The sequence below is a fragment of the Diadema setosum genome, chromosome 21 (assembly GCF_964275005.1).
Source record: "Diadema setosum chromosome 21, eeDiaSeto1, whole genome shotgun sequence".
NCBI lineage: Eukaryota > Metazoa > Echinodermata > Echinoidea > Diadematoida > Diadematidae > Diadema > Diadema setosum.
The window spans coordinates 28,861,830-29,006,008 of NC_092705.1; the positions used below are offsets into that span (position 1 = coordinate 28,861,830).

The 144,179-nt window shown below is 39.1% G+C and overlaps 3 protein-coding genes across 7 annotated transcripts in view; all 3 read right to left on the bottom strand.

The window, feature by feature from the left end:
- Positions 1-10,421: 10,421 nt before the first annotated feature.
- Positions 10,422-36,705, bottom strand: LOC140244752 (uncharacterized). 5 transcript variants are annotated; one of them, XM_072324367.1, is made up of 14 exons: positions 36,594-36,705; positions 32,276-32,418; positions 31,172-31,278; positions 29,739-29,869; positions 28,380-28,712; positions 28,153-28,223; positions 26,859-26,951; positions 21,615-21,686; positions 20,463-20,519; positions 19,240-19,323; positions 18,080-18,248; positions 16,174-16,499; positions 15,284-15,343; positions 10,422-12,542 (listed from the first exon to the last, which is right to left on the bottom strand). In XM_072324367.1, the coding sequence occupies exons 2-14, from the start codon at positions 32,388-32,390 to the stop codon at positions 12,352-12,354; spliced, it is 1,809 nt and encodes a 602-aa protein (XP_072180468.1). In that variant the 5' UTR covers positions 32,391-32,418; positions 36,594-36,705; the 3' UTR covers positions 10,422-12,351. The 5 variants fall into 5 exon arrangements, with proteins under 5 accessions (XP_072180468.1, XP_072180469.1, XP_072180467.1 ...); XM_072324368.1 differs by having other exon boundaries at positions 18,080-18,245; positions 20,463-20,522; XM_072324366.1 differs by having other exon boundaries at positions 20,463-20,522.
- Positions 36,706-39,356: 2,651 nt separating this feature from the next.
- LOC140244665 (lysosome-associated membrane glycoprotein 1-like) lies at positions 39,357-79,673 on the bottom strand. The gene is made up of 8 exons (XM_072324285.1): positions 79,509-79,673; positions 53,594-53,868; positions 52,352-52,577; positions 50,532-50,702; positions 48,935-49,125; positions 47,510-47,720; positions 45,604-45,771; positions 39,357-43,795 (listed from the first exon to the last, which is right to left on the bottom strand). The coding sequence occupies exons 1-8, from the start codon at positions 79,543-79,545 to the stop codon at positions 43,650-43,652; spliced, it is 1,425 nt and encodes a 474-aa protein (XP_072180386.1). The 5' UTR covers positions 79,546-79,673; the 3' UTR covers positions 39,357-43,649.
- A 19,816-nt stretch (positions 79,674-99,489) lies between these two features.
- Positions 99,490-144,179, bottom strand: part of LOC140244304 (rho guanine nucleotide exchange factor 7-like) — an 89,630-nt gene continuing 44,940 nt past the window's right edge. The window contains exons 6-16 of the mRNA XM_072323947.1: positions 142,045-142,140; positions 138,129-138,251; positions 137,226-137,364; positions 136,435-136,494; positions 134,140-134,220; positions 132,398-132,544; positions 131,753-132,005; positions 129,121-129,339; positions 128,205-128,345; positions 112,466-112,559; positions 99,490-101,097 (exon numbers count right to left, since the gene is read on the bottom strand). Of these exons, the coding sequence (XP_072180048.1) occupies positions 100,926-101,097; positions 112,466-112,559; positions 128,205-128,345; positions 129,121-129,339; positions 131,753-132,005; positions 132,398-132,544; positions 134,140-134,220; positions 136,435-136,494; positions 137,226-137,364; positions 138,129-138,251; positions 142,045-142,140 (1,525 nt within the window). The 3' untranslated portion in view covers positions 99,490-100,925. The remainder of the gene's footprint in view (positions 101,098-112,465; positions 112,560-128,204; positions 128,346-129,120; positions 129,340-131,752; positions 132,006-132,397; positions 132,545-134,139; positions 134,221-136,434; positions 136,495-137,225; positions 137,365-138,128; positions 138,252-142,044; positions 142,141-144,179) is intronic.

Below are 144,179 nucleotides of genomic sequence, written 5' to 3' on the forward strand. Positions count from 1 at the left end.
GGGTGAATAATTACTACCCTCAACATAATAGATTTTGTCAATATCAAGTTGACGGAGTGTGTAATTTTCATGAAAAATTATTTTTTGTTTTGTAGAATTCTCTTTATATTTTCTTTTTATTGTTGTCCATACATGACATCATGAACTCTAGTAGTAGTAGTCTCCTTGTCCAGTAATCACATCACCAAAACTTTAAAGATTAATAACTTTGGCATCGATTGTCCGATTTCCCCCCATCTTTCACTGATGTGTTCAACTAACGTTGCTGCTTTGACTCAATCCACATTGCTCTCCTTTAAGTGGTGATGATGACATCAACTCACACATCTACCACTGACCTCTACAGAAATCTTTACAATCAATGTGAGCGTCACATCAAAGAACAAGGAAACTGCCATTTTTTTTTTTTCACATGAAAGCACATTTTATTGCAGTCAGGATCTCTATAACAATGTTGTAGCTCCATGGTTCAACTTACCAAAGACATTTCACATCCTTGCAAGATCTTTCATTTAAAATGGTGCAAGCCATGGATAGATTAACCCTTTGAACCCTGCACTATTTGAGATGGTCGTGACCCTCACCCTGCATTATTTGCACATATTGAGCATATTTTGCTAAATGAGTGAATACATTGGTAATACATACAAAAAAAATACAACAAAAACAAATAACCACAGGTCTGTGAAGTGTGGTTATGATTACTCCAATTTCATTTGAGCTGCAATAATAGCTCAGTATGACAATAATGATTATAATCATAATGATAATCAACAATAGTAATGTTAGCTATAAAAACAATAACCTCACTCCCTGACTGTGCCACGCCCCCTTGACTTCGACGATCACCAACATGATCACCTCGAGCTCCAGCTCTAACGGCATCCCATCTGCTACTTCCCCCGCTGGTACCCGGCTGAGATTGTACATCACATTGTGCAGCATCTAGCTCATCATCTGTGTCCGTTTCATCTTCAAAATCACTGCTTTGACTATAATATGACTTGTCAATAGCTTCCTCATAATCACCAGATGATTCACCCAAGATTATCGCACGAGCCTCCTCTGCAGAATAGCATCTTTTTGCCATTTTTATAGCTCAAAACTTGCAAATCCAAACCGTAATCAACGAAAGTATAGACCGAAGAATTTCTCCACATCGTTGTATAGCTGGCGTCGTATTTAGGGGGTCACCTGACAGTTAAAACTCTGAAAGTCACATGATTTCTGGCCGGTATACCGGCCTTTAGGGTATTTGCACGTTCTGCGCGCAGCCGGTTTTCCGGCCTTTCGGGTTCAAAGGGTTAAGTAATAATCGATTAATAATAACAATACTAATAATGATGATATGTAACAGCAACTACAGAAGCACTCTGAGAGCGCAGACCTCCGCCAAGCAGCTCATTTCCGCCACAGAGATCAGTGATTTCCACCCATAAACATATGCATGCTGAAAATCACCTGATTTCCCAATATAGAAGCCTTTTGTTACATCATCAACTTCAAGGTGCGCCTCCCCCGAGCAGAAATTAGAGCATGCACTTTAGTGCGCGTATGAAAACCTCAAAATGCACAGCTTGAATTCCCAAGTTCATTGACTCTACCTGCCAAAATATCGAAAATCCTTCATAAAATCCATTAAAAATTCTGGATCACAACCCAAATTTAATCATCTGTTCCTAGTGTCATTCTCAACCTTTCCTGCAAGTTTCATCCAAACTCGTCCACAACTAATTGAGTTATTTTCAACACGGACAAACAAACAAACGAACAAACAAACCAATGGTAATGAAAACATAACCTCCTCCCTTGGTGGAGGTAATAATAATGGTGGCTACTTGTATAGTGCACAGGTCCATCTGTCAATGCTCATGGCACTTTCATACAAACAATCAACTACAGGTGGCATAATACGCTGGAACACAGGAGCAATTAAAAAGTTATTAGAAATACAAGTAAGGCATACATGGATAATCAACAGTTTAATAAATAACTAAGTTTGTTTTAAGTTTGATTTAAAATGCCAAATACATGTGTAGCAGTCTATTCACCAATGGGTAAAAGAGTACACGTACTGCCTTTAACTGCATCATAACTCATTAAACTTACAGGTAAATGGATACAATTGTATATGGGAAATAACAGATCTTAGTTGACAAATGCATGTAAAGTAACCCGAGTTGAGAATCATTTAACAGAATTGCCTCCCATAGCTAAGAGAGGCTCAAGAATAGATTCACTTGTTTAGTTGTTTTTATTGGGTTCTTTTTTTTTGGGGGGGGGGGGGGTGGGGGAAGGTATGGATAAAACCATTCCCTTTTACAAAAAGAACACGTAAAACAAACTTATCTTCATCTCAATGCCTACTTTGTTGTCATTTCTGTCTACAGTGAAACCTCTTTACAAAGAGATTGGATATAACAAAACCCTTTTGTAACAAGGTCTGAACTCTTTATATTTCTTTGTTTTTCTACCCTGATTAAAGTGAAGAACTTCATATGACAAGGCTTTTAGGTCCACATTGTAACAAGGATCCCCTGCAATATATTGTATCACTACTGTTCCACTCTAATCTGAGTTGTGTTCCAAAGCTCTTCAACTTTGTTACTGCGGAAACTAATATGATTTTTTTTTTTTTTTATTAAATTGCAAGGAAACATAAAAATTATGCTCGGTTTAGAGGAATGTGCATTCCAGTGACTTTTGTTCATCATATTAGTAATTTAGCAATGACTGACAGATGATGTCACTGGCAGACTCTCTGTTTGGAAGGGTTTTTTGTGGGTGAATCCAAGTAATCTGAAGAAAACAAATATATATATGGCACATATCTAGATATTCTTTTGTCCACTTAAGGTATTATGAATCAATACAAGTCATCATGCTCTGCATTGCATAGTACCATAGTAAAAGACAGTAAGTTTAGTGAGTTTAATCAAAATATCACGGACAAATATCCATCATGCATTCACAAACCAACATGATTACATCACTGGTACTGTATACGCCATATATTTAGCAAGTCTAAATTTTTGCAAATCGGGACTTCCTGACGATTTCGCGAGTGGTTAAATTCGCGATGGTGGAGTGCTGTACTGAACGGAGAAATGTATATGTGTGCGTCACATTCATATCAGGATCAGAGTGATTAGTTTCGCGTGTCTTTAATTTCGCGAATAGCACCTGACTCGCGAAATTCATGAAATTAAAACCTTGCAAAATATTTGCCAAATATAGTATTACAGTCGGGCACTGTTTCCTGTTGAAAGCCCTTACAAGTAAAACAGCATGTGCAATATGCTGGGCCATAACTCAACATGAAGAATAGACATGTATGGCATGTTTTCAGTGAAAATGAGTTACTCAAACATACGACCTGCTGCTACTCCCCAAACTGTTAAACGCTGCAAGTCAGGACAATCATTCATTACTTGAATTTGTGTAAAGGACTTCATATACTTTTCTTACAAGTCTCTCGCTCTATTAGTGATTGAAATATGAAACAGACTCAAGGCAAGCTTCGATAATAGGGAGCTTTAGACTTTTGTGACGGGGACGTTCAGAGGGGAAAAAAAACCTTCTGAGAATGCGCAAAATCGTGTATCAAAGTCGATCTATTAATAGCTCATGTCGTCTGAGTTTTCACTACGTGTTCCGAGACTATTTTTACGTCTGCTCAATTCACAACGTACAGAGCTACTTGATGCACCGATCATATGGGGGCGCCATTTTATTTTTTATAGGATGCGTCTCTGCGTAATATAAAGCCACTTTTCAACAAGACGCAGGGAGAGAGAACGTCCAACACAATCATTGCCTCAAATGTCTGTGCCGCAAATCTAAAGCTCCCTATTGATATGACTGACGTAATGAACAGTTTACAGTTCATGATGGTTCGTTCCCATCAATATAGAAATTGACATGTTCCAAAGTAACCTAGTTGGCACATCAAGATGGTAATGTTGATATGCTTGCTGCCATCCTCAGCCTGTGCACCGTTCTCTACCACATACGTCAGAGCAAATCGAGAGAGGTGATGACGTTGAGACGACAGCAAGGCTGGAAATCTGGTATCCAATCCTGGAGTAGAAATAGCAACATGTGCACAAGCTATAAATACAGAGTTTCAGCATAAAGCAAAATATCTTAAAATTTTTCTTCTGAATGCTTGACCATATTGTCATGTACTTCTCTTCATAAAAGTAAAGGCAATACATGTACTTTTGACCTTCATACCATTCAACTTTTCCCAAATAAGCTGATGTTTGAAATCGGGTCCAAATTCTGGTCAGACACAATATTGGATAAGCACAGATGTAAACTCAAATAGTCATCAGGCTCTATGAAGTCAGCAAAATTAATTTTTTCCTGAATATATGCATTACACACAGACTAACAAGCAATACCAAAGCGCATGGCCTTGAATGCACAATACTAGATTAGTTGCACAATATAAACACAATTAGCCCAAGAGCATTTCTATACTGCCACATCCAAAGGCCAAGGTGAACCATGAATACAGAGCGCTTTTAGTCAAAAAAAAAAAGTGCATGGGAGAGCATGCAGTATTTTGTTGAAACTAATACAGTAGATCCATTACATACATTCCCAATGGTTATGCTTATTCATGGTTACAGTGCACGACCATGCACTATACAGAAATCAATAAACACAGCATGGTATCACATCTTAATCAATCATATGATGTTAATAGTACTCACTACAAACAATACAAATAATGTATATATAACCACACACAGGATTTAACTATCAACGTGATTGCATATAATGTGGGGAAAGGCAGCATGGAGAAAGAACAGCTTGTTTGTTTTCTGCTTTTTTTGTTGTCATATCACTTATGTGGCAAGATAACTATCAATCATCATTAACCCGTTGAGGACGAGTCCCGAGTATACTCGGGCAGGTGATGTCTATGGGAAATGTGTGCCGTGGCAAAATCAGTCCGTCCTCAACAGGTTAAGACTCTCTTTGAGCTGAATGGTGTCTCCACAGAGATAATTTCAGGATGAAATTTAACTTCCTTACACTTGAACGGGAGTGGGTTTCTCATACATAACCTCATTAAATCACAGGATGATGAGCTTGGGTTACCGTCGCCATAGATCCCTAGGAATTTGCATAATTACCAGCATATAATCCTACCATCCAACACAATGCTCACCTTCATCACTTGGTCCCACACTACTACTTCCACGTCGGGTCACCTGATACGCTCTGCCTCATCATGAAATCAATCTGCTCTGATTGCTCCTTGGCTTCCAGAGAACCAAGGAAATAGGAGGTGGTCAGGTGATTTATCCCAGGCATATGACAGAGACTGGAATCCCTCTACAGGCAGGTGACTTTTCCAAGTCATGTGACAGAGACTGGAATCCCTCTACAGGCAGGTGACTTTTCAAAGTCATGTGACAGAGACTGGAATCCCTTGACTGGTCAGGTGACTTTTCCCAGTCATGTGACAGAGACTGGAATCCCTCTACTGGTCAGTGATTTTTCCCAGTCATGTGACAGAGACTAGAATCCCTCACTGGTCGTGTGACTTTTCCCAGTCATGTGACTGAGATTGCATGGAATCCCTCTACTGCAGCGCAGCAGGGCAGAGAAGCCGAGGTTATCCTATGCCTCACACAGACGTGGGTCCAGTCACTGGGCGTCACCCTAGCAATCAGCAGATACGGGGGAGACAAACCAACAAGGCATGTGTTAAAAAAGATACAGCAAAAAAAAAAAAAAAAAAAAGAGAGAGAGAGATTTTAAATAAAATACACATGAAAAACAACCCCAAAGTTTTCATCCAATTCATATTTTTGATTTTATGGTGTGAAGAATGATATTAGCCCAGGTGGTTGATAATGCACCGCATATTGATTGCACATTTTCTTCAAGATAATTTTGATATCTTTTCCCACGTGCCTGACATCATTTTTTTTTTCCCTCACTCAAAGAAAAAAAGTCTTGTAAAGTCTTGCATTAATTTTCATTGTTGCGCATGCCTAGCTTGCTCAAAGCACTTGCTTCTTTTTTTGGCAGTTTCTAGTAGCAGTCTTTGAGCAATTTCCTTTTTTGATAATCAAAGTGCTGGTGTATGCCACAGAGTTTGTACGTAGGCTTGTGTTAGCAAAGAGATGGGTTTTCCATCATAACGCTATTTGACACATTTGACAGATTTTGAAGAATGCTCTCCCAACATTTAAACTCATGTACATTGTCGCCCAACCTACAAGATCTACAGCATCGACGCAAAGAGTGGCTATTTATGTTGGCCCAACCCATAATGTAGTACGTCAAAGATTTGACACTAAGACACCTGCAAGCACTCGAGAAGAACAAAATGTACACACAAAATCACTTAATTGGCAGGACTGGTGTGCAACTGCTCACCAGTTACTTGGGCATCAAAGGTTAGTGTTCCGTAAGTGCCCTTAAGCCTCCACAAGCCTCAGGGTCTGAAGCTTCGATTAACATTTGTTTGCCACTCAACTTCTTTTTATTTCAAAGCCCAGGTTTACAACTGAGCAGTGCGCAAACACGAGTCCTTTTCTCAAAGTTGTACTCGAGCCAAATGTTATGTATTCCATCAAATAGTTCACCGACATTAGATATACAGTATATATGCATACATTTATACTCTTGGTTATAAGCAGAATGCCAGAAGCACATTGTAATACACTAGAACCATTACTTTTCTAGTTTTTTTTTTTAACATGTTTGCTTACATGCTGACAAAACACTCGCTCAATAAATTCCAGAGGTGCTCTTTTACCGAGACGTAGCTACACTTCTAAAAAATTCTTTTTCACCCTCTTAGACAGAAAGAATGCACTGGCGCCAAGATCATTTTTTTCTTGTTGACATTTCTGTCTGGGGTCTTATTTCCACCCACAAATGATTAAGCTGTGCAATGTATTGTTGAAGAGGAGTTTTCTCTCTATACTGTATTATAACAGCGTATACCCGTACACTGTTTTGTTTTGTTTTTCCTACAGTGTGTACCTCATTTGTAAAATCTTATTACACACAAAAAAAAGTGTAAATCTTAATAAACATTCTTCTTTTTTTTCTGTGTGGCAGGTTTGTACTTGAAAAAAAAATTACTCATTTTCCCTCGCAAGTCATTTGAAAATAAAGCGGTCGCGAGACAGTGTATTTCAGCACACATACTTCAAGGTTCCCTTTTTGTCTGTTTTATCTTCTTGTACATTCTCTTTACACTTCTTGTTCTCTTCCTAAGAAGAGTAGTTTTAGTACGATAACTGATACTTACCAGTTTTCAGCAATTTTGTGGAAGCTCTTTCTTTCTTTTCCTTGATTTCTTGAATCTTTTTTCCCCCGTTTCCTTTTCGCCTCACCGATTTGGCAGGACAAGAAAAAAAAAGGAAGAAAATTGCCCCATGCTGTTCCGCCACTTGAACTTGACCTTTGACACCAGCTTGTGAGATTTTCAGATGCCGCCCCTGATGAAATGGGTCTTAAGAGACTTTCACACCGCTTTGCACAAAATATTTTGCACAAAATCTTTGTGTTGTTTTGGTTGTTTTTGTTTTCCCCTACCACGACAAGATTACAGGCAATCAGTTTGGGGTTAGTTAAATTCAGGATGCAACAAACCAACCTCCTCAATTGTTTGGGGGAACTAAAACTTAGTTTTGGGCAAATACATAAAATATGAACAGGCAATTGCACGTTTGATGCACGGGGCCCTCACCCAAATGCCCATTCCTGTAAGTGGGAAAGTACATTTTGTGATGCCCTGATATTACTTTATGACATGTTCCACAGTAGTTCCTTCACTGACATCTGTGTCAAATACTTCTTCTGAATTGATTTGATTTGACGGACATGCCTCACTCACTTGTACAGATTTAATTTCTGCTCATCAAATTACGAGTTACTTTGTGCAAGCAGATTACACGATAACAGGCACGACAACAAACTAACAATCAAAAGAAGACTGAATGCACTGTGAAACATATATGGTACTTTTGTAAGTTTACCATCGCGAGTGACCAATATCAATCATACCGAGGGTCATCTGCACAGTTTTTTAATTTCTTAAGACGGTCACTCCTCTAAGCAACATTTTGTAGCAAGTTTGTCCTCTCAGCTGATGCCAGAACTTACACATATGACTCGGAAAGCTTTTTTGTTCAGTATATGGCATTCATAGATCAAGACAATTTTTTTTTTTTTTTTTGGTTTGTTTTGATGTGCATGCTTTCATTCAGATATTTGAGTAGTATCATGTATGTGAATAACCCATTTCAGGCAAGTACAAGAGCCATGACTGGTGAACCCATGTCTACAAGGAATGGTTACATCTGCTTGATGAACATATCACATTTCTAAACTGAACATATTTTAAATATCCCACCACACACTATGTACTACATTTCTAAACTGAACATATCTTGAATAGCCCATGACATGCTACAGATAAAAAAAAAACCAACAACTCAGATGAAGGCATGTATAAAATGTCAAGTGAGACTTCAAGATGTGGAGTGACACTTGAGAAAAAAACAATCCAATACTCTTTTTTTTTGCCCCAGTAAGCTACTAAATGAAGATTACTGAAGATATTACCATTTTTTTCTCGTTTTCACAAATCCATTTTCACCCACGCACTTTCAGATACCGTATAACCTCATATTTTTACAAATGCAAGGTTTTATGACATTTCACAAGCTGTTACTTTCCTGACACATAGCACACTTATCAACGCCTTGGTATTGTGTAGAAGTTTTCTGGGTTTTTTTTTTTCTTCTTCCAATTCGATATCATCCTCAATCTTTCTGACAATGGAAAGAGTGAAACATTTTAGCTTTCTTGATTTCTTCATACTTGTTTTCTGATGACAGAAATTGGCTGAAAAAAATGGCTCAGACATGTACAAATGTGTACATGAACATGGTCTTGTCTTGCAATATGAATCCCGAAGATCAGCACCGCAAAGTTTCACAACATCAATTTGTTTGTATGTCTGTGCTGCAGCAACATGTTGTGGCTGCGATGGATATTATGATTTTGTGCCACAGTGGCACATACATGTCTAACCATCGTCAACTTCCGCCTTAATACCGGTACTAATACTCTTTTGTCGTTGTATTGGTGTCATAAATGCCAAAGCCATGCAGCAGCGCGACGCCAGTCATAAAAGGTGACAACACAATGCCAAATTGCTAAATGCCTGCATTTTTTATGTAAATCAGGAAATATTTTTCGCGCTATGAAGGATGTAAAGTGGCATTATCAATGTCCATGCATAAACCTTGTGAAAATAAAACCCTCGTGAAATACTTGTAACAGCTTAGACAGTACCCAGTTTACAGTACTATATACACCATATATATTCAGTGAGTTTATTTTTTTTTTCTTTGTGAAATGGGATGTCCCGACAATTTTGCGAGTGGTTAAAGTCGCGAATCATGGAGGACAGAAATGAAGGAGGAAATGTATACTTGCATATTACATTCATGTCAGGATCAGATACTGTAGTTTTCCCGTGTTGTTGAATTCACGAACAGCGCCCCACTCGCAAAATTTGCAAAAATAAAACCCCCACGAAATATATGGCGTACACAGCAATTCATATCAGTAACAAGTGTTTTACTCTCTGCTGTATTCAAGATCTTTTGTTTGGATCCCGACTTTAACCTCAGGGCAACTTTAAGCCCTGAAGGTTACTGTATATGCCATATATTTAGCGAGTTTAATTTTTCGCAAATCAGGACTTCTGACAATTTCGCAAGTAGTCAAATTCGCAATTGTGGAGTACAGGATTGAATGGAGAAATGCATGAGGGGCATGTCACATTCACATCAGGATCAGATTTAATATTTTTATGTTTTTTAAATTCGCGAAAAGCAGTGGACTTGCAAAATTTGCGAAAAATAAGAACCTCGCGAAATATATGGCATATACAGTAATCAGGAATTCTCTTTATTAGAAAAGCAACAACTGTTTGCATTCTGTTTTTGCTTTGTAGTTGTTTCTATCAACAGTTTTAGAGAAATTATTTGATCAATCTACATGTACATGTACAACTACAAAATAAAAGGGCTTAATAATTCCTCTGTTCTTGCATAATGATTTTTTTTTTTTTTTCAAACGTATCTACAGCTAAAAAGTTGGTTCTGGAATGCATCCGGAACATTTGTCTTTGTGACTGTGACATTTCTAATTTGACTTCAACTCTAAGGGTTCATATCATTCAGCATGTTTTTGTCATTCGGTCAATCACTCTAAATTTTCTTGTTAAACTCCCGGCATGAAAACCATAAGTGATTGCCAAAGTGTTGTTGGATTGTGAAATATATATGTATATTTTGACTGGGTATCAGCGTGTCAGGCGATTATTAGTGTATAGCGACCAAAGAAAGAGTAGAGCATGACAAAAGAAGTTTGTATGAACAACTTTACTTGAGACATGAAAAAACTACAGACAAATAATACACGAAGCAATTGCTAAAATGGCAATGATTTCTTTAAAAAAAAGAAAAATGTTCTTTTCAAAAATTACCACACTCTCGTTATGCCACAAATATGAATTTTGGAGGAGTAATTATTTTTTTTTTTCAGCTGTAACTAGAGCAAAAACATTTTACATATACATTATATCACTTCCCTCCCATCATCTCAGGAGGTATTTGGAATTTGAAGGAATATTTGGAGGGAAGATTTGCAAAAAAAAAACAAAAAAAAAACCCCAAATTGACGATACCTTGAATGCAGGTATGTATGCATTTCACAGCAAAAAGACAACCTAGGTACACAGTACAGTTTGGGATATTTTTTACATACCTTAGGCATACTGCATACTTAACGTATGTGTGGAGTGTAAAAATATATGTATCTATCAGTCAGCACACTGTCATAAAACTGGTTTAAAAAAAAAAAAAAAAATCAGTGTTTTTCTTTTCAACATAATCCATGGAAATTTTTTTATTCTAAAAATGGAAAACATCAGTGTGAGCTTTCCGGCAGATTTCTGGACCACAGCATAATGACGGTAAGTTTTGACCGACACGTCTCGTTTTACCCTTGTTGACCATTTGCTTTGTGTATTCACTCGCTTTGCACTCTACTCATGGCACATTCGTGGCCTTTTAACGTCAACGTGAAGTGCGGTGGGATTGAACGGAATACACTGACCGTTTTAAGGAATCCCCTTGCAACATTGAACACCACAGAATAAAACAACACTTTGCACTCAGATTATAACAATATTCACTTAAAACCACTTATTTTGTCAGACTATATCACTGGCTAAAGGATTTCGCGGAAGGACTTTTGTTGCTTTGTCTTTTAGTCCGAAAAAACTCTCCAGAGCTGGCCGAGGATACTTTTCAAGATCAAATGTTTCTGCGGAAGACATTTGTACAAGCTTCATTCCTCACCACAGCGTACTACCACAGGCAGTATACATCCCGTCTCAATTTAGTCATGTAGTTGTCGCCTATACTCGGCAATTACGTTGCGACATGAGCACTTGGTAATCATTTCATTAAGATAAAATGCAGTATTAAAAAGAAATCACCAAGCTTTATACTGAACCTCTTTCATGTTAATACTCACAAGACAACTATTACAAAATGTAACAAAACAACAGAACATCATACTTTCCTACAAAATTTTTATACAAGTTTATGTAATCCTGATGCAAGTTTACACAGATGTCATAAAGCAATTAAGTTAGTCTATAAACTACATGTAACTGTATGTACAATATCATTTTTTTTTTTTTTTTAATCACAGTATACTTTTGGGTGAGATCTTGATTTGTTTTCTTTTCTAAAAAGCCAGCACTTTCCGTCATGACTTAAAATTCTCCTTTTGTCAACCACAGCTTGGTAAAATTTGCATATCACTCATTTAGTAACAGCCTTTAAATTGGGAATCTAAAAGACATGGAAAATTTTGTACACCAGACTTACTTTCATCTCTTTTTTTTTTCTCCCAAAATAGAGTTTTCCTGTCGCTATCCTACTGTCATAGGACATCCAGCAGCTTCACATGTATCAGCTTGTAAAGAGTGTGACTCAGTTTATAAGATGAGGAGAGAAAAAAAAGGCAAGCTATGTTTGGTTTTGGTGAGTTTCAGATACACCAGTCTCTCTATTTTTTTCTCCTCACATTTTGGTCTCTTTGCTTGCTTGCAGTCCAGCAGTCTTCCCTCTAATGTTTTCTCTTCCAACATACTCGCTTTAGCGAAATTGTCCCTTTTATCAATTAAAATGAAAAATCAATGTTGGTACGAGGAGAAAAAAAAAATGAAAGTTTGAAAATTAACTCTTTGCTATAACTTTTCCTCTCCACGCTAATACTGATAGTCTAATAGCGACTGTAAGGGCGGCTGGCCAGGCCAGCCCCATTTCTATCGGTGGCCGCGGGGCGCCCCCCGTAGGCGGAGGGACCAGATCGGTAGGGGTCCCCATAACCCCCAGGCTTTTCGGCACGCTCAGCGCGCCCACTGGGGTAAGGGTCGCGGGAACTATAAGCGGATCTTGTGGCAGCTGCACTTCCTGTGGGAGGGACGGACAGGGTATGGATAAAACACGACATGGGTTGAAGAAAATCATTGTTACAATATGACGGTAGCTTAATTTTTTTCTTTTATTTTTATTTGGTCCAACATGACCAGGAGGCCTCTGTTTATCTAAATCTCTGTGACATTTTTCCTCTTTCCTGTCCATAGCGTAAACTATTACTCCATAGACAAGGTGATATTCCCTTTTAATTCATATATTTTTTATAAATCAAACCATACATTCGTTTGTGTGTTTGTGCACTGGTTTGCTTTGTCCCTATGTCACGTCATATTTGATGAATTTTAATAGATTTATTATTGATTCAAAACAACTCTGTCTCAAAATGTTTACCAAGCATAGACCTCAGTCTTCCGAAATTGAATGTGTCATCATTACAAATAGCAGACAGAGTTGTAGGACTATGAAAATAATATGATTTACAAAACTTTTCTTCTTCAAAAATAAAGTACCTGGTGTCTTTGACTCTAGTTTTTCTTTAACAGGAGATAATGCTATCCTGTTTATATCATCATCTTACATTATTTTCCTCTTCTTTTTTTTTTCAAATTATATATGATTATTCCTTTTCAATCTTTTCTTGATTAGTTTTCTGTGTCACATGGATCTCATACATAGGAATCATGTTCACATGTTGATATGTTTGGGATTTTTGTGTTGATCTTCTTTCTTTTTTTTTCTTTCTTTTTTTTTTGCACACCTGTCTACGCTCTCAAGCTCTGTGTGGTGAGGCCTCCCGGGTCATGGAATTTAAAAGGATAATATCAGATTTTATATGACTACAGTGAAACAGATAAACTGTGAAGGGTTTAACATGTGACCACTTGAATGTTGGCACATCATGAAACATGGCATTTCTCACACGCTTGGTACAGGATGATGCATTTCCACAGTATTGCTTACTAAACCTTCACAGGATTATTGCTGAAAAACAAAAGAAAAGTCACGTATGTCTTGAGTTCAGGTGGCTACAAAACCTGCCAGAGTTGAAAACATTCTTTTAGTTTAGTGAAAGAATCTTTCACTAATTTCACTTCTCTTTTTTTTTTTTCAAAACACTTTTACCCCAGGACTCTCCTGGAGATTTACTGCACAAATAATTTCATTCTGTTCACAAAGGCAAGGAAAATCACATTTCAGTCTCTCCTTTTGTTTTAAACAAAATGAAATTTCCAAATGGGATGCCATGTCAAGTAACCAACATGCAAACTGTCACTAATTTATCTCATATGTCAAAATTTGCCCAAATTTTTGCTATACTTATATTCACTTTCACCTAGAAAAACAATACTGTTAACTTTCCTGTTGAATTAACTTTTCCTTTAAAAAGATGTCACCATGATTTTTTTTTGATTTTTTTTTTTTTTTTTTTTATAAACTGTTTCGGACTGCAAAGTTTTTGTGTGTCTTTATCATCAGTCATTTCCCATTTCATCCCGTCTTTCAAATGATGGCTTCATATGCAAGTCTGCAGGCTGAACTAGGCTTTACAGATTTTTCCTCCTACTCCATACATCATGATTATCTGATATCTTAAAAATAATTTTGATACAATCTTTATATGCCAGATACTTTGTAGCTTGAACATTCTGCCTTCAAAGAACCTTATTCTTTGATTGTTCCGCTCTGCAACAATACATTTTCACTTTCATATTTCGTTTCTTATGTTACAGAAGCACACACAATTTCTGGTTCATGTTGCACAGCGAAATTTTCTCATTATTTTGTACAGGAATGAAAACATTGAAGGGCACAGTCCAGCTATTAGTATTGCGATCCTTCACTGGTGATCAATCTGAGATAACTTACACACAAATTGAATAAAAAATGTTGATAAGTGTAATAAACTCGATGAAGTGATGACGTGACATGCCATATTGCTTGTGAAGCTTTGCAAATCTATTTTCAAACTGGCAGTTACATCGCGATGGAAGAGCTAGGATTCTGGGTGATTTTTGATATCATATTTTTAGCCCTGTGATCTTATAATTCGCGCTTTGGAAAAAAAAAAATCACTCCGCTAAAGAAAATGAGATTTCATAGTGGATTGCAGATTATGAGTGGCATCTAGTCTTTGGAAGCTCTGTTCTGTGTGTTGTACTCTCTATTTTCAAGTTCGCAAACATGGAAAAATCTTGACCGTGACAAGCTAAGGAAAGCAATAATATACACAGATGCATGAAACTAGCTTGTTTTTGTACACAATTCACCTCCCTTTATTGCTGAATGTTTAAAATGGTTTCAGTTTCATATGAATAAAATAAAATGACAGCAACTATAGGAAAATTATTTTCTTTTCAAATTTTTCCGGTAGAATAAGGGACATGAGAAGTATGACACCGATCTACTTTGATATTTTTGTGGCTTGCAATGGCTCCCCAACTTAAAAACCATTATCGTTTTTTCTTTCTGTCAATAATTTTTCATAATTTCATACCAGTTGATTAGTTTTCTATCATTTCAATGCTATTAACAGTTACGCTTCCCCAAATATTTTTCCCCCTCTTCATCATGCATGATTTCACACAATGTGGGTTCTGAAGAACCGTTCAATTTCGCAGCAAGATTTGAATTATCAGTCTTTACAGCATCGCGCTTTCCTAGTATTCTTTCACTTTACTGCAGATTTAATGCCCTGTAGATTCTGCCAATTATTAAACAGTTTGAACGCTGTAGAGCTGCGGCATCTAAATGCCCTAAATGCTCATTACACTTACCTCCCAAATCCCTGGCGGACCCATAAGATTCAGCTCCGTAGCCCCGGGCGGCTGGCTTTTCTGTAGGCAGAATATGTAGTGGACAATGAGACACAGCTTCACAAATCATCACTCTTGTTTGCCATTGACAATCGAAAATCAATTCATTTTTTTACCAAAATTTTGAGTGAAGTCTCTCTTTTAACATTAATGCAAATAACACAATGAAATTGAAAATGAAAATGAAAAGTACCCTCAAATGCACTAGTGTGTTGATTTTGTTTTTTGTTTTTGTTTTCCTTCTTTTTTTTTGGGGGGGGGGAGGAAAAATTTTCAAAATAAACTAAACACTGATAAAACGACTGGACACATTCTAAACTGTGTGCAGGTTGCTTTCCTACAACATTTCTATAAGTGATACATAGAAATGTGCAACAAGTAAACTGTCTTGATACTGCTCATCTAACAACTTGTACACCAGAATGGCATGGAAGAAGATTTTATCAAAGATATTGCAGAGATATCTGTCATTTGTACTTGTTTCTTGGCAAAAACTCAAATTAATGCAGAAACAGGGAATTTCATTCCTTTCTGAATTTCAATTTGTCACTCTAAAAAAAAAAAGAAGAAAAGAAAGTAAAACATTACTTCTTTCACATCACATTTGGTTGCTAATTGCTACAAGAATGTTGTTACTACACAGACTGTTGTTATCACCAGAGACTAGTAATGGAACAAATTCATTCTTTTAAATGTTTTCACTGTACTCTATCAACATACTACTATGAATAATAACATCACACTTAGAAGAGTCTTCTTCTTTCAAATGGCACTACATATCACATAGAACGATTAAGTGTAGTAGGTTAGAATGGGAATAAGTAAATGAGACAAGAAAAGGTGATTAATACCATAATCGTCGTAGTATCTGGCAGACAAGGAAGCTGCTGGTCTCTCCTCGGGGTAGGCTCCGGCTCGGCTTGCGCTGGGGTAATCCCCCCTCAGACTCTCCTCCCTCCGAGCCTCACCGTATTCCCGCGGGACCCCGCGGGCGGCGGCGCCGAACTCTCGCGACGGGGGAGCCTCCCGGCCGCGGGCCGGCTCGCGGGGCAGCATGGACTCGCGGGAGAGCGCCGCCTCACGTGCGGCGCCGTAACCCCGGGACAGGCTGGACTGGGCTGGGGGACCATAAGGATCTGCACTGCGGGAGCTGGTGGCGAAGTCTCGCTCCAGGAGGCTGGAAGGTAGTACAAATAAAATATGTTAAAGGCAAAATCCAGCTTCCATTTGCTAATTTCTACAAAACAGTTTTTGTCCAGTGGATATGAATATGCAAATGAAAGGGGCTAACCATGTCGTACCCTCACAATTTTCCATTGATCGTGTACCAAAAAAAAAAAAAAAAAAAGACAAAAATTAAATGTTCTGTCATGGAAGTCTGAAACATGATGTTATTCCTGGTTGAATAACTTCAGAATAGTGATCAGTTAGACATACGAGGATTTGAGCCTCGGGCATAATTGCGTTTGAATGAAAAACAGAAAATGTCAAAATTTTATGTACAAACTATATGGCAAGTTGTGAGGGAATGACATGCTCACTTTGCCATTTGCATATTCATATTGACTGTTCAAGAACTGTTTCCACCCAAAATAGCAAAACTTCAAAATGTCGTAACTTCCTTATTTTCATCCGATTTTGATCAAAATTATACCATTGAACTCGTAATGTTTTACTCTTTCTTATCAGACTAACTTATACAATGTATTTGGACCTGGATTTTTCCCTTTAATACTGCTTTTTGAACAGACTAACCTTAATATGGCATATGCAGTAACTACATGACACAATATTCTTGGGCACATTTAATATTCATATTCATAACCAAAATAAGATGGTCACATCAACTAAAGGTAACAAGGTGAGCAATGTGTTCCTTGAAGGCCCTGCAAGTGTCAATAACTCCAAACTGACATTTTTACACAAAAGCAACGAAAGATACACGCGTGTATGATTAAATATCAAGCCCACACACTTAAAAGCACTAGGCAAGATTCAAAGGCAGAGAATCCCATTTCAGACCAAAGAGCCTATCTGTTTATCAAACAAGGTTCAGGAGTTGGAGTTCCAATTGGCAATGAGTAATTAAACACAGTTTTCGAGGGACGTGAAAAAAAAAAAAAATCATAAGTGCATTTGAGCGTGTGATGATCAGAGTATGATGCTGCCATCTTTCTGAGGAATCCGAACATTCATTTAGTACTATTAATGTCAGATAAATATTGCATGTTTATTTTTTATTTAGTTATTCATTTACTTCAATATATTTTGACAGGATAACAAGATCAGCAGGTGACTGCTGATCTTATTTATCAAATGAAATTAAATTTGACCTAATAATAAAACACTGGAGTCAATCTCTCCAACAAATACATGCAAAAGTGTAAATCAGAGCTGTATGCCGTGATTGCAATTGAAACTGTACCCTCTTGGATTTTTTCACTTTGCCAATTAATTTCTGCAAATGAAACTGATATGGTACAATCTTCCAAGTATAGCTCTTTATGAATTAATATGTCATTTTAATGTCTAGACATGTCTAGTCAAGTAATTCTTATTTTTATTTCATCAATCTTTGCATGATTTCTATTCAGGCATCCCTGTGTCTTTGTGTCTAAATATCTTGAACTTCTTTGACTTAACCAGGGATCCAACTGATTGTCAATGTTCGAACAAAGTTGGGAAGATGTGTAAAAAAAAAAGGTCACAACCCATCATACACACACTCGTGTGATGGTCTTGGGTATATAGCGTTACCTGTCTCGGGTGGGGCGTGCTGGATGAAGATCGCTCGATCCGCCGGCTGCGTAAGGGTCTCGGCGGTACGACTCGGCTCCAAACTCTGAGCGCGCTGGTCGTGCCTCCGCATAATCGTAGGAGGCTGCGCCGCGACTGGCTGGGTATTCATCCCTTCCACCACGACCTGTTTGGAGAGAGGGAACATTCCGTTTTGTGTCGGCTAATTTTTAGAGGTGAGGATCAAGGAAAGGATGACAAGGTGTGTCATCATCATCATCATTAAAAAAAAACAAAAAAAAAAGACATGTAAAAGGTTTTGGGAACTTCATACATAATTGATAACTGGAAGAAGTCAGTGATGCATTTCCAGAAAGCAAAAGCATGGAGAAAAAAAAAAATCATACTTTAAAGGGACTGTACAGTACTGGTTGAGGTGGGGATTATAGTTTTGAACATTCTTAAGTGAGATAATGAGAAACCTCTAATGAAATATGAAAGAGCATGTAATTTTAGGAAGGGTTCAACGTTTATTTGATGAAAATTGGTTTTCAAATGGCTGAGATATATCCAAAAAAAGTGCTAATAATAAAAGGCGACAGGCCATGCCTTTTATAAGGATCTCTTTGTTTCATCTTGTTTTTGGATATCTCAGCCATTTCAGAACTGATTTTCATAAAACAAACTTTTGATGCCCCTTAGAATTGTATGCTCTTTGACATCTCAAAGAGTGGTTTCTGAATATTTCGCAAAAAGTTAAAAGCTAAATCCTCACCTCAACCAGAACTGTACACACCCTTTAACATTTTGGATCAAAGTCTATTTGTGGAGACATGTCATGACTTTAACGAAAGTTTTACCGTAAAAGGTCATGCCCCCCCCCCCCCCAAAAAAAAAAGATCAAATAAAAGTATGAAGGAAAATGTTCTTGAGCATACTTTTTTTTTAAAACTTGCTTTCAACAAAGACAGCACATTACCACAAAACGGATACACAACCTTGTACTATCATAACAATTCTGGACCTGGATACATGGTATGTCGTGTGAGATGAATGCCTTAATGGCTTGGCTAAAAAAAGCATGAACGTATGATCTGAACTTGGTTCCGAGGAAGCACACCCCGACAGTGAAATTCTCTCAAATATTCCCTTGGGTGAAAGTGCGCGGCAAAGTAACTTACCATAGCTCTCTTCTGCGTACTGGCTTGTGGTGCGGCTTCCATACGTAGCCTCACGCTCAGGGGGAAATGATGGCCGTGGGCGCTCTGGGAAGCAAAACAGGAGGAATAGATTCATCAAAGAAGGACTACATTGGTAGATGACTGAAAACAATGCATACAATGCATTCTACTGATCCGACCCATCTGCCGGACCAGTAGGTACCCATTTCTTTTTTATACTGGTTTATCACTGAAAAAAAAAAGGAAAAAAGTCTGGACTGTCGGACCAGTGCCAGTTACACTGTATCATCATTATTACCACTAAAATTACTGCAACTTTAATTGACATTATTTGAGTACCTCAGTAATATTTTCAATGTCCTGTTTGCTGTTTTCATTATCATCATTACCGGTACTTAAATTATTATTGTTGCTCAACATCTACATCTATGCATCTCTCTCTGTTGCACCACAATGCAATATTTATTTCATATTGGATGCCTACGATGGACACTAGCACTACTGCACAATCTGCCACCACATATCAAACAATTAAAAAGATGAAGTTGATGCCATTATAACATTAGGAGGGTTAAGTGTATGTGTACAGTGGCCTTTACAGAGAAAACAGAGTAGCGCTCTGGCACTATTCCAGGTGTCAGGGCCAGGGAACAAAATACCTGTTTATACAGTAGAGCCAAAATGCATGATATGGATAATGATGTCACGTTGAAAATGATTTTGGACTATGATTTGGTTTACATGGCTAAGGAAGCAATGACGACTAGTAAGCCAGCAACCTAGGACCATCAGCTTCAAGTTCCCACTAATGACTAGGTAATTTGGATAAAGTGCCTTGCCCATGAGCACAACTACTGTAGCCAGGGGATTCAACCAAACCAGGGCCCTAATGAGTCCCACTCATCATCCTATTTAATGTGCCATAGGGTTCCATGACATTTGCTCCGGCGACAATTGCTCCTATGAAATATCTGCATGTTAAGCCAAACATAAAGTCTACCCACAAATATAACCCTAATCCTAATCCTAATCCTCACATCAAAACTAAACCTAAAACCCCATCACAACCCTAACCCTAAACCTAACCCAAAGTCCTTAGAGAAAATAAGACTTAAGTAATTGTGGTAGAAGCACATGTTGTGTCACCATGCCATAGCAGCTCTTCCGATTAAGTACAGGAAAAACAAAATGGCAAGATCTGAGAAATAATCTTCATCTCTTACCTGCATGCCTCTCAAGGGGTGGTGGAGCACGCGCCTCTCTCTCCCTCAGCAGGGGCTCTACTGGACACACAATAAAAGGAAGAAAAACCACATGACATAATGAAGGAAAGGAGAGAGAGAAAAGAGATTTCAATAGGCGTTTTCACATCAGCCCGATGTTTCGAGATAGCGCGCTATCTTCTGACTTGGGAAATTTTCCCGATAGCGAGATAGCACACCATTTGATAATGTGAACACAAATTAACACTCTAGTTGTATCGCTCTGATCAAGAAAATTTCTCAAGTCCAACTCGGGAAATTTCTGAAATAGCTGGATAGTAGCGCGCTATTTGATAATGTGAAAACGACTCGAGAAATTTGCGCGATGAATTCCATCATTCCTAGCGTGTGTGACCCGATCGACAGAGGCAAACTGCACACAAAGCATGAGGAATTTTTGAGAGGGCACACACATTACTGATGCTGTTTGCACATACTCAGCTGTCGAATTAGCTATTTTAAAATTTTTAACTATTCGGGCTACCCCCTCTTCGGGCTGATGTGAACAAGAAATAAAATAGCGCTCTAATTCGCAATCGCTGAAAATTTTTCGAGCTTGGATTTTTATCGGGCTGATGTGAAAACGCCTAAAGTTGTCACATGTTCACAGTGGCTGAAGTTAATCCTTTGTGTGCTTTGAGTACTGATTGGAACAGAAAATCTCACAGCGGTTTACACACTATCCAAAATCTCCTGGCACAGAAAGGGTGAAGCACACTGAAACAAGTCTGCCAAATATCAACTTAATTTGTACAATGTATGCATCCAAAATTTCCCACGTTTCGTGTCAAACTCTGCCACTTATTCTGATCTCCGGTATTGTATTGTCATCTTTCATGTGCACCGTTTGCAGTATAATCTTATTTCTGCTACAAGTGATTTCTGAAAAGAAAAAAAAAAGAGAGAAAAGAATAAAACACTGAACACAAAATCTGTGATTCCATGTATCTTTACTTTTTCATATGTGAAATGCTGTTAGTTACTCCTCTAACCTCAGTCCCACCCTTGCCCATTGAGGTTAGGGTCAGAGGAAGGGTCTGGATAATTGTTCAGGGGGTATTTGTCCAGGGGATTATAGTCCTAGAACCAAATATTATATGAATATTCCACTACCTTCTCGCCTGGCAGGTTCGTCCCAAGCTGCCGGTTCTCTGGGTAGCAGACCCCTCTCAGAGTAGGACGGACCTAAAGGGGATGAAAACGGGATCGAAATGAAGCAAACATTAAGATGAGCTGATGATCATGAAAAGAGCCATGTCTGCATACGACACTACAAGAGAGCATGGATGCATGACATTTGTGTTGAGAAAAAGAGAAAAGAGTAAAACTCACTCGGGAAATAGGAGTATCTTTCTCCTTACAAGTAATGATGTCAGGCAAACAGCTAAGTATGCAACTGACACTTAAGGGAAGCAAGTGGACAGGAAATGAAACTGCAAAAAGAAATGCACTCAAATCATTTAAAAACAGACACAAAAACGGATAATTACATCGCGACAAGATTAAAGTCCGTCAACTGGAAGCTCAGACCCATGTTGCGGGCCCAAAGCACAAAGCATGAGCTTTCATAAACGCAACGAACGCACCACAATTCTTGGATAAGTGGCACATTACTGCAAAAATGGTCACGCACATCAGGAAAGTGAAAAACGGTGGGAAAGAGAAGTCAGTGCATGTCAACATACTGGTTGATTTGTTATGGAAGCATCTCCCACAGTGGCTTGCTTTACCAGCTCATGTGTTACATGAAATAAAAAAAAATAAATAAAAAAAAAATTGTTGCAGAATAAAAGGGGGGACAATACGTACCACAGAACAAAAAGATTGAACATGGAATACCAGGACTGATTTTAAGTGAAGGGGCAATGCAAGTTTTTGATGTTGAAATTTGAATATCACTGGAAACAGTATGTTTTGATCGCCCCATCTCGATGCACAGAGAAAACAAATTCCTATGTTAGTCTTGAAAATCACATTTGATGAGAAGAATTCGTGAAACAGACGCACATGTTATTTTCAACGAAGCTACAGCAAGCCATTGGCATGTAGTGTTATGATGCAATAGCACAGCAACAACAAACTAGAAATGTCGCTACGGCGACTGGTGTATGCCTCCGCCATAATACATGGTTCTCCTAATAGGTCTATAGTACAATGTCTTGACAATGTGTGATGACAGTTTCACACAATTGGCAAAATATTAAAATGACAGGTTTGCCACAAATGTGCTGAATGTTCACTTTCCTAGAACTAGGTTCAATTGGATGAATGATTAAAACATCAAGAGTGCAGGTATTTGGGGGAACTGATGATTTTCACTTGACTTTTGACCCTTTTACAAGTTTATGCATTGAGTAATTTTCAAGGTATTGAGAAAAAGTATAATTTCAGTATCAAATGGTAAAATAGTATTATCGAAACCTGGCCTTTGACCTTTGACCCCACAGTTCCAAAGAGAATCACTGTTAGGTAGAACATGCATAAATATGTAAGTTTCATGACAATACCTTGAGTTATTTTTGAGATATGGAGGAAAAAGTGCAATTTAGCACTTTCACTTGACCTTTGACCTTTTGACCTTTGACCTTTTGGCAAGAAACTTCCCACAGAATATATATTGGGTTATACATGCATACATCAAGTTTTAAAAAAATCCTTCAGGCACTGCATAAATATAAGGAAAGTAGTTATATTTTGAGGAGTTGACCTTGACCTTTGACCCCTGACCTTTGACCCATGACCCCCAACTTCCCTAGATAATCACTGCCCATCGGTACAAGCATATATACTAAGTTCCATGAAGATGCCTTGAACCATTTGCGAGATATGGAGAAAAACATGAAATTTCAATTTTTTTTCACAAAATAACCTGTGACCTTTGACCTTTGACCCTGTGACCCTAAAATCCACACAAAGTATCATCCCCCAAGGATATACCCTCATACCAAGTTTGATGCAAAACCACAACACGGTTCTTGAGATATCGACAAAAACAAAACGGGACGGACGGACGTACGGAAGTACGGACGTACGGACGGACGGACGACCCGAAAACATAATGCCTCCGGCCACTTCGTTGGCGGAGGCATAAAAAATCATTGAAGATCCCGATGAGGATGCTTCAAGAAAACAAAGGAAACAATTTGCGAGTTAGATCTTTACCAATTACAGCATGACATTTTATTTAAGTACGTGAGCTTTCACACTGAATATGGCCGATATGTATGTAGAAAGATCAAAATGAGTTTTAAACACAACTTTTAGGGTAAAAATGAGAGAAAAAACACAAAAGATTGACTGATATAAGACTGGTCAAAACAGGCACCTATAGCTGCACTTGCATCGTCTGACAAAATTTGAGAATCAGATATTTTACATGTGCAGCTTTTCTGGACTTTTTGGCCTTTCCAAATCTTGTCTCTCACTCTAGATTACAGAAAGATGTTCACCTCTGCATCTGCAAAGGAACAAGTGAAAGGCGTTGCGATGGAGTGCCATACTTCTGCTTAAAAAAACACATATCAATGGTGCAACAAATTGGTGATAACATGTGAAATTAGAAATATGATATGCGAGTGTGAGTCTGCAAACCGCTACATTATCAGTACTCAAAGGGAAGTCCATTTCCAGAGTGAAATGGATGTTCGTGTATGTGTGTGTGTTTTCATCAAATGGAAAAAAAAAAACAAAACAAAACACAACCTTGCCTCAGATCAGACCAACTTGAGCTCTTGTTTGTGAGTAGCATTTACCGTGGGTGGAATGGATGATATTTTCAGAGAATAGCATACTACCACACCAATTAGTATTCCTTCCTTACTGTCAATATACAGTCCAGTCAAACCTGTCTGAGCAGCCACCTGTCCATAATGGCCACTTTTTTCATCTTGCTTGTCTGGCCGCTTTAGACAAGTTTGACTGTAATATCTATCGTGTGAGAATTTGCTACAAACCATGTTTCCTGTTGCAGTTATAAAAAAACATACTGAACACCACACACACACACACACACACAAACACGAGAGAGAGAGAGAGAGAGAAAGTATGTGTAAGTAGTATACACCAGAGAAAGTAGGCACAAACTTCACATTTACCACACACTAATACAACGTCCCTCACACTAGAATGTGCAAAAGACCCTTGTTGGCTGAGGAGATGACGGAGAAAAAAAAAATAAAAGGCAGTTAGAAATGAGAAGTGTCAGCATGAAGTGGTGCAAGTTATTGTCATCTATTGAGGCAAAACAGAGAGGTGGTCAGTGAATACATGATTTTTTAACTCCACGACAACAGCAAAAATGAGAAGAAAAGCATGGAAATGACTGTGCACAGTCGATATTTTGGGCTAATTTGGCCAAAATTTACCCGCCGGTCTCCTTTCTTCCCATCGATCCGGGCCAGGGGAGAGGTAATCTTGGTAGTCTACAAACAAAGAGAAAATGACGAAGGACGTGACTCTTTTTTTTTTTTTCGTTCTTCTTAACCCTCAGTAGGGGCTAAAAGCTTTGAGGTCGTACACAGTTGTGTGATCACCATGACAAAACAGTAAAATAAATGGATATGGTGCATGATCAAAAATATAAACGAGAGTATTCAAAGAGAAAAAAAACAATGACATACTGAACACAAACATATTGCATAGCATGAACATAATACAAAAGGAGTGCACAGACCCTGTATGAAAATTACTAACAAACATGTGGTGTATAATGTACATTGTAAGCTGGGACAGTTGACAAGTAACAGTATTTCAGACAAAAACTGTCCATTTTCCCAACCTTTTTTTCTTTTTCTTCAGAAAACTACACTAAAAATTATAACTCCTACACACTCAAATTCATGTTGGTAGTTATCACCATCTGCAGTCTGCAAATTTCTTTCACAATTTCACTTACTGCAAAAGACTTAATCTAGAAAACAAAGTATTCTATTATTGGTCAGTCTGCTAGAAGACTTTTCAAACAAAACATTAACAGCCTTTAAAAGATATTGTTACCATCTATACTTTTCATTCTCTTCCCATATTAAATTTTGTTAGTGTACAAGATCAACAAGCACAGTGGGCAACCCTTCCTTGGCAAATATTTCTAAAACAGTTAGCATCTCCAACATGCTTTGGATACTATTTCTATCCACTTCTATTCATCCAAGGCATCTATGCTATTGTAACTGCTTTTACAACACTATGAACAGCTACACTGCCATCTACACACTCTAAATACAAGGTACAAAAGACAAGTTCAGACACCAAACAGTTTATTATAAGACAGCATACATCTAGTATGTATTCATCCTGTAGGTGTTGCTCAAGAAAAGCCAGCACTTTTAAATGTTTCTGCAAACTTAAAAGCAAAGTCGCCAAATCAAACTTGATTTATCTTGAGTAAATTGGAAAAAAAAAACTGACAGTTTGAAAGAGCAGTAACTGTAAAAGCAAGTTTATGAGCTGCTTCCATTTTGTTTGTTTTTTTTTATTTTCAAGGATAAGATGATTTTTTGTCACTATTTTCTAACTTGTCACCTACCCAATGACTATAAAAGTGCTTCATAACGAGATACCAAGAAGTAATTCGGACAGACGGATCACTTTTCTGACCTAGTCTTCAAACAAAATGACACACTCGTCATGAGTAAATATGTATGAAGTACACTGAAAAAAGGGAAAGCTGTTAATATTAAAGGGACTGTACAGTACTGGTTGAGGTGAGAATTCAGCTTGTAACATTTTGTGAGATATTTAGAAACCACTCTATGAAATGTTACATAGCATAAAATTCTAAGGGAAATCAAAAGATATTTGAAGGAAATCGGTTTTGCAATGACTGAGATATCTAAAAACAGAGTAAAACAAAGAGATCCTAATAAAGTCGTGGCCTGTCAATTTTATATGGATCGCTTTTTTGTTGTTGATATTTCAGCCATTTCAAGACCAATTTTCATCAAATAAATGTTGAAGCCTTCTTGAAATTACATGCTTTTTCTTATTTCAAGAGGTTTCTCATTATCTCACCACAAAATTACGTCTCGACCAAAACAATACAATCCCTTTATAATGAATAAGGATTGTAGTAGCGCTTTGGCTGCAAGCTTACATATGTATCACCTTGCTCATACAACATTAGTTGTATCACGTTCACTTGCATGACAAAACTCTGAAAAATTAAACGACACATTAATGTTTCGCCTGTTACCCTCCCTTATTATCCATTCCACACTAAGCCATGCCATAACGATTGGCCAAGCGATTGCTAAACCGCTAAATTCACATGGCTTCCTGTGTGTACAACTCACTAAGTGCCAAAGCAGTCTTCAAAAAAAGAAGAAGAAAAGAGAGTTATGAGAGGGCCAGAGAACTCACCGCGGTAACTCTCCCGTTCCCGCTCAACGGGTCGTCCCCTGGGCTCCCTCGCTGGCCGATGCTCGGGCAGGCCAGGGCCAGTCATAAGGGGCTCTGAGAGGCAAGAATTTCTCATCTTTTATTTTTTTGGCACAGCAGAGAGAAAGTCAGCTTTTTCAGCTCTATCAAAACAGTTATGAACATTTTCTCTTACTTTTTGCATATTTTTTTTCTTCCCTTTTTATACCTTCCTGAGCTGTTTTTGTTTTATTTGCCAAGAAACGTTCTGCAATTTTCGTATGTGTTATTTATAATATCCTACATATTATTCCTAAATCTCCAAGTAAAAGTCTTTGAGAAATACAAAATTTCATTGAATTTTGTCGCTAAACTCATTTATCACTACTATCTTCTCTTTTTCAGACGTTTCCTTTCAATCGTGACACAGGAGTCCTTCTTGTTTAACTTTCTCATTACAGCTGGAAACCTACATACAATACTGATTCTGAAATCCCTGTGTATTTTTTAATTTCGCACATCTTGGCTCAAGAGAAATTCGCAAAATGAAAATGTACATGAACATTTCTGGTTTTAGAGTAAATTTTATCTCCAGTGGCGACCAGGGATGACATCTCATAGCGCTTTGTATCCAGGCGAAAAGGTGCTGTAAATATATTAACTTATCATTAAATGATGTATGTGCCACTTGCAGCTGTTGGTATTGAGGGGGGTTTATCATCTTATATAAATTCTAATTCAGCACTAACTCAGTTTGCAGCACTGAACCTCCCTCTTCGTTGTAATACTGCAAATGTTATACTTGCAATATTGATTTTCTTTTGTGCTGAGCAGCTATAAAAACGTATTTGCCGATTCTTAGATTAGCGCGATTGCATCCTTCTTGTGTTTTCATCTGATTCACATAAAAGACGGTTTTATTTCATATTTCCATGCATGAAAGCTGACATGCTTAGACTGATGTGAATACTAACAGACCTGCTGTAAATTCTATACATTTGCTGTCAGATGACAAGCAAGCAGTATATACTCTAGGTTGCGCACGCAGCTGCATTTCTACCAAGTGTCGTGAGCAAGCAATTCACGCTGAACCATTCCACGGACAGAAAATTATTATGGATTTCATGCATCCTCATCAAAAAATGAACTCTACATGTGGCATTCCATACCACCCCATCATGATTAGATACTCGATACCACGGATTCAGTGGATCTCTGTGTATAAGAGGTCAGGTCTATTTGGTGTGTTAGTGTGCTTGTAGCAGGCATGCAAATAGCACTGCTTCTCAAACCTTACCCTTACTAAGGAGAGGTCTTGCACGTGGTTCCGGTTCAACATCAAGTTGCGGTGTTCGATCCAGAAGGGTTCTGGAAAAAAAAAAAAAAAATGTGAAAATAGGGAAGCCTTGTCTTCTTTTTGCTCTTCTTTTTCTGAAAGGAAAATGTTCAAATTTAACACGAATGAAATGAAATATTTGATAAAAAAAGCAAAACATGTGGAAGCTGGTAGTTTGGTTGACATACCTCCCAACACCACCTCTGCCCCTAGAAGAGGGTGGTGCTCCCCTCGGTGCTCCCCTCGGTGCACCGCGACTAGCTCCTCGTGGCGCGCCCCTCATTCCGCCGCGCGGCGAACCCCTGGTGCCACCTGCCGAGGCACCCTCGTAAGCTCCTCGTCCCATGCCCCTGGTAGGGGGCCCTCCGCGGCCCATCTCTTCCCCGCCGGGGCCCATTCGGCTCGGGGGCCCACCGCGTCCCCTCGGCATGAACCCGCCCCTCGGGGGTGGACCACCGCGCCCTGAGAATCCACCCCTCGGACCACCGCGCATGAGTGGGCCTCCACGTCCTCTGAAAGACCTGGGGGAAGGTTGAAAAAGTTGGAAATGACCTTTAAAATTGCGCTGTGTTATCAGTTAAAGGCATTAAGGCATTATTTACCATTTGCAGATGAAACAAATACCCTGGTTTAGTACCAAAGTAGTTCTAAAACATGAGTTAGGGACAGAAACAACCAATGTAAAAATTTTAAATCAGTATAATCAATTTTAAGTATTGTTAAAATTGTTTCTAGAACAAACCATCTACAGTTATGGTTTACTGAAAAAAAAAATAGTAATGATCTCCTTGTATTTTAGGCTTTAATGAAAATGTTTATATGATAGGATGACTGACTTACACATACATGTAGCAAATTGGATGACTCACACTTTTTAAATTAGTACTCCGAATGGTAAACAGTACCATTAAATTCGAAAAGTATATGGTGTGATAGCCATATCTTACAAAGAAAGTTTTTTCTTCGAACCCAATTATGCCCTAGTCTCAAATCTGAGCATAGCAGACTGATCACTATTTTGAAGCCTTTCTGCTAAGAATAACATTACATTCCACCATTTACTGGAGAAAATTGAATTTTTATCAGTATTTTATTTGCAGGATCAATGGAAAATTGTGAGGAACGGACATCATCAGCTCACTCATTTGCATTTTCATATCCACTTTGAATAATGCTTCAAAACATTAGCAAATTTAAAAATCTCATAACTTCCTTACTTTTGATTCAAATATCCATCTGTTGTGCTTGCAAAATGTAACCTTGTCTTGTCAAACTAACTTATTAACTGGTATATAATTTGCCTTTTAAGTATAGCCCAATAACCAAGACAGGACAATAACTAACATAGCCTGGGCAGTATCTGTAAACATCTCACAAAGTTGACAATAATGTTGTTTCTCAAGTAACATCTCACTTCATATGTGATGCTACCCCTGGATGATGTGCAGGGAGATAGGATTTTTATTAATCTTTAAAAAAAAAACAAAAAAAAAACTGATAATGAAGAGATCCACTACCCTCACTGCTGTAATAGAGCGAAGTCTTACCCCTGAGGTCCACCGCCCCTCATGCCCATCCCCATGCCACCACGGAATCCGCCACGTCCCCGAAGGCCGGGGTTGCTGGCATGAAGGCTCTTGAGAGCACCGTCCACTTTCAGCTGGGATCCTTCTATCTCCTGGTAAAAAGCAAACAAGCAAACAAACATACATTTTTTTCAGCGATCAAATTAAAACTCCAAAAAAGATATCTCTTCCCCGGACAATTATTCACATATAGTAATCTTTCTGTATCTCTTCTATGCTTTTTAGTTATGACTGTTGTTCTTTGACTGCAGTATTCTTATACATGAAATACCATAACCGCAATGAAAATTTACATTCAAATTTACAAATTAAAGGGGAAGGCTAGTAACTGATCATTGGGAATCAGTGGAAATGCTGGGAGATGATTGTTCCAATCCTTATGGGATTCATTCAAGAGTTCATTGTATATCTATTGTTGTGTGAAAATGATTTGCTTCAGAACGGTCTCATATTCAAGTAATGTGCAGATTAATGCTCCGTCACTGACCAGGGACGCTAACCTGGAAGCATTAAACTGCACATTACTTGAATATGAGACCATTCTGAAGCAAATCATTTTCACACAACAATAGATATACAATGAACTCTTGAATGAATCCCATAAGGATTGAAACAATCATCTCCCAGCATTTCCACTGATTCCCACTGATCAGTTACTAGCCTTCCCCTTTAAGGTATGAATCAATAAGCCAGTTCGGGGTTAGCTCATGTGCACTTGAGTATAAATGACCTTTCATTTTTCTCAGTTGGTTAGGCACTTCACTTGTTTTCAAAGTGACAAAATGCACACGCTTGCTAGACGTAACAATTTATGGAATTCATCAGCCATGTTCAAACAAAGAATGAATTTGTGGAGACCAGGTGACATGAATGGCCCATTAATTAACACCTGGGAAAGCATCCATTTCATTATTCTGCATTGAATGTATCAACAATCTTTTTCTATTGATATTGCCAAATACAATTTTTGTTGTTGGGTGGATGTGCTGGCAAGCACCATGTTTATAAAGATACATGAATAATCATTACACCATAGCTACTTATCTCAGTGAATCTAAATACCAACGTGCCCCATTGGTACAAATGACCTTGTTCTGCTCCTGCTCAAAGTAGAACCCTGAACTGGCTTATTGATTACTCTCCCAGACCGTATTGCAAATGTTTGTTTTATAATTGAAAATTACTATCATATGAGCATGAAAAATGCATTAATCTTCAGTCAAATGTTTGATTAGTTACCATCTTTTTCTACGTTGTTTAACCCGTTGAAGACTAGTCCCGAGTATACTTGATTAGGTGTCTATGGAAAATGTATGTTGAAGCAAAATCAGCCCGCCCTCAACGGGTTAAAAAGTAATTCCTTGCGTGGAATCATGCGAATCATCACTACTTACCTTGCCTTTCATTCCCTCAATGGCATTACTGGCATCATCGCTACTTTCAAATGTGATGAAACCAAATCCTCGAGATTCGCCAGTCTCCTTGTTCTTCATCAGAGTCACTATTATGGAGGAGAAAAAAAAAAAGAAGGTGAAAAACGGAGAGGGTACATACATGTGTGTGTGTGTGTGTGTGTGAATGTGTGTGAGTGTGTGTGTGTGTGCGTGTGTGTGTGTACAGGTTTGCCAATGAGAATGGAGAGAGATGTAGAGAGGTTGAGTAATCAAAATTCAGTTGCCACCAAGTGCCAATGCACTGCAAGATGCACTCCCCCACAGCTACAGCAACAACACTCAATTTACTTGAACATATAAGAGTGGGACTGAGGTACCTATAGTATATGCTGCCTCTACAGATTTTGGTCATACAGTTTATTATACAGAGTAGACTACAAGATACTTTTATTATTTTGAAATCCCCAATTATGGGCTGTCATCACTTTTCTAATCTTGATATACAAGGGTAGTTTAAGACCCTTGCACAATTTCACCAAAAGAAAAAGTTACCTTTGTTAAGGAAAAGTTACCTTTATTAAAAAAAAAAAAAATCCTTTCAGTTCAAGCAAATAGTTTCAGATACAATCAATGGACAGAAACCTATAAATCTGAAGTTACAAATAAAAAAAAGTACCTGAAATTGAATGTAGCTGTTCTCTTCATATTCTCAAGACAATATCCTCCCCTCACAAAAAAAAAAAATATATATTTTTGCATAATTTCTATTACATGGCTGCATGACAAACATATCCCAAACTTCACCACTTTTTAATCGCTCATCTCATTTAAAAAATGCGACAAAGACCCTTGCAGGGCAGGTTGTTACAAATTTGTGGCCACTCATTCATGGTAACTATATCTTTAACCAATAGGTAAACCACATGGAACAGACATTTGCCACACATGTGCCCTAATCCATGTGCATATCAATTGTACGCAAGTCCACCTTCTGCAAATCGTTTTTACGCACACAAGTCGTTTATAATATCGTCTGATTTGATGGCAGTACTGTCTGGGGCATACAATTTTGTCCTTACAAATTATGCCCTGTCTCATACAAACCTTCAGTGATCTTGCCAAATTTTTCAAATACGGTTTCCATTTTAGCCTCCGTCCACGCCTTCGGCATACTGCCGACGAAGATCTTGTTGGGGGAGTCTTGAACTGCAGCCGGCATGATGAATGAAGTGCTTGGTTTGCCCGTTCTGTAATATTGACGGCATAAACACTGGCATTGATATATTGAACACTAAAACAATATTGGAAACGTATGTGCAGTCTCACAAATACAATGTTAAAAGTCAATTTAATTTTATCTTTTCCCCCTCCCCCTGACATTCTAGAAGAATGTGACCATACATATTCTCAGCAGCGAGCAGCCAGGCTTAAATGAATATACGGTCTAAGCTGCTTCTACTTTCGCACCCCTCTCCAGCAGAATTATTGAACAATTACAGATTACACCTAAACCTAATATCTCATTATCTGGAGCATAAGACCACGAATAAGGTGGCAATACATGTAACTAGACTGCTAGTGTACATGTACAAAACACTATCTCTTCAACTAGTCTACAAGCATGAACAACTTCACTCTAAATATCCAACAAGCACAAACATTTGCGTCTGATGACACCCAAATCCAGTACGAATGGAACATTTGCCATTTTGACACTTTAACCATGTCAGAATACACGTAAGTCAATCGCAGCTACTACATGTAGTAATTTGCTCTGCGCTGTGTTGCACAGGAGCAGACGGCACGACATAGTGTACGAAACATGTTCACGGCATGGCAGCGCGCAGCGAGCACAGCAATAGATCTGAATGTACGGTAGCAATCTCATATAGACCACAGCATGTTCTTGTTTGGTATCTTTTACTAAGATGAACTTGTTTTTCTGCCTTTCTCTCAGTTTGCACTGAGTGTAGCGATTGAGGTTTCAGTTGTTGTTTTTCATTTTGTGTTGTTTGTGTGTGTGCGTGTGTGTGTGACGGTGTGTGTTTGAATGAAAAAGATTGTGAAAAATGTATTCATAAGACAAGGGGAAGGGTGAAAGGGTATGAGGAGAGAGGATGGGAAGGAGGGGAGGAAATGAATAAAAACATAAAAAGGCAAATCTGGAAAAAAAAATAAAACAAGAGATTTACATAATAAAAATTAGACTTTAAAAAAAAAAAAAAGATTATGGATGGAAAGAAACAACAAAGTTACATTGTATCAAGAAAGGGAGAGATGGATATATGTTTGAAAAGAAAAGAGGAAAGCAAAAAAGATTGAAAATACAAAAGCACGAGGTAGAGTGATACAATGAGGGATTAATCAATATACTGGATGAAAGGAAAGATGAATAGGAAAGTAAAAAGAACGACAGCAGAACTATACAGGTTGAATAAAAAATAAAGAATATGATAGATCATAATAAAGCATAAGAAAAGGATATTGGTATTTAAAGAAAAAAAAGGAAAGGTTGGTAGAGGAAAAGATAACTACAAGGAAACAAAGAAAAGGCATAAAATGAGATTGGATAGGAAATTGATAAAAGATAGATAAAACTAAAAGGAAACCCCCAAAGAAATGAATAAGAAGGAAGGGGAAAGTTGGGAATATCTGAAAAGGAAAAGAAAAAGGAAAGAAGGAAAGACTAAAAAAAAAGAAGAAGAGAAAGATATGAGATGCACACACACCACTCTACCATTTCGGATAGAACAGCCCCTAAACCTGCGACATACATTGTACCATTACATCAAGACTTGGGTGAATAAAAGGGGAACAAAATGTTTTTAGCAATTCATAGACACCCTAAATTGAGGTCTAAAAACGCAGCAATCGCTACGTTGTAGTATTTGTACATTCACTATTCAGAATTGATTGCATCCGATATGCGCTGCACCGAGGGTATTTGTACTGTACTGATTGCCTGTGTGCACACATGTGCAAAGCAACATTTCAGGAAGCCAGTCCGACCAGACGCCATGCGAGGCACACTTGACTTGTGTACAGCGACGGGGCTGTGTATTTAGTCACATATTTCAGGCGATGGAGATTTTCTGACACTTGTAAATTTAAAAGTTAAAAAAAAAACTGAATGTGAACTTCAAAGTTCAATCCGACTTTGCAGCTTTGTTCACTAGACATGTTGTTTGGAGACTCTGATGCAATTATTTTTAACAGTTAGGTTGCTGAAAAACTAGAACTTTCATTTGGCTAGACTATAGAGTAAAATATCCCGTTTGCGGCAGTTTAAGCATTGTTAAGAGTTTTTCCAACTTGTAAACAAATCAGGCAAATTATTTTCAACCATTTCATATATCATAGACAAGATTATTCATTAACGCAATTGTTTTCATGAAAGAAATTTACCATTGACCAACGCAGTTTTCATGATTTACCGTGGCAAAACCCGGCACAATTTTCGCCGATAAGGGCGATATGCGATGTAGTATTTCTGCTTGCGGCACGATGTACAATCCCTATGCAATACGCGCGTGCTCCGCGATCTTTAGCTGAACGCCTTCACATGTCTCGCGAACATTGCGTAAGCGCCAATTCCCATTGAGAAAGCACGTGAAAATAGCGTGCGCACATGCATTGGCCGCAAACAAGATCGCACTTCTTGCGGTGTTGTTGATGTCTTTCTCGTGTTTTTCTCATTTTTTTCGATTGTAACATCCACTTTCTGAAAAAAATGGCGGCCCACATCGGCTCGCGAAAATTCTATTTTACATGAGGATATGTTTTCAAAATCCATGAACATCGAGAAAACGAAAAAAAATCCAGTTTCTTGGACCATTGTTTCTTAACTGTTATGTTAAGAAGTACCGAAAATTTCATTTTGGATGCAATATGTTGTCATTTAGCCTTTTTAGGTGAGATAATTTCACTTTCGTCAGAGATCGTGCCCATTTTATCGGTTGGTTTTTGTTGATTGCTAGTGTGTTAGTATATGTGTAGTGTGCATGTAACAGTGCAATGCTGTGTTTAGCTGTATATTACCGTGTATGTTGTACCTGCCGCGAACGGCTGCACGGCCGCTTACTGACGCAGTTACTCTAGAGCGAGTTATTATGTTTGTAATTTAGACCTCTAACGTTACATGTTTAAAATAGAAATCAATAGACAAGGTGCGAGCTACTGCGAGGCGGTGCTGTGCAAAAGCTCAAAATGGAAGTGCACTAGCGACATAACTGACCTCGCTGACATTTTTTGTACAATATTCCAATAAGGTCGAGTCGTACAAATTAAGCAGCAGAGCTAGTTGGTTGCGCGTAGTGTTACCCTGTAGTGTATAATATTCTTCACCAAGGCCTAAATGAAACTGCATAGTTTCTACATATACCTAGCTAGGTTACGTTATGATACTAAACTAAAGTAAAGCATTGCACAACTGACGCCAAAATGCCAAGTGTAAGCAGGCATAATAAAAACATCACCGCCATGCCATCACTACAGATCAGCAGGCAGCATGATGCATGCACGCACTGCACAGTGCGCGTCGTCGTATGCATACAGTGCACCTTCACATACAATGCTAGCCCGACCAGACGCTGTTAATACGCTACGCGAATACAGCGTCTGACCAACGAGCGGGCACCTACAAAGTGGGGAACCACAACACAACTACAAAACTTATGAAAATTTATACGTTCTTTATAAACAATGTACACGTTACCAAACGTTACTCACCTTAAGTGCATGCTTGTATTACAGAAGGTTCGGAAGTCCATTGAGAGCCCTCGTGATAAGTCCGTGGAACCAAAAAATGATACTTTCTGGCGGATTCCCTAACACCGTCAGGGTTCATCGTTGCAGAATTCAAAATGGCGCCTTGATCTCTGCGGAAATCTTTTGCGTGCGTGCGATGCGCTGCTTGAGTGTTGGTGTAGCAGCACGGTCGACAGCGCGACCTTTTGAAAGGGCATTCAGATCATGTGACCTCCCGGATATTGGAAATGGCCTGGCGTGAAAGACGATGTACCGTTCGTGAACCGTTCACACATGCTGCATATAACCATCATTTTAGGTAAGTTATCAAATCTAAATTTCAATATTCATAGCATAGATATGAAGTCTCATTATCATTTTGTTCGTCAGATGAGTTTGAAGTGACAAAAAAATGATCTAAAGTATCAAAATTCAATCCGATCGCATGCTATCGTTGGACCCTCTTCGTGTTTGGAGCTTCGTTGGTACAGCCCTGTCGCGCTACGTATGTACAGCGGCGACTGGGCTGTGTATAGTTAATACAATGCAGTCAGGACAACTATCGCATGACTAATTGACCGAAATAATAGGGACTCTAAAATTAGTTTAATTACTGATTATGCCAATATTTTCAAAGCGCTAAACTCATCATAATCATGACTTCAGAGATACGTACACAGAAAAGTCACAAAGTACGGTAGAGAATGACAGAATGCCCCAAATGCTCCGTTGAGTTCCTTCGCGGCCTCCTCGTTTCTGATCTCTGTCGATTGAATGATGGCGGCGCGGCGGCGTGTGTGCGGTGCGTGTGCGTACGTGCGTGGTACATGGTGTACGTACGCACGCGCACACGGTAAGCTCATTGTACGCACGCTATGATCACGCTGAACCAAAGCCAGAACCTCTTTGCGCTGAACGTACATTGTACGTCCATACAAGAGTACGAGAGTTAACAATGCATGACCCATGCAAGTGCACAGTGTAGAGTTCTGTGCAAAGCTTCCCAGCACCACCATCACGACATAGCGCACACAAAAGGCCCAGTAAATTATGTACATGTACATTGTATGTGTGTGTGTCAGGCCTGTGTGTGTGCGTGTATGTGTAAAGGCTGGGGGGGGGGGGGGGGGGTAGAGTGCAATTTTAAAGGGATCGTATAGTTTTGGTTGAGACCTAATTTCAGGTTTCTAACATATTTTGGTAAGATAATGAGAAACCTCTTATGAAGTATGAAAGAGCATGTAATTCCATGAGGAATTCAACATTTGATGAAAATTGGTTTTGAAATGGCCGAGATATTCAAAACAGAGCAATTCTAGAATAAGTGTGGGACCCACACTTTATTATGATCGCTTTGTTTTACTTTGTTTTTGGATGTTTTAGTCATTCCAAACCTGATTTTCATCAAATAAAATTTGAATTCCTCTTAAAATGGTATGATCTGTACTATTTCATAAGTGTTTTCTTGGTATCTCGCAGAAAGTGAAAAGCCCAATTCTCATCTCCACCAATACTGTACCATCCCTTAAAGGGTCCATTGTAGACTACCCCCACCCCCATGCATCCCTGCTTATTGTGTTGTGTAATCATCATTATTCCTAGCTACAATGAATCATTATTTATTTCTGTTATTTTCCTCCCTTTTCATGTTTTCATGTTTGTTTGTTTTTCTCAAAGAGTGATTCTTCTTCCATAATATGTCAAAGTTTGGGCTATAAAAGGAATGGGAATTCCTTTGTTTTTAGCAGTTTGTCTAGAACTTTTTTTTTTCTTTTCAGAATAGTGTAATAAGGTATGTCTTTGGGCCCGGCCCTTTTCATTCCTTAAAAATCCATTAGGGTACACACTCTTCACTTTCAACTTTAAAGGACAAGTTCACCTTCACAAACATAAGGATTGAGAAAATGCAGCAATATTAGTAGATCACATCAGTGAAAATTTGAGGAAAATTGGACAATCGATGCAAAAGTTATGAATTTTTAAAATTTTTGTGTTGGAACTGGTGGACGAGGAGACTACCACAGCTTGTGATGTCATATGAGTACAACAGTATAAAGAAAATGTAAAGAAAATTCAACATATTTTCATTTTTTTTGCATAATAAAAGAGCATTTGACTTGCCTCTTTCTAAAGGTAGGGGGAATAAAATTACCCATGACATATGTCGGTAACAAGTCAAGGGAATGTGTACTTTTTTCAAAAGATGAAATTTTGTGAAATTCTCTTTATATTTTCCTTATTGTTGTACGCATGTGACATCATACACTGCAGTAGTCTTCTCATCCAGCGGTTACTGCACAAAAACTTCAAAAATTCATAACTTTTGAACGGATTGTCCGATTTTCCTCAAACTTTCAATGATATGTTCTAATAATATTGCTACATTTTCTCAATCCTTATGTTTATGAAGGTGAACTTGTCCTTTAATTAAACTTTCGAAAGGATGGTGCTACTGCTTTGAAAGTTAAAATTGGTATTGTTTATAGTCATGGACAGAATGTGCAATAATAGAGCATACCGGTACTTAGTTTTCAGCTTAATCTGATAATCCCTGCATCATTGTTGCTATGGTGTTTTATGGTACATCCTGTTTTTTGTCCCATTCATTGCGCAGCTGGCACGACTTGGTAAAATTAAGCGCTTGAATAAACCCTAATATTCGGAGCCTCTTCTCTCACTTCGCATTTTTCAAGAGTGTGGGCTTTCTTTCACATTTGTAGACAGGTTAGGAGAGTCAATCCATCTGAATTGAGCTCTCCACCATTTTAAAACTTAAGTCTGCTCCTTAAGAATCTGTCCTCGACTAAAAATCTAAGTCTTGCGACGCAGGGTTATCACCAGCTAATTTCATCACACACACACACACAAACATGCATAAAAAATAAAATGACAGAATATGACAGCTTGTTGTGCAAACTACATAACTGACTGGGGCATAAGAGTTTTATAGACCTACATGTAGGCTTATAGTTATGCACATGAGGGATTGGAAAGATCACATCAGTTTCAGGGATACATGTATTTGTAATGATAGACTAAGAAAGCAGGTCAGAGAACATGCTAATTGGAAGCAAAAGGGATATAGTTGCCATTACTCACCCCCCCCCCCCTCCCATATTTTACAGAATGTCCTTTTTGTGGTTTTAAGTAGATCTACTCTTCAGAATGAAATGTCACTTTGTGTTGTCTGAGACAATAATCAATAAAGAGTATAGGTCTACTTAAAACAAAATTGAAATATGAAATAGCAAAAACTGAGGGAATAGAGCCACCCTTGCCCCCTTTTGATGTAATGATCGATCAAAATCAACAAATCTTTTCTTTTTCCAAAGCATCAAAAGAAAAATTATATTTAACAAAGGCAAAGAAAACATACAACACAAAACACACAAATCTTTCCGGATGTCAATGAAACACCGATGCCTTTGCAGAAGACCTGTACTTAGTGTCAATCACTAGAAACTCCTTGTTTATTCAATCATAACACAATGCTCCACAGAAAAAACGAAAAAATTGCCAGTCTGTAACACCATCCCCCCAAATCAGGGCAAGGCCATTATACAAACATTGTTCTCTTTAACAATGGCAACAAGAACAAGAGGACAGTGTGCAGGGAATATCTACATCTCAAAAAATAGAATATTATATCATAATTCCAACTCAAAACTTCACATCCCTGAAAATGCACATTACTGTTCAAACAAACATATCGTGCATTTCTCAACGTTAAAAGTTTTTTTTTTTTTTTTCATAGCTGCAAAGCAGATAACCCTTATAATGTTGAAGATGACTGGAAACAATGAAGAATTCTACTTTCTTTTAATTTGCTGAGGAATTTTTTTGTCTATACTAAATGGTACATTTCTGAGATATCATGATGGTAAAGAAAAATGTGTGACATATACAACGAAACTACATGGCTCATAGTGCAACCAATAAACAGATGAGACGCAACCGTGTGTTACAATAGGAGCCGTCAAACTGGCAAGAGATCAAGAAGATTAAGTTTGTGATCTTTAAGATCTCGAAGTTTTTGCCAGTGTGACCACAAACTTCCCACAAAACTTCTCGCGAAACTTCCCACTCCACCTCAGAATATTTCCCTCATCCTTGCCAAACTTCTCAATCTGTTTGTGGGCGGTGTCTCCGAAGCGCACAGATGTGCATTGCTACGTCACAATCATATATCCATTGGACGGCATGCTCTTTCTTTTTTCTTGCACGCGCGTACCAATGACCCACACTTCTTGATCCAAGTTCGGTTGCCAGTGTGACCGGACGCAAAAAGATCGCGAAGACTTTGCGATGTTAAAATTGTTGATCTTTTGCCAGTCTGACCGCGCCTAATAACAACGTCGAGCTCATAATCCAACCAGATCTAGATGGATGGCCGCACGTAATGGCTGCACCTCCCTACACCATGATCCAAACCGTTCATACAGCATTATGTACACTCTGAGCTGATAACAATATCCTAACTTTCGACAATTCCCCTTCTTTCGCTTACACAGGAGAGAACATACCTTATCATATAAAAAACACTGAAACTGCTTCTCAAAATAGATTATCAAAGAAATTGTACACAAGACACATCATTCTTTCTTGATATATATATATAAAAATTTCCATCAGATCTAAGTTCAAGACAATCACATACAAGTATTTTTTCAGAAGCGGGTACACCTATGCAAGGAAAATATTCATGTTTCAGTATTCTACATCATGAACAATCTTTTTTCTTCCTTTTTTTTCCTTTTTCACAAAAAGAAAGATGGACAACTACATCTAAGCAGTAAAATCTTACATCTTGTAAAATTAAACTCTATAGCCCAATTCCACGAAGGTAGTTTAAATTTAGACCATGGTCTAAAAATAAGCTTGAAATAGGCGTACCTTTGACTTGCACAAATCAACATGTTGTTATTGTGGGACGTCTGGTGGCATACAAAATCTATCACGCACACTTACGCAGAAGAAACTTGCATAAATCATGGTCTAAATTTAAACCACCTTTGTGAATTTGGGCCTATAACTCCCAAATCAGGAGTCAACTTGTAGAATCATCCCACATCTTATAGATTCCTACAATTGCTAATGTTCTGTTCTGCGCGAAATCATTTTCATATTTCCTGCAATGAACACATCACTATGTTATCACTTTGTGATCACATTTATGCAAGTTTGTAAACATGAGAACCAAATACCATATTTTGACAACAGGCAACAAAAAAAAGGGAGAAAAATTACATTGTCTCATCAGTTTCACAGATATTACACATAAATGTTGTGAACACACATAAAACAATAACCAAAAGTGATCCAAAAACACACCATGTAGGGCAATGCTCACTTGATACACAACACTTCAAGAACAAGAGTATCACACTATTGTGACAACATGTGATCACAAGATTGCGCAATTGATAATGAGAACATACTTATTATCACTTTTTCTTTTCTTTTTTTGTTTTGCTTTGAACTTGGTTTTACGAGACATAGATACATGTATTTGCGTTATTTCATTGCATACATTCCGTGCTATACAGAATTGCTACTTACCCTCCCTCGTACTGGCCTAATCGATCTTTCTTTATTGAACGTTACAATGCAGTGGTTTGTTCAACAAAGCATAACATTCTGAGTAACAGGGAGTTGCTTACTGTGGGCCAAGATGCAGGGTCTGGCTACAAAAGACCTGGCATGGCACGTTCACACTTTACAAGTTTTCCACACACCAAGATGCAGTAGCATGCATTAATGTTAGACTGCCAGTCACACCCAACACCCTCCCCCCCCCCCCACCCTTTCCAAGTTGATTCATGTTAACACAATACATGTTAGACCCCCCTCTGAAGTCTCACTGTACAAATGTAATTTCCAACACTACCACATAAAGAAAATTAATTCCAAGAAATGGTCTGACTTTGTATTCACAAGACATCATATAATATGAGCAGCTGAACTAGGCATCATGGTCTAAAAGAGCAACTTGTTGACTATCTGACAATGATTTTCTTTTTTTTTCTTTCTTTTTTTTTTTTTTTTGCAGCCCGACTTATAATCACACTCAAATCAGAGTCCTACAAAAATCCATATCTGTGTAGGTAGTTCTAACATACGCCCACTAGCTAACTATGATCTTGTGCAATATTTGCCCCTTCCCATGATTCTGCAATACATGAGACTAAAGTTGCATATAGAACATTTCAGATTCAAATCTCTCTTCCTTTCAGAACACTGATTACACACACTACAGTGGTCTTAACTCAAACATATGAACATACCATATCATGATTTCTCTTTTCTTTCTGCCGAACTGAGAAAATTTCACCCCTCTGGAGTTGCCATAACCTGTATAGATCTTCTGTTACATTTATAAGTAAATGTGTGTGCTACCCCTGCTAATTAGCATTTGGGTGATTCTCTTTTTTGTTCTTCTTTTTTTTTTTCTGGCAAACTACAGTTAAAGAGAGGTGGGAGGTATTGTTGAACATAAAACATTGCAAGAAAAAATGTATGGTAATAAAAAATTTGTAGTACTCCAGTGTCATCTGATATGAAAAAGCAGTAGCTTCAAAAGCACAGCTGATCACATTGCTATATATTTGAACTACATATTTGAATATAATTACAATGATTTCATCTCTCTTATTGTGCTATGGAATGGCATATCAAAACCAATATCACATCCAAAATTTCTAACCTACTGTGTACTTCTTTTTTCTCTTTCTTACCACTATCAGATTAGTGCATTAAGTTGACAATGAATTTCATTTTTGCACACCGCAAAACTTAACTGTGAGATATAGAATGTTTAATACGACAGAAAACAGCATACACACAATAAGTCACGTACACATCCTCCGCCTAAAAGTGATACAAGCATTTTGCTGGAGTATCCTGCAATTGTATACCATCTGCACGTATTGCTCTATATATTTCAAACACCCAAGCAAGTCATCAATTGAACAGAAACAAAGAAAGAAAAAAAAAATTATGTTCAAGGCAACTTCTGGGCGTTTACAAACTCGGACTAGCATTTCCACCCTTTAAAAACCATCAAGACTTCTTTGTACAACTGACATGGTTACATAATAACCTTAAAAAAAAAGAGGAAATCTTGGCTATTCCCATAAAAGAAGGTGATTGCAATAATGTGAAAATAGTTTTTTTTACAGTAATGCAGTCTCAAACAACCAATGTTTCGAAGCCGCTGTTTTTGAAGAATTCTTTTCTTTTAATTTACATATATATATTTTTTTTTTGGGGGGGGGGGGAGGGATCAATGCAGAGTTAGCGTTATGCGTTCAAACTTGAAAGAATTAAGATATGTTTTCCTTGATCTTTCCTTATCTTACATTACGGCTTAGTCAAGCAGTGATTGAATGGTTTTTTATTTAGTCTCGTATTATGTGATGATTAAACCCTTGCCACAAAGTTGATTTCTGACACAAACAAGTTTGCCCAATGACAGAAGAAAGTGCGAATATGCTGAGACACAAACAGTGAGGCAAAAACCCACCACCATCCTTTTTTTTTTTTGGGGGGGGGGGGGGGAATCAGAGAAACATGGAAAGCAAAAAAGAGATAACTCATCCTCGCGCATAACAGCGTGATTATTGTCACACGCCAAGTCGACAGCAAAGCTTTCTCAGAAGTCTTGATGGTCTTCGAAGATAATTATTTTCATCCCTACTTCTTTCTATTTCGCTTAAAAGTACGATATTGCCCGCTAGACCGATTCGTAGCCAGTTTTTGAACTCCTCTGCCGGCCAATCAGGTACGCGATGAGGACGATGATGACCAGGCCAGCTAGGGCGCAGCCGACTGCAATCGGGACAATGTTGTTGAACTTTGTGTCTGCCGGACATGGTGATGCTGCAAAATTACAATGAACACGGAAATGACCACATGACAAATAAGAAGAAACAGGAATTAGATCTCCAACGAAGAATCTTTCTTGGACAGTTTTTTTTTTTCCTGACAGTACATGGTAAGTATCAAGAACAAACAGGCATACTAAACCAAAATGTCTTTCCTTAATTCAAAGACTCAGTAGCATGGGGATACCATTGAGTGGGAAGGCTGACCAGGATATAATTGAGAATCCTAGTAATGGATTGCTTAAAGGACAAGTTCACCTTCATAAACATAAGGATTGAGAGAATGCAGCAATATTAGTCGAACACATCAGTGAAAGTTTGAGGAAAATTGGACAATCGATGCAAAAGTTATGAATTTTTAAAATTTTTGTGTTGGAACCGCTGGATGAGGAGACTACTAAGGCTCGTGATGTCATATGAGTACAACAGTATAAAAAATATATAAAGAAAATTCAACATATTTTCACTTTTTTCGCTTAATAAAAGAGCACTTGCCTTGCCTCTTTCTAAAGGCAATGGGAATAATATTACCCATAACATATGTCAGTAATGAGTCAAGGGAATGTGTACTTTTTTCAAAAGATGAAATTTTGTGAAATTTTTTTATATTTTCCTTATATTGTTGTACGCATGTGACATCATACACTGCAGAAGTCTTCTCATCCAGCAGTGACTGCACAAAAACTTCAAAAATTCATAACTTTTGAACAGATTGTCCAATTTTCCTCAAACTTTCAATGATGTGTTCTACTAATATTGCTACATTCTCTCAATCCTTATGTTAATGAAGGTGAACTTGTCCTTTAATGTTTTATCACGGATTTCTCTACAAGTCCATGCATGGTCGAAGTATCTGGACTGGAGTCTACCTTCATCAATGAATGTACGCTTTGATGAACTCATCCGCTGCTACGTGAATGACAGACCCTTTACATGGTTTGTGAATGCACCCCAGTGGCCATCGAAGGAACATCAATTCAATCTGGACCCCATTTCATCAAACTTGTTATCAGTGACAACTGCCACATTTCTATGACAAATGTGCTCTCAGCCAATTATCAGACACAAGGATTTCAGTAGCTTGTAACAACTATCACAACTTGTCACTGATAACAAGTTCTATGAAACGGGGCCCAGACCACCCATGCTTTCCCCATGCTGGGTCTTTAAGAATGAGTGAACTTACAATGTAATCAAGATTACTAGTAACTCTTTTGTAATATATCACAGTGGATCAGTCTTACAATCATGGTAGTTGGTTTTTTTGCCATGTGTCTTTTTCATATGGTGGTAACATTATCATCCTTGTTACATGAATCCCCCTGTGATTTGGTGCTGAATCTTTATAGAACATTCACTATTCATGATTAGTGTTTCAAAGGGCAGAGTAAGAAACACTTGTTTTATCTTATCCATCTGTTGATCATATAGAATTGTTTCTTTCTGTGCAGAATTTTCAAAACTCTCACAGTTGCCACATTTACAACTGATTCTCAAATTGGCAACGCAATACAAGGTTTACACAGTTCCTGCTTGTCTTTTGTGTTGGCGATTGCTTGTAAATTTCTTTCTGTTTTGTGTGTTTTTGTTTTTGTTTTTTTTTTTTTTCTTGAGCAGACTGATATGACTCTAAACAGTCAGCCAATCTCTTCTCCAATACAAAACAAGCAGCAAAATTAAGAGTTGCCAATTTATCAAAGACAAAAAAAACCTTCTTCAGTAAACTCCCCCCCCCCCTTGCACTTGTTGGGTTAATCAGAAACAGATGGCAAGATACCCCTCCGAAGTCCCACCCCTACTTACGTGATCCCATCTTCCCATCGGAGTACTCGGCAAATGGCTGCATCTTCGCGTCGGAGAAGACAAACTCCACGGGACCAGCAGTGTACTTCTGCTCGGCGATGCACTGGTACGACGTGTTCCTTTCCGCTTCTATGTGGGTATCCTTGAAAGTGACAGTCATATTTTGGCCTGGGAGGAAGCAGTAAAATGTACATATACTGTTACGCAGCAAAATCAAAACTATAAACCCCTACAACTTCTAGTATAGTCCTATTCATAGAAGGCACAATACTTTCCAGTTTAGACTCAATGCTTTTTGTAGTGCATGTGATACTCTTCATCAAATATCAGTCTACTGTAAAATGAGGAATGTTCGCGTGTATCTTAATTTCGCGAATTTCGCAAGAACCAAGATTCGCGAAATTAAAATGCCCGCGAAAGTTCTTGTCTACACTATATGCACTGAATATTAGAGGCAACTCGTGAAAATTTCATGCTGCAAAAGAGGACGTCAATTCCAATTCGTGAAAATTTCATGCCGCGAAAATATCATGTTTTACAGTATCACACAAACAAGCACTAGCTACAGGGAGAAAAAGCGTAGGTGGTTGATGTTGATTTCTGAGCAACCTCTTTTCTTCCTCTTTTTTTTTCTTTTTTTCTTTTTTTGGTACGATCTTGGAATACAAACAACTGGGGGCACCAACAGCAGCGGTTGACTGAAGGCAAGATGAGCAAAAAGTATTATAGTCACGGCACTGTGTGAGTTGAGACAGCAACTTGTCAAACATGTGTCTCCACAAGGTATTTAGCAAAATAAGTTCGCCAGTGACATAGAGCCATTGTAGCTCCAAACCTCTGAACTCCACAAATGAATGAGTAAATGATATAAACTCATTCTTACATTGATCCTCCATGGCCTTCTTCTCTTAGGGCATCCTCAACATGAGTTGAAGATTCAAAGAATACCAAATTATCACTTGTAATCCATATTCAAGATTGATACCATCGTTTTGCTTCATTCTTAATATACAATTAGTTATGGCAGAGATTTTCCTCAAGGTCTAACATACCAAAAGCACCATCTTTACAAAATTTGGTGACATCTGATGGCTTACATAACAAAGACACTACAACACAAGTTGGCTATTACCACTAAAATTTTTGACAAGATAACATTTCTAAGCCATTACCCACCTGCATGTTTCGTAGAAAAGCTATCACTATCTCTTCAAGAAAGCAGTAAATGTGACACAATAATCTTGCATTGGATTTGACAAATTCACAGCATCAATAATGGAGACAAAATTGAAGAGAAGTGTTAATCATGAATGATAATGACTTAGGAATTAGCAAATCATTTCCTACACCGCACCTTACACAAGCACATGCAAATGCACACACACACACACACATCTTGGAGCACTCGGTTTTAATCTCTGTGTGCCGTCACTTACCGTTCAGGGGCTGACGAGTTAATCGTATTTTCCATTGGCGCCATCACAGGCACTGCTGGCAAAAAACACACGCACACACACTCACTCGTACACATTCTCGTAGGATGCATCAACTGGGGGTACGATATGTCTGCTAAAGGTAACCGGGCATGTATATTCCAACATTTGTTTCTGACAAAAAGAAAAAAGTTATTTTCATTTATTCCAATAAATTGACTATAATTGAAATTGAAAACCATCAAAAATATTACATAAATTCAGTTCACTAATTGTACACGTGTACGTACACATACAAGTACACGTACACGTACATGTACACATACACATACACATACACTTACACACACACACACACACACACACACACACACACACACACACACTCACACACACACACACACACACACATACACATACACATACACATACACATACACATACACACATGCAAACACAGACACAAGGCCAACCTTTTTTCTTGGCATCGGGGAGGTTGTTATCATAAACGAAGTGGAGCGAGAGCCCGGTGTTGTTGTACTTCTTCGTGTCATTGTAGTACATAAAGTCCATCTTCATCTGCCAAGTATTTTCGAAGAACGTCAGCACGAATGATGCACTGGTGTTACTGCACACTGAACTCGAGGGGTCAGCATTAACCGGGAGAGTGATGGTAGCTGTGTTCTACGATAGAAAAAGGTTGGGGGGGGGGGGAAGTAGGAAATTTGACCAACGCATCTCTTGTCAGGAATTAGAATGATGTAAAATCAGTGACCACCTAGCGAAAAGCTACACTGTAAGATACAAGCCTACAGACATGTACAAGACACTTGCACTCTTTACATGATTGCGTACATAGCATACATGCATATGAACAATGGGAAATGCAGAGCGCAGATAATACTTACAAAGGTAAGACACATCCACAAAGAAATATATTTGCTTACATTGGATCACTTCAAAAGTCTATTTGAAGTACTGAGCTGTGCCATAGACATGACATACTGAAACATTGTGTAAATCTTTGCAGATCTTGAAATGGGACACAAGTTAGTGGCTGAATTATATGGCAATTGTGCACTCTGGGAGTGCAAGACCAGATTTTGAAGGACATGTCACAATTATCTGATCAATAAAAATTTTCAAAAGAAAAAGAAGCAAAAAGGCAAAAATAAAGTGAGTATTTTCAAGACATATTGAATTATGCCAGAGTACTTTCACTTTCAAATTTTAAATAAGTAAATTTTTAACAATGTGATTTTCACTGAACTTGGTTCAGCACCAATTTATAAATAAAATAATAGGTCTATACATGATTGTACGACAGTTTTAGGTTTCACCCTGCTCGGTTTTTTCTTCCCGCTACCACTTCCAGCCGCCGCTACGCGGTCAGCCTGTGGTTTCGTACTTTTCTTAGTACATGTACTGTCCGTTACGGCAGATGCAGCTCCACTGCAACTGCTGGCATCCCGCTGCGCAGGAGCCATTTTGGATTGGAAACGCGAGCAGGAAGCGGTGAATTAGAGGGTGGAGATTGCTTCTCCATAGTTCTTGTATTTTCCGTAACGATTCTTCAGCAATTCTGAAACAGAAATCTCGGAGAAACAGCAAAAAGGGGGAGAAATTCACGATCACGCTGGAGCAGTATCGTAACTGCTCCTTTCCAGAACACGGCTGCGCACGAATTGAACACCTGCACGCGCGCCGGATCTCCTATATTCTCATACGCAGTAATGCGTAGTCTCGATGTCGAGACTTACGAAATAAAATAATAGGTCTATACATGATTGTACGACAGTTTCCACTATTCATAGTGGCATCTGCCCCTTCACACAGTCCGAAGAGAGATCTGAAGAAGGAGGAGGAGGAGGAGGGGGAAGGGAAGAAGAAATTTTCACCTCTTTGTTCTTGGTGGTGTTGTAGGTGATTTTGAACTCCACTGACATGTTGAACATCATGCACACCTTGCCGTCATCGCCTTTCACTTCCCAGAAATGTGCGGGGGGAAGGGTCGTCACGTGTGGCGTTGTCGTGGATATTTCGGTAGTCGTTACTGATGTGGTCGCGCTGTCCTGGGCGCATTCCACACCTGCCCGATGATGAGAGACACACACAGGGAATGAAATCGAGTGAGTCAGCAACAAGTTAAGACTAGAAACAGGGAGCACAGATGAATGGCAGCACCCAGCATTTACTCTATCATAATAAGTGCCCTTCTTTGAATGACACAGATAACTTTAACTCCTGTAGTACCAAGGCACTTGTAAGTCAGGATCCATGACATTTGTTCCTGTGACAATTGCTCCATGACATATAACTGCACGCTAAGCCAAACATAACTAGAAATGTCGCTATGGCGACTGGTATGCCTCCGCCATAATGCATGATTCTCCTAATAGGTCTAGATAGTACATGTGGGCAATGTGTGATAATATTTTCACAAAATTGGCAAAATATTAAAATGACAAGTTTGTCACAAATGTGTTGAATTTTCACCTTCCTTGACCTAGATTTAATTGGATGAATAGGAGAGCATGTATTTGAGATTTAAGGACTTTAACTTGACTTTGAACCATTCATATGTTTATGCATTGAGTAATTTTCAAGGTACGGGGAAAAAGTACAATTTCTGTATTGAATAGTAAATTGTTACCATTTTCATCTCGCCTTTGACCCTAAAATTCATAAGATAATCACTGTCAGGCAGAACATGCATAAATATGTAGTACGTTTCAAGATAACTTGAGCCACTTCCGAGATATGAAGGAAAAACTTAGTAAAGCACTTTCCCTTGATCTTTGACCTTTTGACCTTTGAGGCAAAAACAAAAGAAAAAAAAAACTTTCCAGAGAATCTCTTTTAGGTTATACATGCATACACCAAGTGTTACAAAAAAAAATAATCCTGCTGGCATTGCATAAACATGAGGGAAAAAGTACAATTTTGAAGTGATAGATGCAATGGGCGTCTCGTACTGAGTGCGCGAACCTTTGTTACAAGTGCGCGATAAACATGTTGCCCTGGGGGTGGGGGGGAGAGCGGGGGGGGGGGTCGGCTGAGACACCGCAATTTGAGCTCATGGCTGCGCCCAGTGCCATAAAATGTCTGCTGCCCTCAACGAACCCGAATCGGTCAATACCCCCTTCACACTATGTGTGGCGGGGGTATAAACATCCGTCTTACACTTCTTGTAAATCCCAGACATTGTACACATAAAAGCCATTAGAAACTGCCATTTTTGGTAACTTTGGTCACGAAAATGTGCTAAATCTCTGTAAGCGCACCCCTGGATTTTTTCAAATAGGGTCTCAAAATGTGTGCAAGATGTGAAAGAAAATAGTCATGAAATTTCAGCGCAAAAGAATTTCTGCGTTTTAAAATGATTGAGAAAATCCCCAAGAGAAGTACTAAACCCTCGTACGCTTAGAAATCTTGCTTCCATCTATCTATCTATGGCTCGTCTTTCGATAACTGACAAACCGCCGCATTTCTCACCCTCGCCGAAGGTTTTGTTAACGATCCCAGCTGTCTGTACCCTGACGTCTGAGAAGGTGGCCGTGGCATTGGACAGTTTGAAGGTCTGGTCCGCGTGGCAGACAAAGGCATCACCGTTGCTCACTTCGAAGGTAGTGTTGGGAAGTTCAGCAGAATACTGCACCAGATCACCTATATGTGTAGAAAAGAAAAAGCATGCATGTATATGATGCGCAGGTCTGAGTGCATCAGTCTGAATTATGTGCACTGGGCAATTATGGAAGGCTTAATCCACAAGGTGAAGCCAAGTGGGTTTAGTTCAAATATTCCGTAGTTACCGTATGCATACTTCCGTCTGGCACAAGAAGAGACATGAACATAATTTGTTAAAACAATGGTTGCAAGTTGTTGTGTTGGGTTTTTTTTTGCCAAAAATACATACTTTTAATTGCGTTGCAGAGCTATGCGTTGCACAGCTACTGATGATTTTCTTTGGGATTGCCACAAATAAAACCATGCATCAGTACTTATTATAGAATAGGTAAAGAAAATCCTGCGATCTCATTGGTTGAGAGCTATGTGTTGATTTTTTGTGCTGAGTCACAGTGGTAAACATGTTACTGTGTACTTGTAGCAAAGTTTCACGCACTCAGTATGAGATGTCCACTGGTTAAAAATCATGCATCCAGTACTTTTTTTCAATGCATCCAGTAAATACTGGATGCATGATTTTCGGGCTCTTGTCTATGGCAAGCCAAAAGGAAATGCATCCACTAAATTAACCAAAGGGTAACATGATTAAAAAAATTGATTTTTGGCATGAAAATTACCCATTATATAACACAGATGACACACGTCTTTTTCGTGCATCAGTCGGAATAGTGTGCGTGCAGAAACTGTGGAATTTAGCCGAAACCCACGAGGTGAAAGCGAGTGTGTTAAGAATGCCATAGTTACCTTATGCATACAATACCGACTGACACACTCTGACCTGTGCGTCATTTGTATACCGATGCATGAAAATTTTTACTGATGCATGGCTAGCCATGTCTTGCTAAAAAGTGTGCAAATGCTTGCAATGTATGCGAACAAGGGGTACTTGTTATTATGGTATGCACAGCCAGCCATCTCTTGACAAGTGCATGTAGGCTTACGCTTGCTTAGTGCGCAAACTCTTTGTTACTTACATCTGTAAAAGTATGTACGATAACATTGGTACTGTTTCTATCAACTCATATCAAACATGCTCCCTGTAAAAAAAGATCTACAGCTCGACCAATAAGATGGCAGAATTCTCTCAAGCCATTAAATCACTGTCTGTTATGCCTTAAGTTGGTGTGTATGCACTGAAAAAAAAATGCACACATACACATAAGCACATGCAGGAATAAGTGTGAAGTGTATGTTGTGGCCCTCGTACTGATAGTGGACTGACAAACAAATGAAACGAATAGAAAACATGAGGGAGGGGGGAAAATGCCTTGACTACAGACAGAGCCTACAAGTGGAGCTCTACAACTTTTATGTGTGCTTTCAGCCACACCTAAGACATATCAACCTCAATAATCAGCAATGAATGCACGTAATTACCGTAAAACAAGGAATGTTTGCGTGCATTTTAATTTCACGAATTTTGCGAGTGCCTACATTCGTAAAATTAAAATGCATGTGAAAGTTCTTGTCTACAATATATGCATTGAATGCCAGAGGCAATTTGCAAAAATTTCATGCCGCAAAAAAAGGCTGTTGGCTTTAATTCGCAAACATTTCATGCCGTAAATATATCATGTTTTACAGTACTGTAAAATCAGAAATTTTTGCAAATTTTGCATTTTACCCACCTGCTTGTGTGCTGTTTGGGAATCTCGTTTGAGTGTGTTTCAGCGCCAGTGAGACGTACGTCAGGGCAGAGTTGTTGGCTGACATGGTGAATTCTTGCACAAAGTAGTTGCCTTCGGTTGGGTTGCCAAACAACAGTGTCATCTTGGGTGCCATTCCCTGGCCTCCACAGGAACTATTTTTGTGGTCCACCTCAGCATTCTGGGGCAACTCAAAGTTTACTGTGTCCTTGAAGGAAACAAAAAATGACCGTCAAATTGAGTCATTAAAATGAACATGCAAAATCAAAATATGAAGAACATACAACACGTTCTGGTATTGTAAATGTCTTTATTTTTGCAAGAAATTTTTCATGCTATCGGCTCAAAAGCATATCGTCGCTGGGGTGACAAGACCTTGTACCTGCAATTTTGGTGAAAATGACTTTTTTGAATTAATGGTCAAATAATTGGTTAAGTGATGTCCTGTCCAAATCCCAACTGTCTAACTCCAAAAATGAAGCCACCACGGCATGTCAAAGGAAAGGCTATCCCATTTGCCACAGTGCTTTGGCCGCCATATTTTTTTGGCTCTCCTGAACATTTGACATTTTGTAGATATGAGGTCTTGTCGCCCCAGCGGCGACATGTGACCCGCTACAACAAAAGGATCCTAAAGTCGCTGACGGCTGAGCTGAGAAAAGCGAGTTTGAAGTTATATCATCACAATAAGTTAAAACAATCGGATTTCTGTTTTTGCCATAATTTTGTAGTCTAATGTTTTGTCTATCATCTGCCGAATTTTCGAAGCTAAATGATTAAAGGAAAGAAATCAGCGGGGTTTTTTCGAAGCTAAATGATTAAAGGAAAGGAAAGAAATCAGCGTTTTCTGGGCCTTCATTTTACTACTGGTCCAAATCTATCTGCTATTGGTCCAAGCATCTCTACATCTAGTCCAAAACTCTATACTTCTGGTCTAAACCTCTGTACTACTGGACCAAAACCTCTCTACTTCTGGTCCAAACCTCTGTACTCTCGGTCCAAAGCTTTCTACTACTCAAGGCCTCCCATGTGGTCCTTACACTGGTCCAAACCTTTTTATCTTTCTAAACTTCTGTTCCAACCAACCAAACATACCCGACTACTGATTAAAACCCCACTTTTAGTGGTCCCAATTTCTGTACAATCATTCCAAACCTCTTCACCAGCAGTCCAAACTGCTTTATCACCAGTCCAACCCCCGTCTACTGTGGGTCTAAACCTCACCTCCACCACTTTTCCGTCACCATTCGTCATTTGGTACTGGATCACGAATGACGCCTTTATCTCCTCCATGATGCAGGCATCACCTTTGGAGTCGTTGACGACAAACTTGTGCCTCGGCGCCATCGTTGTCTTCATGGGAGTGGTTTGAGGAGCTGTCGTCGTCTCGATCAAAGCCGTGGTCATCACAGACCCAGTCAGGATCTCTGTCGGCGCTTCTGTTCCAACCGTGGTGCTGGTGCCATTACTCTCAAATTGACCAAATGCCAATTGCAACCCTAACAGCGAGGAAAACAAGGGAAAACAAACACAAGAAGCTTAGTAAGCACATTGATCAGCACTAGTAGGCTAGGCAAAAAAAAAATAAAAAATTCTTGTATCTGAGTAATGGGTCTGTGAAAATTGGGTTCGTATGGCAAGATTTTTGTTTTGTTTGTATTGTTATGTTTTTATTTGTTTTGTTTTATTTTGGAGCACAGAAACGCTATGGATGAGTTTCATCGAGTGAGATAAAGTGATACAGGTGCGGACATCGCCCAAATACGCAGCATCGGGCCTGCTCTCAAAAACAAAACCCCTAGCAGCATATTTTATGGCAAACAACTGGTGTCAAACAAATGTATTCAGCATGGAGAAACAAGTCTTAAAGCTCCGTTTTAACTGAGCCTTTGGAAGTAGAGCTATATGGCAGCAAGGAAGTTTAAGAGATGGAGTTCCAACTGGCTATAATTATTCAAACAGTTGTCACTTTTCTATTGATGTACAAAAGAATTCCACAGGTGCATCTGTGCCTTTGGTGGCGGGGTTTGATGCCGCCGTCTTGCTGAGCAATCTGAAGATTCATTTTGAACGTGAACTTAATGTTGGCTATATTTTGCTTGTTTATCTATTAAATGAAACGAAATCTCACTTAATGATAAAGCTCATTAAACAAAGGTCAATCCCTTCAAGAAATATGTGCAAAAGTGTAAATCAGAGCTGTATCATGTGAAAGTGTTTAAAACTGTACCCTCCCGGAAAGCCGGTTTTATCACTTTTCCACTTCATTCCTCCAAATAAAACTGATATGGAATAATCTTCGAGTATAATTCTATATTAATAGATATATCAGATTAGTGGCCGGGCACGGCCAGTCGAGTAATTTTCATTTTCATTTCATCATTTTTTGCGCAATTTCTATTCGCGCATCCCTGTGTCTTTACCATTATATACCACCTATCTTTTATAAGTAGGGATGGCGAAAAGTAATTACCATCACAAAGACATATTTTCGTTAGAAAGTGGCTGATGATTATGCAATGAGACATGAGTCAATTGTCTTCCTATCTGCGCGGCAGATCCAGTTTGCCACATGCTTCAAATACTTTCGAGTGGCGGCATCAAACGTGACTTCAAAGGAAATACGACAGTTGTGACTCCATTCTCTTGAACCTCCTTGATGGCAGCAACTCCCGGCAACGTCTGGGTAATTAACATGAAAGAATGCTGCCTGGAGAAAAGTTGTTTCGAAGTCAAGGGTCTATTCCAGTCCACTGACTCACCCCTTTGGTGAGCTCAACAAAACCAGGATTTTGACACTCTGCAGCAAAATAATGTGAAGGCATACTTCTAAGCTTAAAGGCCCTGTTTACCTTTGGTAAGAGTGATTTTAAAAATGTTTATCAGATATCACATTATATGCATACATGTATGTGTAGGTGAGTTGTATCCCAAAACATCCTACCATTTAAAAATTTTGCAATAAAGCCTAAAACATAAGGAGATATCACTGTTTTTCTCAATAAACCATAACTGTATATGGTTTAATCTGGAAACATTTTTATTATAACTATTGTTCACATTTCGTACATTCGACGATACTTTACATCAACTACTTAGTACACTGATTCAAATTTTTACATTGGTTGTTTCTATCCCTAACTCACATTTCACAACTATTTTAAACACTAATGCTGGGTTTTTGTTTCATCTGAAAATGGTAAATCATGCCTTTAAACAGGGCTCCACACCAACTTTTATTTTTGGTTGCCCAAAGGCAAACATCCGCCCTTTTTTCGTGGCCCGATCAGGCCACCAAATTCTTCATTTCTGAAATTTTGGTGGCCCCGGGCCACCGGGCCACCAGGCCACCATTAGTGTCGAGCCCTGCTTTAAAGGTGGTAGACACTCAAAGCAACAATAGTGCTTACCGGTAATGTCAGAAGTATCAAAGCTCTCAAAGACTTTGAGACTTCTGTAGGCTTTTCATACACACTGACACACAACTCATGCAAGTAGGAAAACTGGTAAAAACTAGAAAACCAAGATGAGAGATAAAAACCTTTAGAACAAAAAAATTTTTACAAAACAAAGCCACAAAAAAAGGTTTATTCCACATAGGCCTACCAAGCACTTCAGGTCTAGCATTGGCAAAAAGGAAAGAAAAGGTTAACTTAGCCTGAAAACATAAAAAATCATATCCTGCCAAGGTGATCTAAAGTGATTATTGTTCTGGCCTACTGAAAAACACCAACTGCCTTTGTTTGTTGGTCTCGTGATAGAGGGGCACATATCATGCAAGATATAGTGTTGATTAAAGTGGTGTCCAAAGGTCAGCCACTTTAAAATCCCCATATGACCAACAATGGGGTTCATGAACACAATGCTCATACAATACACGTATATCATGCAAGCATTCCCCTCATGATGCTCCAATAAAATTTTACTCCCCTAAACCAGTACACACATGACAGGAATGGCCACACATCTAAATCACTAACTGCTACTCCAGAAACACCATCCAACACATGAATCTAGATACCCCATCATCAATGAATCTAGGCAATCGCACATCGAACCTATTGAGGAAAGATAAGCGGCCATGTATGCTATGTAGGATTGGGCCGGTGCACCTGTTACAGTGGCAGATCCAGTAGGGCGCACCAGGCATGCACCTCCCTTTATTTTTGTTGTTGTTGTTGTTGTTGAAATAAAATAAATAAAAAGAAAAATAATGAAAGGTAGCATGTGCGCTCCCCCTTCATTTTTTTCCTCCCCCCCCCCCCTTTCCGGAATTCCTGGATCCGCCTGTCTTTATATTAACCTACAAAAGTACCTCAGATCACAGGAATTGTCGTATCAGTACATTCACTCAGTGATATCTACTGATTGAGACGTAGAGCAGTGCTGAATGGCTTATTTTGACAGGATTTGCGATTCTCCCCTTTAGTTTCATCAAACTGGTGATCCTACCTCGCTTTATCTGCAAACAGATCTTGCCTGCATTGCTTTACATGTATTTTGGGGCTCTGAAATCTGGATTGTAAGAGATAGCACTATATGTCAACATGCAAGGGAAATTTGGGCCCCTAAAGATTTTTCTCACAATAAAGCAGACTCTTGTTATCTACCCTTGTTATTGAAGGGATTCCCTTGAAGTACGAACTGCAGCTTGTAAAAGGAGAGAAATCGGTCTTAGCCATCATTTGCTAAAGCAGATCACAATAAGGGGTAAAAATGGAAGTTTGAAGTTGAACATCTAGGCAGCAATCTTGAAACATGCTCAAATAAATGTTTTTTGAACTCAAGTTTTGTAATGTGATGCAAAAACCATTCATTCGTGCATGTGTGTGTGTGTGTGTGTGTGTGTGGGGACACACAAATTCTTTTTTTACAAGTAACAACGATCACAATCTGCATCATGATATGAAAATCAGTACCACTTGATTTTTCTTTCAAACATTGCAATAATTTGCCCTGCATGGCATGTGTGAACAGCACATGGAAACTTTATTAATGTCTTTAATCCCACAATACAAATCACACACTAGGCCAGTACACTCGGATGCCTGGGGTCACATTCCAGTCACTGTTGATTTTATTACCTCCGCCGAGGGAGGAGGTTATGTTTTCGTTACCGTTGGTTTGTTCGTTTGTTAGTTTGTCCGTGTGCAAAATAACTCAAAAAGTAGTTATTGGATTTGGATGAAACTTGCAGGAAAGGTTTAGAATGATACAAATAACAGATGATTATATTTTGGTGGTGATCCGAGAATTTTTTGGGAATTTATGAAGGTTTTTTGATATTTTGGCAGGTAGGGTCGATGAACTTGGGAGTTCAGGCTGCGCGAACTTGAGGTTTGCATGCGCGCACCAAAGTGCGTGCTCTCTTTTCTGCCAAGGTGAGGCGCGCCGCGCAGCTGGAAGTTTATGACGTAACAAATGCTTCTATATATTGGGAAATCGGATGATTTTTCAGCATGTATACCTATGGATGGAAATCACTGATCTCTTTGGAAGAGCCCAAAGAGCTTTTCCCCGGTGGTGGAGAGGAGAAAAATCTCTTTGGGAAGAGCAAGATCATCGGTGGAAAGTAGCTGCTTGGCGGAGGTCTGCGCTCTCAGAGTGCGTTTCTAGGTTTTGAAATATCATGATAATTTGTCCTATGCAGCGGCGGCAAATAAAATTGATTCTTGCCAAAACTGACAACTCACTTGTGGTGTGAATACCGCTACTGTCATGACGTACTATTTATAACTTACCATTCAAACTCACAAGCCTTCTACCACAAGAGTAAAGCACACAGAACTCTGATATCCCTTCAGTTCAACTCTTGTATCTTACTCTTATCAAAAACTCATGCCAACAGTATCTTTTCTAATCGATAGATCTGTGGTCTTACAGTGACAGGAGAACAACAACACTGTATTAAAGGCCAAGTGTGTGTTTTGGTTTTTTTTTTAGTATTTAGTAAAATTTACTTGGAAACTGTGTCTGCCTTTAAAACTTGATGTACATAAAAGTGCATACGTCATGTCACAAAATTGCAACAAGCTATTAAAGAGAAATTCACATAAGAAATGGGACAAGAAACAAAAAAAAGAATGTTGACAGCACATACAGGCTGTACATTGGCTTTTGGCAACTTATGTCAAGAGGGTGGCCCCAAGTTTCTTTCTCAAAAAAAAAAAGATTGGTACAGTTACCTTGTAATGCAGTCTGCTATCAGTGATACACAAACAAATTCAGGATAGATCTAACTGACGAAATGGCAAATATTTATGCAGCACGGTCATGGCACTTTATTTCTGGTCAACTCCCCCTACCAAAGACTCACGAGCTATTCTTTTATGGGACCCTTCAAACTTTGGTCGAAATGTACAACAGACTCTTGTGTCTGTCGGCTCTCCGTGACTTTGGGCTCCGATGACATCACTGCGTGATACGCAGCATACCGAGTCATGATGAGCACAGTTTATGATACTCGCTCGTTGCATGTCGATTCTCTAACACACATGCACAGACACACATATACACACAAACACAATGGCCCAATGCTTAATTCCCTGCAGCTTGATGGCTCAGAATGGAACCCGGTAACTCACAATCTTCGACCAAATCATATCACGCATCTGGCATTGACTGCCATAGACTGTCATGCAACATAAAGAAATGTTGCATGCACTGTACACTTCATGGTAAAGGTGTTTTTTTTTACGTTATACGAGCCAGTGCGATTTGGTCCCGGAATTGTTTTTCCTATACACATGTGAACCAGTATGCAAAAAAGCGCGATTTGAATCACATTTTTTTTTTTAATGGTGTGTGTGATAGGGCTTTTTAAGGAAAAATACAGAGTGCTCTCAATCTCTCCTAATCTATCTATTTTCATGTGTGTATTTTTTTTTTCTATCAGTACACTTTGCATCTGTTGTTTGCCAATTAGGCAGATTAAAAATTTCTGGTAGAGTGCGTGCAGATGATGCTGCGTGAGTGTGCGTGTTGGGGGGGGGGGGGTAAATTTTCCACCTCCAAATGACACGGCTATGCAATCTTAACGCTGGCATCACCGTTTCGTCAAAGCGGTTTGGGCGATGAGGGAGGGATGGACTGGGAACGGGTTGAGTAGTGCTAGGTATTAAAAAATCATTGAGCATTTTTCGCAGCCATCACAATCACATGAGGGTGAGCCAGACCCAACGAAGGGCAGAGTTCAAGCCACAGGCTAACCCCCTTCAGCCAAGATGAGTGGCTTGTGGTTTGGAGTCCAAACTATGAAGCATTTCATGTGTACCCCTCCATCCCAATTTCCTCACAACTACACTTTACGACTTCCTGAAGGGAATTCCGCTTCAATTATAAAAGTGTGACTGAAAAGAAAGAGTAAATTCTACAAGTAAAACAGTAAGGATTTTGATCAAAATTGGATTAAAAGTGAGAAAGTTATAAAAACATACAAATTTGCTCATTTGTGCAAAACAATTCTCTCACAGATATGAATTTGCAATGATGCCATTGTCTCACAAATTGCACACAAAATCATAATATTTCCAGGTAGTTGGTTTTTTGTTTTTTTTTCAAGAGTGAAAATTTTACATCTTTGTCTCAAATCCTTTGCAATATTTAAGTCATTAAGCAAGGAATAACATATTTCACACCTTTGAAGCAGAAAACTTGAATTATTTTGATTATTTTTGTAAGGATCAATGGAAAGTTGTGAGGTGGTAACTTCATCAGCTCACATTTGCATGATATTCGTATCAACTGTTTGAAAACTGTTTTGCAAAGTTTATAGTGAAATTTCACAATTTCATAACTTTCTAAGTTTTCTGCAATTTTGATCAAATTTTCATTATTGCGCTTATAAGATTTTGTTCTTTCGTATCAGACCATAACAAGTTCCGAGTTCCCCTTTAAAAGCAGAACGGCTCATACAGTAGCATCAGCAAACCAATCTCCCTTATTTTGTGGCTACCCACAGTTGATCCAGCCGGGCTCCACGAACATTGACAACAATCGCAGCCCTTAATACCAGAAACAATGACGCCATGGCCAGTACACATGCAAAGACTTGATAACAGTAAAACAGCTGTGCTCATATCTGGCATATGTACTTAATACTTTTAAATTTACAGCTGATTGTAAGTTTGTTCTGTACGCTAAGGGAATGGCAAACTAGTTGCTCGTGACTTATTACCTCCTAGTCCTTCTCAATTTTATACACTTTCATTTTTCTTTTTCTTTGTGGTGCTACATTGTGTACATGTACATGTATTACTTTAAATGCAAACTGTTATCATGCTTTATTATTACATGGACTTTCTGAAAAACAGCCAAACGTCTGAGTGCTCATACAGGGCGTTCAGACGCAAAAAAAAAAAATAAAAAAAAAAAAAAAAAAAAAAAACAGAACGGGATAGCTATACCAGATCTGTATAGCTATATGATGAATTTATACCTCTGAACGCTGACTAACATAATGACGTAAATTGAAACAATGTACACCTAACGAAAAGATGGTCAGAGCATTGTATCGACCATAGAACGGTATAACTGGGCGGGGCTTAATAGGAGCGCACACAAAAGGTGACCCCATAGCTGTCACTCATGACCATAACAGCATGCACAGTGGGAAACTGCACATTTTAATAATACACAACATTTTCCTGAACAGTCGAGATTAGCATCTGAATGGTCTGTCGGCTATATGATGATTCTTTATATGTCGTTTCTTTATCAAGTTTTGGCATAAACTGGCTTGCATCCAAACAGGGGGTAACCTGCGTTTAAACGTCTAAACAAACAAACTAGAATGCAGAGAAACTCATAAAAACGTGGAGAAAGAAGTTCTTTGGTCAATTTTAATAACAGGCTCCACAAGTAGGCAAGTAAACAAGGAAATGAAAGTAAATAGAGACCAAAACTGTCATTTGACCCCAGAAGGGAGAGAAAATCTTATCCCTGATAAAAAATATCCTTCTTCAATGCTCCGATTACAGCTGAGGCAGTACTATCGATCGCAATTTTAGCGAGAAGCCATTAACCGGTAATCATGAACAGAAACCGAAAACAGACCACACAGACATCTTAGATTTTAATAGCACATGATGTAGACTTTGTATATACTTGGGTCTACAATTGTAATTAAGTCATATCAATGCATCATGTGATGATTACCACATTAAATGATTTACAACTACACATGTATCTGCCTATTAAACTACGGAGGCACAATATTGTCACAGAAAGGAAGCTGTACTGCATGAATTACGCCAAAATCACCCTTGTAGGCGTGACATTGTTTAAAGGCAGAAAACAAAAGGAATCTGTTCTTGATGGTCAGTTTGCAAAATTGGATAAGAGAAGAACAAAACTTACAGTAATTGGGAGACAAAACCAAAAAGATGAAAAAGGAGTCCACATTTAAATTCATCACTTTATCACATCACACCCCTTGAAGATTGAGTGCTGCAGTTACAAGTATCTGCAAAGCTTTACATAGAAAAAAATGTAGTCCCACATATAGAGAATCTTTGCTGGCTCCTTGACAGCATTGTCACAAATTTGGTATTCAATATTGTGCATGGTTCATGGGGCAGGCTGTTTGATGATAACCATTCGAGTAATTAAACAGGGAGCTTCGACACTCTCCTGGTACCTGTACAATACAGTGCACATTAAGTTCAGCAGAGCAGGGCTGTAGTAACTAAACTACACTGTCGACAAGTGCTAACTTCAATATCATGGTGGTCTACTGCCAACTGAGTGTCAACTTTCTGCAGAGTACAACATGCATGCAACTATAAAGTTAATTCTAATGCATAAAGACTTTGGCAGGACTAAAAATAACACATGGGGGACATTTGGGATACTAAAATAAAGTTGATGGTATGATAGTTTGTTCATTGGACAATTAGCCACAATACTGCACGACCCTTGAACTCAGCCTCTCTCCTCCCCCCCCCCCCCAGTCTTTTCTCAAAGAAATTTAAACTATAACTTAAAAAGTTACTGCTAGGATTAGTATTTAAAGGGCTAGTTATACATGTACTTTCAGAATTCAAATATCACTATGACATGGATGATAATTATAATTATGCAGTTACCACTGACTGGATACAATCGGTCACATGATCGATCAGCATGCGGCATTTTTGCTACTGGTCCATTTTTGGCTACACGATTGCACTGATACGCCACTTTCTTCCCCCTTATTTTGCAGTAAAATAGCTTCTAAAAAGGGGCTCCTCGCCTTGAATGAAACACAAAACTTGTCAGTTGCTTTCCAAACGTAAGCCATAACTGCAAAAAAAAAGAAGAAACAGTCACGTAAACAAGTCAAAAAAAAAAACCACCTAAAAATAAAGGCGAGGCCACAGTGTCACAAATTTAGCTGTCCCCTTTGGCAACGCAAAACCTACCTAATCGCCAATTATTTGCCAAGTCCTAAATACCTCGTATGTCAAACTTCATGCCAACCTAATAAAGGGAAAATTAGTAGATTCTACCAACGGCTCGCAGCACAAGGAGGTCCAGCGTTAGCGATTTTAAACTCATTAATTGACCTGTTGGCAATTAAAGGCATGTTTCCATCAAAAACAGATGCATCAAGCGTGGCCAGCAAACAAGTACATGTACAATTGAAGTGCCGTAAGTTGGCAGCAGGTGGTTACATGTACGTACTTGGGCAAAGAACAAGTTGCCCACCATAGAAGCGGACATTATATGGCATATTGCCTCATAAAAGTGCCCTCCATTTTATGACCCAATTATGTTTCATCTGAAATAGACCAACAGCCTTTTGTGTCAGCGTGACCAAGACTCATAAGTTACGTTCACACGCAGTTGCCAAACTTGATTAAATTTAGGTCAAAAACTGAACTGTCGATGATTAGCTCCACTCGTGAATTCAATTCGCGGGTTCACATGCGCACGTAAACTTTAAGATATAACTTTAATGAGCGAATCCAGCTCAATGATTATACCAGAAGTGCAGGGTCTTCTCTATGACCTTATGCCCATACAAAATAGCGCAACTGAAGGTTGACCCTGAAGCAAACGAGAAGTCAGGTTCACACTAACTCACAAGCTCGTTGACTATTGTGTCCACACGGAGAGAACATATGAGTGGGGACCCTTGTGGCTCGTGGATACAGCGTAAACCCTAATATGTCTTGTGGTTCTAATCATCGACTAAACTTTAGGATTACATTATATACATTATCAGTATTCAATATCATGTGCAACATTCTTGAATGAAAAAAATAAAAGAAATCCCTCGACCTCAAAGATTTTGAGATACAAAGGCAACAATATCTAATCTCCCTGTCGCAAAAACCATAATTATATCAAGAATTATTGACACATTCAGCTCTATTTCAACCCTTTCCTTTACCAAAATTGAACCTAAAATCCCTTCCCGCCAGCTACATCTTTTCATTACGATAAACTACACAGGTGTATGAGCCATTTGACACATAAAGTCATTCTTTTAAACTACAGTATTGTACATTTTATGAACACAGAAACAGCAGCACCCTTTCCTCTTCCTTTTACACTTTTGCAGACTAAAAAGGAAATCATGAATGTTAGCTGTTACAAGAGCAGCGAAACAATGGCGACAGAATCAAAAGCCCTTATCTGTACCATCTCGGCAAAATTTGAGTCACTGTTGCTATTTTTATCACAGTGAGACGTCAAGCATGAAAGTGTCTAGGCATCCTGAAGCTTTCCCCTTCCAATCGTCTGCTGCATTGTGGGAGCTTCACGGTAACTGGTTGCCATAGAGACAGCAGGAGAATGCAAAATGGCTATTCCGGAGCATCTAGAACATGCGGAATACTTACGGGGGGCTGTTTGGGAGTGAGATTGGAAGGCAATCCGAACATGGACGTTTAGAGTGCCATCCAAATCTCACAATAATGAACGCAGGCCTTGCAAACTGAAAAATTGTGATTCGGATTGCGATTCTGATCGCGATCCGAATCTCATTCCTTCTGCTGTCTGAACCCTATTGTAAAGGTAGCACCAGGAGACCTGACTGAGTAACTGCATCATATAGGCGAGTTCAGCCTAATATATTCAGGAGAATTATACAGTGGATACGAGAATACAAGAACCCTCTCCCACCCCCAACAAACAAACAATGTACAATCATCAAAACAAAGCAAAAACAGGCGGGTGAACACTCCCTAATATCATGCACACTGTTCTGAGGTTGAATACAATACTACAAAGGTAGCAAACTGCATCAAGTTACATATAACAGCAATGCCAATGCATGGGACTGAGAAGCATGATGGCTGAAGGTCTTACTGTAATTTTACAAGAGAAAAATATACAGGTTAATCAAATAGATACGCTATACAATATGTAATCCTGTTATGGTATAACAGTGTTTCATCATTACCTCTTGGAGAAAAGAATGACATAGTCTGAATAGCGATGTACATGTACATTATACATGGACATTATGTTTAGCAGGCCAACAGTATAAGGATACAGACTGGCAGGATCTATAAGCCATTATAACATCCCCTTCTTTTCTAACAACACACAAAAAGCTTTCAATCCATCGAAAGGACCAGACTGTGACCCAATGAACTTGTGTTAAAAGGGCATGTATACACAAGAAATGATAATTTTCTAGTTGTATGGCAATTCATACACACATCAGTCCAACAAGATTGCCATTAGTACATCTAGGAGTTCTCGAAAGCATACAAACCATAACCTTTTGAGTGCAAAGCAATCTCTGAGCAGAAGGATACAAAGTCCTCGGTGATAAAATAACTCTTTATCCAGCATCATGTGACATTGAATGTATGGAAAGATAAATTCATTAGATGCACAGAATGCAGATGAAAGTCCATTGCTATACTGTCTCGAATAACTAATGCACATTTTACACAATAGCAGCATCCTTCTGGAGGATTCAATGTTCTTACAAAAGCCTGTTTGTTGTTGAGGGCAGTGTATATTCACAATTTAGAAATCAAATCAGGAAGAACCTTCAATCGCTACTTTCATTTGAATTGATTCATAGGAATCTTAATATTTGTTTCAGTTTCTGTTCCTGCAGGGAAGAACAATTCTCTTGTACGCGCAGTCATATTATGAAAAAGCTTGAAGCGAGACAGTACTATTAAACTGAAAGACCCACAGTTCAGCAAGGCTTGATGGGATTGCAGCCCATATAATCAACACCAAAAGTAAATCATATTTACATGTTTAAACTGACTAGCTTGGAGAAAAGAAAAGCTAGGAAGAATGTGAACTTTTGTAAGATACAATGTTAAATTTCCATTGAGATATCAAAGACAAATCTATTTGAACAAAGGTCATCAAACATACTCTTTCATGAACACCGTCTTTAGCAATTCTGTGCATCTGTACTGTAGATATATCATATAGCCTTTGACACCTATATACTAGGGATTTATATTACATATCTGGGCCTGCAATAGAGTATTGGTTTTCTAGTTGTTTTTTGTTTTGTCTTGTTTTTGTTTGTTTGTTTGTTTGTGTGTTTTTTTCTGCTGGTCCACAGATCTGTAGCTCTGAACAATTGAAGAGTTTGTTTGCAAAAAGCGATAAGTCCATTTTTGAAGATTTTGAATTACGGTCTCTGTCATAAAGTACAAAATAATACCTTTTAAATGATATATTGGTCATTACATATAAAGGTACATTTTTGAAGGTACATTTTTGAAGATATGGTCAAAAGAAGCAAACATTTTCTTATTATTCTCTTTATTTTTCTTGACCTTTAATCGCAAATATCTCCATTTGGCAAATATGGACATATCGGCTTTTGCAAACAAACTCTTCAATAAGCCAGTTCGGAGTTAGCTCATGGGCACATTGGTACGAATGACCTTTCTTTTTTCTCAGTTGGTTAGGGGCACTTCACTCGTTTTCAGAGCGACATAATGCATAAGCTTTACGTAACAATTTATGGGATTCATCAATCCCGTTCAAACAAAGAATAAACTTGCGTAGACCAGATGAGCAGAATGATCTGTCAATTCACACTTGAGAAAGCATCCATTTCATTATTTTGCATTGGATGTATTGACAATCTCTTTCTATTGATATTGCCAAATACCACTTTTGCTGTCAGGTGGATGTGCTGGCAAGCGCCATTTATAAGGATTACATGAATAATCATTACATGACAGATGCTTATCCCAGTAAATTTAAAAACCAACAAGCCTGTTGGTCCGAATGACCTTGTTTCTACTCATGCGCAAAGTGGAACTCCGAACTGGCTTATTATACCATGTTACAGGTTTGCACAATGCACTATTCTGACAGAAACTGACTGACTGGTAGGTTTGCATCAGAAAAGTATACAGACCTTTAAAGACCCAGTATTCATATTCAAATTATATCCGGGTCAGGCCAGTCTTTCCACTCCATGTTATCCCCACACTATCAGGTCTTTAAATGTAGGTCTACATAAAAAAATGCGCAGATCTATAATGTTTCAGATAGGGAAAGTTCTCACAGCTCGATTATGATGGACCACTACAGGCAGTCAGTTTTTGCTAATATTCACTGGACTCATCAAGGATATTTGACAGACACACACTGCTGTTAGAAATTTCAACATCAATGGCAAAAGCACAAAAACAACCAAAAGAAAAAAAATAGTAAAATGAAATAAAATTTGTAAGCATCACATTCCTTTTCTCCTATTTATTGGCAAACTTTCTTTATATTACAAAGAATTTCTAGCACATTTTCAGCACACTTGAGCAGCTGGAAGCGAATGATTGAACTTGAAGAATTGGCAACAGGTGGCAAGAAGTGATGTCTGCGCTCTCTGTCACGATAATTTGACAGTTTTGTTGGCTCGCTTCTGACGGCACCAATTACATATCAAGTGCAATCAAAGACATACAACAGAGGATAGGAAAAAAAATTGTCTTTCCAATGCAAGAAAAACATTTTCCTTTAGATCATTTCTTGAAACGAGTAGCATATCACAATGTGCAGAGAAGTCAGTCACACTGTCATCTACCATATCCTATAAATGAAACCAAGTGGTGCTAATATCCTTTTCAAATTAAAGCAGGGTCCAAGAATTGGAACAAAGCATGCAAAATTCTATCAGGAGCCTTGTTATGGGCTTGAACCTTCAAAGACCATCAAGACAACAGCAAATACCTTGAACACAGTCACGATCGGCCAGTGATATCAGCCCATTTCTTTACAAGCGTATGATCTTTGGATTACAATTCTTTATATCAAGGAATACGGATGAAAAAGTTGCTCTTTAATGCCCCCTCCCTACCCCCAACCACAGCCACACTTAGGACTCCATATCAAGCTGTAGACATGTATACCCAAGCAGGTGATGCCACCTCACACCTAACCCTCCCCCTTCCCCTTCCCCTCTCCCCCTTCCCCCTCCCCCCCCCCCCCTACACTTTGCTTCCATCACCAATTTAATGCCACTTCCTCCGCGCACTGGCTGCTGTTCGCCGTTTGGAAGCGACTCGTCGCTGATTCGGCTCTCCGCGCCGGGGACCGGGCCTAACTGCAAAGCCGAGCCCGGGAAGTCGTTCCGAGGGGATCTGGAAGATGCTATTTGTAGAACGCCCGGCTCTTTTGTCAAATGAGTAGATTCCTAATTGTCTACGACTGAACTCTCTGAACTCAATACAGTCACAAGCTTTAGATATGAATTTAACCAAAGTTAAGTAGATGAATAAATATGGTAGCAGAATATGACACATTGGTGTCTGACTGTTTAAAATGTAATTGACTCTAAAGTAAATAAAGCCGGGATATTTGGCCAAAATGTAAGTACTGTACATAACCTTCAGACAAATCTTATCCTTGATAACACACATTTACAGGGCTGCAAGAAGAAAACACAATTTATATCATTATAAAAATCCCCACAAATAAAATGGCAGTCCTGCAGAATTTACAAATATTGGATCTCCTTGACCCTACTGGTCACAGTTCTATTTGACATGGGATTTTGTCGTCTTCAAACTTATACCAAGTATCAAGGATGGTTACTGTGGTTGCTGTGTGTCATACACCAAGAAACTCTCTAAGACTGTCTCTCAACAACAACAAAAAAAATAAATAAATGAATAAATAGCCAAACTGAAACAAACCTTTTATGTATACATTTGTATTATCTCAAAAAACACTCAGCTAGCATGGAAACCTTGAACCATGATGTCCTGTACTTCATGCTATGTAACATGATAAATTTTATCACAAATTATCAATGGAACCTTCATACAGCTATCACACCCACATGCCCACTTTAAAGGGAGACTTCTGGCTGATTTTTACACATTTGAACATATTGGTTATACCAAGTACACAGTTTCAGAATTTACAGTGACTGCGATGAGGAATATGAAAAATTTATAAAATCACAATGAACAAGGATGATGACATTGTAGCTTTACATAAGAATGCATGATTGGATGCTTAAGGAAGTAGAACACAAGAGGAAAGCATGCATAGTATACAGATGAAGTTGTTCAGCAAGTAGTAGGGTACTGTAAAAGTGGAAATTTTTGCGGTGTTGAAATTTTCGCACATTTCGCGCAACCAGAAGCTAGGGCGAAAATAAAAGCATGCGAGCATTTTTGCGTGCCATATGTTCCAGTACTTTAGTTGATGTCTTGATTACACGGAATTAAAAACATGCGAAGCTCTTCTTATCCGGCCAAGCACAAAAAATTAGTCGCGCGACAATATCCACTTTTACAGTAATGGCTACATTGCTACTTTACTGGAATATGTGAGCCTCCTATGTCATCATCCTTGTTCAGTGTAATTTGTTTAGGATTTCTCAAGGTATTGGTTTATCTGCTAAAGGACAACAATCAATTCCACAAACCTATACATGGCACTACCGATTTATGCAGTAAATGATGTGAAATTATGAAAATTGTCTCCAGAGCCCCTTTAGCCCGTTGAGGACGAGTCCCGAATATATACTCGGGCAGGTGTCTATGGGATATGCGTGTTGTAGCAAAATCAGTCGGTCCTCAACAGGTTAACAAACACTCTTGAGGCCACTGCAAATAAAAGTGTGTGCCCTTGATCACCTGCCTGCTACAAAGGAAAAGAAACACATGGAACCAGATCAAGCGTGTCGTGAAAATAACAGTTGCTGATTGCACTTCCTCAAAAGAACCACCCCTGCGTAGTGTGACGGTTTGCACATTCCAGTTTCAAACACAGACCGTGCTCTGAACTTCAACATTGATATTCTTATAGCCCTGTTCCAGATGTATATTGTGGCCGTGGTTGTGGAACACCTTTGGTATATTCCTATGACCTCTGGCCGCATGGCATGCATGGATCTCGCATCACTATTAGAGACCACGATACTCACACGTGTATATTGCACACTCTTGAACTGGTCTCTCTGTGACGTTCTACGGAAGTCAACTTACAATTACTGTCAAAATGAATGAGTAGATCTTCACAGATAAATGCTGGTAGTGGATCTTCCATGATGGACCACAACTTGGAAATTTAGCATGTTCAATGGAAAAAAGGCAATTCAATTTCAGTGTGTAGTTTAAAGTGCAATGTCCCCACTTTCTCACAATGTATCTGCCATTAGTATGTATATACTTGTGGAGCCTTTCATTGACATTTTGACAAAGTTCATGGATCTTGATAACTGACCAAGAATTGATATTTAATCCCTTGTGCAAGGTAGAAGTACATTTTGTAATTCCCAATTTTTCTCCAATCTGATAACATTAGTTCCATGACATTTTCTCCTGTGACATTTGCTCCCATGCAATATCTGCACACTTTAAAGATAATAAAAAGTTTTGGTACCTCAAAAATGTCCTTGTCTTAGTTTGTGTTTCAGGTTAAAGTACCTTTCATATAACAAACACTGTGAGATTTACTCGCCCCAAAGTGCTCTCATGTCTTAGTAATCATGCAATTAACTGCGACCAGCAGCCCCATACGCATAGCGACCAGCAGTCCCATACGCATAGCGTAATCGGGCTTCGAATTGTAGCATTCAGGATCATGATAGATTTAGTATCGCAGGATGAATGTCAACTTAAAATCCCAAAAATTCTTCAATTTGAAGACTTATCAATGAAGGTGAAGTATTGAAAACAGGCTTCGGGCAACGTTTGGTTCTGCCTATAGTCCCTTTCTGTTCGAATTGATGATTGAATGTGACTCGGCCGAAAGGACCTTGGGAGAGCTACATACACTGAATACTGCAGCCAGTGCATGCGAACACATCACATGCGCACAAATTTCAAATCCATTAACGGATAAGATGTTTGTGTGCGCATGCGCTGGCCGTAGTAGTTAGTGTATGTAGCTCTCCCAAGGTCCTTTCGACCGAGTCACATTCAATCATCAATTCGAACAGAAAGGGACTATAGGCAGAACCAAACGTTGCTCGAAGCCTGTTTTCAATACTTCACCTTCATTGGTAAGTCTTCAAATTGAAGAATTTTTGGGATTTTAAGTTGACATTTACCCGCGATACTAATTCTGTCATGATCCTGAATGCTACAATGCGAAGCCCCATTACGCTATGCGTATGGGGCTGCTGGTCGCAGTTAGCTATGCGTACAATGGGCTGCACGCTGCTGGTCGCAGTCAGTGGTTTCGTACAATATTTATCGACGCTGTACGGCGACGGCTCTGGTACGAAACCATTATTGCATGATTACTAAGACATGAGAGCACTTTGGGGCGAGTAATTCTCACATACAACGTACTTTAACGTGAAACACAAACCAAGACAAGGAAATTCAGGGAAACTTTTGAGGTACCAAAACTTTTTATTATCTTTAAGCCGAACATAAATTCTACCCACAAACATAACTGTAACCCTAAGCCTAATTCTCATATCAAACTACAAAATGTAAACCTGAAACCCTATCACAACCCCATTAAGTCCTTGAAGAAAATCAAAATGGCGGCAATTGTTGCAGGAGCAAATGTTGTGTCACTAATAACATTATCGCTGGCTTGTGGAAGTCAAGGCCCAAATATGGCCAACTTTATCTAAATTTTGGTGACCTTTCACAAAGAACTGATATTTTATCAGTGCTCTCAAGGAAGGCAACTACAATGTAATTCTGTATTCTTTTCTGTTCTTATCACATAAAATCACTTTTTGGCCAAATTCTCACTACTTTTGCAGTCACAATTATTTTATCTGCAAGTTCCTTTCTTTTTCCCAATGTTGCCAACTGCTGACTGCTGTCAAATATTTCTATAAGCAGGTGGCTGCTACAGAACAATTGTGAACAAAGCCCAGACCCTGCCCCTCCCCCACACCTCTCCCCCACCCCCCCCCCCCCACTCTCTGCCTCTCTCTCTGTCCCTCTCTCTCTCTCTATTTCTCTCTCCTTACTGGACCGCATAATGCATTCTAAAACCAGATTTCTAGACAAACCAAAATCTGCAAAATGTAAAAGTACACGAATATTCTTGTCTTCACTACATTCATATGCACTAAAATGCCGTCAGCTCCAATTCGCGAAAACTTCATGCCACTGGTCAACGGATCATGAGATTCATACTACCTATTGAAAGCGTATACTGGTAATGACGGCAAAAGGCATGGCATTTACAAATGAACTTCATAAACGTATCCATCATCCTAACTTCAAGCTTTAGCCCCTGAATTGTTTTTGTTCTTCCCCTTCCCCTTTCTGGCTACCCAATAGAAAGACCTCTACATTACTCATAATACAAGCGCTAATCATCAGTACAGTGCTGGATGCACTTTTGAGGCCACCTTACGCATCACGTACACTATAGAGTGTTGAGTCACAGAGCTATTGTCAACTCTGTGCAAGTTGACGGCACATACGTTGAGTACGGTAGGTGGTACCCACCTTTTATTAGGACCACTTTATCTTGCTTTAATTGCCTTGTGATATCTCAGCCATTTCAAAACTGATTTCATGAAATAAACTCTTAATGTCTCTTAGAATTGTATGCTCTTTGTTCTTTCAAGTCGTTTCTAATTATCTCGCAAAGAGTTAAAGCCTAAACCCCTATCTCAACCAAAACTATCCCATCCCTTTAAAGGTTTTCTCAGCAATCTTCATACAGTATGTGGGCACTGCAAAAGATACTTTTCCAACTTTTCTGAATGGGCAGTTTGGGCAAGGGGCCCCATACTTTGAATTGCCATACTTGTGCATTATTAATCTAATTTATCAACAGTGATTTTGCTTGCCCAACAGTGAGTTTTGTAGTTGATCTGAGCAAGTAGTGAAGTTGGTTGGTAGCAATTTGTAGAGTTCCACAAAAAAAAAAAATAATCATTAGAATACCACAGGCAACCCCAAGACACAATGGCTCAGTTGGGCATTTTATGGGAAAAGCAGTCAGTAAGAACAAGGCAAAGAAACACAGAGAATTAAATCAGGATTTCCAGGAGTATACATGAAGAGGAACTAGGTCCCTGGTTTGCCAAATGCCAACAATATAATGTCAAAATTATGACAGCCATATATGGAGAAAATACAAGATTGGAAATGGAGTTTTCTGTAAACTTATCACCGTTCAATCTACAGTTCTGCTTTGCTGGAAAAAGAATGTGCATGTTGGCTACGGTTACCAACAGCTGGACACGCTCACTTGCTACAGAATGACTCCTCGCATGCACTGTGCACACCAGGCTTCAAAGCACTTTATAGTCTGTGGACATTCTTCTTTAAAAGCCTTATGTATATATCGCTTAGTTGCACAGAATGAGGATGTAACACATAAGACACGATACTCATTCCAGAATACTAGTATAACATTTGAAGGAAGTAAGGGCTTAGGCTTCTATGCTACCACAATGTACATTATTTTGTGAATGTCGGGGGGGGGGGGGGGGGGGGATCTAAAAGTAATGTCAGTAGCATTTGACTCCTGAGCAAAAAGTCTTTCGGTTCAAAATGGGTACAAACAGACTGAATGAACATATTCCGCAGGCACCCAACAAACTGTATCATGTGCCTCTATCTCTACTGTTAGCAGTCTTCCTGAACAAATAATGAGCGCGAACACCCAAGGAACAATTGACGTTTCGCCCTTGACAAAGTCCATGACCTTGTATGGCAGGCACATAGTGTGTGCGGTGTGTGCCACAAGTGAGATTCAGTTCTTCTCCACCACATCAACCTCATGGAGTCTTGACCACGACCGTGACGAGGACGACCATGGAAAGCGGGAATCCCAAGCTGGTATCGGTCTCTTGATTGGACAGTCTGGCCTTTCAGCCATTTTGCTAAAGGCTCTCTCCACATCCACCACCCCCCCCCCCCCCAATCTTTTCCTTCAGCCATAGTACTCCCATGTGTGCATGTACAGCTGTATAATATGTAACTGTGCAAGTGTATAGCCTAGTATGCTACAAGTTTATATTGCCTGTGTGGACCTATTGTGTGATATATTGAAATGATGAATTGGCACTTGGTGAAAATATTTCCATTTATCATTCTGCATTGTGTTTGAATAGTATAATACAAATGTTCCTTTTCTGTAATTTTGTATTAGCGCTCTGTGCCTTGTGGGAAGAGTATGAAAAACATAAATTGTGTTCTATTGTATTGTATTGTTCATTAATGTCAGGTGCTTAAGTCAGTCTAAATAGCCTATTCCTCAGTGTGCAGTGCGAACTGTGAATCTATTCAACAAGTTTAATTCACACTGTGGGCAATCCCATGCACAACACTTGTGAATTAAGAAATATCACACGCCTCTAGCTCTTGCCTAAAGGGACATGATAAAGGACTGTACAAGTATTTATCAGGAAGTAAATGGTATTATGTACATGCTCTATGCACAGGGACATACCACTATTGAAACCGTTTCTGTAACAATGTTTGCCAACTGATCTCAAAAGCTTAGAACTCTGGAGGACAGCATGTTATCAACCAACACTGGCGTCGCTTCTTCATGTAATACCACACCATCTGCAGTTTACATGTCTCATGTGATACATTTTACACAATATTTCTTACTGTGAGAAAACAAGATTGGACTATGTCCCCACCATACTCTTCTTACATAGAGTAATGCCTAACACTGAGCCTTGCCACTCACTCTGATGCAGCCATCAAAAAGACATGCCACTCAAAATTTTGATATAATTCAAAACAGACTATAACATGTACAGCAACTAAATTTTCGCCACAGTCTCGTACAAACACACACACATACAGTATACATCAGGAAGGTGAGGTTACATGTAGTCTCACCTCCCTGGTATACTGTATACCACACATGCTCACTCAAAAGTTACATCAAAACCCTTCCTAAATCATGACGGTGACTCCTGAAGATGTATATAAGATATTTTTTTTAATTCATAAACATACTGTTATATTCCCTAAATATGAAAACAGAAAATACCCTATCAATAACCTGAAATGAAAATGGCAATTTCATGAGATCCTTATATACATACATGTACATGTTTCTATCTGGGTAGGGCCTACTTGTATCATGATTAAATACTACATACAAGCGTTCCTTCTCTCCCAGTGAACTTTGCCTCTCCTTAAAAGTTTGATACTCTGCCGTCTCCGTAGTGAGTCAGAATCTTTACAGAAAGTATTCAGTCGTTTGCAGTCGCTGTAGTGCCATGTTTAATCCCCATGACACACGCAGCACTGCTTAACTTCTTGTACAATCACTAAACCACAATCTACAAACCCAATCCAGAACGGCTGGCATCATGCAGTTACACACACTGCGAGTGACTCGTGCATGCCGGCAACTTGGCATACTCAGTGGATTTTTTTTTCATGGTCTTGCTATATTTGCCTCCAGCAAAAAACAAAAACAAAAAAATAATAAAAAAAATAATGAAAAATAAATAAATAATAGAATTAGTAAAAATAATCATAATAATATTATTAATAATAATAAAATAATAATTACTATCATTATTAATCTTCTTAGTGTTCTTATTCTTATCATTATCATCATTATTATTATTATTATTATTATTATCATTATTATTATTGCTATTATTATTATCGTCATTATTATTATTATTTTAATTACTGTTACTATTACAACTACTACTACTTCTACTACTACTACGACTACTACTTCTACTTTTTCTACTAGTACTACTACAATAAAATCAGCGAGCCTCAATGGGCCAGATTTTAATTTTCTTTCTTCTTGATTTTTGCAGAATTTATGCTTGCATGCTAACAAATTCAACATGCCTTATCACAAGAAAATTTGTTTCCTCTGAAATTGACCAACTAATGGTGGATGGTTCCCTTGTTGTTTCCTCTTCCTGACCGCCTTTGTTTGTTTTGTTTTGTTTTGGGGTTTTTTCGCTCTTTCTTTTGCCACCTCTCCTTCCTTGAGCAAACAACCTCTAATATCAATGACACTTTGAGGTAGAGCTAAGTGTACATTGGTTTGGAAGCAAAAACTTAAATAAAATCACTTTAAAAAAAAAAAAAAACTTCCTGACTGATTTGATTCTGTCAGAGTGATCACACGTAAACATTGGTCCATCTTGAGATTTCCTTGGATTTCTCACAATGATTTGCCTTGTGCGGTATGTGTGAACAGCACAAAGAACAAAAACATTTTTTTTTCGCCCAATGGGTAATTTCACCATACTTTAGTCTGACTCCATATCCAAGGGTACCGGGTTCGATTCCTAAGTCTCACTGAGCAATATTGTGTGTAAGCATTCAGTCCCCTCTTAGCTAGAGGCAAAACACTCTGTTCCTCAGATATGACATTACATGGAGGTCCCATGTGTGAGTTAGTCACAAAGTTTGCGCATGATAAAGATTCCAATTCATTCATTCATTGCAAAGACCGGGTGCAAACTCGGCGAAGTGGTCCCTCTACCTACCCACACAAGAAAAACAGGCAAATGATGCCGACCCCTCATGGTTCGCCCCAGGTGACTAGCAACAGTCAGCAAACAGTATCAACCAGGCATATTGTGCCATACGCTTCAATGAATGAATCACAATATGCCCCAGAGAGGGAGCTTGAGGTCACGCTCTGGTAATTTTTAAGTGTGGAATAAGATTAATTTTTGAATTGCAACCACATAGAGGCAGTGGCTTCAGGCACATATCATGATAAATCGATATCAGTCAAACAATGTTTATCAGGAATGCTACAAAAAAGCACCATGTAGGCCCCTACCATTTTAAGTTTGCTGTTCACATTCTTTGCTCGACTGTCTACAAATATTCATCACTGAGAGATTTCACATTGGGCCATACGATGTGTCAATGGTGCAATGCATACGCAGTTGAACTACAAAGTACAATGGTAAGCGTGAATCCACCCCCTCTATGCCAACAATGTAAGCCGGTATGGTAGATTGTGGGGACTAACACTAACACTAACAGAAACACCAAACCAAGGTAACTTTATTATTGATAGTGTGCAGAGCAAAGTACCACTACTCACTTAACTAGACCTAGACCTCTAGTCTAAATAAGCTCAATGTGCAACCTGCATCATATATACTGCACACTCTGATTGCATGGCTTGAACGCTGTCTGCGCCAAATGCCACAGGACGCTTGCATGCAAGGCCCCCCAAGGCTGGAGGACGGCGGAACTCACGAAAAAAATGGAACCTTTTCGATAGTACCTACAAAGTGATTAGTTTGAGTATCCACTAACTCCAGGACGGCTCCTTCACACAGTTATACTGTGGGAGCGCCCTGAGTCAAAAGAGTGGTATCTCTGTACGATGAAAAAACAGAAACAAAACACCGAAGCTCCATCATCATTGGCTCTTTACCCCCGTCATTTACATATTTTCCCACAACGTTATAACATATGTGTGCGACGATTTCCAGCGCTATTGGCCAAACAGTTTGATACCAAACTCTGCATTTTTACATCAAGTCTTCGATTTTTGGCATAATATTTTCCTCCTTTGGTGAAACCATGTATTCAGCGAAGTTATCGTTGTGTTTGAAATTTGATGTCATATTTTTACATGATTTTAAGGTATGAATTTGTGAAGTAGTTCGATGTGTTCGTTGGTGTGTGTGTATCAATACATGCAATTTGTATGGTAGCGACATGTACGGGTGTGGAGCGACACACATAAGAAGCTCAACACCACGATGCAAATTGGTCGCCATATTGTGTGGTTTGTGTAGCGTTGTGTACTGATGGGAGCTCTTCAGTCGAGCTCGCTGCCATAGCCGCTACAATACATAACACGATGGCAAGCACGCATGTTGACTGCAACGCATTGTGTACACCACACCGATCCACGGAGTAGTGAATCTCGCACACCACGCAGTGCAGTGAAGCGGACAGCCGGGCGATCAGCCAATCAGCGGCCCGGCTATCTTTCTATTGCTGGCTATGGGGAATTGTCTGCGTGATACGATAGTTAAGCACAGCAGCCCTCCATCAATTGAGTGAACCCACTAGTAACGTCATTAGCGCCCATGTTTTGGTGGGTCAATGCATGTGCACATCGGTTGATTAAACTAAATTTTTGTCAAAAAAGCCCAGGCAGAATTTTTTCTTCTTTTTCATCATGGAGAGTGGAAATGTGTGTGTAACAAAAATCACTGTGCAAAGACAAGTTGCGACAATTTATATGTCAGATGTGAGATGAATGAAAAGTGAAGAGGGAGCTTCACGAGTCTCTCTCCCCAGGCCCAGCCAGGGGCTTCATGTCATGAGGCTCTCCACAGGCCTCATGAGGCGGAGGGGTGCTCGTACAGGAGAGCAGGCCTCATGAGCGGGTTTCCCGGACTGATATGTCATGTAGGCCTAGGCCCTATTTATGTGAGATGGATGAGAAATGAACAGGGAGCCTCATGAGCATCTTGCTGTAAAAAGGGCCTCTCATGACATGAGCATGGCCAGGATGCTCATGAGGAGGGATCCTTATGACTGTATGACTATGGTGAGCATGAGCAAGAATAACTATACACAGCCCAGTCGCCGCTGTACATACGTAGCGCGACAGGGCTGTACCAACGAAGCTCCAAACACGAAGAGGGTCCAACGATAGCATGCGATCGGATTGAATTTTGATACTTTAGATCATTTTTTTGTCACTTCAAACTCATCTGACGAACAAAATGATAATGAGACTTCATATCTATGCTATGAATATTGAAATTTAGATTTGATAACTTACCTAAAATGATGGTTATATGCAGCATGTGTGAACGGTTCACGAACGGTACATCGTCTTTCACGCCAGGCCATTTCCAATATCCGGGAGGTCACATGATCTGAATGCCCTTTCAAAAGGTCGCGCTGTCGACCGTGCTGCTACACCAACACTCAAGCAGCGCATCGCACGCACGCAAAAGATTTCCGCAGAGATCAAGGCGCCATTTTGAATTCTGCAACGATGAACCCTGACGGTGTTAGGGAATCCGCCAGAAAGTATCATTTTTTGGTTCCACGGACTTATCACGAGGGCTCTCAATGGACTTACGAACCTTCTGTAATACAAGCATGCACTTAAGGTGAGTAACGTTTGGTAACGTGTACATTGTTTATAAAGAACGTATAAATTTTCATAAGTTTTGTAGTTGTGTTGTGGTTCCCCACTTTGTAGGTGCCCGCTCGTTGGTCAGACGCTGTATTCGCGTAGCGTATTAACAGCGTCTGGTCGGGCTAGAGCAAGAAGAGCCCCTCTCATGAGCGCCATGATGGTGGCCATGATAACAGCAGTAGGCCTAATTTAATTTAAATTTAGATACGGTCTAGGGCCTATGCAGACTCAGTTGTTGTAACGTTAGGCATCTAACGTTAAAAGTAAAAGCACTGAAAAGTGAGTTTCAACATTTCGAAATTGCTACATCAGCCTGGTAAAGAACCGACCAACACTTTGCTACTACAACGACAAAGGATCTGAGTAGCTTTAGACGAATTTGCTGAAAAGATCTAGAAAGACCCTACTTTCAAAGTTGACATCACGAATCAGTAGCCTAGTAACTTGGTAATAATGGACCATGGTATTTTTTACACTACCGAGTTGTACGAGTGGTACATGTACGCTAACGCCACTGGCAGTGCTGCACAGCACACACAGTGGTTAAAAGAGCCGAGGCTAGATCTAGGGGGAGTAAGACGATAATAACACGGTGATTTAAATAACAAGAGCATGATAATAATTTACACGTTATATGGCGCCTTACCAACAAGCAAAATCAACGATGTACACGTAAGCCTCATTTTGAGATACTCCTGAGTGGCGATCAAGTTGATATGTGATGAAACAAACAACGCTCAATTCACCGGTGGACAAGTCTCTCGATGCTGTAAACCCGTGGTGTGTCGCAATGATGGTACAATGTATTGCGTGTACTAAATTCAGCGGATCAGGGGCAGCTCACTGCTCTCGAACAATTCAGCTCGGGAAAGTTGCGGGTAAAGTTCAGTAAGTTCAGCTCACTGTTCCGTAGGAGTGCTGTCGCAATGGCAGCTAGGCGAGTGTGCGCTGCGCGCGCGTCATCACCGCGCATTACACGGATCTCTCATCAGGCACGTGATGGTGAGGTCATTCACAGCATACCCTCCCCCTGGAATTTAAAAGCTGATGACGTTATTGTCATGCACTTGTGTATTGCGACATGACCTACAAACTCTCATCATCGGCTAATCAAAGTTTTTTCTTCTTTTCTTCTTCTTCTTCTTCTTCTTCTTCTTCTTCTTCTTCTTCTTCTTCTTCTCCTTCTTCTTCTCCTTCTTCTTCTTCTTCTTTTTGTTATTATTATCATTATTATTATTTTATTCCTCCTTCTTCTTCCCATAAATACTCATCAACGTTCCATCTGGAATGAAATGAGTTATCAAAGAAATAGAAAAGAAAAAAGAAATAGAAGAAGGTAACAAGAAAATAGAAATGGCAGAAAAAAAAGGAAATGGGAAAGAGGTTCGATTAAAGGGATAGTACAGTATTGGTGGAGATGAGATTTGGGCTTTTAACTTTTTCCGAGATACCAAGAAAACACTTCTGATATAGTACAGAAAATACCATTATAAGAGGAATTCAAAGTTTATTTGATGAAAATCGGATTTGGAATGACAGAGACATCCAAAAACAAAGTAAATCAAAGCGATCGTAATAAAGTGTGGGTCCCACACTTTATTAGAATCGCTCTTTTTTGGATATCTCAGCCATTTCAAACCCAATTTTCATCAAATAAACGTTGAATTCCTTATAGAATTACACGCTCTTTCATATTTCATGAGAGGTTTCTCATTATTCCACCAAAAAATGTTAGAAACCTGAAATTAGGTCACAACCAAAACTATACGATCCCTTTAAGTAAAATGAGAAGTAAAAAAGGGATGAAGATGGTGTAGAAGAAGAAAAAGGACAAGAATGAAAAATATGAAGAAGGAGAAGGAGAAGAGGAAAAAAAAAGAAAGAGGAAATAATGTGAGCAAGTATATAAACTTACATAAATTATTTATGATACTATAATACATATAGACATATAAATGTAATTTATATATAAAACAAATTATTAGAATTCTGGTTTTTAGCAAAAGTTGCGATCACTCGTTCCACGCCCCTATACCAAAAACGGACAAATAAGAAACTTGGGTGATATGAATGGAAAATCACGTTCATCAACTCTTAGGACCCCTTAGGTCTAGCTCCTTCCTGTATAAAGACAGAGTTATTTATATCATTATTAAACGATGTGTCACTATATACGAAAACAAGGGGAGAGAGAGAGAGAGAGAGAGAGGAAGAGAGACTCTGCCTACTATAACGTTCTGTTTTGGAGGACAACAAATCGAAAAATATTGTATACTCTTTACGTCTTTATTGCTTTAAAGTCTTGTCATTGCTCTGACCCTTGTAGTATCTTTTATCGTCTTTGTCATTTATTACAGCCATCATCAATATTCTCATTTTATTGGCATTATCATTACGTCATAAATATCATATGATTTAAAACTGTAAAAAAAAAAGTTATACCTTCTGAAAAAAAAAATCGTCATTCACTCTGCAGTCACAATTCGTACGTTTGAGGCTGAATTCCCTTTAACATGAATCGGACTCTGGATATTTTGTATTATAATAATTTAGTGCGGCAAAGAGAAGTTATATCCCACAATGGTTATTTTCTCTGTCTTAATAGCTGTTAGTGATCAAACGATGTGACATAATTTGATTTGATTTCTGTTTCTTCTTTCCCTCTTCAAATGATAATAAGAATCATTTGATTGTCCAGTTATTGTTAGGCATGAAAAAAAAAGTATTATAAGCAAGCATATTATACATTATTGTGCAACACGATTATACATATATTAAGTTTGAGATCATCTCTTAAAGGGACTGTACAGTATACTGGTTGAGGTGGGGATTCATGTTTTGAACATTCCTAAGTGAAATAATATAAAACCTCTTATGAAATATGAAAGAGCATGTAATTTTAAAAAGGATTAAATGTCTATTTGATGGAAATTGGTTTTCAAATGGCTGAGATATCCCAAAAAGTGATAATAATGAAAGGCGACAGGCCACGCCTTTTATTAGGATCTCTTTGTTTCACCTCGTTTTTGGATATCTCAGCCATTTCAAAACCGATTTTCATCAAATAAACTTTTGATACCACTTAGAATAGTATGTTCTTTGACATCTCATAGAGTGGTTTCTGAATATCTTGCAAAACGTTAAAAGCTAAATCCTCACCTCAACCAATACTGTACACACCCTTTAATCTCCAGATGACTCAGCTTCTTCTTCAGCTTCTTCTTCTTCTACATCTTCTCCTTTTTCTTCCACCTCTTCTTCTTTTTCTTTTTCTTTGCTCCTTCTTCTTCTTCTCCTTATACGTGCATGTGCCTCGCTTTCGGTATATCACAATGATTTTGAACAAATAGTTTCATAACAAATTGCATGCTCTTATTTCTACTCATTTTTTTTTCGATTTCAAATGTTTTCGTTTACATATTTTGTATTACATCGATTTTTGGTAATTATTGTATCTGAAAAAAAAAAGTGATTTGAAAAAAATATATATATTATGCGAAGAACTGCGATGCATCTTATTTTATGATACGTTCTTTATTGATGGTGCTGCCTTTGCTCATGATATTGGTCTTCCAGAGAATAACTTACATGAAACTACATACATGTAATGGGAAAAGGTCAGATTCTGATAGGCCGCCAATGTTTTTAAGATACAAACGATATTATTGAATACATTTTTATTATTATCATCATTTTTATAAGATATAGCTTGTATTACTTGTATTGATAGTATCGATTGTTGATAGTATTGTCGAAGAAAGATATGCCAAAGTGTGAATAAAAATGTGACCATTCTAGAGATATAGGCCTAATAATGACTGATTCAGAATTCGATGGATGCTTTGCGACGTGAAGTCTACTGAATTACAACTAATACAGCTTAGTATGATCGCTGAAAATTGCAATTATATTCAAGGAATTTGAAAAACGCAACGTACAAACAAAAGAAGTTATTCCGAGAACGTATAGAATTGTCCTTGTAGTGGTGTTTTGCTCATAAGAATGTGAATACCAGGTATCGAATAATCTAAGATGATTTCAATTTAAAGTCTGTAATTGGGTCAGTTCCAACACGGTCATGAGAAGTGTCTCATGATGGTAGGCCTATTATTTTTGGCTATTTTTCCCTCAAGAAGTTTTTCAATATGACTTGCAACAATAATCTATTGCCATCCGGAGTGCAAAGTCAAAATGTGTGTGGAAAAATACCAGAGCTCATGCATTTTGATCATAGGCCGTTTATACGCTTATTCTTTTGATTTGATTTGCATATAGGGCCTATCTATGTTTTCAAGTTTTCATTTGTGTGTTTATTTTTACATGTCAGAGTAGATAGGCACCATACTCACCATTAGACACATAGGTTAAAGAGATAATATAGAAAACAGTGACGAATTGGTGTCTTTCCGAAAGTTCTACACTGTTATCACCCCGGGTGATGAAACCGACATTTTACAGAGTTACAACAGGGTGATGAGGGGTAATATGGGTAATGTTGAAAGGCTTCGTTCTCAGTGGTTATAACCTTGCAAACTTGAGCATATAACAGTAACAGCAATCCCAGCGAAATTTTCAAGTAAAAAAAAAAAATACTGTTATCACTCCGATGAAACCCACATTTTACCGAGTTACTCGAGGGCGATGAGGGGTAACATGGGTAATGTTGAATGGTTTTGATCGGTTATGCAGAAATAAAATGCAGTAATAACCCAAAATAACGTGGAAATGCTGGAAATATCGGTTACATCATACCAGATAATATTGGGTAAATGGAGTAATATCGGTGGTAATAACGTGGAAATGCTGGAATTATATCAGTTTCACCATAACGGGTAATATTGGGTAAATCCAGTAATATCGGGTGGTAATAACATGGAAATGCTGGAAATATCGGTTACATCATACCGGGTAATATTTTGGTAAATGGAGTAATATCGGGTTCGGGTAATAACGGGGAAAGATTGGTCTACTACTTCCCCGTTATTACCCACTGGTGTTATCGTGGTAACAACAATGTTATTACCTGTTATTACCCGGGTAATATCGGGTAAAATGCCCAGTGGGTAGGGCCTACTTACTGGAGCACATTTTGTTCCATATACCGTCAAGTACATTAATTAATCTGATTTGTATAGGGCCTATATAGCAGCTAGGTTTTTAAGTTTTCATTTTTGTGTTTATTTTACATATTATGTCTCTTAAGACAGGCACAATATGAATTATTCATCACAAATAACAGATGTTAAAGAGATGATTATAGAAAACAATGCCAGAGTTGCCCTTCCAAAAGTTCTACACCTATTTTCTGAATGTTATTCTCGCATCCCTTTCATGCATGGTTTCATGTCGACTATAGAGCGGTTTTTTTTTTAATCAAAAATTACCCATACAGATAGTACTGTTGAAAGCATGCGTGTTATAAAGTGAAGTTGTGTACGAAGTAGGCCTTACAGGATTATCATACAAGGACGATTAAAAATGAAAGTTCCGTGTTCTACGTAATGGTAATACTACGCATGGAGCTCCATGGAAATTCGTAGCCCTGCCTTGCAAATTATAAAGCCTAATAACCTATCTGCGGAAACGGAAGTAGTGCACATTTCATTTTTACGACCTTGTCTCTCTACAAAACTCTGTATGGCATCCGTTATCATGCGTGCACGTATGATATTTTTCTACAGAGGGGGGCAGTTCAGTGATTGGAAGAGCCGAATAAACCACCCCGTAATCCTGGTACGAAAAAAGTTGAGAGTCACCTGAACGGTCATATGACAGTCTGTGCACATTGAATTGCGCTTCTTTCGACGTAGATGGCACTATCAATAGTTGTACAATGAGATTTCTCTGCTCCTGGCGAAAAGATCTTTGCAGTTGACTGAAAAATCAATGGTCGGGGATCATGTATACTAGTAATAGTTTCAATTCAAATGAGATTTTATTTCCAATATCACATTTTTGTTGATACCAGTTCAGGAGAAAAAATACAATATATACAACAATACTAGATATATACATGTGAAACTAATGTTCAGAATAATTGTGTTATCGGAGACTATGTCTCGCTTCACGGAATCCCCTCCAGCCCTCCGGAGAACCGTAAAAAAATCAAAATCAAACTCCTCCGGACGGACGGATTTATTATTTTTCTGTCTATACCAGCAGCAAATGAGCGGCTCCCTTTGTAATGAAGAGCTCTGCAGATGAGAACCCGATGACAATTCAACAATGTGTAATTTAGTGGAGGACTCCAGATCCTTACTGCACAGACAATGGACAAACGCCATTACCGAAGAAGGAAACAACAGACGATTCGGATGTAGTTGAAACGATTTATTGCCGTGGCCAAGACGAGCTTACGGCCAACACAGAAACTCAACGTGCGTAACAATAACAGTGGCTATGGAAAGCCATTAGTAACAAATAATGTAACACAGCTATTATAATAATCTAACTATATTGGCGTGGCTTCTTCTTTCCTTTTTATCTCTTTCATTTCCACTATGTGATTTGCTACACCTAACAAATAAACGACTATTTAAGGCTTCAATCTCTAAACCTAAATCTATACTCATGTATAAATCAAATCAAATTTTCTAACAATCACATTACCCTACCAAAAATTACAAATTGTTGAAACCATTTCTACACGGCAATATTATGGATCCAACTAGTTTTATACACTAACAGAAATGAGGAACTCTTTATTAAACAGCGCCTACCATATATGATAATAATTTACCTACCAATAACTGTTCGCATACAAACAATCTTCATATAATAAATCAAAAATAAAATCACCTTATCAACGTTCTCATCTCTACTATATGTACGAAACAAACATATATGTGCATTTATAATACAAAACCCTGAATAAAACTGGATTTAATAACATAATCATATTGCTGACCTGTCATGCATATTTATCTAAGGAAGTGAGGCTGCACCATTAAAGATGGCAAAATAACACACCTTAGTTTTCCTACTCCCTACCCTTCACCTCAGGGGAGGGGACTACATCTGTCACAACCAATGGGACACAGTGCATGCAAAAGGACACAGACTACAAAAATGTGTGCATAATTAAAAAACAAAACCCACAAATACTATAAACAACATGGCAAGCGTGTATAGGTAACAGTTCGGAACTATGGAGGGTATGACCATGAACCTCACAGACCCCTCCACTTGAAAGGCACAAAGTAAAACATAAGGCAAAGGAAAATAGGTGTACACGTTGTACATATTTCAAATTCAACAATACATTAACTAACATTTTAAAAATCTATGTGGGTGAATGAGGATTATGGGCGTTGGAACCTAAGTTATAGAAACTCGCAGGTACACGAATAATGTTGAAGGCAGGTATACATAATAAAACAAAGGTACATGTATATGCTGTGTATCGTGTAAGCTGGCACACAGGATATGCCCGGGACAAAACTTGTAGTTACAACGTGAATAATATAGCCCGAGCAATTAATGCCCTTAAAGACAATAACAAGAAAAATAAACCCACCAAAGTGTTGGTGTAGCAAGCAACGTGTACAAATAATCCTTTCATAGAAAGAACATACGGAGTGGAAAGAAACCCTTCATGACAGCCTGCAACCAGGGTAAAAGCAGCATATGAATTACAACCACTAGTAAGCACCTGTGCCCTTAAGGTTATACTTAAAAATAAAAGCACAAATTCAATATGCACATAATAACCAGCATAATAATATACAAAGTGGGATAGGTACACTGGATGAGCCACATCAATAAAATATACATCAACTGAAATCCATATTAACCATCTTCTGTTTACCCTAAAAAATCACAGATATGAGGTCCCCTCGAAAGTAATCGTTAAAGAAATATTAATATAAATCATTAAAACACAATCACCAAACAATTCTCATTATGCATAATATGTTGTTGCATGACCAAAAAACAAACAAACAAACAAACAAACAATTAATGTAACAAATTGAATTTCCAGCTAGTGAAAACCCACAGCGTACCAGTCTCACAAAAGGAGTATCGCATTGTAGAAATAAGGTGTACAAACATCATGTGGCCCAGAAATAAAGTATTATCCTACACCACTTATGGTATCGGAATATTAAAGACCACACATAATCTAACAAAAATATTGGTGTATTTCATAAACAAAGTACACATACATTTACAATGTACTTATGTACATGTATATCTATCATTATAATAAAAATAATAAGTAGTCAAAGTCTTGAAAATACACTGTACACTAAAAAAATCTCTAAAAACATGAAACAAATGGCCTAATTAACTATCATGATTTGGGTATATGTACTTAAAATGTCCTCTGTGCAAGTACAAATAACATACCCAATAAATCATATGTATGTAAACTACAAATACACTTCAGTGTGGAGTTTACAGTGCAGTGTATAAGGAAACTAGGTACATGTAACTAGTGCCACACTCAACCAGGGGCCAACGGGGGCATGGGAGGGCAATGGAGTACTGCTGGCAGTCCAATGTAGTCAGGGGGTGCTGAGGGATGGGGAAACTGGAGCACGCGAAGATGGCGGACGTCCATCGGATCAGGGCCAGCACGATTACGGGTAGGAGCGCAGAAGACATTTCCCAGATGGGCAGTGGCTATCATCCGAGTTTCTGCATGTGCAGCTCCAAGGTGGGGACGAGGGAAAGGACCTCCTTCACTCAGTGATGATGGTGGGCAAAGGCAACTAGTCCAGGGGGGACTCCAAGCTGGGAGTGTGTCGCTATCAGAAGAGCCAACATCATCCATTCCAGGTGGATGGAGGCATTCAGTGTCATCATCGGCATTTGGAGAAGTCAGGGTACCAGGCTTAGATGCGCCTTGGGGTGTGAGATCTGCCTCTGAAGGTGTAGTCTCGTCGGGAGGCTTGCCTGTACTGTCCTTAGGACCATCAAGGTGTTGCCGTGGAGGTATAACTGGCGGTCTCATGTTACTGAGAGAATGGGTCGGCGTCAAGATGTCCAGGGTGTTCATACCAGTCTCTCTGTAGACCTGAGAAGCACTGTAGCCATGGGTAACACCAGCACCACCCACATGACCCAGCTGGCCAGCATCGCGACGCCGGCTGGGACAGTCACCCACACGACAGCCGGTGTGAGAACACTTCTCAACAGCATCTGCACTATGCTCAGCAAGCTTGATGCGTGGAGCAGTATAACAGCACTCAGTGGACAGACAATTGCTATCAACATCTGTCCCAGCGCAGGAACAATCAGAGTCATAAAAAATGGGGATACAGCCAACGTCTGCGGATACACCAGGTGGGAAGTGAATGGAGGAACTGCTACCCAATGAATCTATATCAACACCTGACAGGTAACTGAAGTACTCTGACGACTTTACATGCAACTCCATGTTGTCATGAATATCATCCCTGTCCTTGTGTAGACTAGTATGTTTGTCCTTGTGTAGACCAGTGTGTTCAGTGATGGTGTCACTGTGTGTTGATGTAAATTTGATGATCATCTCACATTCACCTACAGCTTTCATCACATTATGTATGAGCATAGGATCGCATTCATTCTCTGTACCCATCACATTACCAACACATTCAGGATCCACTTGTTCATTCTCTGTTCCCATCACATTTTCCACACAATCAGGATCAACATGTTCGTTCTCTGTTCCCATCACTATTTCCACACATTCAGGGTCATGCTCATTCTCTGTACCCATCACATTTTCTACACATTCATGATCATGTTCATTCTCCATTCCCATCTCATTCTCCACACACTCTGTCGTTGTGCCAACATGGTTGAAGGTCATGTGGTCACAATCATATCCATGCATGTGTGAGTGAGAGGTATTATCAGTGACAGTACGTGTCATGTGATCACAATCAGTATGTCCATGCTTGTTTATATGTGTGGCTTTGCCTGTGTTTGTCTCTCTGTGTGTATTGTGACTGTTTATCTCATGTTCATACCCACCAACAAATCCATTCACACACTCGCTGTTCATCACACGATCGTGTTCAGTGTCAGTATTGTGAACAACATCCGCCACATCTGACCGAACACAGGGTGGCCATCCTGACCAGACGTAGTACCGGTACCGTAACTAAAAACACAACTATCACCAAACATGATGACATGCTTAGAGGGTCTTACCGACACATCATTTTCCTCCATAAATGGAGCACCAGCCAAAACATCAATGGCAGTGTCATGTGTGTACAATTCCATGGTGTCATCATCAATAACTAGACCATCAAACCACATGTCTTGTTGATTGTGTACAAGTGAAAAGCAAGCGAGGCCTACAATGCCTTGTTTCAAGATGTCAGTGGAGGAATCAAGGTCAAAATAATCACCATAACCAAAATCATCCACCACCACATCGAGGCCTAAAGCATCTGCAGTAGTTTGTCTAATGAGGTTTACAGTCGAACCACTTTTAACCCCTATTTGTACGGTTGTGTCCAAACTCGAGTGGACATTGGCTGGGAAACACGGAAATTCATTCCGGGGTCTCCAAACGTCGCTCGGCGCGACACCGACCGGACACCATCTCTCTGATGCCCCTGCGGTAGCGGCAGTGCTTCGCTGCGTTGGAGCGTTGCCGGAGTTGGACCCGGCCACGGCGGCGCATCGCTTCGTCGATGCAACGTGCATGTCTACGGACGGGACTAAACGCACTATAAATCACTCCAATCGTATACCTACACCCAAACTATCACCAAAATATCAATGGAGCGCCTGTCCCCACTATGTTGGGCGAGATTCCTCCTTGTCTTGGAACTTGGGAGAACAGAACTGCGGCGTTAAATTCGAAATCCGAGCTGCCACCACGCCATTACCGAAGAAGGAAACAACAGACGATTCGGATGTAGTTGAAACGATTTATTGCCGTGGCCAAGACGAGCTTACGGCCAACACAGAAACTCAACGTGCGTAACAATAACAGTGGCTATGGAAAGCCATTAGTAACAAATAATGTAACACAGCTATTATAATAATCTAACTATATTGGCGAAATATTTATTTACGCAGCTCTTTCAAGAAATCTACTCAAAAGGGGAAAAAAAACCATAGTCATTGTTGGTGCAGGAGAAAGCCAATTTGTCACCCAAACCTAGCTGTGCTTGGATAGGTTGAATACCTCTACAAAAACCCCACATCACTTGGCTTACTAAGCCAAGTGATGTGGGGTTTTGTAGTTACAGTACTTTCTTTGACACACTTTTTCTTCAAATATAAACAGACAAAGTTGACATCGCATAGCAAACATTTTAAGCTGTTTAGAGATCGTTCAGCGATGCATGAAATAAAATAAACAAATGTTCAGTAGTAGTGTCAAAAAAAAAAATGTATATATATAACACCAGAAGAAAATTCTTGGTTGAAAAATATATGAATATATGCAATTTGATTTAAAAAAAAAAAAAAAAAACAGAAGTAAAATGCAGCCAGAAATTTTGGAATTTCATACAAATTTGACATGATATAAACAAACTTTGGTGCCACAGAATAATATGTACAAACAAACAGGCAACATGCTCCTCAACAACCCTATCAAATAATTTTCTCCAACATGTTGCCATTAAAACACCAGAAATAATGCTTTATTTTCATTCCACTGAAAGCCAAATAAAAAGTAAATAAAGCATTAACAACCATTATAGTCAGTGAAACTAAAATACAACCTAAGCCAATCATGACAAGTAAAGAAATAGGCTTTAAACAAAAAGTGCATCTTTGCCATTATATAATCAATATGACTATTTGTGTATGTATGTAGAATTACGAACATGATATAATGTAACATAATATAATATAATTATAATATAATATAATATAATATACATATATACCATACATATAGAGGGAGATATATATATATATATATATATATATATATATATATATATGTATGTATATACAATTTTGATATAGATATAAATAAAGATAGATAGATGGATAGATAGATAGAGATAGATAGATAGATAGATAGATAGATAGATAGATAGATAGATGGATAGATAGATAGATATAGATAGATAGATGGATAGATAGATAGATATAGATAGATAGATAAGATATATGAAGGGTTTGTTTGCAAAAACCGATAAGTCCATTTTAGAAGATTTTGAAGTACGATCTCTGTCATAAAGTACAAAATAAAACCTCTTAAATGATACCTTGATCACTTTATATATAGGTGTATTTTTGAAGTTATGGTCAAAAGAAGCAAGAATTTTCTTATTATTCTCTTTATTTTTCTTGACCTTTAATCGCAAATATCTCCATTTGGCAAATATGGACTTATCGGTTTTTGCAAACAAACTCTTCATATGTATATATAATTATATGTATGTGTGTGTATTTTCACTTTTCTTGCATAATAAAAGAACACTTGACTTTCCTCTTTCAGAAGGCAGGGGGAATAATATTACCCTTACCATACATCAGTGACAAATTGAGGAAATGTGCACTTTTTTTTCACAAAGTAAAATTTTGTGAAATTCTCTTTATTTTTTCCTTACTAGTATATCATGCTATGCATGTGACATTACACATACTGTAGGAGCCTTCTCATCCAGCAGTGACTGCACAGGTACTTTAAAAACTCGTAACTTCTGAATGGATTGTCCGATTTCCCCCAAACTTTCACTGATGTGTTCTACTAATATTGCTGCATTTACTCAATCCATATGTATGTGAAGGGAGACTTGTCCTTTAATGGTTTAAAGCAAACGTCTTAAAGGGATTATATACTATTGGTTGAGGTGAGGATTCAGCTTTTAACATTTTGCTAGATATTTAGAAACCACTGTATGAAATGTCAAAGAGCATACAATTCTAAGGGGAACTGAAAGTTTATTTGATGAAAATTGGTTTTGAAATGACTGAGATATCCAAAAACAAGTAAAATGCAGCAATCCTAATAAAAGTCGTGGCCTGTCGCAACTTATTAGGATCACTCTGTTTGGATATCTCAGCCATAACAAAACCAATTTTCATCAAATCAATTTTGAATTCCTCTAAGAATTACATGTTCTTTCATGTATTTCATAAGAGGTTTCTCATTATCTCACAAACACACAAAGTTGGAAACCTGCAGCCCCATCTCAACCCAAACTGTATCATCCCTTTAGATTTGGTGCATCCTATGTATCAATAAATCATTGAATTTATACACCACCTTATTTATTTACTCATCTATTCATTCATGGCTCTATTTCTTCCTTCATTATCAGCTCACATGTATTGAATATTGTCAGTTACTCTCTTACTCGATGTATCACAGTAATTCATACTGTTTGTATTTTACAGACAGGGCCATCGGGATTTGAACTGCTTTTCAACTAGTTTACAAAGTCCCTGTCTGAAGAAGTCTAGACTGCCAAATATTTGATACAATCATAACAGCATCTTTTTGATTCGTGGCTGCAAACAAGACTCTAGATAAGCTTTTTCTTTTTACCATTGGGAAATTTGGTATGTGTATAGGTGGAAATGAGCTGCTTGGTGGAGGCCTGCGCTCTCCGAGCTCCATAGCATATTTTTTTCGTCCCAGTCTGATCTACTCTTTCAAGTTTACTTATCTATTTCTGTGGTCTCTCACCCTGCTTCTCCCCTTTCATCACTTCTCCTTCATTCAGAATCATGACTTCCATCCGTTCAGAGTAGTCGCCAAAAATCTTTGAACACCAGTCTTATCCAAATTCATGAAATTCTTCCGTTGAGAAGTTTCTTTTATTTTATCGCAACTGCATGACTGACAAATTGTCCTACATCGACATAAATAAGCACTGAATTGATGAGTTTTAGTACAGTAGTAGCCATGATAAAAGAAATCATGGGCACATGTACTCGGGCAGGATTTGGACCCAAGACCTCCTGATCACCAGACAGGTGTCATCTCCACTAGACCACCGAGCTTTCGCCCGACAGCAAGTGGTGGGTTCTAGTGGAGATGACGCCTGTCTGGAGGTCAGGAGGTCGTAGGTTTGAATCCTGACCGAGTATGTACGCCGATGATTTCTTTTATCATGGCTAATACTAAAACACTGATCAGTTCAGTGCTTATTTACATCGATGTAGGGCCATGCAGTTGCCACCAGGCTTATTTTCTTCTCAACTACAGCTGCAAAGGACAAAGGTAATTTCATATCTCTCTCACACCCTCTCCCTCTCCACCCCTCCCCTTTTCATTTTCATCATTTTCTTCTTTATCTGCATTGTTCTCCATTTCTCATTCCTTCATTCTATCATCCATCAATCTGCAGCTTTATCGTCGTTCGTTCTCAAATCATTACAGTCATCACCTGAGTATGGCATCCACGAAAACATAAGACCAACACCTAAAACCATCCAAGCGCAAAGTTGTTTTTTTTTTTTTGCATATTTTATTTCACTGATAACGTGATGTGCAAATGTCTTATTCTCAATACTTCCTAGATGCACAATATAAGATATACACAGAGCATTATACCACAGGCTCCTGTGTTCATCTGAGTTCCTAATTCATAATAATAACTTACAAAAGTTCGCTCTGTTCATAATGAAAAAGTAAATCAACGAAATTTATCAATATACTCATATAATTGTTTTCATTGTGGCAACACCCAATTCATAAAAATGGATACTAACAAAAGAGTAAAATTTGTTTAGAAAAGGGAACATAATCATAATTTTCCTGACAATCTTCTGCACGTATCGTGCAGATTATTTTGCTGTGCAAATGTCAAACATTGGAGATGACGAAAGGCAAAAAAATCTATGCATGCTACAGCTCTTATTAGTGTCCATCTAATTTGGCTTGATGAGAGAGTTTAAGCACGGCTACTGCTATTCTACAAACTGTATCTGCTGCTGCACATGTGGATATGAATGAATATGAACCAAATAATTGCAAAACTTTTTTTTTCTTCAGTGCTTGCTGCTTTCTTACACTGCAAGAGAATTTCTACTTCTCATTTGTTTTGCTTGCTAGTCTTTCTTGTTCTTGCCAACGAAACTTTTACCCAAATCAACTTTGATGACACTGAAAGTGACTACACCAAGAAGAAATATGAAGTAAGTCGTTTGCCTTACTTTTTTGTTCTTTTTTGGACATGACAGTGGAAACAATTCGGGAATGATTCTCCTCGTAAAGCAGATGTAGTTCTGCCTCACACATATACTTCATATAAATGCTTTAAAGTGTCCAATCTTAATCCTCATACAGTTACATTCCCCCCTCCCTGAAAAAAAAAAAGATACCGAGAAAAGATGCATCATTGCCCTTGTTTATTTCAAAAGGTGTGGAAACGATGCATTTGCACACAAACATATATGAGCTAACTTTGACAGCCTACTTTTCTGTGCAACAAAAGGTCATATAGCAAGATATTGGGCTCTCTAGCAGCTTACTTTCTCTATGAAAGAACAGAAAAAAAAAGAAAAATGATAAAATTACACTTCCGTTGACATCTGCATTGACTGGTGCCAGAAAGCAGCAATGTATTACAGCATGTCATGAAGTAAATCTAATTACACAAGTACATGGTATACTATCTCTGGAGACTTCCGGAAACTGGGGAGATTTCGGGAATATTCTTAGATCCCTTCTTCATTTGATCATCAAACAAAATCTCCCTTCAACTGCCTCCCCCCTAAAAAAAAAAAAAATGAAAGAAAAATGTCTGTCTTGTTGCTTTATGACAGCACTTCCAATGAGATGAACAAGTGTTTGGAGCTGTTAGGTTACTTGGTTATATACACAATCTCTCAACATTGCCCGCAAACGACATGTTCCAGTACTATGTTCACGCTTGTCCAGTTAGTCCCCAGAGAGATTTTTGGTCCAGCAGACGAACCAAAGCAAAGGGGTTGCCTCAGAAACCATTTCGGATTCTTTTCTTCTTCTTTCAAGATGCAGAGTCAAAGAAATGTATGGTCACACTATAATAGACCAGTTTACGACATACATGGTATATCCCCTCCCCAAGGAATAGAAAGAGAAACAGTCACATGATATGCATAATTCGTTACGAGTTTCAGTTGTTCAAGAAAGTCCAAAAGTTTGTCGGACATTTCTGCAATCAATGCAGGCAAGCATATATTCCATGTACTGTAGATTCTGAATATTAGCGAGGGTTTAAGTTCTGTGAATTTGGGGGGTAAAAAAAAAAAGATTACAAATTGAACAACCCACGCAAATATCTCCCTCTGGTTATGTATACAAGTCAGGTCCTTATTCAAACGGAATTACGGCTGTTTTTATTCCTTCACGGGCTTTCCCTGGTGATGAATTTACTATGTCCTGCTTACAGGTAGTTCCTGTTTGCAATTTCAGCCACCAGTGAAACTGTCTTCGAACTCCAGTTTGATATTCAGCATCTGCAGCATTTTATCATACAAAACATAAAACACTCTGGAAATGAATTACTACTTTCTGCTAGATCCTCAGGGAATATTCATGCATGGATTTGAATTTATTAGCAAACTGGCCCACCACTGAAGAATGAGACAGACCTTTTTCCCGTATATGCAATCACATCATCTGAGCAAGTTTACACCTGCAACGCAAAAAAGAAACATTGTTTTCCCCAAGTTTCTCTTACGTTTTTGTAATTTTTCTTTTAAACTTAGACAATGGAGCATGGCTGGAAACTGGTTGGAATATTTGCATTGATTCCAGGCTTGGACCAAAAATCTCTCGGAACATGCTGGGACATTACGCACTGACGGTGACAGCGCGCAATGATTTCAATAACGACGACAACGAGTTTAACATACAAAATTTTCGTATACAACTTGTACCTTCCTCTCTCTATACAGGTCAAAAAAATGCTGACAGGATATATATATATTTCTATATATATATATCTATTTATATATAAATATGTTACATACATCTTCAACTTTAAGGCAATACATACAATTTTTCCCCGTTAAACATTGTTTGTTTGCAAATTCATTAGAACATAGCTCTCACTGACCACATGGATGCAAAGGCTACACATTACCATGTTGTAACATACTGCTGGGGAGACACGAGACTCAACGCAGCCTTTAATTGCGAGAAGCGGTCATAAACAAAAGATTGCGCTCTCCGACTCGCTCAATCCGATAATAGTTCCATTAGCTACTTGTAAACACAAAACTTTATGAGGTTGCTTTGTTCCGACAGCACAATTCACTAGAATGCACAGAAGGACATAAAAACTATCGTGCGGGCAATAAAAGTCTTTCATAAAGCTCTTAAATCTTGTCATACATGTACTTCTTTCTAGATAGTGTGTGGCAACATAATTAGTGTCTGGGTAAGAGTTTAAAAACAAGACTGCCTCTTGTTGGTTGAAAACTGAGAACGAGGAAGCATTTAAATTTTTTTTTTTGTTAAATTCCTTTCCATCGATTAGCTTGCTAAGTGCAGCATTGCGCCCCTACCTACTGTACTTATTGTACATGACATACGGTTCATACAAGCATTACAATGGCGAGAGATGTTGCAATGTGATAACATACCAGGAGCGGACCAGGAATTCTATAAAGGGGAGGTATCTTTGCAAAATTATAGTGGGGGGGGGGAGGGTGCATGCGCCCCCATTTTGTCATTTCATTCATTTTGTTTTAAAAAAAAAATGGGTGGGGGGGGGGGGGGGCGTGTGCTCGGTGCGCCCCCGCCTGGATCCACCACGGCATATGCATACCTAATCACACACCATGTCTTCATGAACTCTAATTTGACGCTAAGGAGGCTTTACCAGACGGTCTGGCATCCAAGTGTGACATTCGAGCCGAGTTTGGGCCAGATGCCAATTGAGATGACGGAAAATATGGGGCGGGGAAATGCCACGGACGTAACGCCCCCACGATCACACAGTCTCATAATGAACACTGATCACTTTTCACGGCAAACACGCCTTACTTGGAAGAACTAGAGCTGGTGGACTCTCTCACAATCTGAAAATAATCTAAATCTATCACCTTGTAAAAAATGCAACAACAATAAAATGAACAAAACAAAACAGGCTGTAACACATCCCCAGAAACAAACAATACAATCTAGTTTGCATAATTATCACTTATGATTCAAAGCAAAAGCATTAATCGACTGTCTGACATTTTTTGTTTGCGAGCACATTCTTTAATTGTCACCAAATTGTATAGTTTGGATGGCTTCCTCTATATAGTGTTTCATTAAGACATCAATCAACAAATCAAATGACGGCTTTTGCTTCACACAGTAACAGTACCTCCAGCGATAATTACTTTTTCAAGAAAGCAGCAGGCATCTTCACTTTCACTTTCGGCTTCCCTTTAATAACCCTCTCCTAATCTCTTTTCTATCATTTTGCATTCCTCCCTGCCCGGTCCTCATCCTCAAGTTTTATACTCCTACAAACCACTTTTCTCTTCATATTAATGGATTCTTGCGTCAAGTTGTTTATTATCACAACCGATTGACGAATTTAATGCCCGTCACTGATGCAAATAATAAGCACCGATTATTCCGTGTCTGAGTAGTCATGATAAAAAAATCACTTAGCAGACATACTCGGGATGGACTTGAACTGACTACTGTAAAAGTTTAAATTTTCGCGGTGTTGAAATTTTCACGCATTTCGCGCAACCAGAAGCTAGCGCGATAAATAAAAGCACGAGAATATTTTGGCATGCCATGTGTTCCCGTGGTCAATGTTTTAATTCCGCGGAATTAAAAGCATGCGAAACTCTTCTCACCGAGCCAAGCACGAAAAATTAGTCGCGTGAAAATATCCACTTTTACAGTATCTCCTGGTTGCTAGACAGGCGTCTCATGAACTGGACTGCCGAACTTAAGCCCGACAGCTAGTGCGGGTTCTCGTTCCTTATAGAGTATGTATGCCCATGATTTTTTTTTTTATTATGGCTACTACTAAAACACAGAATAATGGGTGCCAATTCTTGTTGAGGAAGAGCAATTTGTCAATCACATGCAATAAAAATACTCTTTTCTAACCCACCATTTCTTCAGGATTCACCTAGATTGCACCGATTCAGTTATGACCCTTTCTCTATTTCTATCTCTTGGTTTACTATCAAAATGTTCAATCAGCATAAAAGCTCATATGAAAGCAGCAAAGGGGAAAACATTACCGACACAGATAAAAAATTTGTGTCCAATCCTCCTTCCCAATGAAGTCTCTACCTCAGAATCATCATCTTTCAAAAATAATCTTTATATTTCGCACTCAAAGGGAAAGATGTCGGCGCAAAATTCCTCTCCATGTAAACTCACTGTACTTCATCAGTTTCTACAAGTCTGTGTGATCTGGAGTGTCACTGCCCGGCAAATCGAATGCGGCCATCCTCAAGGGCCTGCGTTGGCGTAGTAAAATGCTGTAAAGTCAACTTGCTTGCACGATTTTCTCAAACTCAAGACGAGTAGATCGGTCTGTGAGCAGTGAGTTGGAACGGAACCTGCATCAAAGAGCACGGCCTGATAACTTAACGCAGCACATCACTGCCAAGACATATCCGCGACACATTGGTCATCCCATGAGGAGAGCTGCTCGGCCAAAATTGGCTCTGGACACACCGACTGTCCACTGACCACTCAGGGAGCAGCAACCTTTTGTTTGGGGTGGAAGGGGGTTAATGCTGCTATTCACGAAAGATCAAGTGCATCTTAAAGGCTTGCCCAAATGACTGTACATTTTCTCATGTAACTCTGATTACCACGAGCCTTGCCACCTTGCATGTGCTAAAACGATGTGACATGTCGAACAAGGTGGTGTATACTACATGGATAAATCACTCATTTCATGTGACTTGATGGTACAGTGTATTCGACCCCAAGTGGTAAAAAAAAATATGGGGTTTAGCAAGGTGCACCAAGCCTAACATACTAACAGTCCTTATTACAGTCCCGATTACCTGATTTGAGAAACAAATTGAATTTCAAAGGAAAACAGTAGTGTCTGCAGAGATACGACTTCAAGACTTCGGAGAGAGAGAGAAAAAAAATTTACTCATCAAGAACGTGAAAGCGCTACATACATTTCACCTCGCAACGATTTCCTGTATTGATGGCAAGCTGTTTCTAGCTATTTACACGTGGCATTTCGATGCATACCACCTTGTGTTGGCACTACTGATAAATAGGTGACTGCAACAAAAATGTGCAGAGGGTGCAGATTTGGGTACATATTTCGAAATTCCTTCCGTATTCAAAATTTTTGACATTGCATCAATTCATCTAAAAAAAAAGAAATCGCATTCTGTTTGATTTCGTTTGATATTCTGAAATCAGAGACAAAAATTTCTCTCTTGTGTGTGTTTATACATTTAGGTGAATTCACATCTTTCCTGTATACTTTTGACATGATATAACTGCATTGAGAAAGCAGCTTAAAAGCAGAGCCTGGTATACTCTATACAGTGATTGTAATCCATGGATGCCAACTTTGTTACAGCAATGCAATATTCTCAGGGCTGAAAAGGCATATTTTTTTATGACGAAAAAGTAATTTTACCTTCCCTGCTGTAGACATGTGCAGTAATACAATTGGATAAAACAGAACTTTCAAATTAAACCTGCAGTATTTTTGGCAAAAAAAAAAAAAGAGTACAAAATACTGCCCTCCCCCCCCCCCAAAAAAAAAAAAAGTTACAGCTGGCGTCTCTGGCATTCCATACCCTTGCCACAATGTGGGACGACAGGGAAACGACCCCACCCTAACCACATCCAAAATATGATGACCAAGATACAATGAAATGCATATTCCTTTCTCCTTTTCTTTTTTCTTTTTTTTTTAAAAATTCAATATGTGAAGCGTCTTGGGAAGCAATCATGACCCATACCCTACGTCATCATTCACATAGTAAATGGTACATCAGAAGCATATTGCAAAACACATGATACTTCAAGTAAAAACATATGCATTACAAAAAATAAACAGACTCTTTCACTTTTTTCGGTGGTTTGGTTCAGCAAAGATGTGGTGCAAGTATGGTTTGCTTAAAAAAAAAAGACAAAGTAAAAACTTTAAACCATCAGATATTCAAGTTTTGTCTTGTTCAATGAAAAGATTAAATTATCAAGTAAAACAGTCAGTGTCCATTTAATGCTGTGGTCACTCTTTACGTGACTATATGATGCTAATGCAATGAACATCAAAATTTGACCTTTGACCTCCCCTCAGATATTCTGAATTACTGAGATATCGCTGATACAGCGACCCTGTTCAAACAGAGTAATCCCGGTCAGCCCACTGCATCCACTTTTGTGTGCATGTTACAATCATTGTGACCCCGATATAACAAAAATTGTGATATATCGAAATTATTTCACCCAGCCTCCAATAGTTTTGCTAAAATGAACATCCTCATTGCAAAAATTATTGCAAATTTTGAAACAACTACCTACAAGATGCAAGAAAATTTCACAGCCGAAGGAAATGTAAAATTGTGGAAACAGTGACACGGAATAAAAGGTAACAGATCAAGCAAATTGTCCAACTTTTAAGCATACATTTCTTTGAATCTTGCTCGTTCTGGAACGCTTGCATGAGTTGATCCCCACGGTGGATGCAAACACACCTGGTTCTGTTCCTTCAAACTCTGCATGAAATTTGAATGTAGAAGGGTGTTGACTCAACTGAAACCGATGCACCGCAGTTACACCCTTCTGCGTTGTTTCACGATCACAATGCTTATGGTAGTGAACGAGGAATAAGACTCAGTCATATCACAGAGCTAAGTGCCACTCACATCACAGCGGCTTTTTCAAGCAAAATGTCATCCGAGAGTTTGTGAGGTACGTTCCAATTCTGTACATTCTATGCATTAACTGAGGAAAGGGGTGATCGACTCATGGCTAACTCCAATAAAAAGATCACTTAAAATACGCTAACTGGTCCTTGCAACATATTGCTTTCAAATGAGCTAAAGAAACACTAAAAATTCACAAGTGGACCCACGGTCAGATGACAAACATAAATTCAAAAGAATGTGCCAATGAGGAAAATTGTAGGCTGAAACAAAAAATGCACTTTTTCAACTCCTTCCTCATTTTTTTCTTCCCTCAATTCTCTTCCCACAGTTAGGTCTACGCGTGTCATAAGTTTGTCTCGTCAAACTTGTCGTATTTCGCGATGGAGTGTCTGACGGATGTCTCCAGTCTCCGCCGTGCCTTCCGTTCGTCGTCCAAATACGTCTTGAGACGCTTCGTCTCGTCCATCAGGTCCTTGACCTGGTCTCGCAGGGCGTACACTGTGTCCACTAGGGTCCTGGGTGGTAAAGAGAAATAGATTGATAAAGTTTAGGTAGATAACTGCATGGATGGATGGATGGATGGATAAATGGATGGATAGATAGATGGAAAGACTGGATAGATGGATGGATGGATGGATAGATAAATGGAAAGATTGGATAGATGGATGGATGGATGGATAGAAATAGATAAATGAAAAGGTTGGAAAGATGGGTGGATGGATGGATGGATGGATGGATAGATAAATGGAAAGATTGGATAGATGATTGGATGGATGGATGGATGGATGAATGGATGAATAGATGGATAGATAAATGGAAAGATTGGATAAATAGATGAATGGATGGATGGATGGATAGATAAATGAAAAGATTGGATAGATGAATGGATGGATGGATGGATAGAAATAGATAAAAAGGTTGGAAAGATGGATGGATGGATGGATGGATGGATGAATGGATAGATAAATGGAAAGATTGGATAGATGATTGGATGGATGGATGGATGGATGGATGAATGGATGAATAGATGGATAGATAAATGAAAAGATTGGATAGATGAATGGATGGATAGATGGATGGATGGAAGGATGGATGGATAGATAAATGGAAAGATTGGATAAAGAGACGGATGGATGGATGGATAGGTAGATGGATAGGTAGAAGGATGGATGGATAGGTGGAAATATTGATGTATGGATAGATGGATGGATAGATGGATGAAGAGATGGATAGACAGATAAATGGATAGACAGATGAATAGATGGAAAACAGACATCAAGAGAGATAAGAGAAAGAGAAGACGAAGACAGACACAATCACAGCGATAAATATAGAAAAAGAATGACCTCCAAAATTGCAGATGTTCTTTTGTGATTGACGCAATTTTCAACTCAAATTGTAATTTGACATGAGTTTAATAGCACAATTAGTTTTAAAACTTTTTTGCAAATGCTCAAGATTATTTCTCCATTGGGTGTAAGTTATTTGATTTCCTGGATAGGACCACACACAAAAATGGTAGTTCACAAAGGAAACATACGTCTGATATTATTTTCCTACAGAAAAGTTTTTGGTCAGAAGGATTTTAAAGGGGCATATCAATCATCCAAACAAACTAATCATTGCATTGCGGGCATTTTATATCCTCAAAATACATTCAATATTCAACTGTAAGAGAACATCTGGTCATTGTTGTAGCTACACATTACACATTATGATTTCTTGAAAACAAAAACAATGAAGAATCAAGAAAAATACAAATGCTCACAAACATATATACACATAAGATTAAAACAGTAGTACATGGTATGTTGTTGGTAAGTTTAAGGGAAGGGGTTAAAAAGGTTAAGAGTTAAGAGTAAGAAATTCTCCCCCCCCCCCAAAAAAAAAAAAAAAAGAAAAAAAAAAGAAAAAAGAAAAAAAGAGGAATTTTGGAAAAAAAAGATTCTGAAATGATACAAGTCTATTCTTCATTAAAACTTCTCTTGTTTAAATTTTCCCTTTTCAATACTGCTACAATTCCTTTTCAACTGAAATCACTGATGTTACTGAAAGTGTCTACCTACATTCACAAGACAACTGTTAAAAAGAATCATAAAGAAATTAGCAAACCTTACATTTAATCAACAGCTAACATATGTTCAGGAAATGCAGAGAAAGCACTCTGAAGAAACATGTAATTCCAAATATGATACACACACTGCTCCCTTCTTTTCTTACCTATCATATTTTAGTACAAAATGAAGAAAATTGATGGTAACATTAAGCAAGAAACATGACTAATAATCGAATAATCCAAACACAAGAAATTCTGACAGAGATGTGTAAACAATGCAGTAAAATGCCTGCGGTGAGGAAAATGCATGATGTGCATGAGAGCAATGAAACAAGCAAACAAACAAACATTCAAACAAACAGATGTACTTACAGATCAAAAAACACAAAACACATGCAAAGTTGTAGCATGCACCAAATTAGGCAACAGAGAAATAACTGGAATGAGGCAAAAAACAAACAAATGAACAAACCCACAAACAAAGTAATTTACATATTCTGCATAATTTTCAATGTCCATGCTGGTTAATTGCTGGGATGTCTTGTGCAAATATGCAGATCAGTAGAGATATGGCTTAGTTTTTGTTGAAGTGACTTTTACAGTTTTCACTTGCAAAGAATCAGCAAACTTAATATATACTTAATTGGTATATTATTATTTAAGAGGCTTGGAATACATGATGAGTTTAGATATATCTAAAAGAGAAAGAGAAAAACACAATGAGAGAGAGAAAAAAAAAACACAATAAGATGCATGTTTGAATTTGCCCTCTGGAGACCCCATGATGGGTCTGAATCCACTGACAAATGTGGATTAATACAGTATAAAAGTCTTGGCCAAGACTAGTGCATGCCCATGACTGATCATTTTGCCAAGATAGCTATGTGTGCAGTAACATTTCTCCAGCAGTGAAACTTGGCTGAAAGATCCTTATCAAAGCAATTAAGCAAAAGGTGAAAAAAAAAGTATTACAAAAGAAGAAGAAGAAGAAGAAGAAGAAGAAGAAGAAGAAGAAGAAGAAGAAGAAGAAGAAGAAGAAGAAGAAGAAAAACAGATTATTTAATGAGTTATGCACAGAATTTAAAGAAAGGGTGCCTGTGTGATAACTGTGTGTTACTTGCAATGTATATGTGTTACAAGATGCAAAGGGAACACAAATCATTAATTGCAACGAAATCAAAATATCGAAAGCAGGCATGTTCCTTCTAGATGTACATGATAAGATCTTATTTGATTGTTTGTGAATTTGTTTGTTTTAGTCTGGTACTAAAATCTCAGTGAAAGACTTGATGAACCTTTCTAAAAAAAAAAGTAAGATTCCCATATAACGTAAAATTCTGTTGACGCCATACCTTTGTCATCATTCTGCTAAGTCATTACTATATTGAAACAAACGGTAAATACACCTGTATATAAAAATAACAAAGACAATATCCCACAGCAGACCACTCTGAAAACCAGCCTTTGGCTGATGAGTGTGTTCCACCCCATGAGTGGAAAATAGAAATTGAATTGAATCGACTGAATCATAGCGAGTATATTAAACCCGTCTTGCCAAGCCAAGTGATAATACAGCTTGAACCCTGTGTGGTCACTCTCCAAGAACTACAAGGGTTGATTTTCTCCCAAATCTATCTATCTATTTATATACTTAGATATATCTACCTATCTAATCACCTACCACCTACATGTAAGTCGAATCGAAAGGGGCCAGAAAGGTCCTCCGACATATGTGAATTTCAACTCACACAGCAGAATTAACATGTTTATATCCATCTGGGATAGAATTTTTCTCCAACTTAAATATCTATCAAAAACAAAAAATTTGTGTGATGTCAACTTTGATGAGGTTAACTTTATCTATCTATCTATCTATCTACCCATCTATCTATCTATCTATCTATCTATCTATCTATCTATCTATCCATCCATCCATCCATCCATCCATCCATCCATCTATCTATCTATCTATCTATCTATCTATTCATCCATCCATCCATCCATCCATCCATCCATCTATCTATCTATCTATCTATCTATCTATCTATCTATCTATCTATCTATCTATCTACCTACCTACCTACCTACCTACCTATCTATCTTACATTTCTTCTTTGTTTACTTTATCTATTTATCTCTCAATCAGTCTACATACATACATACATCTGTTGAGGGATGGCATCTGCACTAGTTTCCACACAGTTGACCTGATACATTGTTCTGGGCAGTTCTACAAAGGCTATCAAGCTAAAGTATGGCTAAATGGAAAATTCCTCTGTTTTGGAGGAAAGAGAAAATTTATAAAAAATAACAAGATGAACAAATAAACAAAATGCTTCATGAGTATTCATTCTGAGCACTCAACTCATTCTGATCAACTCAATTCATTGATGAAAACAAGCAAAAATGGCTATCACTGCTCATGCAATAAAAGTCTGGGCACCAAACCTCCTTGGCTACACTGGCAAGCAGTCTGTTGCACAGGTGTGAAATGCATGTATCACAAACATCACCCATACTTTGTCATTTGTCTTGCTAGCAGACCATCAGTTGGGAAGGACAGAAGTGCTACAATCCCTGATTTTGTAGGGACTATAACGATACATCCTCCTGACATAAGCAGCGTCGCAGACTTCAGAGTTCTCTGACAATTCTATTTATAAATTCTTGACTTGCAAACAAGTGTACATATACTAGTAACTGCATGTTTTAGCATATTCGTGATGACTAAAATCTCTATACCTGCATGCGCAATTATTCAAGTTTAGTACTAATTATTCAGAGCTGTCAATCTCCACAAGTAAAGAATCATACTGATGCATACTATTCTTATGAAAACCCCGTTACTCCCTCCCCCCCCAAAAAAAAAAAAAAAAAAATGAAAAGAGAACAGAATAAAAAAGAAAAAAAAAGAAATATATTTTTTTTCTTGATATCGCACAAACAAAGCATGCTGAATTAATAACTAGAAAAAACTAAATTTTTACTTCAAACCATACTATGTTCGTTTGGATAAAGAATTAGCATAACAAATACAATGTATGATTAAAACATGCTACATGTTGTAGCAGTAGGCAGCTCAGATATCAAAATATATTTCTTTCAAGTAGCCAGCACTTGCTCTTTTGTTTCTCATAGGACACTACACAATGCACTGATGTTCTGATACATTCTAGAAAGAAGACATTTTGGCATGTTTTCATCCCTCATAAATATATATTGCTTGCATTAGGGCTCACACCTGTAAATAAAATGGACTGTCCCAGACCCCTTCACAAATTCGTACCAAAGATACCAAAATAAATGAAGAAAAAAATTAATTAAAAATCAATGATGTAGTTTGGCAAAAAACTGAAAAGCTGTAGATATTGAGTATGAATTCCTCTACAAACTGCATTTTGGTTGGAAGATGAAAGCTTTTCTGATGGAATTTGAGGGGACTATATTTCATTGGGTACGTGTACGGAAAATAGGTGATTTTTTGAGTGACAAGAACTCGTAGTCTGGCTTTGCGGACCCCTGGACGGAATTAGAGCAGAACAACCCACCCTGGCAATCTGATGGATGAAAGGTAATATCTCACTTATTCAGGTTAGTGAAGATGAAACACCTCATTTCTCCCAGCTATTTTACAGAATTTTTTGAAATTTGAATTTTAACACACGTCTCTATGGGGAATTATTTACCCGTGTGAGCCCTATAGAGAATGCACGCAATACATGCAAGTCTATGGGAAGTATTCATCCCATACAAGCTCTGCTGGTTTATGTTGATCTTGTATTGTGTCAGATCTCTCTTCCTCCCTCCCCCTTCTCCTCCCTACTCCCCCCCCCCCCTCCCTCTACCTCTCTCCTCTACTCCCCCCCCCCCCCCAACTCTATCTTGCTACAATTTCTTTTCTTAATATTATGTTCTTGTGGTACTATATTTTAGTAAATAGCAGTCATCAGTATCACACAACTTAGAATGACTTCTTGTATTTTGTATCTTGTATTGTGTCAGATCTCTTCATCCCTCCCCCTTCTCCTCCCTACCCCCTCCCTCTACCTCTCTCCTCTAACTCCCCCCCCCCACTCTTCCTTGCTATAATTTCTTTTCTTAATATCATGTTCTTGTGGTACTAGATCTTAGTAAATAGCAGTCATCAGTATCACACAACTTTGAATGACTTCTTGTATTGTGTATCTTGTATTGTGTCAGCTAGATCTCTTCCTCCCTCCCCCTTCTCCTCCCTACCCCCTCCCTCTACCTCTCTCCTCTAACTCCCCCCCCCCCCCACTCTTCCTTGCTATAATTTCTTTTCTTAATATTATGTTCTTGTGGTACTAGATCTTAGTAAATAGCAGTCATCAGTATCACACAACTTTGAATGACTGTGTTAATCTTGTATTGTGTATCTTGTATTGTGTCTGATCTCTTCCTCCCTCCCCTTCCCCTCCCTACCCCCCTCTCTCTACCTCTCTCCTCTACTCCCCCCCCCCCTCCTCAACTCTGCCTTGCTACTATTTCTTTTCTTAATATTATGTTCTTGTCACTAGATCTTAGTACATAGCAGTCAGTCATCAGTATCACACAACTTTGAATGACTGTGTTATTTTAATGTATTTCTTTGTTTTGGCTACCACTGAAACAGCTCAAAATGCATAAAGTTAGTCTGTTTGACAAAACAAAGTCTTATCAAGTACTTTGTAGGCTATAAGGTGATGATGACACACCCACAATCAAGGATAACTGCCTGGATCTATGTATTCATCTTATGAAGAACTGATCAAAACTGCAAGATTTATTTAAAAAAAAAACCCTAAAGGGCATGATTTTCTAAAAGTGTCCCTTTTAGAAGCTTTATAATCCTTGAAAGTGTAATTTCTCATATGATGTAGGGGCAAATATCATAAAAAACACATTTATGATGTTTAAAAGTCAAATAAGAAATATGACCTCCACTATAGGGCTCACACCTGTAAATAAAATGGACTGTCCCAGACCCCTTCACAAATTCGTACCAAAGATACCAAAATAAATGAAGAAAAAAATTAATTAAAAATCAATGATGTAGTTTGGCAAAAAACTGAAAAGCTGTAGATATTGAGTATGAATTCCTCTACAAACTGCATTTTGGTTGGAAGATGAAAGCTTTTCTGATGGAATTTGAGGGGACTATATTTCATTGGGTACGTGTACGGAAAATAGGTGATTTTTTGAGTGACAAGAACTCGTAGTCTGGCTTTGCGGACCCCTGGACGGAATTAGAGCAGAACAACCCACCCTGGCAATCTGATGGATGAAAGGTAATATCTCACTTATTCAGGTTAGTGAAGATGAAACACCTCATTTCTCCCAGCTATTTTACAGAATTTTTTGAAATTTGAATTTTAACACACGTCTCTATGGGGAATTATTTACCCGTGTGAGCCCTATAGAGAATGCACGCAATACATGCAAGTCTATGGGAAGTATTCATCCCATACAAGCTCTGCTGGTTTATGTTGATCTTGTATTGTGTCAGATCTCTCTTCCTCCCTCCCCCTTCTCCTCCCTACTCCCCCCCCCCCCCCTCCCTCTACCTCTCTCCTCTACTCCCCCCCCCCCCCCAACTCTATCTTGCTACAATTTCTTTTCTTAATATTATGTTCTTGTGGTACTATATTTTAGTAAATAGCAGTCATCAGTATCACACAACTTAGAATGACTTCTTGTATTTTGTATCTTGTATTGTGTCAGATCTCTTCATCCCTCCCCCTTCTCCTCCCTACCCCCTCCCTCTACCTCTCTCCTCTAACTCCCCCCCCCCCCCCACTCTTCCTTGCTATAATTTCTTTTCTTAATATCATGTTCTTGTGGTACTAGATCTTAGTAAATAGCAGTCATCAGTATCACACAACTTTGAATGACTTCTTGTATTGTGTATCTTGTATTGTGTCAGCTAGATCTCTTCCTCCCTCCCCCTTCTCCTCCCTACCCCCTCCCTCTACCTCTCTCCTCTAACTCCCCCCCCCCCACTCTTCCTTGCTATAATTTCTTTTCTTAATATTATGTTCTTGTGGTACTAGATCTTAGTAAATAGCAGTCATCAGTATCACACAACTTTGAATGACTGTGTTAATCTTGTATTGTGTATCTTGTATTGTGTCTGATCTCTTCCTCCCTCCCCTTCCCCTCCCTACCCCCCTCTCTCTACCTCTCTCCTCTACTCCCCCCCCCCCCTCCTCAACTCTGCCTTGCTACTATTTCTTTTCTTAATATTATGTTCTTGTCACTAGATCTTAGTACATAGCAGTCAGTCATCAGTATCACACAACTTTGAATGACTGTGTTATTTTAATGTATTTCTTTGTTTTGGCTACCACTGAAACAGCTCAAAATGCATAAAGTTAGTCTGTTTGACAAAACAAAGTCTTATCAAGTACTTTGTAGGCTATAAGGTGATGATGACACACCCACAATCAAGGATAACTGCCTGGATCTATGTATTCATCTTATGAAGAACTGATCAAAACTGCAAGATTTATTTAAAAAAAAAACCCTAAAGGGCATGATTTTCTAAAAGTGTCCCTTTTAGAAGCTTTATAATCCTTGAAAGTGTAATTTCTCATATGATGTAGGGGCAAATATCATAAAAAACACATTTATGATGTTTAAAAGTCAAATAAGAAATATGACCTCCACTATAGGGCTCACACCTATAAATAAAATGGACTGTCCCAGACCCCTTCACAAATTCGTACCAAAGATACCAAAATAAATGAAGAAAAAAATTAATTAAAAATCAATGATGTAGTTTGGCAAAAAACTGAAAAGCTGTAGATATTGAGTATGAATTCCTCTACAAACTGCATTTTGGTTGGAAGATGAAAGCTTTTCTGATGGAATTTGAGGGGACTATATTTCATTGGGTACGTGTACGGAAAATAGGTGATTTTTTGAGTGACAAGAACTCGTAGTCTGGCTTTGCGGACCCCTGGACGGAATTAGAGCAGAACAACCCACCCTGGCAATCTGATGGATGAAAGGTAATATCTCACTTATTCAGGTTAGTGAAGATGAAACACCTCATTTCTCCCAGCTATTTTACAGAATTTTTTGAAATTTGAATTTTAACACACGTCTCTATGGGGAATTATTTACCCGTGTGAGCCCATTACGGTTGGCCAAGTAGGGAAAGCTTTCTGCTGGCATTCAAAGTTACGGAGTAACCATTGTTGCACAGGTGAGTGATTATAATCCTGGGACATGCGTTGCTATGGAAACTGGTCCAGTGGGAATGCACGAAACAGATCGAGAAGACTGCAAGACAGACAGACATGCTAAACATGCTTTTCAAGAACACTCAACAACAGGTCAGCAGGCAGTTGGAACGGGAGGGCAAGACTGGACAAGAAGGCAAGCAAGGGCGGTCAAGGACAGTCAAGGAAACGGGCAGTTGGGGGCCTTACCGGAGGGAGGGGTGGGGCGCTACACTCTCAGCACCCCGTTGAGAGCGCTCAGACCCCCGCCCAGCTTATAGGCCGTCATTTTTTTCACCTGGTGAATCGGCCAGAGTTTGGGGGGTCTACACAGCACACACACAGTCGGGTTCCCATGGATGGCGATCAGTAAGGGCACATAGAGATGTATTCATTTTGGAAGAGGGTGAGTTGGGGGGGGGGGGGAGGAGGAGGAGGAGGAGGTGGTTGATGGGACGATGTTGATATAGGAGAGATAATTGGGCAAACATTTTGAAAGCCAAGAGGGGCAGAGGGAGGGAAGAAAGAAATCATTATTGATACACAAGGATTAATACAGATTGACTCAAACTTAGGAAATAAATGAATGCATCCAGTTGGGAGTGTGTATAGAAGAATAGAGAGTATACATACAAATTGGAGTGTGATACAGAATGAAATTTCACCAACGAGGTTATTCAATGTGCAGTAAGGTTGAGGTTAGCTAACAGGCAGGTAAAATATATGTAACAACAAACTTACAAAAGACATATCGGGGTATTTTAAGCTTGCACTTGCCTATGAATAACTTCCCTTTGTTTCTCATCAAGTTTTTATTTATACAGGAGGAAATGCATAATTTCCTTTTTCTTTAATTTCCATACTACACAAAGAACATGACGGACTAAAGTAGTTTGTGATCACTCTTGAAAATTGCAATATGATCCCTGAAATTTTATTTGTACAAGGGGAGAGTCCCATACAGCCATATATATGTCGGCAGCATTCTGCATAATATTCAACAAAGTTTTTTGCTATTTAGGGTCAATTTTGCTTGTCCATACTATCACAGACGATGCAGAAATGTAATTGTCGAGAACAGCATTTATGTAGTTTATCTCCCAACCAGATGCACAAGGCCAAAACCTCATCAATATTCCAGTGGTTCTGCTCAAATGATGATTTGAGAAGATGCCTGTCTTATTAACAAACACACACACACACAAAACAAGAAACCCTAAAACTGTTGCATTCACCTAGACATGGATTCAATATAATGTGTAACATCAGATTTTTCCTTTAATGCAGCGTTCCTGCATGGTTCAGTACATGCATAACCCCAACTAGACTCTAATGAAACATAAACCTGTTAAACACTATTTAGGACTTTTCTTAAGTGTTCTACTCTATGAAAAATACAGCAATCTTTCAATTCCAAGCAAGAATATGGGCACTATTCAAATGGTGTGGATATTGACGCAGTTGGATACAATAGTAGTATATATTTCCTTTAGGGTCAAAGAGAAATGGGCATAAACACACATGGGTTATGACACCAAAGATACAAATACAAGAGCTTTAGAGGCAGTTTGTGAGACTGTAAAAGTGGAAATTTTCGCAGTGTGGACATTTTTGAGCATTTCGTGAGACCAGAAACTAGTGCAAAAATAAAAGCTATAGATATTTTTGCTTGTCATGTATGTTACACTAATTAATATCTTGATTCTGCAGAACTAAAAACACAAGAAATTCATCTCATCTTGCTAAGAGCGAGAACTTACTTGCACGAAAATATCCACTTTTCCAGCGTGCGACACAGGGCATTCATACAGTGTAAGATTTTGAAAGATTTGCTGATTATTATTAACATAGATTTCATCTGCATGAGGCTACATGAAGTAGTATGTGCCGACAGAGAACATCTCTTAAGATGCCACCTTTCATACAGCATTTTTTTTTAAGCATCTACTTGGGATAATTTGAGGCAAAAGAGAGCATAAGATATTAAATTCACTTAAAAACATAAAATGAAAGATGTTTCAAACCAGCGATTGCTAGCAGGAGCAAATTTTGCAGCAGCTTGCTATGATAAACTTGGCTTGAAATGAATGAAATCACTCTTTTTTTCTGCCATATGCAAACCATCAGGCCAGCTACAACACAAACTGCAAATCTATATTCTGTATGAGATAACGAGATAATATATAAATGCTTGACATATAACAGTGGAGTAAATATGTGCTCTGCGATGCATGATGTTTGATGACTTCAAAAATTGCAAAAATGTATGAGAAGTTAAAGTCATTAAGATGCTGACAAGACATTTGTGAATATTGATGATGAGAAGACCAAACAAATACGGAGAACATCATTTGAGGGTTAAAAACAGGAGTCGGGATGTTAGTTTCACTTAAAAATATCTCTAAAGACAAACAAATAAAGGTTTTTAAAAAGCCGTGACACAAATGCATGTATACTGAAGACAGAGAGAAAAAGAGATCACATAGAAAAAAATAGAGAGATGTGAAACTTGGTCTTTACGAGATGAGGATGAAGAGTGAGATTATGGATGGATGAGAGGATGACAAAAAGAGGAAGACGGAATAAAATCTCGGGGGGACTCACTTTTCCTCTACCACTGTCTCTGATCCCTTCGTCTCCTCCACTATAATCTTCTCATCCTCCGCCAGAAACACGTGGGGGGCTGCCTCCACAGGAACTATCGTCATGGCAATGGGAATAAGAGATGTGTTGGAGGTGGTGGGGAATAAGAGATTGGATCAAAAAATAAACGAAATAAAGAAAACCAAAAACGTGAGGGATCGGCTGGTAACGAAAATAAAATCAAAAAGTTAATCGAGCGTGACCACGTAATACTAGTCGTAACTGCAATTAATTGTTCAGAAAAGGTTGAGAAGAGAACTCTAAATTCTACTCTACAATATAAAAAAAAAAAAAAAAAATTGGGAGGTGGGGTAGGGAAGAAGTTTAAAGTGGCGACTGGTTAGGTCACATTAGAAAGGAAGGTGAGTTGATCAAGGATTAAAAAAAATCCAACAATAACAAACCTGTTTGGAGGAATTCTCTATTGAAAAAATTGGCACTTCATATAATTTCCCTTGTAGGAAAACCTAATTTCAAATGAATATCCCCCTCTGCCAATGCCCTTACCCCTCCCCCCCCCCAAAAAAAAAGAAGACACACAAACAACAAGCCAAGAAACTGGCATCCCTTCGTTAAACCAATACATATTTCAGGTGACATGGGTGCAAGGGTTTTAGATTGGTTCCAAAGTGCGAAGTAACTCTACAACGACCACGACAAAGATAACGGTAACCTTTGTAGTCTTTGCAGGCTGTACTGGGAAGTGTGATTGGCAGGTTTCACACACAAGATTTGCATTATCTATTCCTCGTCCCTCCTTGAGTTAAGGGTAATCGCACCTTGGATAAAGCTGCTATATAAAGGTTCTCCTGCACATCACGCTCTTAAAACTCTCTACAGGGGGATACAAAATGCACCCACTGCTGGTAGTAGGCTGGTTTTCTTTAAAACCATAAAGTTTTCCCACACAAAACACTGGGATGAAACAAAGATATCGAGCAGAGACCAATCCCCCCTCCCCGCCCCCCAGAAGGAGAGAAGACAAGAAGTCACGTGGTAGTGAGGTGGGTAAGTGGAAAGAAGCCCAAGTACCTGATGGAGTAGAGAGGAGGACCAGCCACGCCCTTTTCGAGTTTAATGAGGTGCACATTTAAAGCATGAGCGTTGATCACTGGAGCTGACACGTAGCCAAGGGGAAGGGGAGGGGGTTAATGGTGGTGGTGGGGCGGAGGGGGGGGGGGGGGGAAGAAGCACTGGGCGTGGTCAGAGGGATGGACGTTAAATCGTGAGGGATAAAGAGATCGGACATGAGTGTGGGAGAGGGAGAAGCGCAAAAAGCAAGCCATGCTGTTTACATTTACTGTTCATGCCATGTTTACAACATGATTTGATTTTTTGGTTTGTCTTTCTTGCTTGTGTCCAAGTCAGTGCATGACCATCAAGCACCTGAAAAATGATCTGTGCCCATCAACGGAAATAAGGGGGGCATTTCATGAAGCATTTGTCAGATTTTTTTTTCCTGACATATTGTTACAAGCTACTGAAATCTTTGCATCTGATTGGCTGAGAGCAAATATGTCTGGCAAGTTTGTCGGACAAACCGCTGCATGAAATGTCCCCTAGGAAGGCATACAGAGTATTTAGCACTTTGCTACAGCCTAAGTCAAACTTAAAAAGATCCTTATGCCATTATACACAACTTCAACTGTTTTCCATTGAAAACAACAAACAAACAAACAAATGAAAATCATCCTGACACTCTTATCACAGTAATACACACCACTGAATTCGAATATCACATTCACGACAGTGCACAGTTACTTTGCTGGAAGCATATTTTCTCTCCCTTTCTAATGATCAAATTCCTACCTGCTTTAGGAGCTTGGTGGACTTTGGCAAGTAATGACATTACATTTACTACAATGTATGTACATCTATCTTACAACAACAATAACTGCTTGTAGTCTAAGATCAAGTCTTGACAGTTTGGTGATGACAAGTAAGTGTGTAAGGAGTGTGTGTGTTTTTAGCTTTTCACATTTGTGCATTCCCAAATTACAAGGAAATGTTTCTATAGTCTGTGAAAGACATTCATCATAGAGTTCTGTCGTTGATTTCAAGGTTTATGCCTCTTCTCCTGGGTAAATTCTAAACAAGTGAATAGAATAAAGCTGGAGGCATGGAGAGACTGTCTCTGGATAACTTTGCAGACATTTATGCACTGAGCAAGTTTAACCTTTTCTGAGCCAGGGACTTTAGACATTGTGTACAATGCTATGGGGTTTCCTCTGCCAATCAGCACTTAAAGCACCCAAGGGGTTAGGTAAGAGTTGAGCTCCTATTGGGATGTCATCAAATCAATTGTCAGGTATGATGAGATTGTCAACAACTCAAATGGTCCGATGTCTTTTTTGGCGTGAGTCTATCTATGGCTTGCATTGAGCCTCTTCATCGACACAAAAATGACAACTTTTTATGAGGCATTCCACGAGCTTTTATTCCGATTTCAATTTAACTACACATTAACAATTTGTGTATAATATAAACTTTGCTAAGTGCATGTATGAAGTTCTTGGTTGAACGTTTGTTAGGGTAAACAAAAAGAAAGATTCTATCTACATTGTTAAATATGGAAAATGCATGCCTCTTTGACAAAGTATCTTCACTAAGTCATAAGAAAACCATCCTAGCCCGAGTAAACTCTGTGGGGCTTCAAATAAAGTATCAAAACATTATGTACAGGACAGATAGCAAGAAGGAATGTAGAAATCTGTTCCTTTATCATATGTCTGTAAAAAGTAACATTCCAACTCAACATACATTTGTACAACACAGGTAGACATGAGTGGAAACACACACTTGGAACATTTTTCTAATCCTAAATAGCAACAAACTTTGGTTAACCACTACTTGCTATAAAGATCACGCTTGATATGTATCATTACAATTTGCACGCCACTTGTGTTTATCAAGCTTGGCTGCTTTGTTACTGCTCAAATCGTTCAACACTGTTGAAACTAAACGGCTGGATTTGTTGCGAAAATGGTGTCATATACTTGTACTACTATGTGCAAAAGGCACGTGCGGATGTTATTTCAATATCGAGGCCCGAAATTCATCCTGGCCCAAATAAAGAGAAATTATGGATTTTTGTTTTGTCATTTTTGTCTTTGCTTTTACCACACTAAAGACTGCTTGCAAGCCACCTACAAACAGCTAAAAAAAGTGACAAAATCCAGTTTAATGTCTACATTTCACAGCCTCCCCTGGAGAGAAAAAAAAAAAAAAAAATCACCCCAAAACCCTCTAATACATGAACAAGGTAAAAAGCACAAAAAGTCCTCAAAAAATAAAATCAATCAAACAAACAAACAAACAAACAAACAAACCAAATAAACAGGAAACAAAAACAATCAACAAAGCACTACGTAGTCTGACAAAATATTGCCCCACCTAAATGGATATTATGTTGTTGTATTTTCATGATTGAGCAGAAGGGAAAATTAATGCCATATCACATGATGACGTATTGCATGAAAAAGGATTCAACAAAGTACCTCTTAGAAAATAAAGATGATTTATTGCTATAACTGAATGACAATTGAATTGTATGAAAATATGATTAGTGAAATTCAAACCCCATGTTTCGCTTCTGCATATCTGATCATTGGCGGAGGATTATGGTCTTTGGTAAATGTCATATATTTTCTGTAATCTTTGCAGGTCCACAGTCTTCATTAACATGACAATTTGAAACGCCTTTCTGCTGCGATTGAGCACTCAGAATGAATTAACTTGAAATGACATGGACATTTAATAGCACAACTTCAAGAAGGGGTATGAGGGGGCTAGAAGCCAGAGTAACAGGAAAAGAAAGAGTTCATGGAAGGCCAGAATGGATTACGATTTTGTTGGCACAATCCTGATAGCATGATGTGGAGACTAGGTTATCCTTCACCGCGGACAAAAGGCGGGCTGAAGAAGAAAAACTTTTCACCAGCACCAAACAACTGAAATATTTTGAAGGTCCACGGTATGATATTAGGATCCTTGCATACACAATACAAGTGGCAGCATATTTTTTCCCTCTCTTAATCATGTGATAATTGTTCCCAGCAGCAAGAAAGGAGGCAAATATATGACAACAGATTGGACCATCTTGAGGTATTCAACAACGTTATATCGGGCATTTCTCTTCATCTCTCTCTCTCAAAAAAAACAACAACAAACAAACAAAAGGAGGAAAAAATGAACATCATCATACATCAACGTGTTGAATATACAGGCTGATATTTTGGGGAGATTAGTAAAGCACACTGAGAAGTTGGACACTGAAGGTGTTAGTAGATAGGATTCTATATTTGAACTGTGAAATATTAAGGTTTAGAGGGAAGAGGGATTCTCCAGATATATGTTTTGGTCATCAGGATTATTTTTGCTCGGTAAGAATTTAAGAACTCATTGTGACACAATCTGTCTACTTTTGTTACTACTGCTCATCATTTTACACGAATTCAATAAAAACAAATAAACAACTGAAAGAAAATGTTTTCCAGTCATTACTAGCACGAAGTAATCTATCTACCTCAGCATATCAAAAGTGATACTATAACCTAAGCCCCGAGAAAAGAATCTTGGTGCATTTGTAGGTTGTCATATTTGATGCTATGTGGATGTTAAAAGGCAATGACAAAATTTGCAACGATTAGCTTTTCACATTTCATCAGGGTAACTCTACTATTAAATCTAAACAGAAGGGGAAGAAATTGTTTAATATGTAGACTGCTTACTAGGCCAATTTGTGCTTTATTTCTGTGGCAGTATATTAACGCAAACCGAGGAGTGACTGGTTGTAAGGATCAAGGAAATAAGAAATATGACAGCCCGTCTTATCTGCTGTTTAGGTTCCAGGGCAATTACAACCTGGACAGTTACCCCAGACCCCTCCCCTGCTCCTAATCCTAAACTTAATCCTAACTGTGATGAAAGTATCATAGTTCAATGTTGGATTGGCTCATATGAATTATTTTATGCAAAATCGTTTGAGGATACTAAAATTGGCAACTTTTAGAATTAATTAGATCAGTAAATTGGTTGCAAATTGGCAACTGATTTGAATGAAAATTATGATGAAAAAATATATGTTTTACTTTGCTTAAATGAAATATGGTGAAAGTACACCTGAAATTGTTCTCACTCAGCCTGTTGCCAATTTGACCCTTGTACAGAGTGACATACTTTATGTAGTAGCACATCCTTAGACAAGGCACCTGACATAGCACCATGCATGTGTATGTACAGCTAAATGTACAGCTGTTACACACACACATACACACACGGTAGAAGCCAATATAGACTGGACTACATGCAGGTTGTAGTGAGCAACATGGATCCTCTTTCTGCTGGAATACTGAAGAATTGGATCCAAAATACCTTGCAAAAAGCAGGCAAAGAGTTTTCACTGTGGCTGTAGTGGTCGACAGTACAAAAACACCAACAAAGGTTTCTACGGGAATTATGCATGGAATTATGCAAGAAATCACGAATGGAACTAAGATCGGAGTTACACATATGGAAATAATTCTGGAAGCAAGTGAAACGAAAATGCGAAACTTCGAATAAAACATAATTCCCGTAGAAACCTTTGTTGGTGTTTTTGTACTGTCGACCACTACAGCCACATCTTTTGACTACACAACAATGGAATGTATTAAATACTTATTGGTATTCTTGAGTTCAGTCTGTAAATTGGATTTTTCACCAAATTAAGTTCCTGATAGTGAATTGGAATTCAAATCATCACAAATGTCTGAAATTTGTCCATCTGAGGCTCAGTCTATCTCAAATAGTCTTAGATTTCAGACCGGTTGGCTCTTTGGCTGGGAATTATTCCTGGTCTACATTAGAAACAAGAAGAACCAGCTTGTGAATGGGGCGATCAAGGTAAGTCACTGGGCCCTTTCGTTTACCCTTATTGTCTAATTTCGTGTCCCCTACTGCGAGTTTCACCTTACGAACCAAGTCATCCTTCGATTCATATACCTCAACAATTCTTCCAAGAGGCCATGAATTTCTGGGAGCGTTATCATCCTTGATAATCACTACATCTCCTACTTCCATGTTGCGGTGTGGCTTGGTCCATTTCTGCCGCGCCTGCAGCAGATTAAGGAACTCTTTCCTCCAGCGACTCCAGAATTCATTAGCTAAGTGCTGGACTCTTCGCCAGCGTTTCCGCGCATAGACGTCCTCACGACAGAAGCTTCCCGGAGGTGGAAGGATGATCTTCGTCTTTTGAGTCAACAGATGATTAGGAGTCAGTGGAGCTGGATGAGTAGGTTCATTCAGAAATTCAGTGGTTAACGGGCGACTGTTCACAATAGCTGCTGCCTCACACATCAAGGTCCTCAGGGACTCGTCGTCTAGTTGCTGACCCGCCTGATAAAGCAGAACATCTAGGACTTGACGTATGGAACGTATTTGCCGTTCCCACACTCCGCCCATGTGGCTTGAAGCAGGTACATTGAATTTGAAGGCAATGAAGTCGCATCCTTCCTTGAGGAGAAAGTCCTTTACTTGACCCTCACCGGATTCAGCACACCGCTTGAATTCTGCCTCGGCACCTACAAAGTTGGTTCCCCTGTCACACCTCAGTTGCTTTACAGGGCCTCTCACAGAGATAAAACGCCTCAGAGCGTTGATGAAGGCATCCGTGGTGAGAGCATTCAGAACTTCGATGTGCACGGCTCTGGATGCCATACAAGTGAAGATCAGTCCGTAGCGCTTTAGTTCCTTTCTGCCTTCCTTGATCAACCACGGCCCAAAGCAATCAACTCCAGCATACGTGAATGGTGGGGCAGGGGTAAGACGGTCTTTGGGCAAGTCCGCCATTTTCTGTACTTGCGGTGGTTGTCTGAGTCTACGACATGTCACACATTGGAAAATGAACTTTGAGACGAAGTTGCTGCAACCCAAGATCCAAAATCCCTTCGTTCTGAGATGGTTGATTGTCATACCCCTTCCTCCATGAGCAACATCGGCATGACATTGGGATACGATTAACTTGGTGAGATGTGTCTGAGGTAAGATGGCAGGATGCTTGCTTTCGAATGAGATATCCGACCTTCTCAGACGTCCTCCCACTCGTAGGATGCCATCATCATCTATGAAGGGGTCAAGATGATGCAGACGGTTAGCGGCCTGGCAACGACGTCTTCCTTCTCTTTTGCTGTGACGTTCATTTCCCTCTACTGCTTTCATTTCACCAAGGGTCTGTCTTTGAATCAGCTTTATGATTTCCTTTTCCGCTTGGAGCAGTAGTTCGGTACACAGCGGTTCCATTACAACCTTCTTGGAATCACGTTTTCCATCTCTTTCGTCCCGTCGTGCTTGACAACGTTTCCATAGGTGCGATCTGAGACGAAGACAGTTCGCCACAGCTCTTTTTGCCCGATACCAGCTGGATAGATGATCAAATCTTTCAAGCTCCAGACCGTTTACTTTCTGCAAAGAGGCATGGGTCTCACACTTCACTTCAGGATCTTTAGGGAGAAGGGCAGCTTCCTCTTTCGTCTCGTCTGGGATTTCCTTTTCCCAAAGGAAGTCTGGACCAGTGAACCACTTTGATGCTTCAATTTGTTCGATCATCAGTCCTCTTGAAGCACCGTCAGCTGGATTTGTCTTTGTGCCGATATGCCTCCATTGGGAAGATGAAGATTCGTCTCTGATCTGGCGCACTCTGTTCGCGACGAATACATGATATCGTCTTGTCTCGTTCTTGATGTAGCCTAAGACTACTCGACTGTCAGTCCAAAAGATCTCTCTGTCAATGTTGAGATCTAGTTCAGTACGAAGAAATGAGCTCATTCTCACTGATAGGGTTGCTGCAGTGAGTTCCAACCTTGGTACAGTGACAGTCTTGATTGGGGCAACTCTGGCTTTGCCTATCACCAGTGTACAGTGCACCTCTCCATTCTCGTTTGTCAATCTCAGGTACGTACAGTGGCCATAACCCAAGTTGCTGGCATCACAGAAATGGTGTAACTCTGCATTCTTGATTTCTCCAAAGCCTTTGGGTTTATAACATCTGTCAATGGACAGTCTGTCAAGTTGGAGAATGTCAGCTTTCCACTTGTCCCACTTGGCTTGCAGTATGTCTGATAGTGGATCATCCCATGCAGCGGAACTCCTACACAGCTCTTGAAGTATTAGCTTCCCAGGCAACAAGAGGGGAGCTAACAGCCCAAGGGGGTCAAACACTGACATAACGGTCGACAGAGCACCTCTCCTGGTCAGTGGCTTGTCTTGGAAGGTCATCCTGAAGCGGAACTTGTCTGACTCAACACACCATTGAACCCCGAGTGCTTTCTCGATAGGAAGATGGTCATGTAGAAGGTTCAATTCTTTAACTTCTTTAGCTCTGTCATCTACTGGAACTGATTCTAGTACCTTCCTAGAGTTAGAGACGACTTTGTGAACATGTAGTCCTCCATGTTCACACATTTTCTTGGTTTTTGAAATCAGTTCAATGGCCTCTTCCTCTGTAGCTACTGCTTTCAACCCATCATCAACGTAGAAGTCCCGATGGATGAACCTGGCCGCATCGTGACCTATCTCATCTGCCTTGTCTGTAGCTATCTGTTTCAGGCCATAGTTCGAACATCCAGGGGAAGAGGCAGCCCCAAACAGATGCACATTCATGTGATAGTCCACAGGCTCTTGATGATAGTTTCCATTTGGCCACCAGAGGAATCGCAAGTAGTCACGGTGCTCCTGGTTGACATGAAACTGGTGGAACATTTCTTTGATGTCACACATGAAAGCGACGTTCTCTTTCCTGAACCTACAAAGAACTCCGGCTAGAGCATTGGTCAGATCAGGACCCGTCAGAAGGTGGGAATTCAAACACTCTCCCTGGAATTGTGAGCTGCAGTCGAAAACTACTCTAAGTTTTTTCGGCTCCTGCACCCCGTGATGAGGGATGTACCATCGTTTGCCTGATTCGCCTGGTTCCGTCACCCTTTCAGCATATCCCTTATGAATGAGGTTATTCATTTGCAGGACGTACTGCTCGTAGTAGATGGCATCATTTTCAAACTTCCTCTTCAGGTGGTTCAGACGTTTGAAGGCCACTGATCTATTGTTAGGCAGTAAAGGCGTCTTTTCCTCTTTGAAGGGCAGTGGCATTTCATAATGCCCACTCTGTGTGATGTGGATCTCCTTCTCCATCATCCTAATGAACTTCACATCATTCTGTGAATAGGGTTTTTGTTTCCTATCTGGTGTGAAGTCAGCTTCTAGAAGTTGGATGACATGAAGGGGAGCTATTTCTTCCTTCATTGTCGTTGGACGAACGAAGATCACTTCTGATCGACATCCTTGTAGCTGAACCTCCTCAGGCACAAGTCGCACTGCTGTACGATGGCTCACACCAATTGGATCGTCATGACTGTCAGCATACTCTTCGTTCACTGTGCCAACAATGGTCCAGCCAAGGTCTGTCTGGACTGCGTATGGACCTCTATCATTGGGGGAGTGGATGACAGCACGTGGAGCAAGAGCTTTAGCACAGTCATAGCCTATCAGGAGGCCAATTTCAACACCTTGAGGAGGGGCTATCATGTTTGCAATCCTGGACAGATGTTGGTAGGATCTCGCCATATCAGGAGTGGGGATGTGATGTCTATCTGCTGGCATAATATCTCTTGTGTAAGTAGGAGGGAGGTTGATTATCTTCTTGGAGTTGTTGAAAGCTTTCACTTTAAGACCAGTCACCTTTTCACTTGCTATTCTCTCATTCGCTTTGGTCATCGTAGAGAGTAACAGGTTCACCTCAACTCCTTTAATTCTCATTGCCTCCTTCGTTTCAGTTAGAATGAATGATGTATCTGATTGAGTATCCAGCATAGCGTATACTAATCTGTCCTCATGGCATGATTCATGTGAAAGCCACACAGGAACTATCATTGAGGACTTCGTTGAATGACTGGAGTCCAAATTCGATGCACAAGATTTTGATTCCAGCATTTCCTTGACATCTCTTTCTTTCTTGGCATCCTGTTGCCGTTGCTTCCACTCTTCATCATGCAGAACAGTAGGATGCTTTCCTTTACAGGAAGAGCAGGTCTGTCTCTTCCTGCATTCCTTTGATAGGTGTCCCCTCTTAAGGCAGCCGAAACAGAGTCCATTCTCCCTGACGACCTGTCTTTTCTTCTGCATCGTCTCTGCACTGAAGAAGGAACATTCGGCGAGGTGGTGCTGACCCTTGCAGAAGATGCATGAAGGTGGCCCTTTCACTGCAGATCCATCTTTGTGATTCCGATGCTGGGTTCCTGTCTGCTGAAAGCCAGAAACAGCTGACTTCCTCCTATCCTTTGGTATCTGCAGCGACTGAAGAGAAGTAACAGGGTCACAAGCGATCACAGCCTCCTCATCGATGAAGCTAGTAAATACAGTGAAGGGTGGGAATGTTCCCCACTGATGCCTCCATTCAACGACTTTCCTGTTCCATTTCACGACCAGCCAATCTGGGAGTTTCATCAAAAGCTTCCGGTTTTCTCTTTCATCATCGAGATGACTTAGATGAGGAACATACTTAGAAGCTGTGTCACACTGCTTCAAAAAGTCTCCAAGTCTCCTCAGTCCTGTTGCATCTCGCGCTCCTATCTTCGGCCAGGAGTCAAGCTTGTCACGATAGGCATTGGATACCACAAAATGATCTCCGTATCTCTGTTCCAGTGCCCTCTTAGCCTCATTGTATCCAGCAGCATCTCCGATCATTGAGTAACCTTGCACCAAAGATCTCGGCTCACCAGTGAGATACTTTAACAGGAAGTAAAACCTCTCTCCAGGGGGAATTCCTCGATGCTCGATCAAGGCATCATAACTTCTCCTCCATAATGTATAGTCCAGCGGGTTACCTGAGAATATGCCAGGCTCGGGAAGGGGCAGTCTGTTAAAGCAGAGCAGTTCCTTCAAACTGTTAGCGAGAACTTCGTGAGTACTGCGCTGGTCTGCTGGCTGCTTTTCTTGTGATGAAGATTTAACATCATCTTTCTCGGGGGCACCATCCACAAGGGAGGTATGGTCCTCCATCCTAATCGCTGATTCGACCGGGGGAGGACTGACTTCTTTGTCAAATGAACTAGCCTTTGAAGAGATCGATTCTTGATTGTTGATCCAGTCTTGAACTCTCTTCTTTTCGATGAACGGGAACCTGATTTTGAAGACAGAGTTCCTCCTTTCAACTGTAAGATGATCTTCAAGGTCTCTCTCATTAAAGATGTGTGCTCCTCTTCCATCTCTTCCAGCTTCTCTTCAATATCATCATCTGTATTTGCTGAAGGAGTGAAAGCTGTGAGCTGTTCTTGCGCGGAAATGGCCTTATCCATAGCCTCTTGCACTAGGTTGCGGGATTCTTTGATCACCTCGACTTTGACGTCATCTTCAACCATAAGTTGTCTATGTTTGTTTGCCCTTCTCCTCCAAAGTCGAACGGCATCTTTCCATGTCTTCATGGTGACGTCTGTTTGGTGTTGTAAACCCTTCTCTGTGGGTCTTCTATCCCGTCTGCTACCATCTCCTTCCGACATGATGAAGTTCTCTAAATGGTGGAAGAGTCACACGTAAACGAAACAGCTTCCTAATCAGAAGCCACCTTCGTCGTACTGATAGTGATCTCAGTTTTCAATCGTAGGGCAATTTCATAGCACGAGCTGCGAAAGTTTTTTACTGAAGGTGTTGTTGTTCATAGTTTTCAGCCAAGAGTTTTCGCAGAGAGTTTTCACTGCAACTGATTGACAAACTGCCCCACATCGACGTAAATAAGCACTGAATTGATCAGTGTTTTAGTAGTAGCCATGATAAAAAAATCACGGGCGTACATACTCGAGCAGGATTCGAACCTACGACCTCCTGATCACCGGACAGGCGTCATCTCCACTAGACCACCGAGCTTTCGCCCGACAGCAAGTGTTGGTTCTAGTCCTTATAGCATGCAGCGGGTACTGCTTTATTATTCAAATTTCAGACATTTGTGATGATTTGAATTCCAATTCACTATCAGGAACTTAATTTGGTGAAAAATCCAATTTACAGACTGAACTCAAGAATACCAATAAGTATTTAATACATTCCATTGTTGTGTAGTCAAAAGACAATGGATGCTCATTGGAAGAATATAAAGTGTATGAACTTCTCATTTACATGCTTTCTTCTTGTGTTTTAGGGTCTGAATTCAAGACTATACCATTTTGTATACTACAATGAGACTAAACATAATAGATTATATATTACTTGGTCAAGAATATCTCATGTGTTCTACATGTACCTTGTTCATGTTATAAAGGTTACTACGAAATTGCATTTATGTTGTACTCTCAAAAGGGTATGAAATCGAGACGATAATTAGTCAGATATGAAGGTAAACATTGCATGATTTAATTTTGAGCAGAATAATACATAAATTTGAGAGTCACAAGGAAAGGGTTGATGAGATGTATTTTTGTGTGTATTGAGTATGTGGGCTATTTAAGCCAAAGGTACATTTACTTGTTAAACAATTGGAAATATGCATACTTATGAATGTGTGTACTTGCAGTTTCATCATTTAAGAAATATGAGTCATGAAATTACTCAATTTCCTAATTTATTTTTTTTAATTATAGTGAATTCGAGTAGAACTCATTCAGTTTAATAGGAGTGCATTGAATGTTCGCATATGTTTATCTACAAGTATATACTAGTATTACATGAATTCAATGATATGTCACAAGATTGCTCAATTTGGCAATTCTATGAAATTGTGTCATGTTAAAGATAATTAGGAGTATCTGCAGTTTGATCTCATTTGAATGAATGTGTTAAGGGTAAATTAATTCTTAATTTAAAGGAGCCATGTGATGAAAGTATCATAGTTCAATGTTGGATTGGCTCATATGAATTATTTTATGCAAAATCGTTTGAGGATACTAAAATTGGCAACTTTTAGAATTAATTAGATCAGTAAATTGGTTGCAAATTGGCAACTGATTTGAATGAAAATTATGATGAAAAAATATATGTTTTACTTTGCTTAAATGAAATATGGTGAAAGTACACCTGAAATTGTTCTCACTCAGCCTGTTGCCAATTTGACCCTTGTACAGAGTGACATACTTTATGTAGTAGCACATCCTTAGACAAGGCACCTGACATAGCACCATGCATGTGTATGTACAGCTAAATGTACAGCTGTTACACACACACATACACACACGGTAGAAGCCAATATAGACTGGACTACATGCAGGTTGTAGTGAGCAACATGGATCCTCTTTCTGCTGGAATACTGAAGAATTGGATCCAAAATACCTTGCAAAAAGCAGGCAAAGAGTTTTCACTGTGGCTGTAGTGGTCGACAGTACAAAAACACCAACAAAGGTTTCTACGGGAATTATGCATGGAATTATGCAAGAAATCACGAATGGAACTAAGATCGGAGTTACACATATGGAAATAATTCTGGAAGCAAGTGAAACGAAAATGCGAAACTTCGAATAAAACATAATTCCCGTAGAAACCTTTGTTGGTGTTTTTGTACTGTCGACCACTACAGCCACACTAACCTTAACCCAAACTCTAACCATACACCTAACCCTAATTTTTACTCTAACCTTATCACTAACCAGTATTTATGGGGGGGGGGGGGGGGGGAATTGTCCTTGGGGGTAATTGCCCTGATATGGTTTTCCACAGAGTACTGTAAAAGTGGAAATTTTCGTGGTGTTGAAATTTTCACGTATTTCGATTTCGCGCAACCAGAAAGTGAAAATAAAAGCACGCAAATATTTCTGCTTGCCATATGTTCCCGTACTTAATGTCTTGATTACGCGGAATTAAAAACAAGCGAAACTCTCCTACAGGGCCGAGCACAAAAATGTCCATTTTTACAGTAACACAATTCTCACTCCTACCAAAATAATTAACCCCAACTCCATTCCCAGGAAATTTTTAATTCTTCAATCCACAGTATGAATTTAACCAAGAAGCAAATAATTGAGGTACTTAATTTCACTCCCTCATCTTCCTTGCGACAGCACAAAAACATATCACTCGTCAAAGTAATTGCAGAAGTTACGATGTATGTGGTCACTGTCGTGGATAAACAAACTTTGCTGATGATCGCTGTAGAATGAACCGTGTTGCTTCAGTAATTGACTGTAAAGACCATCCCTGGAATTTTCTACTGTGGCTGCCTGATAACAAGTCTTGTCTCAACAGTGATATCACCCATTTCTGGCCATTATTACCAATACAGGCTGTGACTATCTACATTTTTCTCCTCTACGCCTGGGTATGGTTAGAATGGATTCCTTGCTGCTAGGTTGGGCAAGCCTCAAGCAAACCATGGGCAACTTTGGGTTTTTTTTCTCCTGTTCTGTGTGCCTCCCCCCCCCCCCCCCAAAAAAAAAAGCATATGATTTGAGTGCATACAACGGGGAAAAAAACGTCTCAACATGTGGCGGTTGGAATTTCAAAATGGCATACGCATGCCTTTTACTTCCCTGTGACAGTGAAGAGGAAGAGGACCAACTTTAAAAACATGAGACTACAAAACCCGAACTGAAACTGATTCTTGAATACTTGTTTATATGTTTTCACACATCGCTGGCAGCTGCCTTCTAAACCTCAGTGTGCCCGCAGAAAAATAGAGGGGGGGGGGGGGGGAGATGAAAAAAAAAATCATAAAACAAATTAACCAATGAAAGATAGCCTCTTCTCTTGTTGTTTCACTTTCTGAATGAAGAAAAAAATGTAAACACCATCAGTTTTGCATCCCAGATATATAAACCGTTTTGAGTAAATAAAAAAAAAAGGCATGTTCTTGAAGTTCATCCCACACAAATTTCCTAGAATATTGTTCTCTTATTCGAAGCAAATAAAACTATTTTTTTAACTAAGGACTGTAAGCTTACATCCCAGTCATTTTCTGTTAAAAATATGAAACCCTTTTTCTCTCCATTTTCTTTTTCTTGTAAAAATTTTTCACAGGTATATCTAGGCATACATCCACAACATTTTCTGTTCTTAAAAAATGATACCCATTTCTTTCCATTTGTTTTTGTTTTTGTTTTGTTTAAGCAGGCATATTTAGGCTTGCATCCAGCTCTTTACTGATTAAATTGAATGAAACTATGTTATGGAAGTAAACCATACTCCTTGCACACCATCCCAAGCTTGCATCCAAGCATGTGCTTTTCCCATCCAATGAAAACCACATTTCTTTAACACCTGTAGGCTTGCATCCCAGCTGTTTTCTTTTCAGGAGTAAATGAGTCCCCACTTTGCAAGCAGCCTGAAGGTCAGTTTACACCCAGCACGGTAACGGCAATGGTAAGGTTTTTCGCTATTGCGCAAAAAGGAACCATGTCTGGTTCTGTTCCAATATCACTTCCCTGCTAATAATTTTGTTACAAAATTAATCTTCAACTGGTGATTTTGTTGTTCTTGACTTTGACATAAGAATAATATTTTGGGTGATTTTGTACCAAATTACTGAATCTTTTTTTTTTTTTTTAAAACAGAACCAGATATGATTCCTTTTGGCATACCACAGTACAAAACCGGATCGTTGCCGTTAACGCGCTTGGTGTAAATGGGCCTTTAGACTTGCACATCCCTGCTGTATTTCCGGCTGCATCACCACGGATGGAACACCCCAAGTGAAAGAGTTGTAAGAGGGGGGCTTGGGATGGGGATGGGAGAGAGTTAGAGAGACACCTACCGGAATTGGAGGCGTTGCGGGTACCGGCGCTGGTGCAGTACGCTTCGATGACCTTCAGTATCCGATTGTCCTCCTCAAGTACTTGGCTGTCCAGCTTCTGGATGATGGCCGAGTCGACGCCCTTGTCATTCTTACTCTTGTCTGCTCATCCACATTGATGCACATAACATGGAAGATGGCGATGGTGGATGGAGGAGAAAGGAGGTAAAAAAGAAAAGGAATACAGAAAACGTAACTTTTTGTTAGTGGTATTGCCTGGAATTTTTCATTCAGTGGAACAAAAAAAAAAAAAAAAAAAATTAGTAACTTCTTTCAAAAATGCAGTTAACCAAATTCTGTAAAATGTTGTTGCCAGATGTGTCACTTTCTCCTCTTTGTTATCTTGACCTAGTCTGCCTTTAATATCATTACCAATCAGGGCAGAATTTCAGAAAAGATGAATGAAATCACAGACAGAGCAAGAGTAGAGATGGATATACAACAATATTTTTAGAGAAATTGTATTTTGTGTTGAACATATGGAAACAGTTCTTATTACATTTTTCATGCCAGAACACACACATAACAGACCTCATATAACTTTGTCATTACTAATAGCAACCAGTTTGTACATAAAGTCACTAGCATTTTCAGAAATAGTCCTGAAAGGGTAAACTTAATTTTTCTTGAGCGAGTATAAATGTTTCAGAAACCTGTCCAACAACAACACCCCCCCCAAAAAAAAAAAAAACCCCAACCATCTCACTATCTTGTTTTTCACTGTGATCATTGAGTCTTGGTTAAGTATAAAAAATGCATAAAGGACATGTACACTTTTGAGTAGACTCCTCTACCTTAGAGATCATAACGTGAACAACGATGTGACGCTGGAAGTGGATGCCAATTCCTGACACAAATACCTATAGGTGGGACTGACCTTTCTTCTTGCTCGTTTGCAGCATGCGTCGCTTGCCCTTGGGACTCTTGCTGCTCCCCTCCTTGCGCGCCCAGATGGTCACGGGGTTGACGGGCGGGGCCGGTCGGAGGCAGGTGATGACGTTGCCGTGCCGCATCACCATGGGAACGGGCGAGCTGAGGTCCCGTGCCCCCTGCAGGATCGGACTGCTGCTGGTGATGTGGTTAGAGTCTGGTTGGGCTGCCTTGCACGTTGCCTTGGTTACGAAGAGGCAGATGGGAAAAAAGGTAAGCAAGGATTTGGAACAGGAAAAAAAAGGGGGGAAATTGTACAAAAGAAATACTCTTAAATATGAAAGAGGTATCCTCCGATCAAATATGTTTGCTTTGACTTGTTTTAAGTAATCTTACCTACACACTATAACTGAAATTAAGGCCGCATAACTGTCCTTTTTAATTTCCTTATTTGTATATCACTTGAAACTGGTCAATGAGACAATGTTATACACAAACACTTGAAACTGAAAGTATCAAACTGACAAAAGATATGCATGCTCATAATTCTCAATTAATGGGTGCTCATCAAGGCAAAGAGTGAATAGAAAAACTGACAAAACATATGCACGCTCATTTATTTCTCAATTAATGGGTGCTCATCTAGGCCACGAAAAGAATAGAAATATGAAAGTACATCAGGATCAATAAACTCATTATGAAGTCAAAATAAGAGATGCTTAACATACACTACACTTTGGCTCAGACACTCTGTACATGGTGCATGTCTGCTTTACTGAAATGAAGAGAAGGGGGCGGGGTGGGAGGGTTTAGAAATTTGGTGCCAAGCACCTGTAAGCAGTTTTCTGACTTAAGGAATGAGGGGCAAAGAGTTCCGGAGATAGGGTGCTGCACAAGAAAAAGTTGGAATGCAGTTCTCACATCATTCCATCTCCTTTCTCTATTTTTTTAATTTCTCTTTTCTGGGATGTCTCTCTGCAGACTAGGGCGGCCTGTCATGAACATTCCCCCCTCTTCCTGTTTGGCGTAACATTGTGTGACTCACAGCAAAGCTGGGAGTACGTGACCTGATATTGAATCTTTCAAAAAAAAAGAGGAAAAAGACTCAAGAAATCGGCAGCAGGTTGAGTAGAGAGGACGTGCATGGATTGACTTATGGATTGACTTTTTGGAGTGTGGTGTCATCTTTGGACCGTTTGTAAGACTGCATTTTGGATGGCTTGTCATTGACTTTGGTCAGATGATACAATGTATAGAAAATATATGTAGGCAGATAGATAGATAGATAGATAGATAAATAGATAAATAAATAGACAGACAGACAGACAGATAGATAGATACATGTAGATAGAGAGAAAAGCTCTAATGATTCACACAAAATCTAGGAGGTCAAAAAATAAATAAATAAAATGAGAGAGAAGCAATTTGGGAGATATTTAGGCGTCGCATATATCTAAATAGATAATAACATTCCCCACATCAGGGAGGTCCTTATATTCCATTTTAAAGACACAAAGAAATAGATGACTATTAAGAAGCCTACTGAAGGATCGGGCAGACTTGGCAGCTCCAAGACAGATTGATAAATGGATTCATGGATGGAGAGATGGAAAGATGGATGGATAGATAAACGTGACCCGCTGCAACAAAAGGATCCGAAAGTCGGGGGAGGACAATTTGCTGAAAATGACATGACATTATTCCCTAACTCTTCCACTTTAATGTCACATAAAACATGACTCATAAAAGTACTCCGTTGCGGAGATATCGATGATTTTATTAGCACATGTCAAGTGGTTTAGGAAATCAGCGTTTCGAGAAAACCGCCTTCAAAGTTTTCTTTCCGACGCTATCATGATCAAGGGGAAGCAAGACAGTTTTCACCGTTTGACAATAGAAGGTACGCTCCTAGCAACCTCCGCGATGTTCATTCAAGCTTAGCACCAGCGGTCTACGCACGACCAATCAGTGACCGGGATGCCACGCACTGACCAATGAGATCACTCTCTCGTTGCTAGGGGCGGAGTCTAGCTGCAGCGCTAAATCCAAATCTTCTGACACGTTTCATTTCTGGTGAAAGTCGGAAAATCATGGCCCAGAAAAACGCCATTTTCTTGCCTTTCCGTTGATCATTTAGCTTCGAAATTTCAGCAGATGATAGAAGATACATTCAACTACAAAATTATGTCAAAAACAGAAATCCAAACGTTTTGACGGATTTTGATCTGACTTCAAACTCAATTTTCTCGGCTCGCCCACCAGCGACTTTAGGATCCTTTTGTTGTAGTGGGTCACAAATGGACCAAGAAACACAAAGACACTTGCATGAACTCTGTTGAGGAAAAGATTGGAAAATATGTCTTTGCCACAACTCGTTAGTCTGAAAGTTAAGCAGTAATGTCCATAGACAGACAAAATGGCTGGATGAAGAACAGCAATGTGACACTTTGCAGAACAGAAGTCAAGTTTTCCAGGGATTGACATGAAGCCTCGTCTCTTGTACCCTCTTGTATTTGACTTTGTTTTATTTCACTACCTGATTTTCACCTTACTATTACAACGCACCTCTGGCCAAACACAAACATATAATTCAATGCATTTGAAGACATAATACACCAAGTGTGTGTTGTCATGGTAACAAATCCTCACCTGCGGAGCTGGGATGGGTGGTGGGGAGGAGCACTGGGCCGGGGATGGGATGGGCGTCGGCATCTTCTGGGCTGCCCGCGAGGGCGCCATCTCGATGGCATCAAAGAGCTGCTCCCTGTCCTTCACCGACTGGCAGAGGACCTTCGTCTTCTCCAAGCCGGGGGCGCTGACCTCAAACGCTCCCTGCTCCTTTTCCGTATCTGGCAACCGGCTCAATTTCACAGATGTGACAGGATGCTTTCCCTACAGCAAGAGAGAGAGAGAGAGAGAGTGAGAAGTTTTAATCAATCGAATACAGTATATGCCATATACTTGCAAGCATAAAATTTCCCCACCAGGTATGAAACTAAAAAGAAAAATTGTATACTTTGCATCAAAAAGCAATAATGACTTGAAGGAAGAAAAGAGTTGCAGTTACTATATTATTGACAAAAAACATGATTTTTACAATAACCTTGGGCGCAAAAAAAAGAAAAAAAAGGGTGAGGTGATGAAAAAAAATGGCTTCTTCTAACATATAGTGTGGTTGTTACAAACATCGCTCTTCATTGAAAACATATGAAACATTAAAATTCCAGAACTTTCTTCTTGATCCAACTTTTGATGAAACTTCCACCAGCCTAGACGCTCCTTACCAGGAAGATGAAGCCGTTCATCCCCGACGTGGGTGAGAGGATGACCAGGTATTGGTGGAAGACGAGGAAGAAGCGCTCACTCTTGGTCCCCTCCACCATCACTGTGCCCTGAGTCATCTCATGAACCTCTCCTAACACATGGATCTCCTGTTGGTAAAATAAGGACACATATATGACCATCTCTCTCTCTATCTATCTATCTATATATCTCTATCTGTCAACCCACTGCCCCCTCCAAACACAGACCAGGCTTTCGCTCCTGTGTAGCAGGAGCAGGGTCTTCTTCCTTTCTTAATCCATCCCAAATGTTCTTTTTTGTTGCCGTTAACATCCAGATTATAGCAGAAAATGCACAAACATGCAAAAACAGAATGGGACTGCCCATTCTTGTGAACATCTTCTGAAAGTCTTCATTTCTGATAATCCCTGCAACAGTATGTGGTATGGCATAGAATATCACACACTGCATCATGTTCATTTTCCGAGCATGAAGCCCAGTCTCAAATGAGCTTGGTATCATGACATGAATGAGATTCATAACTACAGTAATGTGTCCCTCCCCCCCCCCCCCTTGAATACACTGATTGACCTGACCTGTCATAACTTTGTTTTTGAATATATTGTTTGATTACAACATCCCAAACCCACTTTAACTGACCCCCCTTTTTTAAGGAGGAAGGAAGATGCTTGCACTACTAAGACTTTTCAGATATCAATTGTAACTCTTGCTGCATGATCATAACAAAAAGTGGCATGGACTGTCAAATTGCTATTCTCGTTTCCAAGATTTCAATGAAAATACTGCTAATTACTCTGCTCATTAACTACTGAGTGGTAGAAGAAACTGTTTGCTAAGCAGCCTATCATCAGAATGATTTTGGTCATCCATTGGGGATATTTTGATAATGGCTGCACAATTGCCTAAAACTTGGGTGCCTGAGGGTTTGTTTTTTTTTTTCCCCATCAATTTCAACTTAGTTGCTCAGCTCAGTGAGCAAAGTTCTTTGTCATTTAAAATTGAGCCAAGGCAAAAATATGGGTAAATTCTTCACATATATGAAGACAAAGTCTGAAATTCCCCTCAACATTTGAACATTTAAAATCAATGTAACCATGTTGTGTTGTCACTACGTGATGGTATCAAGTGTATGTAAACACTGCAGGTGTACAACGAAAAGACTGACTAGTTTTTGGCTCATAAGTGTGTTCAAAGCTCAAGAAGAAGTACCGACATGATATAATCAGGGGTATGTGTGAAAAACAAACTTCACAGATCAAAGGTGCTTGCTCTTGAAACCTCTATGACCAAGCCTTAGCCTGTTATCTGCAGGAGCCTGGCAAGTCTTGTGCAAACTGTATGGCGACTTGAAGAATCTCGCAAGGAGGGGGTTAAACATCAATCCTTGGGGAACAGACTTTGTCAACAACCTGTTTTTTTTTATGTAAGAGGATTTTCTACCTCACAAAATCTTGTTCAAGTTTAGTCTGTCAGACTCTCTCTCCTCCTCTCTCTTCTTTCTTTCTCGTTTTCTTTTTTGACAGTCCTGCATCTCGTTTCCTCGCAAACGAGAATGTCACTGCGGAGTAGGATTATCGACTACGTGGCATCACGGTTCTTTGTCCACGTCTCATCCATTGTCTTTGTCGATCTCGGGGGAGGAGGAGGAGGAGGAGGAGGAGGAGGAGGATTGGGGGGGGGGGGGGGGGAACAAGCTGACTGAGGAGACTTGAGTCATGCTCACCTCGCCTTCCCAGCCCTGGATCGGTCCCGTCATGATGTCTAGCTCAATCTCCTTCCTCTTTCTCATCATTTGGCAATGTGTCTGCAGGAGGGGGGAAAGGAGTGGGGGAGATACAGTGAGAATAAAGTGAGAAATAATCATATATCATATAAATATATAATGTTAGATGTAGAATATAAAATATTGAATATAGAATATATATATATATTTTTTTCAACTCTTACACTTTTTCGAAAAGGAGGAACCGTGAGAGGAATAATGATTTCAAAGCTACGCATCGATTTCTCCTTCCTTTCTCATATCTCACAATATGCATATATATATATATATATATATATATATATATATATATATATATATGCATTACAGGGATAGCAAGAGACAAAAAGGGGAAAGAAAGGAAGGAGAGAAAGACAAACAAACAGACAGATGAGAAGCAACGAAAAGGTGTGGAGAAAAAAACATATCGTGAAACAAATCAATGTTTGATAAAATACAACGACAGATAATTAGACATGGGCACATTTTTGTACAAATCATTGGTCAAAAGGGGCCTTAATGAATGAACAAATATATTCATATACATGATGCAAATTCACAACCATATACACATTGGAAGCAAAGATAAAAGGGATTTTTAAAAAATGCAAGGAATAAAGAAAAAGAAAAAGATGGAAAAGAGACAAAAGATGATAATTTAAAAAAAAAGATTATGGTGGTTTGATAAAAGGGACTAACAAAAAAATATTTAAAAAACCGAAAGAAATGAAGAAAACAGGAGGTGGAGAAGGCACAGAAAGATGATATTTCAAAATGACTGTATGGGGGCGAACAATACATGGGGGGGGGGGGGAGAGAGAAAGAGCAAATTGTGAAGGGAAATAGAGAAGAACATGAAAAATGCAGAGAAAGACAGAAAAGACAGTGAGAGGAAGGTCAGACAAATATTGATGACAGGAAGTGAAGAGACAGGATAGAACTGAATGCCAAATGTCATCATGCAACCGCACAAGTGCACGGCCAACGGCGCTTGCCAAGTCTGTATTCTCGGAAATACAGGCAGGTAGAGCAGTCTGCTCAAAGTCACGTGATTACCAGACAGAAAGCAAAAACAATGTATGAACGTTCACGCCCTTTTCTGCATCGCCATATTATTCAGCTGCATGAAATATTGCACCCAATATTTCAAATGTGCTTCCGTATCGATGTGCGACTTTATTTCTTGCTCCTGAAATCATGTCACACCCTTGTAGCATTTCTTCTTCTGTCTGTTTTCGAATTGGTGACGTGAAGTACCAATTGACCGTGATCAATTAGCCCATTGTAATCTGATTCAACATCATTCCTAGCGGCGGCGCAGTGCTAAACTATCAACTATGAAGGAGATAAAATACCCTCGTATGAAACCACATAAATTACACCAGATCACTAACAGTGAATTATATAAGCCACAAACACAGTTTGGTGACCTTCCCAGCAGAAATATACCCAGCTACGAGTTTCAAGTTATACATACTGTCACTGGGGTGACAAGACCTTGTATCTCAAATTTAGGTGAAAATGACTTTTTTGGATTATTGTCAGATGATATTCAGTTAAGTGATGTCCTGTCCAAATCCTAGCTGTCTTACCACAAAAATGAAGCCCCCACGGCATGTCACAGGAAAGGGAATCCCATTTGTTATACATAGTGCTTTGGCTGCCATGTTTTTTTGCTCTCCTGAACATTTGGCATTTTGTAGATACAAGGTCTTGTCACCCCAGCGACGATATAATAAAAACAAAATTTAAAAAGAACAAAAACACACACAAATGACAAAATGATAAAGAATTCGTACAAAAAGACAAGGTGATCCGTGATTTCAAATCGATCACTGAGGAAGACCAAAAAATGTACATTATGTAACACACACAAAGACAAAACAAAAACAAAGTAAAGGGTAGAAAAATGGTTGGGACAATGGAACAAACAATAGAATATGGAAAAGGCACAAAGTATGTGGACAAGGGAAACATGCTTTAGCATTTATACACACAAACAAGACTGCATACATGTACATATTATACATATGTGCACACATACATTAACCACAAACATACTGACATACATACATGCATACACGCACACACACATTCATCCTTATGATCATGCACACATACATAATAAATATGAACATACATACTGACATAAATGCTTGCAACACACACAAACACACACACACATACACATTCATTCATATGTTCATGCCCACATTCAAGAAAATGCACGCACACAGCATTCTGTGCAATACTTACAGCGATTTCTTTGTAGACGGAGATGGCCGTTGACATGTCGATCTTGTCCGGATGACCGGCCTGAAACCAGAGAACGAGAGACGGAAGTATAAAGATTAGGATGAGGAAAGAGAAGGAGAAAGATATACCATAAACGTTGCATTTTTCGCTAATCGAACCTTCCGGCAATTTTAAAATTAAAATTGTGGAGTACAGTAATGAAGAGAGAAATGTACGTATGCACTTTGCATTCATGTTGGGATCAGACTTGATATTTTTTTGCATTGTTTAAATCCGCGAATAGCACGTGACTCGCGCAATTTGCAAAAATAAAAACCTCACCTCGCAACGTATACAGTAAGTGCACATTTGCACACTTAATCTACCCACTTGAGGCAGTAGCATATAGGTGCATTCACAATCACTGTGAAATACCATGATATTTGCGAAGTATTTCGTAATGACGCAAATACACAGCGAAATACATCCTGAAATACTGTAGTATTTAGGGTAGTAATACAAACTTTGCACGAAACAGGCATGCGATATTTGAGTGTGAATTGTGTCATGAAATACCATCGATCGTTAAAGAGGTGTATATTTCACATGACCTGACACACTTTGTGTCGTTTCTTGTTGGAGATATGAAAGAACCTACCACTGTATCTATCAAAGTAAGATTTCCCAAGTGAGAACAGTGCCAATAAACTACTGTGGTATTTAATACCAATATAATTTTTTTTTTTTCTTTTTTTTTGGGGGTGGGGGTGGGGAGGCCCTTACAGAGAGGGGAACCCGACATCCTGGCTTACCGGTAGATGCCTTTCTAGCTCCTTCAGGACTGCCGTGTACTTTTCCAGCTTGCGGAAGGGGCTGCTGAGACCCGTGGTGAGGAACATGATGCCCGGCGTGGGGGCACCTTTGCCCTCCATGTACCTGCTCAGCTCATCGCTGTATTAAAGGAGAAAGGGGTTAGGGTGGGGGGTGGTAGAGTGAAAAACCAAAGCACAGGTGCAAAGTGCTGATGCTAGCTCTACTAAGATTACACTACATGAATTAATCTTCTTGGGACCACTGTTTCAAAATGAAACTGTCTTTGTATACCATAATCTCTCCTCTGGGTGTGATAGGGTTAAAGCACTATCACAATCAAACCACTTGTTTCTGAAATGCATTATGTTGTGCATGTGTGTTAGCATATAAAAGTTAGCTACAGTCTTCATCTATGGCAAAATCTATCTGTTGCAGCCTAAATTGCAATGTACATATCCAGTACCAACACCACATTTGCAAAACTTTCTCCCCTTCTTCAATCTGAAAAAGGTGATGTTTATCATCTGTAATAATCACTTGATAGATTGTTAGAGATATATAGATAGACAGATGGTCTACAGATATATTTCCTACTGGAATAAGGATATGATCACAAAATAAACAAGCAATTTATCAAGCGTAGAATGAAAGGCTGAATAATCGGAACTACTGTGGTTTTTAAGAAAAAATAAGTATCTAGTATATATTGCCATTAATGGATCTATTAATTGTTTTGGGGGGAGAGTCGGGCTATCACTAGCTAAAACTGTATTGCAAAGTACATTCAATGTGGAGAAACTGTCTGTGTAGTGGTCACTTTAGTTGGTCCACTGAGCGGTCATTACAGACTTGACTGGCTTGGACTATGAACGGAATGAAAACAATGTTTCGGGCAGCTTTACCTGTGTTCTGTTAATACTGCCACAGCTTTCGGATGGTTGGCACAGTACGTGGAGTAGAGCGACCGATACTGAGTTGAGACTTTCATGAAGCACGACCCTATCCGTCTGTGCTTCCCTTCCAATCTGTGGGGGACACAGCAGAACAGAAATACAAGTGATGGAACACCGGAGCCCTAATTCATAAATGATTTTAGCATAGTTAAAGGTGCATAGTCCCGGTGGGTGCGGGGATGCTGTCGATGATACTGCCGATCACCGTTAACATTGATACGAAGATTGCCGAAGTTGAGCTGTCATCAAGAGTAAGGCGCGAATGGGTTGCTAGGTAACCTTGCCTTCGTTGTCATGAGCCGAACTGTGATCGGACCACTGACTACAGTGGATCGGACTTCTTTGGACTCAGGGAAATGGGTCACTGCGTAAGCGCTAAAGAGGAGTCGATAGCATAGGTCTCTATAGGAAACTTGCGCCGTGCACCCGCATACGCGTTCGACTAAACCACCGGGACCATGTGCCTTTAAGTACTGCTAGAATAGCAACTACCTGTAGCAACAGCCAATCAGGAAGCTGGATTCTTGTTGTTCCCCTGGCATTTATCAACATGACATTTTATGAAACAGGTCCCAAGTATCCAGGCATAAGGTGAACAGCCACCCACTTGTTACACACAGGCCCGCTCCACAGATGAATTGAATGCAACATCAGGGCCCTGTTTCACTATTTAAAAACTGGGACATATATAAAGTCATACAGTGAACCCAAAGTTTGGACACATTCAGATCAAATCTAGTTGGGAAGGATACATACAATGTATACATTCGAGATGTAGTCTAGAATATGGCAAGGTGGGCAGAAGATATTGCTCCCAAATGTCCTGGTGAAGCAATTCCTAACTTCTGAGCACTGACTGATCCCAACATTGTTCATAAGATCAGTTCCAATTGAACCAAGGATTGATTTTAGAGCTTTGATAGTGAAACAGGCTTCAAATATCAAAATACCCTGGTGTAACACTGGTACAAAGCAAGAAGTAAAATGTTTGGTTTCATTTTTGTATGTGTGCACCAATTCAAATCCTAATTGTAGGTGATTTGGTAATGATGTGCTTTATAGTAATCTGAGCAGCTCCTGAAAGCAACACAAATGCCTTTCTCGAGGGGAAAAAATGGAAGAAACTGTCAGTGAGCTGAATCTAAGCTAAATGCACAATACCCTGTACGCCAACATCACATCTTCTTGGGCAACCCGGTAGATGTCAAAACATACATTGCACCAACAAAAAACACCCCATCGTATCTTTACCTCTGCCTAAAACTTGCAACAGCCCGCTTTTTGGAACGCGACAGTGAGCGCAGCATGATCAGATATTCACAGCAAAGCACTGGTAGGTCCAAGCGAAAAAAATAAAGATAAAAAAGGTCTGAGTTCACTCAAATGCTGCTCGTTTAATCACACACAGAAAATGCCACATCTATTCATCGCTGTCAAAAGATGATTCTCGTGAAAATGCCATAATTATGCGCTTCCACTGCAGCAACTCTACAAGAACAAGAGATGAACTGCTTGCCGATGCAGACCAACACACATTTCAGAACTAAACACGAGCTAAGCGAGTGAGGTGGCTCCCAAACTCCTTCCCGTGCACGCATCGGAACATCCACGAGGGCGATCCAAGATTCCGAGCTCCCGAAAACCTCGCAGCGGAGAAAAGCATCCCTTCCTTGCGGTGGTTCTCCTCGTTCTGCCGCTGCCCCGCGGAGAACTCGAGGGACCTCGGACTGGCGCAGAGCTGAGCTCTGCACACGAACAGCACATAGAGGACTAGGCCAAACATAGCTGACATCCAGAAGAAGATCAAAACTTTAAAAATCCCTCATCAGAGCGAGAGCAAATTATCCGTCGTCGGCGACCCTGGCAGGACAACTCCAATCCATGTTTGGGTGATATCGAATTTCGCGAGATATCAATCCTCGCCATGTAGCGAATTGCACCCTTCTCGGGTTCAAACTTGACGAAGACACCCCCCTAAAACCTCGCCGACTCCTCAGTTCTTTAACAGTATGTCTGAAATCGGAGTGCCCAGGCTCAAGAAAGATGGACATTGTAAAATGAGCTGATCCATTTGTTAATCAAATGAGTGTCATTACCTCATCTATTCCAGAAGACATATCACATATCTAATACCTTAAAGGTAGCAGTAAATGATTTGCAGTGTCCTGTGGAGGATGCCAGAAGAATGAGTCCTTTATTGCTTCATATAGTAATCTATCTAGTAGTGTCTTTACCATATTTACCCTCACTCAAAGAAATAAAGGTGACATACGATAAAGAAATGCAAATGTCCTCCAATATCATTTTCATACAGTTGAAGAAATTACAGAAATGAAATAGAAAGTAAAAAGCCTGGTAGTTAACAGCTCTCAGAATGGCTTATCAATTACTTCAAATACAAATGTCTGGAAAGTGTCAACTGAAGTGAAGTGAAGCTCGCAATTGGGTTGAATTAAATAAATTTCTAACATTTTTAATGCTCTTTGACTGTAAAGATTTTTTAAAATGTAAACCTCCTCCCACCCCTTTCTCTTTGCTTGTTATTTTTTTTTTTAATGATGGGACTTTGGGGTGGGGAGGATTAAAATAAGACAAGCTTTACTAGAGATTGGTCAACTAGAAAATAGGATAATGCTGACTTTGACATGATGAAGCTCTGTAACAGTGTCTAACTAAGTGATGTCATCAGCCTCTTTTATTTTAATTGTATCTGGATAACAACTCCATCTGGAAATTGAGGAGACTCCTCTCTTCTTCTTAACAGGCCATGAGAAATTGCGATCACACTTTGGGCAAATGCTATTTGAAGCCAAGTAGTCTAGTACCATCAACACACCAAATTTAGTTAAAATTGGAAGGGTGGCAAGGTAGTGCAACAATACCTTTAAAACTTTTGTTCATATGATATTATGATCCCCTCTTTGGAAAGGTTGCCTGGTTTCTTCCTAATTAACTGATCACTCGAAAATTATCCTGCCAATGCCGTAATGACGTGCAATCCAAATTGGATTGCAATCCGAAATAGCCCGGGCCCCAGGCACCAAGAGCAGTGAGCCTTGTATCACAATCAGGGTTTGATTTCACCCTGTTGGGCGTGTCCCAAATTTCTGTCCTATCACCCTAAACCGCGAGAATTAGGGCTTGAAAATCTCTTAATCTATTCGAGTGGAATATGCATCCGAGCTAGCTGGCACGAAAAACCTTGAGGTACGACTTTAACCCGACAATGCATTCAAGTGGAATCTATGTACAGCATTAAAGGTAAAAATCAAGAGACGCCCTCTCTCGATAATTATGCTGTCTGGGGATTGCTTCTGCAGCTCACCTAAAGATGGCTACAATAGCATCAGGGCAGAGAAGCAGATATGGCTTGAGGACCAACTGTATTTTTAAACCTTCCCCTATTATCATAAAAATACTTTTTTTTTTTTTAAAAGAAGTTCCAGTTTTCTTGTATAGATAGTACCAATGCGCTTCGAAACACCTGTATAAAGCGCCATATAAATGCAATTGTTGTTGTTGGCATTGTTGTTGATATCACTATCATTACTAATATTATCATTATCATCATCATCATTGTTGTAAGTGTTATTATTATTATTATCATTATTAAAGTAGAACATATCATCCACTTACTTGAAAGTACACGCCTTGTATTTGCACGATGAACCCAGTAGTTAATGATGCATTATGACCATTAACTGAAAGGGATTACATATTAACCAAGACCTGGGCATATCATACACTTTTCTAATTAACTTTTCCTATCCCTTTCTCAAACTTACACAATGATGGCCTGAATGATAATCACAAGAACTGGCTGCAAATTTCAGTTTGCAGCCTGTGAATGTGATGGTATACTCACTGCCCCGCTTCTTCTATTGACTTGATAAGGCTCTGTTGGAAGCTGAGGATATCCTCCAAGTTGCAGCACAACGTTGACCAGTCTGGTATCGGGAGTCTGGGGGAGAGAAATATATGTAAAGTGAGAGATATATCTGTATAATACAACTGATAATTCACATTTATAAAGCGCATAATGATTAACAAAATTCTCTATGCGCTTGACATAGCATAATACAATTCTCTATGTGCTTGACATAGCATATACAATTGATCATAACATATACGATCATCAATGCTTGAACAGGTAAGTTTTCAGTGCCTTCTTGAAAGAATCAAAGGAAGATATGCTTCTGATTGAAAGAGGTAATATATGGAAAGAGGTAAAGATATAGGGCAGAGTGAGAGACAGACAGAAAAAGAGAAATATATAGGTAGATAGAGATATATATATATAGATGGAGTGGTAGATAGATAGAAAGAGAAAGAGAGGGCGACAGCAGAGATAGGTAAAAAAAGATAGATAGGAAAATGAATGGACAGATATGATATACAAGGGAGAGAGAGAAACACAAGATCGAAAGAGACAAGAAGAATGAGAAAGAGAGAAGAAAGAGGACAAATTAAGATAAAGATGAGATAAAGAATCACTTATGAAAGACAAAAACAGGCAAACATTGTACAAATCATGGTGAAAACATCCAACACATGATGTACATGTACCTTGTTATAAAAATCTGAACAGATACAAAAAAAAGAGTAATAATTTCAATGTGAAGGTCTATGTGAAAAGTCAGAAACAGCATCCTCTCACAATATTTTTGTTTATAACTGCCAAATTGGTTAGTAATCTACCTAATATGACAAAATCATGTTATTGAGATTAGCTTGTCTTGGCAGTGTTCTGGCAGTAGTGAAATGGTTTAATTCTGATAATGTTTTAAGACCTATTCACATGTGAAAAGTAATGTTGTTTTAAAGCCTGATTCCTCCCAGTACAAACACTCTAGTGGAATAGCACGGGGACAGAACAATGCCAGAATGCTTCGTAGAAAAAATACACCCCTTCGACAGCCTGGACCGTTTGGTCCAACGGCGCTGCATGTTCTGACACTGCCTATACCCCTTGTTCAGATGCAAGCTAGTTTATACCAAAACTCAATAAAGAAACGACGTACAAAGAATCATCGTATAGCCGACAGACCATTCAGACGCTCAGACACTCATCTCGACCATTCGGGAAAACGTCGTATAGATGCGCAGTTTTCCAATGCGAATGTTGTTATGGTAACGACATAGCCGGTTTCGTGCATGCTCACATTAAGCCCCGCCCAGTTATACTGTTCTATGGTCACCACACGTTCAGATGCATAATGGACATGATGGAATGCTGATTCATTATCGCGTTCTAGTTTGACACATGCTCTGACCATCGTTTCGTTATATGTCATTTCGTCAGTCAGTGTTCAGACGTATAAATTCATGGTATAGCTATACTGTTAAAGTGTAAATTTTTTGCATCTGAACACCCTGATAGATAGATATGTGTTCACCACAGAGGTAATCTGAAACCAGCAAATTGAAGACTGTTTTACACTAAGAAGTCAAGCAATATAATGTCTCTCCACAGCCAAAGTTATTCGGTAGCAACAAAAACTGGCCAAATAAGAAGAGAAGGGGAAGGAGTTATGATTGGTTCCCTGGCTGGGTCTGTGGTCGAGTAGCTGTCGGTATCCCTCATCTACAACTGTCCAGGACAGCGGCCAAAAGCAAAGGGGGGGGGGGGGGTCAAGCAAAGGGGGGTCAAGCAAAGTTTGAAGACCTCACTAGGAATGAGCATCACGGTGTTCAAAGCTATAAAATCATGCCTTTATGTGCAATATGTCAACGATGTGGGGGATAAATCAATACCGAATGATCCAATCAGATATTAGTCATGATGAGTGGCTCCTTGGTACATCAAAATAGGACAGAGAGGGAGGAAAAATCCCAGATTGACTCATTCTTTGAACCCCGTCTTTATGATTACCTTGAATGCGTATTCTGTAACATTAAAACTGCGATGAGTAACTTTGAAAAGCAGTATATCTTTTAATCACATACAATATAAACATTTTCCCCTTTCCTCATACAAATATCTCTCTCAATCTCTCATCT

Bases quoted from the DNA above. Each gene is read 5' to 3' on its own strand.
- LOC140244665 (XM_072324285.1), bottom strand. From the start codon at position 79,545: ATGAGGCTTACGTGTACATCGTTGATTTTGCTTGTTG. The intron at 47,721-48,934 runs GTGAAAATTTCT...TTTCTATCGTAG, and splicing joins ACACCACCAAGAACAAAGAG to AACACAGCTACCATCACTCT. The intron at 45,772-47,509 runs GTTGGCCTTGTG...GCTTCCTCCCAG, and splicing joins CCCCGATGCCAAGAAAAAAG to GCCAAAATATGACTGTCACT.
- LOC140244752 (XM_072324366.1), bottom strand. From the start codon at position 32,390: ATGCCGGCTGCAGTTCAAGACTCCCCCAACAAGATCTTCGTCGGCAGT. The intron at 29,870-31,171 runs GTAAGTAGTGAT...GCTTTTTACCAG, and splicing joins TTGAGGGAATGAAAGGCAAG to GAGATAGAAGGATCCCAGCT. The intron at 26,952-28,152 runs GTAAGGTTTGAG...CTTGCCTCTCAG, and splicing joins AAGACCTCTCCTTAGTAAGG to AGCCCCTTATGACTGGCCCT.